This window comes from Biomphalaria glabrata, chromosome 16, assembly GCF_947242115.1.
Source record: "Biomphalaria glabrata chromosome 16, xgBioGlab47.1, whole genome shotgun sequence".
NCBI classification, from domain to species: Eukaryota; Metazoa; Mollusca; class Gastropoda; family Planorbidae; genus Biomphalaria; species Biomphalaria glabrata.
In genome coordinates, this window is record NC_074726.1 from 9,527,460 (window position 1) to 9,654,269 (window position 126,810).

Genomic DNA, 126,810 nt, shown 5'->3' on the forward strand with positions numbered 1-126,810 from the left:
ATCAACAATAACTAGTCCTTCGACTCTCATGCTATATGAATACCTATCCACCAGTCCAGGAGGAAACGTCCAACCTTCCTGTACCGGGAGCAAGACCTTACTGACTTGACTTGACTGAACTCAAAGTCAACTTTTCATTCTATTTCCTGTTTTCTACATCAGGAATTCCACGTGTCTTTTAAACTATTAACATGACGTGAACTTTAGATCATGCAATGTCAACTAAGACTGTGACAACATTATGTACATATTTGCGAAGAGAATTATTAGCTAATTGGCTAATAAAACTCTGGGGGGGGGGGGAACTCTGGTTTGACTGTTAACATTTTTGAAATAAATCTAATAATTAAATTTGGCCCGGAGGTCTAGATCATCTTTTTTTTTAACGCACATACGTCAGCGGGTATTCCCGCATGTCTTCATTAAAGAGTGAAATAAATCGACGTTCAGGAACATTTTGCACACCTTCTTCTAAGTCTAGATCTATAGGTCTATCACCAAACTAGACTCTCATTTAACTCTTTATCTCCTGGTTGACGATACCATCGTTGATTTGACCCCATTAAATTAACTTAATTTGTATATATATATACTGGAGTTATAACTTTAACAGGCTAGTAGAATACAAAAGGGGAAAATTAATAATTCCTTCTGAGTGCGGAAAATAATTACGAGAGATAGAGTTAATGTTGTCATGTTAAGAGCAAAGTATTCGCACTTACAGAAAGTCATCAGCTTGGTAAAAAAGGAATTGCCTTAAAAAAAAAAGTAAATTTTTACTTGTTTCCTACATAACGATCAGGAGGCGGGAAAGGAGACGTGCGCTGTTTTTGGACACGCCTCTGAGTCCATAGAAAAAAAAAATCCTGCTTAAAAAAAAAGGAAAAAAGAATTTTCATTTTATTGCCTCTATTTTTTTTTTCAGATTAATAGCACCGCACCCGAGGTCTATGAGATTGCAGTTGGTTTATTCATGAAGTGACCGCTGCACACGTGTATGCACGAGAAAAGAGGTGTGGTCAAGCATGACGTCACTGGACTACATGGAGAACGAGACGTTTGAGGAGTACACCAACTACACGAACGAGAATATGTACGAGTTCTATGCGGTAAGTCTCGTGTGTGGGTGTGTGTGTGTGTGAGTGTATGTTATGGGGTTTGTGTGTGTGTTTCTATGGTGACGGTGGGAAGAGGTTAGCTACTCACTGTGTGAATGATGCAAGATAAGCGGCATTGTCGTCATCGGACTTAGGTAGGACAGACGACTCCACACTGCCAGAGGGAAAAGACGTGTTTTTGTAGGGAGTTAGATTTGGTTCAGAATACGATCTTATATTAATACTTAAGTCTACTACATTTTTATATTTCATCTCATGTTGAAAATGTGTCTATATTATGATAAATGTTATATTTAGTTTTGTTCACAAAGAAATTATTCAAGTTATTTAAAATTTTACTAGTTAGGATATATTACGCCTACAGCAGTTTAGTTGTCTACCAGCAGTTTGGTGCTACAAGTCAACGACCGTCAATAACAATGGGTGTGTGTGTCGGTGAATGTTTCTCGTGTGTATGAGTGCGTGATTTTATGAACAGACCTCTCCATCCTAGTAATATCATGTGTAACTTATACCCCTATGTACCGTATCATGTTCTACTAACACCCCTATGTACCGTATCATGTGCAACTAACACCCCTATGCACCGTATCATGTTCTACTAACACCCCTATGCACCGTATCATGTTCTACTAACACCCCTATGCACCGTATCATGTGCAACTAACACCCCTATTCACCATATGTGCAATAATCCACCACTTTACTTTCCCCAAATAATGTCATCTATCCATTAAAGTTGGGTGGATTCAGGGGCGACATAAAAATACCGATATAAGAATCCCAGTCTTCACTGAGATTAGAACCCTAGAGTGCTAGACCACTCGGTTCGGAAGCCTAACGCTTTAACACACAGCCATCACGCATAACTGATTTATTAACTTCTATTTTTTAGAAATATTTAGAATGCCTCATGAGTTTTCATTTTCTATTTGATATTACATTACTGAATTGTAACTACTACTAGATCTAGTATCAAATGTCACGAATTTATTTAAAAGTTTTGTCTGTAATAGTCTGAAAAAAAAACAAGAACCTTAAAGTTGTAAGACTTTCTGAATCAAATTAAATCTAAGTCCGTCGTTTTATGTTTTGAAGATAAATATGTCATGATGGCCTGTAGCCAACTATTGACGAACTAAATTGGAAGACATTTCTGAACACTAAATTCTAGGTTGTGACATCTCATTACGTGGATGGTGAAGTGTCGGGACAGGTTGGGCAATGGGAACTGAGGTTATAGAGTTCTTAATGTCATTAGTTTTAAGTAAAGCTTTGGTCTTGGTCTTTAATTAGTAGGATGACCCTTACCGAGTCAACAGAATCTTGCTGTTCACCTCACTCCCTCTCGATACATTTCTCTATTTCCTTCATTCTCATTACACCACTCTTTGTATTTATATCTCTCTTTTGACACTCATTACACCGCTCTTTGTATTTATATCTCTCTTTTGACACTCATTACACCACTCTTTGTATTTATATCTCTCTTTTGACACTCATTACACCACTCTTTGTAGTTCTGTATTTCTCTCTTTTCTTTATCGCTCTCTAGTTTAACAAAAAAAAAAAAAAAATCTTTCTTACATTACTTCTCTTTTCATTTCTCTCTATTATTGTCCCATTCTTTGATTACCTTTGTAATTTCTTTCTTTCTCTTTGTATTTCCCACGTTCTCTTTTTTTCTCCTCCTTTCTTCCTCTCTCTGTGTTTCTTTCTCTTTCTTCAACCTTTCACTTACCTTCTCAAACTATCTTTAACACTCTTTCACTCTCATTTTTTCTCAGTTACTCTTTATCTCTCACTCTCTCTCTCTCTCTTGCTTTCCCATTTTTTAAATCTAAAAACAGAGAATCCTACGAAAATCGACTTAGAACAAAAAGAATGTTATTATAATGAGGATGAATAAAAAAAAAAGGTTATGAAAGCAGAATTTCTCGCGCCAAAAGACCCCATCAAGATGCTCCTCTCGCCTTGACCTTTTGACTCAATCAGGGAATCTTCACCAAAGAAATGCGATAATGAACGAATGTTTCCATAGCAACGAAATAAATAACCATATCGAGTTCCTGCATTTATTTCTAGGGGAGACCATCGCGTCGAGGTCGTGCTCTACGATTTTTTTTCCTCCCTTCATTTTTGGTATAAACTAAGAAGTCGGCTGCTATTTACATGTGAGCATACTCTTTGAAAGACAAAGTGCTTGTAGCATTATGTACTCAGAGAAGGATGCCGGAAATGAATGCGTTTCTGTCCAGAAAACATTGACCCTGTTAGTGCAGGGACAGCCAAAACCCAGGAATGGCAAGCAGGGTTTTACAGATAGAACGAAATACCAGCCGACGTAAACAGAGATACTTAGTTCCCTTCATTGCCATTCAACTTATTCGACATTCAGTATCGGCGTCGACAAACTTCTACTGATTGTTCGGCCTTTCGCCGTTATTTTTGGATAACGTATTACTGTGTTACCTCCATTTGGTTTATTTGCATTAGACACCGCGGAAGCGCCTAACAGTAGGTAGATTATATTGGTTCGACTTTGATATATGCGAATTGTTTTGATTTCAGAAGAATGGTTCTCAATTATTACGATTTAAATACATATACATCGATACTTTTAATGGATATTTGTAAAGAGTCATAAAATACATTTTTTTTGGTCGTAGTGCTTAGGTCATTTCACTAATGCAATTTCTAAAATTAAAAATAAATTGGACGAAAATTTAATTTTGCGTAAGTAACTCAGGAACGTGATAGATGAAAAGAACAAAAGATTTAAGCCGAGCCTAAAGTCTGTGGGTCGAATTCTAGTACAGAGTTGAATAAAAATTAATTTGCATAACAATTGAGGATACCAAATTGTTTTACATTATTCGATTGAAAAAATATTACGAATAATTAATTGACTAATAAGTTATTATTTTTCTTTTAGGCCTACTGATTCACGTTTTGTTTGTATAATAAATAATTGTTTCTAGTTGATCTTTGAATGGGACAAACCCTATATATTTAGCTATATCTGTGAAAACTGAAAGATTGATTTCCCTTGTTGATATCAAACGAAATAAACAAAATATATAATTACCAACGATTAACTAACTGTATATTTGTCTTGTCTATGCCAATGAATAATTGTGCAAAGTTTCAACTTGATCCCAGAACGTTTGTCGGAGAAATAACGTGTACAAACTTTTTACCAGACAGAGTGAGCTGATAAAGGTTTGTAAAAAGACACACACACCAAAAATGATAAGAATGTCTTTTGTGACAATCTGGTGATCAACCAACGGCCTGCTTCTTGAGTATCTCATTTAAGTGATGAGTGAGTTCTGCTGTGAGTTGACTTGTACTCAAGTCTGCTGTGTACATCCACACTTTCCTCTTACATTCCTGTCTCTCCCTCTCGTTCTGCTTGTTAGTACTTGTTGAAGTACTCGGTCACGTGATCACTGACTTGCTACTTAACTGCTGACAATGGCGGATCCAGGTGAGGCAAGTATAAACATGTCAGACGTGAAGAAAAAACTCGTTTTCTGGTGGCCCGCCCTCACCGCACGACTCACACCTGTCGGTAATCAGGTTTCTTTATGTTTTACCCATCGTCTGATTGATTTCATATTTCTAGAGGTGGAACTGACTAAAAAAATGAGGCTAAATATACTGAACAGTTCCCACTTCCAGATATTTTTGCATTGAATTCTATGTAACTTGTCATAGCTGTAGATCAATGTAACTTGTCGTAGTTGTAGTGTATGTTGAATTGTCCTAGCTAGAGATCAATGTTGAACTTGTCGTGAAGATAACTCAGTGAATTAAGATTAACATTCCTTCAAAGAAGCAACAGGAGGGATAAATAATTGCAGTTGGCCTATTATGCAAACGTTTCAGCCGATGTAAAGATGTAAAAAAAATTGAAATATTAAGTGAAGCTAATCTTCTGTCGTCTACTGTGCCTAACAACAAGGTCCAAAACTCTGCCTAAACTGTTGCTAGTTAGTCGCTTAAATAGTAACTTTTTTATTTCTTTTAAATCCACCAAAGATAATCCGCTGCACAATGACTAAGATGTGTACAATGACAAAGACGATCTGCTGAAAATGTGTTATTAATTTTCCATGGCAAAAGACATGCAAAATTAACGAACCAAGTGTACTTCCAATTTAATAAATACTTTACAATATTTATTTACTTTTTATAAATATTATAAACACAGGCAAAGGTTACACTTCTCAATAACATACATGAAGGCCGTTCACATAAACGCCAAGAGCCACTGTAACAAATATATCCAAACGGTCAAAATTTAAAAAAATGATTCCTAATACTAAGCTCTTCTAGTCCTGACATTGTTGTCATCGGTGAGAGCTTGTCGTTCACCATAGAACCACCATTACATTAGTTATTTCTTTTTCTCTCAAATTATTTGAGTACCTAAAAACACTTTGTTTACTAAAAATGTGACCCATTTAAAATGTTTAACTTACTATTATGGAACGATACTTAAAAAGATGTAGGTTATAGGTTGTTTTTTTTTTGTTTTTTTTTTACAAATATTATTTAGACTAAAATATTTTTAACTAAAATCTAAAAAAAATTATAGGCCTAATTTTTTCAGATTGTCTAGGACATTTTTTAAAATTTTCCATTCGTTTAAGTCTATTTCCTGTGAATTTCTTCTGAAATGTTCACGTTACAAGAGAGCTGTCTAACAAAAGTTTGATTTGGAATAGTGGAGAACATTGAGGAAGATCCAATATGGCGGAAAGAAACATTCAGCAGCAGATAACTCTAACCAACCAAACAGCGGTAGTTTCCCCTCTACTTAATAACCAATCAGCAAGACAGTCTGGTGGGCTAAAGTGGCATAATCCAGCCTGGACAGTTGTTGCCTTGGTGTCAATTTGAACACTTCGGTTACCCCAAAACATAGTCCTGAAAGGGAAAAGCTTGTTCTTTTCTAGTGGCCAGATATTCTCGAGGTCTCTTTATTTGTGTGTGTGTGTGTTCATGTGTGCTTGTGTTTGAGTGGGTCTTTGTTTAAATGAGATTTCTGTATAACACCCAGGACTTTCATTTGTGCTACTTCAACTCTGAAGCATAGTAGTTTTAGTTTAGTTGATAGGAATACCAGATACTATTACTAGAATATATTACTAGAATAACCCTATACAGCAACACTGGATTTGAAATGAAGCATCATTCAAGTAAAATATAAAAAGTACATTATAAAAAAAAAAAAGAAAAAATACAGCCTATATTAAGTTATTAAGTGTTATTGTATACTTTTTTAAAAATCAATCATGTAATTACATTGATTATAGGTCTAGACCAAGTTAATAAAGCTGCACTATTTTAATGACATTCAGCACTCGTTCTTTGCTTGCTGTTTTTACTTGTTATATTTTACTTACATAAATAGGCCAAAGCGGCATTACCAGTGCACTGGGACCTGGGCGAGGGTAAAGAATAATTTACGATGTCTGACAGTGGCATAAGAGTCTCTTTAACGAGGGTCCCTCTAAGGCGCTGCTCTTGGGGCCACCCCTTAAAGCTGCCTCTAGAATAACTCTAGATGTTTATTGATAAGTTTGAGGTCTCTCAAAGTGTACACTTACTAGACTCTGTAGACGAGGTTTTATTATTGACAAAAAACAAACTCTTATTTCTTTGCTGAATGCTATTAGATACTATTGCATTAAAAAACAAGCAAACAAAAAATCTTTTGAAAAAAAAAAAATACAATGCGTATCCAAAGGTGTTACAGCTTTATCTATAGCTCTCTAGAAACTACCTTACTTTTTACCAAGTCTAGGTGTCCCTGGGTTCAGCTGTAATTACATCAAACAATTACCTACATGATCAAAACACAGAAACTTTATTCTAAACTTCATGGCACATGTCATACACTGGTCTCATTCTTCTGTCCAAACTAGCACACTTCCGGCTATTCTTCCATATGTTCCAACTGACATATATAAGTAAAAGTAGATTATACACAAACATTCAGCCGTGACTAAGGGAAAGAACCGCAAAAAATCACTTTCATATATCTCAATACTGCAAGAATAATCTCCCTTTTCTATTTAAAAGAAAAGTAATTAATTATTACTTAATAATTTTAATTGATTCGTGTATTGTCATCGACTTTGAAATAATTATGCGAAATTTCAATTTGATTTCACATTGAGAAGTGGGAAAAATAAAATGTATGTAACGACCTGAACTTTAGCTCATGTTTCAAGACTTCCCAGGCTACTCCAGCCAACACGTTACCCACTCTGCTAGTGGAAAGGTTATTGACATTAAAGATTGTATAGTTATTGTCTCTATAGTCTCGTCCTAATTTTCACTCAGACGACGATCTATAAAGAGGACTAATTCAGTCAAGTAAAATTTCTTTCCCTTGTTCGAGATACCAAACAAAATTATTAATTGCCAATAGTTAATTAATTAACTGGTTATTTGTTTAAAAGGAATTTTTAATTGATTCTTATTGATTCTTCTTGAGTGAGTTGATATAAGCTTTGTAAAATGGTTGAAGCATAAACACCTCAGACTAATATGTAAAATGCAGTATGGATTTATGACTCTTATTTTGTACATTTCCCTAAGTATATGCATCTAGTAATTCAATTTGTTAATTGCTCGTATATTTTTGTTTCTTTCACTTGGCAAAATGTATATGTCCAATAACATCTAGTTTTACCAGAAAAACTTCTATGTTATATAATACAGTTATGACTCTTCAAGCTTTGAAAACAATATTTTTTTTACAAACATACATGGAACCGGAGGAGGGGGCGATATTACGAACAAGAAAAAAAGAAAATTATTCAGACAATGAATGATCTGATGTCACTAGTAATGACGTTAATGCTGTAATGACGTACGTGCGAGCTGAGAGAGGGGGTGCAGGTCGAGAGGCGGGAGAGGGTGTCATGAGAGATGCGTGGCAGTGGGAGAAGCAGAGTGAACAGCGTCTCATCAATTTCTCTGCTTATTGTCTAGCCCTGAAGTTATTTGGTCATTAATTTGGTCATTCAAGTTTTTTTTTTAATGCGGTGTTTCAAAGGAAATCTGGACGAGCCCTCTGTGAACGTGTTTTGGCCCAGAAAAAAGATCAAACATTTTGCTTCTGTTTTGTCTATTTACAATTATAACATTCATGAAGATAAATACTTAGATTAAATCTGCTAATTTTTTTTTTAGATTATTTTTGTTCCTGTGTATCGAATCCTATGGCATATATAAAATTTCGCCACTGAGTCCACCCAGCTCTAATGGTAACCTGACATTAGTTGGGGAAAAGTAAAGGCGGTTGCTCTTTGTGCATGACACACTTGAAAACAGGGAGACATAAAAACAGATGGCCTGTTCATCATCTGCCCTATGCATCACAAAGTCTGAAAAGGAAACTTTACTTATTACTATGTGTATTAGGAAGCATTTCTTCGAGTGTCTTCAATAAAAACACAAAATGTTGTAACTAGTGTTGTGAAAATTAAGTCAAAACATATTTTTGACTTTATTGCTTTAGTAATTATTGTTAGCTTTATCTACATGTGTTTCCTAAAATTGCTGAGTTACGAGTGCATGTTTCTGAAACTATTCTTGTTTACGAAACAAAAAGATCAATGCTGTTGGGAAGACATGCGTTTCTGCATGCAAGATGGAGGCTGGTTTATCTTTTAGAAAAAATTCTGGTTCTGGTTTCTTTTGTTGGTTCATCCCTTTAATTGTCATCACGTCAGAGCTGCCTTAAAAACTGCAACCTTCAAACTAACTTGTAGCTGCTATGTTCAATATTTAGGTCACGTGTGTTTCTTAACAGCTCTCATTTGTGTCCTCTTCCTTACTCTTCAGGGAAGGAGATCATTTTTCATTCTTATTCTTATTATCATTATTATTTCAATGATCAAATACTATCGTTTATTGCATACTACGCATCATTATTTGTAATCTTATCTTATAAAAGACGTTACTTAAAAAAAGAATATGATTACGTCCTACGTGTCTTGCATCTAGTGGCTGATTGGCAAAAACAACTTCGGCTATTTATAAAGGGAGATCTAGTTTGTTTATCGCCTAAAGACACCTTGAAAACCCACTCTTCGATCCCCCTCTCCCCCAACAAATCCTTTCCATATGCGAATACAACTTTGTACTAGCGCTCCTTCCCTAGCGCTATAACTGCATGGAATGGGTTGCCTGAGCCAGCCAGGAAAACCAGTGACATTTTCAGAATTTAGGTCATTGGTTAACATGCGTGACTCGATGCATGACTCGTAGGACGTTATCATATTCTTTCTTTAAGTAACGTCTGTATTTTATAAGATAAGATAAGAACATTCTTCATGATGATACGCTATTCCAAAACATTTTAAAATTAAATAAAATTGTAGTACTATTATTTTCTTCTAAGCCATGTAGAGCTATTATAAATAAACGGAACTTTACCAATAAGTACTGACGTTTTTTGATTGTACATAAGCTGCATCACCTCTATGACAGCTTTCCATCGCTCAGGCCCATAGCCATCGTTCAAAGCCGCTTGGATAATGTCATCTTTGATCAACTAGCCAGCTCATCAGAGTCCCAATAAGTCCATTGAAGTGACTGGTGCCATAAATCTCATTGATTATCTGTGATAAATGTTGATACTCGAAAGTGTTCGTTGTCTCACACAAGCCGGTATCGTTTACCTGGCGATAACCACAGACAAGTAAAACTGGCAGAAATTTAAAACTCCTCTACTCTTTTTTATGTGGTATCTACAATGTCAAGAAATAACCAAATACAACAGCGGTTCTCAACCTTTTATACTCGGCAACCCCTTTTTACAATCCCCCACTTAGCCGCGACCCCCCCCCCCCGCACACACACACACAGCAATAGAAGAATTGACAATAACAATCCATTTTTTCAATGGTCTTTGACGACCCCTGGCAAATCGTCAATCGCGACCCACAGGCTGAGAACCCCTGAAATACAACATGCTGTAATAAATCTAAGGGAGGCTACTCAACGCGGAATTACGTTCATGTAGAGAACATCACAAACACATATATTCAAAGTCAACTTTAACACAAATTCCTCCTAGCTCCCTGATTTGGGCGGAAGTTCCAGAGTCGCAGTGAGGATAGCAAGATATCCTGGTGCTACACTGAAGGTGGCGCCAAATTTTTTTTTATTGTAGACACCCTAGTTAGCTAATACATTCAAAGATAATTTGTATTCTATTATTATTAACTACCTTTTATTTATAAGCCTTAAACTTTCATGTGATGCTCATGGGAAATGGAGGCGGAGGGGGGGGGCGGGCGCCAGTAAAGCTTTTTGCAGCTGGCGCAAGCCTTGCCCACCACGCCTCTGGGCAGATCTCCATTGTTTCTCTGATGCCCTCCTACCAAGTCTTGTCTCTAACAGTACATATCCTTGACTTCCGCGTTAACTTTCATGGAGGTGCTCATGACCAGGTTCTAACAATACTTTAAAAGCAACTTATTTTTTCCCGCGTCTTCTTCGTTGTCATTATGCAGCTGGAGAGATCAGATAATCATTTGTCTATCTGAGATGAAATACTCAGAGGTCTCCAGATCAGGCAGCTCTTCATCCATTCTGTCTTCTCAAGTGGGTGTTCTGGGTCCAGTATCTTGTTAGGGCCTCTTGTCAATGTCTTGAAGGACGTAGTCAGCATTCTCTGGTGACACTCTACAAAGACAACTATCGCTAGTTATACCGCCATAAACAAAGATTACTTTGAATGATTGACAAAACATAAAATTTAGTGTCCTTAATTTCAAACTAATAGCTGTTACATTTCTTTTTATTTATCTTTATTTTTTTTTTTACAAAAAAGGTTCTTAACTTTAAAATAAAGTCTAATAAAATATTAGGTTTTTTTTTTGTAAATTTACATTTAATAATTAATCAAGTAAAAAGATAACACAAATATTTTTTTATTAGAAGACTCATTTGGATAGAATGTGTACATTATTAGCACACGGTGGCTAAAGGTAAAGTGCTTGGCTTTTGAGCCGTGGAGTTCCGGGTTCGATATTAGCACACGGTGGCTAAAGGTAAAGTGCTTGGCTTTTGAGCCGTGGAGTTCCGGGTTCGAATCCTGGTGATGACGGGAATGTTGAATTTCGGGATCTTTAGGGCGCCCCTGAGTCCACCCAGCTCTAATGGGAACCTGACATTATTTGAGGAAAAGTAAAGGCGGTTGCTCGTTGTGATGGCCACATGACACTCTCGTTAACCGTAGGCCAAGAAACAGAGGAACTTGACATCATCTTTCCCATAGATCGCTAGGTATGAACGGTGAACCTTAGATACTACATTGCTGGTCATACGACCAAAGTGCATTGCTACTTAGATACTAGATTGTGACTTGCTACTTTTATATATTTCAAATAATTTCCTTATTCTAAAACACAATTCTCTCCCACGTATGCCACATCCTGAATCACTCTTCGTAACTTGACATTCATAGAACACTTATTTGTTCATACAACCAGACATACAATGTCATGCTTTAGTGTCTTAAGTCCATCTGTCTAAAAGCCATATCAATACCCGACATATGTGACTCGAGCCGTTACACCTGATAAAAGTATCGAGTTCAATGGCAATAGGTGGCGCGGTGGCTCAGTGATATAGCGCTTGCTTTCCGAACCTGGGTTCCTGGATTCGAATCTTGGTGAAGATTTGGATTTTGAATTTCGAGATTTTTAATTTGCCCCTGAGTCCACCCTGCTCTAATCGTTACCTGACTTGAGTTGTGGAAAGTAAAGGCGGTCGGTCGATGTGCTGGCCACACGACACCCTGCTCGTTAACCGTTGGCCGAAATAACGGATGACCTTACCATCATCTGCCCTCTAGATGGCAAGGTCTGTTTTTTTTTTCAATAGCCACTGATCATCTGCTCTTTCCTGTTGGCCGAAATTTCCAAGGGCTGGAAAACTTCACGAACCCGATATGACCCGCAGGTCATAGTTTGGTCATCACTGTTTTATAGACCTCGTAATCTTTGGGGCAAAATGATGTAAAGCTTTTCTGTGTCATGCGGCCAGCACTAACACCAGCTGCTTTCACTTCCCCAACTGTATGTCTGCCTAGTCACGTGGTATGCATGTATGTATGTGGCTGGACTGTCTTTCGGTCGTCTCGGTGGTCCAGGGTTCATACCCTGCCTGCTGCCATCCTTCGTTGATTATCTTCAATTTTGAAGGAACATTCGAAAGTTGTAAAACAAAACAAAACTGATGCCAAGTGCCCTATAATGGACTCAGGTTAGTCCTAAAAATTCAGATTCAAACTCGAGGTCCCTCTGTACGGAAGCCAAGCGCATTACGACTCGGCCACCATCCTCTCATCACTGTCCTAACTATAATTCACAATGTTATTCTTTTACATATTACAGTCTGTCTTCGTCTCCACCAAATCAACATGTTTCACCTGCTCTTTATCTACATACATTTTTTCATCCGAAACCGAAATGACGCGAGCGAACTCCGAAAACGACATTTTAATTTTAAAAACAATTGTCATGAGTTTAGTCATCTCGAGAGTGCAAACTAATTTCATGACCGCTGTTGCTCTATGCGATAGTATTTTAACATATTGGCTGCATGCATAATTAATCAAGCATGAACCTAGCCGTCACCAGACCGTGGAGATGACGACCCACAAGTGTCTGATAATAAAACATAGAGCTGTGTTGAACGTCATCTAATTAGAGTCCCAGTGTTCTAGGCGCTCACGTAATGAGCTGCGCATGTGCGGTAAGCACTAAAACTAAAAGATCGAAGTTGTTTTAGACATCAGGTCGATGCTGTAAACTCTTTTAAAATGTTTTCTAGGTCAGGCTCGATTGCATCCATCAGTCGGTGATGTTTTCTTCTCTATAGCAGTAATGACAGTTCAGGGTCGCGCTGAGAAGTGCCTGCCTCAAGTGGCCCATATGAAGCTCGATGGCTTTTAGTTGGCTCTGGCTTGCTCTCACTACAAATTAAGATATTTTTTCATGTTATTAACTTTGTATGCAATCAGAAAACGATGCATCTTGCGTACTTATTTTTAAGTTCAATCAAACCTGCGATTGAAATCCACTTATCAACTAACTCTATCTGTCTATCTGTCTGTCTGGTATATTGCTTGGATCAAGTTGAAATTTCGCACAATTATTAGTTAATATTAATTGTTTTGTTTGGTATTGAACAAGAGTTGTACTTGAAGATTGGTAGTGTTAACTGCTTCCGCGTTGTGTCTTATGCAGATAAGTCAAACATATGTAACACTCAAAAAAATGAAATGAAATAACACAGGCGAAAGGCCAACACTATAAGTAAGTCGACGCTGATAGGGAACGTCGAATGAGAAGTTTAATAACAGAGAAGGGAACCGTCGAATGTCGTCAAGCTAAATGTCTACGCTCATAAAAACTCTCTAAAGACTTCAGAAATATTCTGTTGACATTTTGCCATTCTTCCTCAAATTCTATCCTTGTTCTCACTAGTCGTGCCATTGCCTGTAAGTCAAAACTTTCCCTGTTTACAGAACAAATAACTAATTCCTAATCATGCCATAACAGTGATAGCTGTGGTACAAGCTGAATAAGTCCCCTTTCTGTATTGTCTACCATAAATCATGCTTTTCTTAATTTGCGTTTAAAATATGCAAATCTCCAATGACTAAAAAAGAATACAGAAATAGAAATAGAAATACTCTATTTTTTTTTTTTGTTTGTTTGCTTTTGGAATGTGGCGTACAGAGGAATGGTTACGTCAACTGTGAACTTACGTTAGTGTCTTATGTGTTGTTGGTATGTCAACTCTTCAGTACTGAATAGACATTTATAGTTCTTGTCTCCCTTGGGCTTCCATAAGAAATAATGACGGATCCTTCCGAAAAAATCCCAAAAAACTTCGTTCGTCTACAACACAGGACAACGGACAACCCAGTGATCGTCAAGTTTGGACAGTTTATCAACAATTTTAACGTGAACTGTTGTGTAAACCGTAAACTTATGTTAGTTTCTTATGTGTTGTTGGCAAGGTAATCTCTTCTACTGAAAAAAATCTAAATTTATGAACACAATATTAGATAAATAGTTATGATTTTATATGTTGTAGCTGTAGAAATGAAAGCTCTTATAATTACGTCACATCCTGTGCAACAAAATACATCGAAAAGTGAAGTCATATAAAACCTAATATCTGAGTTTTGTTTGATTAAAACGATCGATTCACAGACCTATATACATTGATTTTTATGTACGTAACTCTTTGTCAAGCTCTAAGGGAACTCGCCCCAATCAATCTTTTCTGTCTGAGGAAAGTATGATCTTTAGTTTTCAAAGTTTAGAAATAATGCAAAATCATTTCTCGGATTTTCTTTAGAATGGGATATTAATCACAGAAGGAAAACCTATATAGAAAATTTAAAGAAACTAATGCAGAAAGAGTTTACAAAAAGTATATAAAAATTAAACACTTAACCCAAAAAGTAAGCAGACAGCTGCAGAGTGAATACATAAACAATGTAATATCTAAAGACAACAACAAAAACCTATGGTCATACATTAAGTCTAAGAAAATGGAAACAACAGGCGTAGCGCCATTAAAAGATGAACATAACATAATACATAATGATAATGAAACTAAAGCAAACATTCTAAACAAATACTTTGCATCAGCATTCTCAGCCCCAGGAGACAAAGACATATTACTGAATTTGAACCAAGTAGACAACATAGAAGATATAGTAGTACAAGAAAATGGAATTCAAAAACTATTAGCCAACACCAAACCAAATAAAGCTTCTGGACCTGATGGTATTCCAGCTAGATTACTCAAAGAACTAAGTAATGAGCTAGCCCCAGTGTTCAAAATACTCTTTCAGGCTTCACTTAACCAGGGCAGAGTACCAAAGGACTGGAAAGAAGCTAATGTCACCCCCCTATTTAAAAAAGGAGAAAAATCTGACCCAGGAAACTACAGACCAGTATCACTTACCAGCATCACATGTAAAATCCTAGAACACATAATATGTAGCAACATCATAAACCACTTAGAAAAACATAATGTCCTCACACCATACCAACATAGCTTTAGGAAATATAGATCATGTGAAACACAACTAATAGGACTAATTGATGATTTTTCAAAAGGTTTAGATAATAGTGAACAAATAGATGCTATCTTACTAGATTTTTCTAAGGCTTTTGACAAAGTTCACCACCATAGTTTGCTTAAAAAATTAAAATATTTCGGCATTAATGGTCCACTGCATCAGTGGATTAAAGACTTTCTGATAGGGAGAGAACAAACTGTAATAATAAATGGCTCTAAATCAACACCGATAACAGTAAACTCAGGTGTACCTCAAGGAACAGTCTTGGGTCCACTACTATTTTTAATTTACATAAATGATTTACCAAATTGCATTACTTCAGGAACAAAAGTCAGATTATTTGCAGACGATTGCATAATATATAGAACAATAAAAACAACACAAGACACAGATATTTTACAAAGAGAATTAGATGAATTACAGAAATGGGAATCAAATTGGAGCATGTCGTTCCACCCAGAAAAATGTCAGTTGTTAAGAGTAACAAAAAAACTAAAACAAATTAATTCCACTTATCTTATTCATGGCAAACCAGTAACACAGACTAAAAACGCAAAATACCTAGGTGTTATAATAAATGAAAAACTGTCATGGAATCCTCATATTGATGAAACTACAAAAAAATCAAACAAAGCATTAGGATTTATTAAAAGAAATTTCTATAAATCAAATAAGAACATAAAACTAAAATGTTATTTAACCTTGGTTAGGCCAATAATAGAATATGCATCCTCTGTTTGGGACCCCTCAACTCAAGAAAATATTAAAAAACTAGAACAGACACAAAATAGAGCAGTGCGATTCATAACAAACGAATATTCACATTTGACTAGAGTAACACCTTTAGTAAAATCACTAAATTTGGAAAGCCTTCATGACAGAAGGCTCAAAAGTAAAGTAGCAATAATACATAAAACACTGAACCATAATCTTCAAATACAAAAACAAAATTTAAAAAAATACTCTGAAAGACACAAAGATAAATGCACATTCCTCGTCCCATATGCTAGGACAAATTTGTACAAATACTCCTTCTTCCCTAGTGCTATTAGAGCATGGAATGGGTTGTCTGAGCTAGCCAGGAAAACCAGTGACTTGGCAGAATTTAAGTCATTGGTTAATATGCATGACTAAATGCATGACGCGTAGGACGTAATCATCTTCTTTTTTGAAGTAACGTCTGTATTATATAAGATAAGATAAGATAACTAACTATTCACGCAAATAGACCTATATGAAACAAAACGATTTCCTGTTAGTTTCCATTGAGATAATGTTTTAAAAATCCTAGATTGAAATATTTCATGTCTGCTGATTTTAATCATCTTATGTACATTTAAATACAATGATTACCTAGATATTTCTAGATTATGTATCTAAAATTGTAAAATAATAATTATGAGACGAGAGTACTAATATTTTTGATGTTCAATTACTAGATCTGGATCTAAAAATCAAATTATATGTCACATAGGTTAGGGTTTAAAAAAACACAACTTTACTTTTATAACTACTCTACAAAACAACGCCTTGTTTCAACTTTTTAAAACATTTTCACGACATTTTCTGTAGTATTAAAGGATCTCCATGTCTAGTCTAAATAATATATGTAACTCTATGAGTATCTCATACTAGAGATCCACATTATTAAAAATTTTAATCAATTTATTAATTAAATGTAAACGAATCAAACAAACTCAAAAAACTCAATAGATAGATACATTTTTTTTAATATAACGTAGAATGTACTTGCTTAACTAAATTTGCTAATCTAACTATCCCCCCCCCCCCAAAGATGTTGAGCGTTGTTTTGTTTATAAATCAACCTTGAGAATTATGGTTGCAATTTTGAATTTCCAAGAAAATGGTAAAAAGATCGACAACTATAAAAAGTCACAAGTTTTTTAAACTACATAACGGTGGCGTAGCTAGGAGTTTGCTATCATTTGGGGGCCCGGGAGCCTTCCCCTCTTTGGGGGGCCCGTGTATTTCGCGTAATGTTTAATATTAAATGTAAAAAAAAATAATTTTCTAACACTCTTTTGGGGGCCCTTTCAAGTGGGGGCTCGGGGGGGGGGAATTTTCACATTCTCCACCCTTCCCCCACCCTAGCTACGCTACTGCTACGTAACTGTTTTGATACTGACGTCATATGTATTTATAAATACCTCATTATGTGTTGCTTATGATGAAGTGTTAATTATTTTATGTTAAACAAAAAAAAAAAGCCACATGACAATAAAACATAAACAAAAGGCTATATCTCCTTTATACATTTTATAGAGCGATTAGTTTTCTCTTAATAAATCATGAATTTAAAATATAAAAAAAACTAACATTTTTCTACCCCACCCACCCCTCCACCTGTGTGAGAAAACATCCTTGTTATTTTAAATCGACTACACTTTATAATATTCCAATGACAGGCTTTTAGCTCTAAAAGATGATGCGTGAATCGTTCCTCAACATTAATTTATTAAACGCTTGAATAATATAATATGGCTACATGCGGAAATAACTTAAATTTCCAGGAAAATTATTAGAGCCGTTATTGAGATCCGTGTTCAGGTTCCAGGCTTCTCAGCAATAGACAACAACTGTTCAATTTCTAGGACATTATTAAGACGGGGTTTTTTTTAGATCAGTGTCGTCACACCCAGGTTTTAGGTTATATTTTTTTAAATACGAAGTTACGAATTAATCTAATGTAATCTATTATATACATGTATTAAACATATAAAAAATAAGTGTTTATATTATTTAAAAGTATTACATGTCGTTGTGTCATCCTTGTATTATACAGTTTTTATTAAATTGCAAGCTCTTCTGCAAAGAATTCTCCAACAAGAGTCAGATATCGCCCTCTCTCCATGACTGGTCCGCCACTGTTATTATATGTATACGTGAGCCGCCTGTTGAAATAGATATACGCTAGCCTGGATCGAAACAGAATGTGAAGCTCAAACGACTGGCCCTTGATGTAAGGGAAGTCTTGGATATTTATTTCACTCATCCAGTTATCATTGGTCGCAGTGTTGACCGTGTGACATGGAGAAGGACATGTCCCGTCACTCCTGCGTCTAAAGTGGAACGGAATGTTATTCTCACTTTCCTTCAGGTTAATCCTCCATTCTCCTTTCCCAAACAGGACAGCTCGTAGGTAAAACTGAAGAAGAACAAGCAACAGAAAAAAAAAAGAATACTATTTAAAAACCAAAGCTTACCTAATGGGACATAGTCGCTAATTACTGCCATTTATCTGAAAATTACAGGGTTTAGCTCCCTTTCTGCTATATAAAGCAAAATAAATTAAATTAGTAATTAACTAATTGGTTAGTTTTTTTTTTATTGTTTCGTGTATGGTAATCGATTATGAATACTTATGCAAAAATTTCAACTTGATTCGAGAATAGGAATAGGGAGAAAAGACGTGTCAAAAAGTAATAAGGGCACTAACTCCATATATTTATCCACATATCTCTTTAAGTAGTATGAAATCTCAATTTGCACCTTCCCCCCCCCCCCCCCAAAAAAAAAAAAAAAAATTAAAAACAAATCTACCGTACAATCGCAATCTTATTTATTTTGAATTGAATATTTCATTACATGATTTTGCCTACTTTGATATTACTGAAATAGAAAAGCATTACACCTGAAAATATAGCAACGTTGTTCCTTGTACTGTATAAGAATAGTGTAGTGACTCCAGTGGCGGATTGAAAGGGTTAATATGTGTGCGGCCTACTGACACACACGACTCATGCCAATCACACAGGTCAACGGGTCAACGGCTGTCGATAGACAAGGGACAGTACTGCTAGTACACGTAAGTATGACCCGTGTTGTGGTCACTGGTGGATCCAGGGGGTGGGCGGTAGGGGCGATCGCCCCCCCCCCCCCACTCGGCCAGCCGACCCCAGGGGGCGGACGAACTTTAGTATAGGATTCACACAATTTGTCTACGAATTTATTACTTATGTTAAAAATATGTACTAATTATTTATATTTCAACCGATTTTTAGATTATTTCGCCCCCCCCCCCATCTATATGTTGGCTGATTTGGTGGGGTCGGGAGGGGGCGATGGTATCAATCCCGCCCCCCCCCCACTTTTGAGTGGGGGGGGGGCGGTAAAATTTATTTCTAGAAATCACAGCTTGCTAACGAAATCAATTAAATATTTCTATCACATTAAATTTGTTATTGATATTTTAACAGATCTTTTTATTATGTCGTTCCCTGTTTGCCGATTGGTGTGTGTGTGGGGGGGGGGGGCGAATACATCTACTGCCCTTCCCACCTAAACCCTTTGAGTGGGGGGGGCGGTCCGTTTTTATGGAGAAATCATAGTTTGTGAACAAAATTAGTTGAATTAATATATAAATGTTATATTATGTCGCTCCCTTTCTGGTAATTTGGCCGATTCGGTGGGGTGAGGAAGGGGGGGGGGCGATTGCATGTACTGCCCTCCCCACTCTAGCACTCTGATTGCTGGGGGGGGGGCGATTGCATGTACTACCCTCCCCACTCTAGCACTCTGATTGCTGGGGGGGGGGGCGATTGCATGTACTGCCCTCCCCATTATAGCACTCTGATTGCTGGGGGGGGGGCGATTGCATGTATTGCCCTCCCCACTCTAGCACTCTGATTGCTGGGGGGGGGGCGATTGCATGTACTGCCCTCCACACTATAGCACTCTGATTGCTGGGGGGGCGGTCCTACTTTTGTGGAGACTCATAGTTTGTGAATAAAATTAGTTGAATATCTATATAATATAAACTACGTATTGATATGTGACCCCTTGTATATTATGTCGTACCACACTCTAATCTCAAATTGTATCATTAGTATATTTAAATGAAAAAGGGTTGTACCAGGTGGGTGGGGCGATACATGCAATCGCATTTCCCCCATCGGACAAATCAATACTTTTTCTTTTTGTATTATAGTTAAGAAATTACAAAATTAAAAAATCTGTCACTAATATAATTTATATATACTATAAATTAAATTCTTATATCGAGTCGCCCCACCCCTATTCTTTAATGCCAAATGCAATCTTTAGCCGAAATTATTAAAGGAGCGAGGATTAATCGTTTTCACTCTACCGCCATTCCCCTTTCCAGTCAGAGTTTTTGTAATTTCACATGAATTTATCATAATTATTTTAAGAAAGACTTTGCATTGGAAAAGTTAGAATTCAAACGAAATTTTTCAGTATAAGAGTCAAGATTGGGATGAGTTCTAAACTCCAATGTTATTGCCATAGTCGCCTTTTCCCAACCTTTACTCAATCTGATATTTTTCTAGCTATTTAAATTTGGGACTATAACTCACAATTTATACTAGAGTTTTCTTGAATACTATTTATCGAATTCGTTTTTTTCGTCGGCGATCCTCAAAGCAAAAATCTAAATACATGGGGTATCCTATCTTTTCAAGGAACAAATCGGTTTTATTTGCAATGTGTTATGGGCCTATAAATTCATATTAGAATATTTTTCAAGTACAACATTATTCGAAAGGTCCTTTTTTAATAGTATGAATAATGAGCTTTAGGTCAGGAGAATGCATTTCTGCAATGAAGAATGCAAGAAAACGCTTTTGGCGTCGGGTCTTCGCCCCGAACTCCATTTATGAATAATGAGCTGTACTTGTCAGGAGAATGCGTTTCTGTAATGAAGAATGCAAGAAAACACTTTTGGCGTTGGGGCTTCGCCCCGAACTCCATTGATGAATAATGAGCTGTACTTGTCAGGAGAATGCGTTTCTGCAATGAAGAATGCAAGAAAACGCTTTTGGCGTCGGGTCTTCGCCCCGAACTCCATTTATGAATAATGAGCTGTACTTGTCAGGAGAATGCGTTTCTGTAATGAAGAATGCAAGAAAACACTTTTGGCGTTGGGGCTTCGCCCCGAACTCCATTGATGAATAATGAGCTGTACTTGTCAGGAGAATGCGTTTCTGCAATGAAGAATGCAAGAAAACGCTTTTGGCGTCGCCCCGAACTCCACAAGAGAACCTTATAGCGCTGCCTCAGTTGTTTTGTTTTTCGCCGAAGGTTGAGAAGTGCTGCTTTTTTTATTCTCATATATATATATATATATATATATATATATATATATATATATATATATATATATATATATATATATATATGTGTGTGTGTGTGTGTGTGTGTGCTGTACACACGTTGATGCATAGGGTTAGAGTTTACTGGACGTTAGGGTTGGGGTTTGGAAAAAAATCGCCCCCCCCCCCACTCCAACGTTCTGGATCCGCTAGTGCGACAGACACGTGCGAATACAGAATGACAAAATTGCAGATTTAACTCTTTCTCTCCGAATTAGGGATAACAACGTTGATAATGATAACAATATTCATTTGACCCCATTAAATTTATTTATTTTATTATTGGTTTTATAAACTATAATTTGTTTTGTATAAAAAGAACATGCATTCTCCTATATTGTTTTATACCAAATGTAACGTTTTGTGATTACGAACAAAAATGTTATTGAAGTTTGATAATAGCAGGGAAGAATGCAGAAATGTGAAAAATGAACAATTCTGTCAGAATGTGTAAAAATAATTGCGGAGATAAAGAGTTAAATCAGCTAAGAACTATGTTTAATATCCTTTAACATCTTGTTGCTTGAGGGGAGGTTCACCCTAATTTTTGTTCTTTAATATTGTTCAAAAACTTAACAAAACTAGTTGGCTGACACAGACAATGCGTAAGAAAGGGACAGTTGAGTCCAGGACAGCAAGGCCGTAAGGACGGTGCGGTACCATGTGAGCCTCGAGACTGTAGCTTTACGATCTAGAGAGAGTTGTATGTTGTAGTGATTAGCTAGGCAGTTCTGTTAAGTACAAGAAAGCATTTGAATTTAGTTGTAGCCAATTGTGTTTATTAGCTGTTGTTGATGTATTTGTTTAGGTTCAGATGCATAGCCAATTACGTATGAAAAGCATTGAAAATATTGAAATGTATATTCAGAAATTTCAGAGTTTAGATCTGCATCTTCGTTGATAATAAATGGCGATTGTGTTGTTCCAGCATGAACAATATCATTAGGTTCAACAAGACTGAAGCGCAACCATTTCAGTCATTCACAGTGTCTTTCCCTTGTTCGAAACAAAATAGTTAATTAGCAATAGTTGATAAACTAATTGGTTATATATAATTATATATATATATATATATATATATATATATATAAATTGTATTTTGTGTTGTTAGGTGAAAGAAATAATGATGCAAAATTTCAGCTTGATCCGACATTGGGTGTGGGAGAAATCGCGTAAAAAACTTTTTTACCAGACAGACAGAAAGACAGACAGAGTTAAATTATATAAGCGTTGTAAAAACTCTATTTAGATTAGTTTACCATTGTCACTTGTATGTTCAATATGACTGCCATGTTCACCTAGCAGCTCACTGAGGAGACTACACTGAGACTACACTGAGACTACACTGAGATATGTATATTTTAATTAACGACAGACCGTCCTTACGTCCCTAACGTTTGTTAGAGTTTGTTGAGCTTATGGGAAAAGGTTTTTTTTAAAAGTCTCGATGTTCAAAATCCCAATCTTCACCCGGACTCGAACTAGGAACCAAACCAAGCTCTTAACCGCTCAGCCACAACATCCTTGTCTTTATAATAGTAGCATTTGTATCAAACTAGTCCGAAATGAATAGCAGTCAATATCTACCTACCATTTCGCTTGGTAAAAGTGCCCCAGGGAAGTTCATTTGTAAGGCAGCGTTGTTGTCAGGTAACATAATATTGAAGCCCTGTACATTTCTCAACAAGTACGTTCCTGACCCAGGCGTGAACGTAAGACCTGTCACAAGGCTTCCGTCAGCGCAGATCTTACAGTACGCCTTCTCCGGGGTGTAAACAAATGAAGGACATTTCTTGGCGTCCAGACATTTCATGGCGCAGGCCAGATGAATTATGCCGGTGTAGCTTTTGCTGACGCATCCAGTTATTTGCAAATCTTGATGGAAGAGAAATCTAAACAATGGAGTTGAAAGCTGCACATGAGAAATGAGAAGGCAGCCCAAAACTAATGTTCTAGTTCTCCTCGACATTACTGCTTCTACAGGCTGAGACTATATTTATGTAACTGTAAAAGAAAAAAAAAATTCAATTAGAATAAAATAAAAAAAATTAATGTATTCCTACTTTGTATAATGGTTTAAAAAAATAATCATATTAAAGGCTACGAAGATTACAACACCAAATATTTTTGTATATTGAGATAAATACACACTGTGATACTAAACGGTACGAAAATATCCCTGCCGGATTAATACAAAGAAGCATAAAGATAGACAATTGTTTTTTCAAAAATATATTATACTAATCTTAAATTACATTAACATTTTTCGAAATATTCAATCTTCTCAATATCTTCTCAATAGCTGCGGAGGTAGATCATTTGAAGCTCTTATTCATTCGGTGCATGTTAGATTTGTGATCGAGCCTGAATCTTATTCAAGTTGTTTTTTTTAAAAATAATTTTCATATGCACAATGAAAAAAAATGTGTTTGCCATTCCATACACTCCGATAGATGGAATAAATTTATTTAGATTTAGTATGACTGTTATCAGAGATAGGACCTAAAATTAGTTGTATTATTTTTACTCTTCCCCCCCCCCCCTTTTAAACAAAGCTTAAATGTAATTCCATTTTTTAAAGAGTTTAATCACTTCGGATAGAAAGCTCTATGCCTAAAAATGATCTGCTAATGTAACTTCCGTCATGCCGTTAATACCCAGCACCGGATACAGGGGCGTTGAATGAGATCTTATTCTCCAATCCATCCAGGCGCAAACCAAGCCATCCATTCAGATATAGACAGGTGAAGACTTAGCGACCTCGGGGATCATAGGGGCACATCCATCACATGGTCTGGGAACTACAAATTCCTACGCAGGTCAAAGCGAGGCTGTGATGAAAAGACACGTAAAAAAAAAAAAGAGGTTCGAGGTTTTTTCTTTATTAAAAGAATGTGTTGTTTTTTTTACTTGACTTTTGGTAATTCTTTAAGTATGGTACCTGTACGGGACTATGAAAGAATGATGTTTTTGTTGAGTTAAGGGCTGCGTTTTTATTAACGACAGAGCACATTGCTAGTAGTAGCAGGATGTAGGTATTGGTTCTTACCTAAAGCCAAATTGTAATGTAAAAAAAAATGGAATTGTGTGATTAATACGTCCTGTTATTGACAGAAGATAAATCTGAAGACCCAATGTCCAGAGTCTCCTGGAGATATTGGTTTAAGTGAAAACATTAACAGGAATCCTCATTTCGAAATAAAACACTCTCTCCAACTAAAATCAAGAAAAGATTGAGCACACACCATTCACATTGTATATAACTTAATTTCAATAGAGATATTCTCTAAAAGAATTAAAACGAATCTTGAAATTTACAAATTGAAGGACTCTCCTTTTATAGACTCTTCTTTGATATAACCGGAAAAAACAACAAACTTTTCATTTCTAAATAGCTCCATTTCGTTCTTCAATGATCGCGAAACTAATGTGTAAGTCTACTTCCTGTTTGCACATCTCTTGAGACCTACGTCACATGTATATTTAGGATAGAAATAAATGATGACAGTGTTTAGAGTACAAATTTTAAAGCAGGTTGTTAGAAAACAGGCTGGATGGAATGTTATCCCATATATGAATAAGCCACGTGTTTGGAACCTTTTGGAGAATTACCTGTGTTAATTTTTCGAGCAGCTTTTCGAATTAGCAATTGATTATTGATTATTTTATAATAACTCCTAGCGATTATTAAGACACAATGTTGTCAAAATATTAATGAGAATGTATCGATCTTGCTAATGTTTCAATGGATGTGTAACGATAGGGCATGTGGCCACCCCCTCAATTTTCTTCCTCCACAATGTCTCATGTTCTACTAGGCCAGCGATGCCCAACCTAAGACCCGTGGGTCATATCCGGCCTATGGTGCCTCGAATGTTGAGTTCAGAGTGCTTAATTAGGTGGTCCTGCGTGCATCAAAAGTGTGTCCGAAGTTGATATGGCTTCCGAACGATAACGGCTGGGTACTTGTGTGCTCGAAGATTAATTCGGACGTTAGGCATGTATCAGTGTATCTTTTAAAAGTAAATATCAATAACAACCTACATGCTCATGACGCTCTGTTGGACTAAATACAACTTGTTTATTTATTTATTTTATTTTTATTGTAGACTAAAGCAGAAACGAATCATAAAAGAATCAATTTCTTCTTTATAAAGCTGTCTTTGCTTTCTTATTCCATGCATTTCTTGTAAGGGTTCATGATTGCAAGGAGTCTTTCCACTGAACTATTCACAATGATGAATCTAGATCTATTCCTAGTATTTTACATTTCTATATTTCAAGACAGGAGGCGCTGTGGCTGAGAGCTAAATCGCTTGGCTTCTGAACCTGAGGTCCCTGGTTCGAATTCTGGTGAAGACTGGGATTTTTAATTTCGGGATCTATGGGCGCCTCTAAGTCCACCCAGCTCTAATGTGTACCTGATATTAGTCAGTGAAAAATAAAGGCGGTTAGCCGTTGTGCTGGCCTCATGACACCCTCGTTAACCGAGGGCCACAAAAAAAAAAACAGATAACATTTTACACCTTGCGCAAAGTCTGAAAGGGGAACATGACATATTTCAAGACGTTTTTGAAGCCTGGTACTACCGTAAACCGATGTGCATTTAAGTCTCTATATGTATAAATAAGAAGTATGTATTAGAAGAGGAAGACAGAGAAAGCGATGGGAAGACAACATTCAATTAATTAAATTTGTAGCTTTTACAAGGACCTGTCTTTGGGCCTAAATTGTATGTCCCGCTGCTTTCGCGTGGGCTCTTTAATTGTCTCTTTCTCTGTCCTCTTCGCGAGTTTCGTCTCAATGGCGCCTCGAGTTGATCTTCTGTGATCACGTCCTCCTATAAGATCGCCCGAAAAAAAAGATCGCCTTTGGCATGCGGGTTGTTCCACATATGGGAGATAAGGAGGGCTATGCGCAACAAATTATTGGAGTAAAATGCATGTTAGATTGAGCCAGATAAGCTGAATCTTTGGAGTAAAATGCATATTAGATTGAGCCAGATAATCTGAATCTTTGGAGTAAAATGCATATTAGATTGAGCCAGATAAGCTGAATCTCTTTCGGTTCTCAAATACCTGACATGTAAGTAGTCCACTCCATTGTATCAGTGATCACTTTTATAAAAAGAAAACAAACACAGCTGACTACTCTGCGAAAATAGCAAATCAATGTTAGAACAAAAAATACCCAGATCTAGTGGAATATACCTAGCTGTGTAGACACTTTTCGTCTGGTACAGGTCACCCCAATTAGCAAACAAATAGGCTAGTCTTTGATTAATAATTCAGGATCTTAACGGTTCAGTTAACACCGGCAAGCCGTATTGTCGATACAACAATGTTCGGGCTAATGTCGTCCTGTCCTGAGCTGCTGATTATGTTTCGGTATAACTCGGAGTAATTTGTTTGATATAGTGTGATTGCTGAGCTAAGAATATTTCCTTGAATTGACTATGGATTATACATCTGATTGTTTTTGCTTTATGTAATTCTAAAATACCAAGATTTGTTTTCATTTAATCTATCTATCTATCTATCTATCTATCTATCTATCTATCTATCTATCTATCTATCCATCCATCCATCTATCTATCTATCTATCTATCTTATTTATCTGTCTATCTATCAATCGAAAACGCAGCAGTTAAATTTATCAAAAATTATTGTTTTATTCGCAATTACTACCTACAATGTCTTTGAAAGACGACATTTCAATGACTTAAGTACAAAACATAAATTCCCTGCCTTAAGCACTTTTAACACTTTTTTTTAGCGTCACTTTCTTTCGTTCCGTCTTGTTGTGTATATTCTTCACAGATCTAGATCTCTGACGTGTTTCTCCTCTAGGTGTAGATAATTGTTAGAGTGTATGTCAGAGATTGTCCTTAGATCATTGTGATTATCAAATGTATTTTTATATCTGTATGAAAGCCTGTGTGTGTGTGTGGAAAAAAATTACTACAATTCGAAATTTTAAGGTTGTAGTTAATGATAATGTGTAGAACCATTTTGTAAACGACTAGATCTAGACCTACAAGTAGGCCTCTATTCTAAAGTGAAAATTGAAAGTCCTAAAAATTGTTACAGTGACTATAAGGGCGCGTGTGTGTGTGTGCGACCTATTTTTTTTGGGGGGGGGGGGGGAGGAGGTGATAATATAGTTTGTGAAGATGGATTATTCTAAATAAGGTGTCTCTCTAGATCCACATCCATGACTGACTCAATAAACAATGTATAGAGTGGACAAGGTTGCGGATTTTGATGTGGATTTTTTTTTTTCAAACATATGTATGTGTGTGTGTGTGTTTGTGTTACTAAGAGTCGAAAGCCTTTTACCAGATTCACCCAGCTCCCCCTCCCTCCCACATGTTCATAATAGATATTGGACCAGAGGGCAGTAAGCATTGGGGCGTTTGGAAGATACGTAATGGTAACAGCCATAATTATGATTATTTATGGATGTCTGGATATAGCTCCGACGTTGTTTTTGTTTTTTCTAGTTTGTCCTTGAGTTTCATGTTTTGGACAAAAAACAAGGACTATTCCAATACAATAATAAGTGAAAATCTTAAGGCTATTCTTATTTGAGCATTTACCAGACCGTGACCAGTCTCGTCTGCACTCGCACATGGTCACCAACTTCCTCCCTTTATTTTGTTTTAATTCATTCCTGTTTCCGCTTCCTGATGATTTCGATGTCAGAATAGAAAGGAAACGCTGTTCCTTAGACTTAGGATTATGGGTACTCCTGTGAAATATACGAGAGAATGTAACAGAAATACATAGAATAAGAAAAACAAACAAAAACAGAACTTTAAAACAAAAAGACAATACAACATTTATACATCTTATAGAGCGATATTATTTTTATGTTAAATTAATAACCAATAAATATAAGATTCATAAAAAAATGGGATATATTCATTAATGTATAATGTTGGGAAAACAATTACTAGCTCGTTGGCCACACGGGAAAAACTTTAGTTTGACTGTTATCATTTTTGAAGTAAAAAAAAATACACAATAAATTTAAATTTGGCTAGAAATCTAGATCTAGTATTCTAGGTCTAGATAGAACATCGGTTTTGAAAGCACTATCGAGTTCTTCAAAGGATTATCACTTTCGGGAATTTCCGGATAAAGTATAAAGTATAAAGGCTTTTTCTGACTGAAGAGGTTAATAAATTAATGTATGGGATAATTTTGCGCATCGTCTTCTAAGTCTAGACTTAACTCTTTCTCTCCGTAATTATTTACCACATTCTGGTGGAATCAACGTTGGTATCATCAGTTAGGAGAGAAAGAGTTAATGCAAATTTAGTTTACCGTGAAAATCCCCAGTAACTAACTACCTCTACTAGATCTATCTACTATGGTAGAAGTTGACCAAATAATAAAGATCTTTTAAGATTTCGCGTGGGACGATTGACTGTACCCTGGCCTGGTAGATTATGGTATCTCCTTAAGTTTCAGACAAAGGGCGCACATAGCCCAGGACAAAGTGGCATCTCTCTCCAGCAGTAGCGCGAGACTAGAAAGTACATTGCCACGCACGTCGTGACACTTCCGCTGGTATGCAATGCATCTATCTCAGTAACAATGGTGTATCCTTGCAATGTAAACACAGCGGGACTACTTTTATCTCCATGACGACGCTGTCTGCTGCATAATTTGGATTAATTAGATCAACACTCTGGCTGTCAAACTTAATTGGTACGTTTTATATAGAGGAGCGGTTCTAACTCAGACACACACGACACTGATAGTAAGACATTTATCTATTGCATTTTAAATGGTTGTCTTTTGTCATACTTTAAGAATTTAAACTTTATAAAATTAATTGTATGAAAAGGTTTAAGAAAATGAAACAAAAGGTTTAGTTTGACAGCTTTTTTGAGAAAAAAACAAACCATTACATTTTTTGATATACCTTTTTAAAAATATTTTTTAAAGAGGTCGACTATAAACAAGAGTATGTTTCCTTTTTAAAGGAAAACCTCATTTATATTATTCGATTTAATTTAAATTGAAAAATCTCAATGGTATTGGTTGACTTTATTTATAACCTAAACCTAACCCTAACCTCATTTATGTCAATTTTATTTATGGTAAGTCGATTTCAATTATATTGGAAGACCACAATCACCGTTTTGTATTTTAAAAAATTGAGGTTTATACAAGCAAAATAAATAAAAATCCTTTAAAAAAAAAAAAAAAGGTAATCTAAAGGGAAAGAACTCCATCCTTAAAAACTATATGTACTAATAATGTACAAGTTATTTCCCTTATTCGATATCAAACAAAATATTTAAATACCAAAAGTTAATTGTTTTTTTTTTGTTTACCGATGCATGTTTTGTTAGGTACAATACATAATCGTTTAAAGTATCAACTTGATCGGAGATTGCGTTAACAATTATTTTTAAGGAGACTAAACCCAACAAATATAGCCAAAGCTGTGAAAACTGAAGTATTAGTTCCCCTTGTTGCTATTAAAGAAAGTCATAAATAATTTGTCTACTTGGTTTATTTTTTTATTGATTCAGGTCTTGTCTATGACTATTTCAGTGACTAATTTTGCCAAGTTTTAGCTTGATCCGAGAATGGGTGTGGGGGAAATAACGTGCACAAACATTGTACCAGACAGACAAACAAACAGACAGACAGAGTGAGTTAATATTAGCTTTGTAATAAAAAGAAAGCCGTCAATACAAACATAAATCACTTTATGACCTGGCCTATGCCAGTTTTCTGACAATTATAAATCTGAACAATTTTGCCTTTTTTTTTTTACCTGTCCAACATTTTACAGTAAATGAACAACCATTGGGCAGGCTGATTTGATTTCGGCTGGCCAATGACGTCATATCTTAAGGTCGACACGGGGAAGGGTTTGAATCCTACTTGAAGAGCAAAAAAAAATAATTGTTTAAAAACAAAGATTATCTAAGGAGAAGAACCGCAAAATCAATGTCACATCTCTCAATAATGCAAGGTTTTTACGATGTGTGTGCGTGTGTGTCTCCAAGGTTACTTTGAGAGGAAGTTAACGGCTTGTTGTTGGCTCTGCAGCGATGGTGATGAAATGACAATTGGGTCTGGGGGTAATAGAAATCTAAAACGGAAGTATATCCAGAGATTTCAAACTGTCAAGACTTGCATCTCGAAATGAGTTAGATGTGGTTTTAAATAACATTTTTATATTAGTATTACTCGATGTATTCTCTTTCATCTCAAACTGTGTGTATATTTTAATCATAGTTATATTTAGTTGTTTTTGTTTTAAAGAAGATTGTTTTAAGCTATTTCAAGTTTCTACAAATTAAAAGTGTAATAATCCTATATCGGTTTAGCAGTACTAGCAATATGGTTCTACTAGTCAACGACCGACCAACAACAAAGATTTAACTTCCTTATTCTATATAAAGCAAAATTATCTTAATTACCATTAATTGATTAACTTATGGTTTAATTTTTTTAACTGATTTATGATTATCATCTACTATGAATAATTGTACTAAGTCGGAGGAATAAGGTTGTACAATATTGGTACCAGGCAGATGGATGGAGTGAGTTGATAGAAGCTTTGTAAACATTAGGAGCCTGAGACCATAAGACAGTTTGTAACGCCCCAGCAGACTCTACAACGCTGCTGTTATAGAACATATATGTGAGAGAGAACCACTACAGCTCTTGTATCTTAGTTATATGTAGTTAGAGAGAACCACTACAGCTCTTGTATCTTAGTTATATGTAGTTAGAGAGAACCACTACAGCTCTTGTATCTTAGTTATATGTAGTTAGAGCGTTGGAGCTCTGACACACTATCATTATTGGGTGTGGGCTCTGCCGGCAACATTTCTTAGACTAAGGTATCTTCGAGTGAGTTTACAGCCACGCTGGGACTATAGAGCTAGTAGTGATGTCAAAATTATGTTGTTGTTTTTTTATAGCTTGTTAGCTAGTAGATGCATTTCAGTTTCTATAGCTTTTTTTTTTAGGTATACTTTTTCTTATTCACAATGACAGTTCAAACCATGACCCCAAGCAGCATATTACTAGAGGAAACAGATCTTTATTATAATTTTTTTTTGCTATACACAATCAAAATATAAAATACTCCTTTAAAAGAAAAAAAAAAATCTCTCAATAATGTAGAAATTGTTTCCTTTATTCGATATCAAACCAAATAAAAATAATCAAGAATTTATTGATTACTTGGTTTATTTTTTAAAATGGTTCATGTTATGTTAAGTACAAAAATAACTGTGCAGAGTTGCAACTTGATCCTAGAATGGTTGTGGAAGAAATAACGTGCACAATTATGAAACGGGACCAAACCATACATATTTAGCCACATATGTGAAAACTGAAGGATTAATTTTCCTTGTTGATATCAAACAAAATAACTAATTACCAGTAATTTGTAGACTAATTGTTGTTGTTTTTTATTCCTATCTTGTCTACGCCAATAAATAATTGTACAAAGTTTCCACTTGATCCAAGAATGATTTTGGGAGAAATAATGTGTGCACACTTTTTACCAGACGCTGTGAGTTGATATAAGTTATATAAAAGAAGCAAGAATACAACGAGATTTTGTAATGTCACTCAAACTCAAAGGCGAACTTCATGGGCTTGCCCATGAGTCCAGTGTATGATAAATAATGCAGGTAGACAGTTTTTATATTTTTAGCAAGAAAAAACAAACAAACAAAAAAGAGTTCGTTGTCAAAAGGATCAAGTGAATCCCATTGTCTATAACGCTATTTTTTTCTCCTGTTCAATTTCTGTCAGACGGACATGACAGCCAGCAACTGTTGTTTCATGCAGGGGCCGCTAAAAACGAACACCGACTGTCAGTGTTTTAATAGTCGCATTCAACTTATATAAGTACAGAAATGGATGTCTTCACTACAGGTCAAGCTCTAATGGTGTCATTGCTGTACACATCAAATAAATCGGTATGTGTGCATAATCTATTTTTACAGATATGTGTCAGCTGGAACGAACGCGCGAATGACCGGAAGTGTGCTAGTTTTGTCAGAGAAGAGGAGACCAGCGTGTGATATGTGCCATGAAGTATAATAAAGTTCTGTTAATTGTTTGATGTAATAACAGCTGAACCCAGGGACACCTAGAGAGAAACTTATGTAGTTTCCAGAGAGCTATTGAAATATAGATATAGTAGAAAGCTGTGATACTAATTATCATAAAAGAAAAAAAAACAAGCTAATATATGTAAATGGCGTCATAACATATGTTCCATTAAGCTTAGACCTACGGTAACGCTACATGTTACCGTTTTTGTATAGAAGAATCTGATGATAATTAAACTCGGACAATAATGATAGAATGCAGATTCTTTGTATTGCCAAATTGGTTCCGCCTTGTTTACAATTTTGTTTTTTTACAATAGAAACTCTAAAGACACTTTCCTATAAAATTGGTTGCAATTTCCTTACAATAGAAATTCTATAGGTTTTCCCCTATAAAATTGGTTTCATCTTGTTTACGATAGAAACTCTATAATCACTACCCTATAAAATTGTTTCCAGCTTTGGTCTGCCAGCCTTTATCTTCCCCTGAGGGTTCAGTCTAGGGCCTGTTTTGTAATACTTTCTGTTGTTTTTTTGCAAACCCCCATTTGGCGTTTTCTGATTTCTTGCTTTGTCGTTGTTTGCTTAGCTTTGTACCACGTACTATTGTTTAAAGTTTTATTGTCGAGAGGCTAAGTAAACTTGAACTTGGCTTGGCATGGCTACCTATGAAGGGGGCTCGAGGTTCGACACCCGACTCGGGCAGAGTTGTGTTTACTGAGCACCTAAAGGCAGCACGGAAACCTTCTTCCAGATACCCCCTCCCCCCACACAGGTCCACAAATGTGATTGGACCAAAGCGCTCTGAGCATGATATAAGCATAAAGATATCGCTATATAAAAGCTTTATACTATTATTATTATTATATATTGTCAAATTCACTATTCGTAGAATATTTTAGTCAGTTTCATTAATTTAAGTATTCGGATTTCGAGTTCTTGGATTGGTTCGGTGATTTCTGAAGTCAAATTGATACAAGGACAGGAATCCGTTGAAATTTAATATAACAACTTAGAAAATACACTCATTTCTAATGAAAATTAACTTGACATTTGTATTATTATTCGCTTTTATTTTCCCCACTCCTCTTTTTTAATTTCACAAGACGTCGGACCTATTTTGTCGGCGCTATTTTGTCGGCGCTATTTTGTTAGCGCTATTTTGTCTGCGCTATCTTGTCGGTGCTATTGTCGGCGCTATCTTGTAGGCGCCATTTTGTCCGCGCTATTTTGTTCACGTTATTTTGTCGGGTCATCCTTTATAACTGATGAATGATAGATTTAAAAATGGAACTTTTTTACCATGCTCCTATCCCACTCCACCTTGGTTAAGTGAATGTATTGATTTACTTCAGAATTTAATGAAATTCTTATGCTAGGCCTATAGATCCAAAATGAGAGGACTGTGTGCAAAATGTACCTGAAAGTTTTTCAACACCAATTTTAATTTGACGAAATAAATTTTTTTTTAAAGTTATAACGGTCAAACTATAGTTTTTTTCCCCAGTGTAGACAATTAGCTAGCTAATTAGCTAGTAACTATTTCCCCAAAGCGATACATCAACTATCAAATTTCAAGGAAAATCGTTAGAGCCGGTTACGAAATTCGTGTCAATGTTCCAGTTCCCATAAATTTGCAAGCAGAAAAGAGGAATTGTAAAACACGTCCAAGTGTTTGTATAAAAACTTGTCTTCCTATTTCATCTTGCTAGTTTAAACTCTCTAAAATTAATTTGAATTTTTTTTTCGTTGTATTTTCCCCGCCAAGTCACTTCTGCTAACTGCCTGTTCATTGCGTGCAAAGATACACGGGAGATAAACAAGGCAATGAATTTTTTAGCAGCCTTGAACGAGGTCAATAGATTTGTCTCCCCGTTGAACTTGTCACTTGAAGAGCATCTATTGCGTTTCAGTTCATTCATTCATTTTGTGAATGTCTCATGTAATAGCAAAGGAATGTTGGGCTGTCTTCACTGCGAAGGAAAACGAAGTTAAAATTAATTAGTCCCGTCCAAATTATGCTTATTTTACAAAGCTTTCATTCATTGCATTAGCCTGTCCGTTGTGGATGTCCAGTCTTGTTTTGGCTTACATGGAAATGAGATGAATGTCTGTGTATTAGCTGTGATCGGAACGATGTCGCCCACACATCAGTTCCCCCCTCTCCACACAGCTGATGTATCCAAAGGAACGGCTGGGTTTCAGGTTCTGCCAGGGTGTAGCACTTGGTGTTGCAAACTGCCTTAGGGTCGCAAGCTCCTAATTTTTCCTCAGGGTTAACTCCCGGAGCCTTTCCCATGATTGGGTATAGCTGCAAGGCAACAGAGGTTTGAATTCAGAGTTTTACTTCTCCTAGGTGGGTAGCCATGGCTAACGAGCCCCTTCTGCCCGAAGCTTTATGGTTAAGGCGCCAGCTACTCGCCTTTGCCCCTCCTTCTGTTAGGGGGCGCGGTGGTCGAATGGTTAAGCGCTTGGCTTCCGAACCTGAGGTCCTGGGCTCGAATCCCGGTGAAGACTGGAATTTTTTAATTTCGGGATTTTTAGAGTCTACTCAACTCTTATGGGTACCTGACTTTAGTTGGGGAAACGTAAAGGTGGTTGGTCGTTGCGCTTGCCACATAACACCCTGCTCGTTAACTATTGGCCAAAGAAACAGATGACCTTAACATCATCTGCCGCATAGATCGCAAGGTCTGAAAGCGGAAACTTTCCTTTACTATCTATCTATCTATCTATCTATCTATCTATCTATCTATCTATCTATCTATCTATCTATCTATCTATCTATCTATTTATCTATCTATTTATCTATCTATCTATCTATTTATCTATCTATCTATCTATTTATCTAGCCTCACTATGGTTGAAACCCCTTTAATATTGAGTATGCACAAACACTTCTTAGGCCCATCAGTTGTAGCCTTGTCGTCTGCCTACATTAAAACGCCCCCACCAAATACACACACACAAACACAATAGACATACTACTATTTTGATTCTTTTCAGTTGCTTTAAAAATGAAATTCACCTCAAGAATCTCACATTCAATATAATTATTTATAGAAGAAAAAAAAACGAAATTATTAACATGATACCTCCAGGACGTAACAATTGACTTTTAAAAATAGAAATCTTTATGAATTTTTAAGAAGGGAAGCCAAGAGACTGAATTACACTAAGCTCATATTGTTTTACGTTCAGCTCTTAGATCTACGTCAAGCTCACATTATAATAAATTATTTTTCTTAGGAGCTAAATTACGTCTATATTTATATATTACAATATAATAATAATATAATGGTTATATGGTTATATTATATTCTATTTCCATCAAAATGACTGAAAAATAAAGATAGCATTATATAAAAAAATATAATTCTTCTATAAATATTTTACGATATCGAAAGTAGTTCCTGTAGAATGTAAAATGACTGAATGACTGAATTTTCTTTGTCCACTTTATTTTGTTGGCGCTATTTTGTCGGGGAACCGTTATAAAGATCAAACTAATAGCTCTTACAAAAGTTGGTCAGATGTGTAAAGGAGGAATTGTGTTTTTTTTTTTGCTTCTTTGTTTTTGTTATTAGTAGTAGTAGAAGTAGCAGAGGTAGTAGAAATAGTAAAAGTATTAGTAGAAGGGGTAGAAGTAGTAGAGGTAGTAAAAGTAGTAGTAGAAGTATTAAAAGTAGTAGAAGTAGTAGAAGTAGTAGAGGTAGTAGAAATAGTAAAAGTAGTAGTAGAAGTATTAAAAGTATTAGAAGTAGTAGAAGTAGTAGAAGTAGTAGAGGTAGTAGAAGTAGTAGTAGAAGTAGTAGAAGTAGTAGAAGTAGTAAAAGTATTAGAAGTAGTAGAAGTAGTAGAAGTAGTAAAAGTATTAGAAGTAGTAGAAGTAGTAGTAGTTAATGTTGTCTCGCTGTGTCTCACTTCAATAGTTATAACAGATTTAAATGGTTCCTTTGTTCTCCAATAAACCCAACGAAACTCTGACTCAAGCACACACACACACACACAATCTAAGAATAAAAATTCTGAATTCTTCCATTTTCTTTCTTTCTCATTTCTCTCTGTCTCTCTCTATTTTTTTGGTATATCTTTCTCTTTTTTTGCTCTCTCTTTTGTTTCTATTTTTCTCGTCCTCTTCTCTTTCTCTCTCTCTCTCTTTATTTATATTTTTCTCTCTTTCTCTCTCTCTTTCTTTCATTTCTCTCTCTCTCTTTCTTTTCTCTCACTCTCTTTCACTCTCAAAACATGTTCGGCTTTTCTTTTTACCTATTCCAATCCTTTCTTTTTGTCCTTGACTTTCTATCGAGACATTTCAATGACTTTTGATGTCACTTCCCACGGCGACCAATTCCAATTTCAGAGATCACGTTCCAAATGTCCTCCTTCTTGTAAGTCGTCGTCTGCCATTGTGTTTCTTTCGGTACCACTTCCGGTTAAGTTTAAATTAAGTGACCTTTTTTTTTTCTCAAATGTGACATTTTTTTAAAGCGTTTTTTTCTACATCTCTATCTCGTAGTGTTAAACATCAAATTCTGGTATGATCAAGTTTTTACATAAGCGAAATTTCATTTTCATTTCTATGCATTTCTAGTATCAATGAATTTTAGTGTTAACGAAGGAAAAGTTCTGTATTTTTATGAAAAAAAAACTGCTTCCATACTTGGTAAAAAAAAAAGTAGCCATTGCATTACAACTTAGAATTGTCTAAAATATCATGATGTCGGATTTTCACTTTCTTTTCTAGTTTACGAGATTTAAATGGGACGGACGGAAGGACGGACAGACAAACACAAAACTAAAAGCGTCTTTTCCGATTTCGGGGGCTGCTAAAATTATTTTTTACAAAAGACAATACCTCCTTTATGCAACTTATGTTTTTCTGTTAAAAACTAATAAATATTTGATATTAAAATAAACAATGAAACCAATTTTACCCGCCTCTTCCCCCTCCCCCCCCCCCCCCAACGATTAACATTTAGATCTAGACTTAGAAGACGATGTGGGAAATTCTCCTGAACAATAATTTATTAAACTCTTCAGTCAAAAAAGGCCTTGCATTCGAAAAATGTCCGAAACCATTAATCACTTCAAGAACGCGATAGTCCTTTCAAAACCTATGTTGAATATAGACCCAGATGTAGATCTCTAGCCAAATGTAAATTTATTTCATTTATAATGTAGTGTATGTGTTTCGTGTGTGAATGTTTTTTGTATTTGAATCTGTATTGTTATTGCACAGTAGTTACGCTGAGATGGTCAATTGTAGTCAAACTGAATTTCCATTTGATTGGACCAATAACAATTATCTTATCTTACTTTAAAAATGATAACGGTGTAACTAGAGTTTCCCCGTGTGGCCAACGAGCTATTAATTCTTTTCTCAGCGATATACATCAACTGTTAAATTTCTAGAAAAATCGTTACAGCCATTTTATGAGATCAACTTCCAGGTTTCGCCCTCCATGAAGTTTTGATTTGTAAAAAGGATATTTAAGGACAACTATTATTGTCTAGACTTTTAAAAGGACAAATATGCATTAAAATAAATTCATCCCCACGTTATGTTCAGATAAAAAAGTTAATTAAAAATCAGTATTTTATTAAGCATTGGAAAAAAAAAACATTGACCAGTTTTGGTATATAATCCACGATAAACGCTTTATTAGCGTCATTCCAATTAATTTAGGCAACCAGCTATATTATTATTATATTATATTCTTCTAAGTGCTAAATTTTAGCTTGAAATAAATGATACCATTTTTCAATTTTTGACTTCTGACAAAAAAAAGTGTAAGGATCGAAAATAAAATATTTTAGAAGTGCATTCAGTGTAGACTTTAATGTTGCATCTAGGATGCTATTTACATCTCCTAATAAAAAAAACAAAACAACTCACAAAACAACTCACAGCACAAAACGAACATTGTCTTTCCTACGATCTCCACCCCTCCGACAGACAGAAAACAAAAAGACTAAAAGAAGCAGAAATCGGATCCCAATAGACGTCCCGTCTCAAGAGACTAGTCTGGTCATAGTGAGTCGTGACGCCAATAACAAGATACGACAACCTCTAGGAGGAGATAACTCAGCTCGACACCGAGATTTGGGATACAAAATAACTACTACAGCAAGTGTGTTGTGTCAAATTGCAGGGGCGTCCCCCTGTAGTTTCAGAATCAATATAAAAGAACAAGAAGATAGAAGTACTCGAAAAGCGTAGGCGGATTGTAAGGGTAAGATGCAATTAGATTTGGATGCATTGATTTAGACGATAATCTGGAACCAAAAGAGTTTTGTTTGTAGGAGACAAACTGCGAACGCCTTTAATGATTTAAGGGGAGTTCCACTAGACTAGAGGGTTTGTATTGTTACGTATTTCTGAATCTTCTGGCTAGATGTATTAGTTGGCACACAAATAAAACACAGCAAAGAACTTGACGACTAAACTTTCAGTTTCATATAACTTTAATGACTATTAACTCTAACAATTCGTTACTGTAACATGTAGCGTAGAAGACTGTACAATATCTGTCAGTTTACAGTTAGCTAAACTTCGTTGCAATTCATCTCTTCACTTCGTTGCAATTCATCTCTTGTCAACTTGCATCGAGCCGTATTCCACAGAACAGACCAACGACACACTTCCCAGTGTCGCTCCAGGTCTCCTAAAGCTGAACCAAGTCGCACTCAAGTCTACCGAATCAGAGCCGCACACGTCTTACATCGACTGTATCGACTGTAACGGCTCAAGTCCACTGTAGTTCGCTGTATAGACTTTAACGACAGTAGTCCACTCCAGTTAACTCTACCCTAGTTAACTTGCATCGAGTCGTACACATTTCTCTTCCACAGAGCCGCACACGTCTTACATAGTCTGTATCGACTGTAACGGCTCACTCACGACTCCATACGACTGACTTTCACATTAACTCTCTGGCTTATATAGAGTCCCTAATCGCTTGTCCAAAGTTGCACAAACACGGCTAGTATCCTCTGAAATAACACGTGAGGAAACGTCACATCCTGTCTCTATTTATACACGTAGATTCCAGAAAACACTCGATGCAGTGTCATCAAGTCGGGGTCACACGTAGTGACCTTTATCTGTCACTGTACATTAGTAACTGTCCCCCTACTTAGATCTGTTCGTCCCCTGGAACAACACGTGTGGACACGTCACATCCTGTCTTTGTTTGCACATGTAGATTCCAGGGAACACTAGTTGCTGTGTCATCTCGCCGGGGTCATACGTTGACCTCTACCTATCTGTGACAGGTGGGGAAATATGACGTGTGTTTGGCACGTTTTATGTCTAGGGGATGATTATTTTTAATGCTATCACACCCCCACTTATCAGCATATGAATCGGGAGCAGACACGCAACGAGACAAAGCAATGAAAGATAGATACAAAAGTTAAAATAAAGGATATTTATTTACATAAATATACATATAATAATAAAAAGGGGGAGGGTTTGCATCTATCTTTAGTATATTCTATGTTTAATCATCACTCTTGCACCTAATAAGAGAGTATGTCACTTTGTCCTCTGACTTAGCTGGTTGTCCTGTTGATGTCGCAGCTGGCTGTGTCCTGGCTTGAGGTTCTGCAGCTGGAGGTGGCGCTCTAGCGGATAGAGGGACGCCGGCGATATAGTTCTTGTGGAGTCTCAGTCCCAAGTTCTAGTATCTGTAGTGGGCACAGTATGGCGGGTGGCCGGATACCGTGGGCACAAGGTTACTGCGGGCAGAGCTGATCTGCCGTGGGCAGCGTGGCTGACAGGATATGTCCAGTGAGTTGCAGAGGGTTGGCGTAGCTATGACGTCTCACACAGATCTGGTCTGTAGGGACGTCGCACCTAATAGCTTGACAGGTGGGCTGTCGAGTAGGCGGGCAATGCCGATAGCGCCAAGTAGTAGAGTTGAGTAGATCTCAGTGGGCAAGTGCAGCGCTGAATGGCACTAAGCACAACCGCAGGTAAATAGATCGTTGATCCAATAACTAGGCAATAGGTGATTCTTGATAGCGACTAGGTAAGTGCAGCGCTGATTAGCACTAAGCACATAGATAGGCCAGTAGGCAAATAGGCAGGTAAGTAATCCGATAAATAGGCAGACACCTGAGGGAGGCTGCGGATAAATAAAGACAAGTTAGGACATGTCTCTCATACATCTTATCGATGCCCTCGACTGAGGTGCATTCGTCAGATTGGTAAAATTGCTTTAGAGCATAAAGGGGAGATGATGAAAAATGGGATTTGGAAAATAGATGGCAGATAGTAGCAATATAGAAATGTACATAAAAGGGAACGTAATAATATAAAAATGTACATAGAAGGGGAAATAATAATCTCAAATAAACAACACAGGTGGATAGAGAAAGAAAAGGGGGGGGGGGGTGAGTTGGGCGGTGGTCAGCGATCGAGACGCTTTGTTTGCATATGACCGTGGGTCGAGAACAATGGAGCTTGCTTGAATGTCCCTTCAAGCGTCGCAACTCTCATTAGAGTAAAATGAGTAAAGGGGAGATAATTCATATACAGGGGAGATAACTCATATCTCCTTTCTAAGCGCAGTATTAGTGCGATAGTAGAATTATCAAGGCGATCAACCGAGATAAAGGAAATAGACTAAGATGTACAAATATATACATGGTTGCATCAACGATCAATTGAGCAACGTAGCATTGATAGATTAATGCAATACATAAATAAATATACATAGCACATGTTTATGTTTTCTACTTACGCCAGTGAGAAATACACAATGCACTAATTAAATATAAATGAACTAAGCAAAATACACATGATGATATCCAATGGAAATAGCACAAAAGTAGTTAAGATGGAACTCGTGATTAAGTTCGGCTTACCACCAGGTATTCCTCTAGGAGAAAGAATGTATGAAGTAGTCCAGACTCGATAGCTCAGCTCGTATGAGAATGAAAGAGAGCCTGGCCTGATTTAATTCACTTTATATATGCCTGGGAAATGTGGGACACAGGAAATGTCCTAGGCTAAGAATTAGCTTACACGTGGGTGAAGTCCGACAAGAGTCACACCTTGGAATACCACGCGGTGTATTGACCCGTGTAATCTCTTAGATCAAAGAGAGACGTGGGGGGAAGAGTGACCTATATTCCACCCAAGGGGGGGGGGGGGGGTGTCAACTGCGGTGGACATCCGCGGATAAGACTAAAGAGAACGTGTCTATCCTTGCCCCGGTCAAGGGCAGATAAATGAAAGGACTGGCCTAATTTTCTCCAAGGTGGTGGACTAAGTCTAGCCTGGTAGAGAGGAAAAGGTGTGGCGGGTGAATAATTTAGGGGTAGGATGGAGAAATAATTAAAATAAAATAAATAAATAATGAAAAATAATAATTAATGCTGTGATAATTTAGAGTGACTCTGACAGCGAGTTTTTGACTTGTCACACTATCACTGTTCATTTGTAACAGTATTGTCAACAAGGTGGAAACGAATATACCGCCACAACGAACTTACATTTTGCACTGTAAATAAGCGTTGTTATAGCGACTGTTTGCGTGTTCGTATTGGCGAAATAGATTCTAATGTAATCACATGTAAGACAATTTGGTTATAAATAGAATTGAATGGCTGCTGGAATTTATTTACAGTTAGATTTGAAGTCGGAGATCGAGAGTCTGAAGGACGCATATTTCATTGAGAATTAGAAGGACGTATATTTGATTGAGAATTAGAAGGACGCATATTTGATTGAGAATTAGAAGGACGTATATTAGATTGAGAGTCAGACAAACGGATATTTGATTGAGAGTCAGAAGGATATATTTGATTGAGAATCAGAAGGATATATATTTAAATGAGAGTCCGGAGGTATATTTATTGTAGTTTCGAAGTAAGTTATATCTAATTTCAACTGTACAACAACAAATTTCACTTATCTTTCTACATCTATCTACATTGAAATTGATAACTGTAAACAGTGTTAATAGCGTCAATAAAAGTTAACCCCATGTTGTGTCTAAAAATAAGCTTGTTCAAGTCTCGTTGAACTAACTTGTCTGCAGCTACAGCCCAATGACCTTGTAACCACAATAATTCTTTATGTCGTTAAACAAACAGCTGCTTTGACTCGTCGGCGAACAGATCACAACAAGGTTCAGACCTATATAATTGATATACGGGCGTATGCATCAAAGGGGTTGTTTTCTTTCGACCTTATTCTACCCCGATGACGCTGCAAGGAGATTATGTTCAATTGAAAATCGAAATAGAAGTTGACGATGGAACAGGAACAAAAGTTGCCACTGTCCATGTCTGGGTGCAATATGGAAGTGGTCAATAGAGACTGAAGAAAGGACACATTCTCTTCCTTTCTATTTGTATTGAAACTAGAGTCTATGACAGGTCAATGTTTAGACAGACGCCTAGCTCAATCAAGCTAAAATAGAAGCAGCTATTCAGAGGTTCTCACGTTGAAATCTGTGTCTGCTCTGGAAGTGTTGGTGCGCACATTTTTATACGCTATGACAGGCACCAGATTTGTTAACTAGTTATTAAAATTTGTATTCAGATTCTGAGAAAAAAAAACAAGCAAAATAACATTTGAGAACAAGTTGTGTTTGTGTTTGTGTTTCTCATCCCCGACGTATTTAAAAACGTTTTTCTAAAAGCATTCGTTGGAAATTTGAAATCGAATACAACTATATATAATGTAATATAAATTCAAAGAGCAAGTATAGGAGAACTGAATAAAGAGTACTATGATAACATATACTATCAATATAGGTATTTATGAACATGCATGCATATAGATTGTACAATGGCCCTACAATTTTCAAAAGCTTTAATAAAGGTCCACTAATGAATGAAAATACTTTTATCTACAAGCAGGCTAAATTTTAGAAGAAAGAAAAAGAGTTCTTGTAAATTTAATCTTACTTTCCTTTTAAACAAAATATTTAATACGCATAATTTTGTTTAAAATATGTATATTTTTGAGTTTCTGGAGGGTAAGGCCCTTGGTAGACGCACTCTCATAAATCAGGAGATATTTACTTATTCTGAGCATGCTGAAAGCGTTCGCTTCTTAATTAAAACATTTATTCCAGCCGTAAAAATGCGAACTAAAAATGTTAGGAAACAAATTTTAAGTTTCTGAACCGTCAAAATTCGAATATATTTTTTCTCGTTTGGAGAGGTCCCTTTCGTGTGGAGTCTCGGGGGGGGGGGCAGTAGTCCCGCCTGCTTTCCCGTACATCTGGCCCTGTGTATAGTCATTGATACACATATAATTTATTTACAACATAGTCTTTAAATTCATATTAAGGCCAGACTATACACCTCATAACTATATCTATATTAAGAGAGAGAGAGAGAGCGACACAGAGAGAGAGAGAGAGAGAAAAATACAAAAAGAAAAAAAGAGAGAGAGAGAAAGATAGAAAGAGAAAGAAATGTAAATAAAGAAAAGAAAGAAAAAAGAAAGACTGAAGAGCAAAGAAGGACGAAACGGCCACTGGAAATAGAGAAGGAAACAAGGAATGAGAATTTCGTTTTGATTTTAGTCGTTGATCCTATGTGGTCAAGCTCTCTGTGCCAATGATGGCAGGGCACGCGAGACACTCACGGGCACTCACGTGATAATTAAGGTGATCACGGCTCACGAGGTATCTGCAAAACTGTTTCAGGGTCATCATTAAGCAACCCTTCTTTCAGGAGCTGTCTTTGCAATTCATCTCTTTGGAGGAAATAATTTAACTGCCTCTTTCTAACAGCTCGGCAAAAAAAAACAACAACAATCCAATAGAAGTATTAAAAATGTAGGGGTATGTTGAAACCATAATTTTGTTCCGTTTATAGCTCTACCTCTCTCTCAGTTACATAACTTTTTGCCGTGAACTTGATTAGCAATACTACTCCACACACCCTCACTCAGACACTTTAAGCCTTAGAAAATAGTCCTACATACAACCTCATTGTATTCTGCGGCATTTCAGCTTTTTATGGAAATATTTGAGAGGCTTTCTGAATTGTTCAACCCTCATCCATTTTTTTTTAATCAAGTGTTATAAATCATTGCTGTACCTGAGGCTATAACTTCCATTTCAACTATTATGAAGACCAAATTATTAACATTTAATTGTGCGGAAAATTGATATTTAAAAATAAAAAGAGAATTAACGTTGAAGGACCTGAACCCTTGACCCTTAGATTATAGTCTTAGTATAATCTTGAAACTTTTTCAATATTTTGGATTTGAAAAAAAAAAAAAACATGTAGGGTCAAAATTACGATTTTTTTTTTTAAAAACATTTTGGGTAAATCTTAGTTGTCGTAGACCAAAGGTAGGTAATAACATGTTTAATTTCCGTACTCATGAGTGAGAGATTTTAAAAATATATAGAAGATTTGTAGAACGTTATTGTACTCTCTTCTTATTCTACACTTGGGTGGGTACTTCAGTTTAGCGACCCCCGAAGTTCATCATGGCACTTTTAGAGTTGCTGCTGCACTTTTAGAGTTGCTGCTGCACTTTTAGAGTTGCTGCTGCACTGATTCGCTTTGACATGTCTTCTTTTTAAAGCAACGTCTGTAGTAAGATAAGATAAGATAAGATAGGATAAGATACGATTATTTTAACCCTAACTAAATAAAATGCCTTTGCCGGAATATAAAGTACTCTGCTATACATATCTATCTGAAATTTATAAACGATAGTGCACCCTTCCACTACACGGATTACTGGCACTGTGTTCTGATGCAATGACATCGTGTGAGATGCACTGTAATACAATCTCCTAAGGTCATTGCTCGGTCATTGGTAGCGGGAAGTTTTTATGAGGGCTAGGGGAAAGGTGTGTGTGTTTGGTCTGGGCTACCAATGGGAAATCAGCTGATGGGATCGGATGGTTCTCATGTAGATTTTGAGACAAGAAGGAAAGAGAGAGAGAGAAAGGAATAAATAGAGTAGGAAAAAGATTGCGCGGAAGAAGAGGGAGAAAGAGAGAAAAAATGAGAGCGAGGAAGAGAAGGAAAAAGAAAGAGAGATAGAGAGAAGATAGAAACAGAGAGAGACAGAGAGTGAGACAGAGATAGACAGAGAGAGAGAGACACAGAGAGAGAGACAGAGAGAGAGAGAGAGAGAGTCAGACTGACAGAGAGAGACAGAAAGAGAGAAAAAAAGATTGAGATAAAAAAACAACAACAACAATACAATGATTTAAACATACGAAAAAGTAACATTTAATACTATAATCTATTACACTATAATTACACTATATAAATTTAAGACTTTGTTTTTGAGTCCCAAGATTCATAATGCATGCAATAGTTCACATATTACCAACATCGATGACTTGGTTTTGTCATCGAGGTGTCAAATAAAATAAAAAAAATCCTGTGCATCCCTACAAAACATGACCGCAGTTTTTAAGCATCATTCACAAGTACATTAAGGTCGAAAATGGGCTAAATACAGTCTAACTTTTGTTATGGAGTGTGTGTGTGTGTGTGTTTCTATGGGGACGGTGAGAAGAAGTTAGCGATTGGTTGGTGGCTATGTTGTGTGAATGATGCAAGATAAGCGGGAGTGTGGTAAGTTGTCTTGGGTACGCCCGATGAGTCCAGATTGCAAGAGTGAAAAGACGTGTTTTTGTACTATGTTTTAATTTTGTTCAAACTCAAAATACCATTTAATATTATTACCAAAGTCTAATACATTTATTGTATGTCATCACAAGTTTAATTTGTTTCTATTGTCATAAAAGTTCTATTTAGTTTGGTTCACAAAGAAGTTTTTTTTTTTCAAGTTTTATCAGTTAAGATAAAAATGTTGTTTCACATATTTCGGATGTTCCTTCAGAGTTGAAGATAATTACTTCCTAGTCCAAACCTCCCTCAGGACGACGGAGGATGGGAGCGGGCAGGGTTTGAACCCTGGACCATCGATAAATATGAACGACAGTCCATCGCCCAAACCGCACGACCAGGCAGCCATCCAATATATAGATATATAGATATATAACTCCGACAGCGGTTTGTTGTCTACCAGCAATTTGGTGTTACCAAGTCAACGACCGTCAACAGCACGTCTGCTGATACATTGGTGTGAGAAATACGACTTCCGGTTCCTTGGGTTGGTAGACACTTAAGAACACGTGTACGTCTTTATAGCCCTTCGCTAAACCTCAACAACGTCCCCAGGTCAGTAAGACTATACTATCAGAAACACTTCACCCATAAATTTAATAATCCTAACAAGGAGGACATAATAGCCTTGTCTTTCCCAACATCCAATCTTATCTTATCATTTTCCTGTCCTAAACTTTTTTTCTTCTTTAAAGTTAATTTCTTGTCAAGAGGCAGCGCGAGGACAGCTTCCTCCTTGACTTTTAATATTTCCTCTCCCTCATTTCATGCTAAGACATCCCCCCCACCCCCTCCTTGCTCTGTTCGCTCAGGGAGACGTGAGACCAATCTGTGTCTTTCAGCTCTCAACTCAACTCTCATTAGGGTTAAGTGAAGAACTCACAGCCACTTCCCGCTCCCTTGCCCCCCCCCCTCCGCATACACCTTCGCCACTCTGTCAGTTCGTCCCCCCTCTTCACAAATAAATATATCTAGATTTATAAGTGTTTAGATTTGAACACATTAAGTAACATATTACCAAACACCAAATGAAGGTGAATAAATATGGAAATATCAAAACTGTTTTCTATGCGATGATTAATATTGTACATATCATTCCAATGACCTATATTCAGAAAGACTTACAAGTGTCCTTAAACCAGACCACGTTTGCAATATTCTTGAAAAGACAACTTGAAGCCGTAACGATGTTTATTAATATCGTTATGACCCTAACGCTTACTTTATTCACCCCCAAAAATCCAAACTAGATTCATATAACTAGTAAATTATAACCAATAAATAAGCTTTATATATTCTACTCTGGAAATACGTGGTATATGCTGGGCAGGATTGAAGGGAGAGAAGAGGCAGAGCTACAGGGGACCCCGCAAGAAAGAGGCCTCCACAAAAATTAACCAATTAGTTAATTAATTAACTATTTGTAATGAATTATTTTGTTTGGACTCTTGAACAAGGGAAAGAAATTGTAACTGAATGAGGTATTGGTTTACGCTGAATTAGTCCCTCTTTATAGGTGGCCGCTCTAAATTGAAACAAACAATATATAACTTACAATTTCGCTAGTCGTAAGTAACTCACTAGCAGAGTGGTTATCACGTCACAACAGGAAGGTATGAGCCACGATTTCAAATTCAGGTCGTTCTCCCCCCCCCCCCCCCCCATCCCGTTTTTTTTTTTGTATAAATAGTTTAAAAAGCCAATTACGTAAAAATCCACTCAGATCTCCCCTTCATTCTTTCCCCCACATAGGATCATAGCGTAGTGAGAAAGCTAAACGCATGAAATAGCGCTAAACAAAAGCAATTGCTAGAAATATTTCTGATCGCACAGATTTATTGTTGTTAGTCAAGATCTATTACAAACTTAATTACATGACTGATTGATCCAAACTAGTTGATACAATTACTCTTCCTGTAAGTTTTGTAGTTAAAACAAAAGTAATTTTTTTTAAAAATGTTTTCCTTGTTTACTCTTTGAATCTTTCTCTCCGTAATTATGTACCATATTCTGGTGGAATCAAGGCTGATATCGTCAGTTAGGAGAGAAAGAGTTAAGTTGCCAACTCTAACAACTCGCGACTAACTCTCTCTCTCAGAGCTCTATAGCGAGACCAATCGTCATAGAAGGCCTGAACACTGACTTGCAACGTCACAACCTGTGGGCAGAGTTAGACAAATAGCTCGTCACAGGTCTCTACGACGTGGTAACACGCTATAGGTCTAAATTGCCCACAGGTTGTGACCTTGTCCTTACAGGTCAGTGTTGAGGCCCTCTGTAACGTATAATATCGCTTATAGCCGTATCTCCAAGTCTAGCTTTCTCGATCTCCTGTCACCAGCTTTGACTAACTCTCTCAGTCTCTAGTCACCAACTGACTTCGATTCATACACACCCCAGACACCCCTACACACATTCACGTGGACCTGTTGGCCAGGATCTCCTCACCTCGTACTAGCTTTTCGATACCTGGGGGAGAGTAAGACTTTAAATTAAGCCCTACCATTTCACTAAAAAAAAAGCCTTGGTTTGTTACACTGAAATGCACTCATTTAACCATTACTGCTGTGTTGTTGATAACTCGAAAAAAAAAAAACGAAAACCATTTCATATCGTCCCTTTTATATCACTGTCATTAACAAAGATTGCTCTCCCCTTGTGTCAGATTATCCCCCCCCCCCCCCCACTCTAGCGCTTTGCCTGCAGACGACTCTTTTGTCCGCCATAGTTACAAATGATACATGCTGTCTGGACATTTTCCCGCCTTAATCCCCCACCGGATCTTGCGTAAAACATCTCGGGTGACATTTTTTTGTTTTTATTAATTTTGTTTTTATTTTGTGTTTCAATGTTTTGGTTGTAAGAATATATATCTCTTTCAGTTTCATTTTGTGTCAAAGTGATTTGAAACCAAGTAAAAACAGGAAGCGCTGGATATCGTGTTAAAAATTAAAATGTTTATAACGAAAACTACAAATTATAAGTTCATCGTGAAAAATGATGTCGATCAACAATAAAAATTACAATATATGTATATATATCATGGGCGTAGCCAGGATTTTTTTTCGGGGGGGGTTTAGGGGGGGGATTTTTTCTCCCCCCCCCCGCCCCCCCTTCGCGAAAAAAATATTTGTATGTATGTGTGTGTGTGTTTATAATCTTTATTACATTCTGACCCTTTATTCTTTTGGAACACGTTTATTGTGCCCTAGAATAGGTTCTTCCTGGAGTTAGTGAAAAAATTGTTGACTCCCCGCCATTGCCAGCAAGGGGCTCTGGGGGAGCTATAGGAGCTCACCTTAGAGCGGGGCGTAGCCCCGTCGCCAAGCACTATTTCTGGCATAGAATGTCAACAAAATGCATATTCTGAGGTATCTACAGTGCATTTTCCTGCTATTAAAAAGTCTTATTTCAAAAATGTATGGGCTGTTTTTACTGACTAAGACCCTGCCGCGCCGTTCGGCGCATTTGCCGTCAAGCTGTTTCCACAAAAATCTGTCACTGGTAATTTCTGAAGCCTCTTCCCACCTGCTCTGAGGACCTCCATGAATGTGTGGCGCCAAGTTGTACTAGGATGTCATCGCAACTCTTATTATGCGTAATTTATTTTGTCGGAGAACATGTCCCGCAAACCTCATGCGACGCTCTGTCACAATTTTACTAAGGGGTCGACTCCCAGTTCGGAATAGGATTTCCTAAAATCCTAAAATCTGTCTTAGCCATCTTTGTTGAGCCACATTTAGTGTTTTTCAATTTCGGCAGATGACTATTCAGTGCACTTTATTAATGGAGCCCCGCCACTGGTAGAAATGTAACCTCTCTTGGATACGCTCTTGGAATTGGTTGAATGTAGTTTGCTTTAGATTTTATATTGAAAAGTGAAGTTTTATCGTCAAAATCATCTGTTAGAGGTTTTAAACTAAAAATCTCAGGAGTTTGTTGTGATTTTTTAAATTCAAAACCCCATTTAGCTACTATCATAGAATTTGGTAACTGTAGTTTGCTTTAGAGTAATATTGAAGATAGAGGTTTTCCACCTCAAAACGTAGCTACTATCATAGAATTTGGTAACTGTAGTTTGCTTTAGAGTAATATTGAAGATAGAGGTTTTCCACCTCAAAACGCTCTGTAGAGGGATTTTAAACTCAAAACCATCTGGAGGAAAGGAGTTTAAACTCAAAACCCCCAATTTGCTTGGCTACGCTCAAATAATTTTAGTGTGTAATTTGTTTTTTTTTTTATATTGAAGAGGTATTTTTTAGCATCAATCCCTTGTGAAGGGGGATATGAACTCAAAACCCCTTTTGGCAACGCTCATATCATTTTGAGTGCGTAATTTGCTTTTTTTTTTACATTGATGATGTATTTTTTAACTTCAAACCCCGCTGGCGGGGGGTTTAAACTCAAAACCCATATGGCTACGCTCTTAGATTTTAGAGTGTGTAATTTGCTTTTTTTTTTTTTTTTTATTGAAGATGTATTTTTTAGCTTCAAACTCCACTGGAGGGGAGTTTAAACTTAAAACTGAGTCAAAACCCATTTAGCTACGCTCATAACATTTTGAGTGCATAATTTGTTTTTTTTTTCATATTGAAGAGGGGTCTATCGTAAATTTTGGAGGTGGTTTTTAAATCGAAATCTTCCTTAACTGTGCACTTGGAATTTGGGGATTATCGTGTGCATTTTTTGTGTGTTTTGTTTTATAGAAGAAGGGGATTTAACTGCAAAAACCCCTGGTAGTGGGTTTCAAACTCAAAACCCCTGGTAGGGGGTTTTAAACTCAAAACCCCCTGTTAGGGGTTTTAAACTCAAAACCCCCTGTTAGGGGTTTTAAACTCAAAACCCCCTGGTAGGGGTTTTAAACTCAAAACCCCCTGGTAGTGGTTTTAAACTCAAAACCCCTTTAGCTGTGTTGGGGCAAGTGATGGTTTAGTATTAAAATATCACCTAAAGTTAACAAAATCAAAGCAAAAAAACATGTCACTAAAGTCCGTCTCCCCCCCCCCTGTGGTAGGGGGTTTCAAACTCAAAACCCCCTGTTAGGGGGTTTCAAACTCAAAACCCCATGGTAGGGGTTTTAAACTCAAAACCCCTTTGGCTGCGCTGGGGCAAGTGATGGTTTAGTATTAAAATCTTACCTAAAATAAAGAAAATCAAAGCAAAAAATCAGTCACTAAAGTCCGTCTCCCCCCCCCCCCCCAAGAGGGGGGGATTTCATTTCGGGGGGGGGGGGGTTTGAACCCCAAACCCCCCCCCCCCTGGCTACGCCCATGATATATATATATATATATATATATATATATATATATATATATATATATATATATATATATATATATATATATATATATTTATATATATATTGTAAGATTTAATTTTCTTTTTCAGTATTAAACAAAATTAATTAATTACACCTATTTAATAAAATTAACTGGTTATTTTTTTATTTATTCATCTTTTGTCTGGAATATTGAAGATTGTGCGAAGATTTAACTTGATCCGAGAATTGGAAGTGGGTAGAAGTAACTTTTTGAAGTAACATCTGTGTTATATCAGATAAGATAAGATAAGATAGTGTCAGGCAGAGTTGATATAAGCATTGGAAAAATAAAACCGAAAACGCATGTACAAAATAAGATGAGAGCTGAAAAGTAAGTGATTGTTAAATCAAGGTATAAGTTAAATTTAAGTATAAGTTAAGTATAAGTTAATGTTCAAATTAAAGTCATAATATAATTTAAAGTCATTATATTACGTGAAGTCAAAGTATCAGTAACAATCAAAGTATAAGTTAAAGTCTGAGTATAAATTAAAATAAAAGTTTAAAAATAAAAGTACATTTAGAGGCTAAAAGTCAATTTGCATGTTTACGTCAGTAGGTCACCATCAGAGATGAATAAGGAATACAGACCATTTATCATTATGAAATATGTAACATAATATATTGATTTAATAATAAGTATTTAATCTTCTAATCCATTGATAATAATGCATGGGTGCTTTCATACCCAACACACGCACATATATAATGAATAACAGACGTTTGATTCTGCTGTCTGACAAGTTAGTATGTCTATGCATATAAATCTACATCTTCCTGGTTAATGATTTTTTAGAGGTCGTAAGAAAAGAGGAAAAAAAAATGATAGGAAAAGGGGGTGGGGGTGGAGAGAGAAGACCGAGCATGTTTTGTTGTACAGTATATTTGGAAGAAAATAAAAACTACAACTTAGATGTTTTACTGAAACTTAAAATGACCAAGTGTGCCAAAGTTTCAACTCGATCCGAGAATGGGAGAAATAACGTGTGCAAAAATCTTCCAGACAGACTGAGTGAATATAATTAGTCGATTAATTACTGTTTATTCATTATTTTCTTTCATACCAAAAATGGATATTACTCTTTCAGTATTAAGAAATGTGTATAAATATGTGGGGATCTGTCCCCTTACATAATTGTACACGTTATTTCTCCCGCAATCATTCTCGGATCACGCTAAAACTTAATAAAACAATTAAACATGAATCAATAAACAACCTAGCCATTTAGTTAATTAATTATTGGCGATTAATTTTGTTTGATACCAGAAAAGGGAAACAAATTCTACATTTTTGAGAGATGTCTTTCTAACTTAAGAGTTTACTCTTTAGATAATTTTTTAAAATAGTATTTTATATTTTGCTTGCTTGTGTTTACATCTGCAATGGTTACGAAGCAGTTTCAATGTGATAACGGTATCGTCTGTTGACTCTGTTCGGCGCGTGTTTTTCTTGGTGAAAGTTTTCTCCCCTATCCAGTCTGGTTTAGCTCGAGTTGAGATTAGGGTCAGAGTTCACCGGAGACTACGCTCCATCGGCTGTTTCCATCAGTCTCTGGATGTTAACCTCCATTAGGGCTCTGCCTTTAGCGCACTCCAGACGACCGCTCGATGGGGTGGTCCGTCGGTGGGTACTTCAAGCGGGGCCCTCCATTTAAGGTGAAGCTGAGAGGGAGGGTGGGGATGGTTTCGTCCTATTAGAGAGTAAGAGAGGTGAGCAGGGAGTGAGAGAGGTGGGTAGAGAGTGAGGAAAAATAAACTTGAGCGTTTAAATGACTAGAGGAGAAGATGACAAGTGGGAAAATAAATTAAGAGACAGAGAATGAAGAGAGAAAAAAAAATCAAAGAAATCACACTGTTGATAAATTCAATCTTCTTCTTTTTCTGAAATAAATTATTTACTTTGACACGATCTAGTGAGCTTTTCAATGATACTTGCAACTTCAAAGCAAGTGACTGTCACGAGGTGTACTTTTCAAGGTGGCCAGAGAACTAGGAACATGATGTTTTGGTACACATTGATTTTTGGTCGTTTTGTGTTTCTACACAGAAGAGTATAAAACTATATGTAAAGGAGACAAATTAAAAGGAAAACAAATAAAATTTAAAACAAAAATACAATAAAAACACACACAAATCTTATAAAATGAAAAGAACCACAAATTCATTTTAACTCTCTCAATCTAAACGATTTTCTCTTTTACTGTATGAAAAATTTTAAATTAATAACTTCTTATTAATTAACTATTGGATTAAATTTTTGATTGATTAACGTATTGTCTTTGACCAATGAATAATTGAGCACAGTTTCAACTTGATCCACCAATGGGAAGTGAGAGAAAAAACGTGTGTAAGATTTATACGAAACCAATAGACAGAGCTACTTCATATATACTTTGATAAAAACTGTTTCCGCTACTAGAAGTTTGCTTTAGAGAAAATTTGGTTTAAAAAAATTATAAATACAACTTTATAAAAGGGTTGAGCTTGTTTTAGTGGTCTAATCTAGTTTCGAAAGAGGGCTACACCAATACTTTAGTTATCTGCGTTCGCTTGGATATTTGGTCATCAAGTTTAATTTCTAAAAATAACGAAATATGTTCGCCACCCAAAGCCATTTTTTACTGCAACCAAAAACAAAAAAAAAAACAACAAAAAAAAAAAAATAAACCCAATGATTACATGAAACTTAGAACCGGCTCGTGATGAAATAGTCATTGCTGCGTTTTGGGAGGAGTCAAGCATTAGAATTTTACCAAACACATATTTTCGTTTAGTACAGTCTATCTACGGGTAATAATAATGATAACTATAACAATAATAATAATATTTTAATTATTATGGAACTATTCTTTGAAGTCAAATGTTATCCTAAACGTAACCGTAAAAAAAAAAAAAATGTCACATATTATCATTACATGACAAAAAGGTCCACCTAAACATTTTCATTCATCATATACACTCAATACCTATTGCTTAAAAATTGACATTATTGCAATTTTAAAATCAAAAATATTGTTTCGGAAAAATAATTTGTTTCTTTATTTCCCTATTCCTATATTTTTATTGTTGCATTTACTATTGAAAAGCGATTAATTGTAGTCAAATAACAGTATATTTTTTTTTTTACTATTCTACAAAATGTGAAACCTCAATGTTACATAAAAATAATTTCATTAAATTAATATTATTAGAAACAAAAAAAAAAAAAAAGTAACTCATACATTCTATTTAGTCACTGTAGCAACCAGATCTTTATACCTCATTATATTACTTTGAGGCCCTATCCTACTCTCTGGTCAAATGGTAAGGTTCCAGTTATTTTTCATGGTTTCAGTTCGACGGAAGAGAAAGATTTTGTCTCAGTGTAAGATGCAACAAATTCGTTTTTTGTTGGCTTTTTTTTTGTTTTCACGGTGTTAACAATTACATTATTTGAAGCCAAAACACAGGATACTTACCACAAGCCCACAACATAGAGTACATACCACAAACCAATACATTTACATTTCACAAGCCTAAAACACAGAATTATAACACAATATACGATACATAATAAAACTGCATAGAAAAAAATTAATACAAGCCTTGAACACATGCAATTAGGACAAAGCCACTAAGAAAACTGTATTCCACTTCTCTTCCAAATAAAATATTTTCAAATTTATTTTAATTACAATGATTTGAAATCACAAGCCCACAGCTTTAAATTTGTACCTAAAACCGATGCGTTTAATTCATACCACAAGCCCACTACTTACAAATATAAGTCACAAACCCACTGCGTTAAATTTATACCACAAACCCGCTTCTTTAAATTCACACTACAAATCCGCTGCGTTATATTCACACCACAAATCCGCTGCGTTATATTCACACCACAAATCCGCTGCGTTATATTCACACCACAAACCAACAGCGTTAAATTCATACCACAAACCTGCTTCTTTAAATTTATACAACAAACCCGCTGCGTTAAATCCATACCACAAACCAACTGCGTAAAATTCACACTACAAATCCGCTGCTTTAAATTAATACCACAAACCCGCTGCGTAAAATTCACACCACAAATCCACTGCGTTAAGTTCATATTACAAACCAGCTGCGTTAAATTCATATCACAAACCCGCTGCGTTAAATTCATACCCACTAACACGCTGCGTTAAATTCATACTACAAACCCGCTGCGCTAAATTCATACCACAAACCCGATGGGTAAAAATCCTAACACAAGCCTTCTGCTGGAGATCATTATTTGACATTTTACCAGTTTCATTGTCTAGCAGATGACAATTTCCTATAGCTAGAAATCAACTCAAGCTATCAGTTATTCTAAAAAAAAAAAAGAGTGTAAATTCCTGGACATAATCGTCTGACAGGGTAAAGTGATATTGCCGGCTGTGAACTAAAGAATTAAAATACTAACATGAGGCTATCGTTTCACTTCATATGTTTTGTTAGAATTTCATTCAAAGGTTCTCAAAGTAAAAATAAAACAACAGCAGATAATGTAAAAGTACCCCTCTCAGACCCTGCGATCTATTGATAAATATACCTAAAGGTCATCTGTTTCTATGGCCGGATGTTAACATTTGGTTTCCCCCACATAATGCCAGGTACGCACTAGATGATTAGAGTCGGGTGGACCCAAATATACTTTAATTCAAAATCTCAGTCTTCACCGAGATTCGAACTAGAGACTTCTCGGTTCAGAAACCGAGATCCTTACCACTCAGCCACCACTCCTGTGGGATAAGATAAGATAACTTTTATTGATCCAATCAAATGGAAATTTGGTTTGACTACAATTGACAACCTCAGCGTAACTACTGTACAATAACAATATAGATGTACAATATAGCTGCACATAGGAACGACATTCACACACGAAAAACACATACACACTCATAACCAGCGCTTTATAAATAGACTTCTATGAACTTCTCTATGACGACACAATGTTAATTTTTAATGTTAGTCATCCAGGGTCTATTATTACTGAATGTTTTAATTTTCTTCTTTGGTACAATCATGTTTTCACAGAACTGGATGTACGAATTAACAGTTGTTTACAAACATGTCCCAATCTGTTTGCTCCAGAGAACTTTGTAGTCATAAAACAGCGTCGTCAGACCATGACTGGATGGACTGTACTTCGGGTTTTGTTGTTTTTAAAACCGGTTTGTACGTGGGTGTAAGATGGATCATTGTGTGGGTTAGGATAAAGTACCTGCGATGAAAAAAAGTGAATCTGGTCGTTGTTTCCAAACATCTTTAAGCAAATAGGCTGGAAATAATACCAAATTCATACTTTCCCTCACAGGTGAGCATAGGGATACAATCAATTCTTGTATACATTAAACAGCTATACATTTAATACATTCATAAATAAATATTAGATGATGATGATACCAGACGACAGTGTCAGACAATAACTATTAGGTTATGATGATGATAATGGAAAATAAATGCGGTAAATAAAAAACGCTGTGAGACAGTTTCGTTAAATTCATCAATAAATAGGTTAGAAACCAATATATTTCTAATGAGCCATAGATTGAGATTTCAAATGACCAAAATAATTTGAATGGTCTCCATTGTATCCTTCTCATGTCCATAAGCGTTGACCATTGTCGACATGTCAGTAGTTGGTCAACAAGTGCGAAAAATCTCACTAATAAAGATTGCCATTGATGTTTAAATATTCTTCACCGGAAGTGGCTGATGGGCCAGTCTCAGGCAGGGCGGAAATGACAATTTCTATAAATAACCTGCTCATAACAAAATGTTTCTAGTTCTTGCTTTAGACTTAAAGAGTGTTGATAACTATGAATAATCCCACAACTCACTTGTCAGTCTGTTGAACCTCTGGGGCACCACACACGATATGTTGACCCTGTTCCTCCATTCATAACATAGCATTTTTAATTATTATATTTCTTTAGTGTATATGGTTCTATATAAATCTTTATTAAATTCAGAAATTATTCTTTTTTTTTCTTACATATATTGAAAAAATAGAGTTGTGATTATATTTGCAAGATAATAACATCACTATCTGTTTAATGTTCATAATCATTCACACAGTTACAAGGGCCGGACTTACGGCTGTGCAGATGGTGCAGCCGACAAAAGAAAGTCACCCTCCAGGGGACATGCCCAATGTGATAAAAATATTTAAAATGTGTTTATCAATACTAATTATTAAATAGAGGAAACTGGCGCTAAATAGACAATAAGGCCTACTATACATGCACAAGAATCTGACCAGGACCACTGCATAGTTAAATCCGGCCCCAAAGTTAGACAATAAGGCCTACTATACATGCACAAGAACCTTACCAGGACCTCTGCATAGTTAAATCCGGCCCCAAAGTTGTAACTAATGAGCTTCGCTGTGATTAACTTGTTCTATTTATAGCCTACTTTGTGTCTGAATAGCAGAGTTGAATAAACTTACAAGCGACTGTTATATGAAACATCTATTACATTAGGATGGAATGGGGCATTAAGTTTTAAAAACATACTGCAAAATATTTTTTAAAAATACAAAAATACTTTTTGAAAAAAAAAAAAAAAAACTTATCCAAGGGAAAAAACTATGCACTTAGAACTGGATCTATATCTCTTAAGCATGTAACCCTTGTCTTTAGGTTATTACATAACGAAATTCAATATGTCGGGGACAAATTGAATATATGGAATTACACTGATTGTCTAGAATTTAAACTAAAACTGTAAGACATTAACCTAAAGTTATATAGATCTATTCAGTGCTTTCATTTTTGTAAATAAATGAATACCAGAACTCAGAATGAATTGCTTAACTTTTATCTACTAATAATTTAATAATAAATATTACAATAGAAGGAAAGTAATAATTTTCTCCCCACATTGAAAAAGATGCCGGTACGCCGTACCGGTGCGTACCGTCACAAAAAAAGTTCTGGATCTATTCAATAAAAAAAAAATAATTTACATCAAAAAGTATATCTTTGTTTCTAACCTAATTTTTAAAGACAGAAACCTTTTTTTTTATTTATTTATTTTTTTTTTTTTTTTTGTAATTCCATGTTTTCAACATGTTCAAATATCTGGCCTCTGGATTAACACTGAAAATATGATAGGTATTCTAATATTATGTAGACATATGATAATCTATAATATAATGGATATGTCTAGACTATCGAGTGTTGATTTACAAATGCTGCTCTTCAATCTTTGTATCAAGTCCATTATATTGAAATGTATCAGAAAGTACGAGCAAACGAAATGTTTATTTAGTGTCCATTTTGGTTGCATACGTTTTTGTTTCATTTATTCTGATGGTTTTGATAGAACCTGATTCTATAGACTATACTCATTACATACTATAGACTCTAGACTATACTCATTACACCTACGTGTACTAATAATTTCAATAATTTAAATCGTTTTCGATGACCTTGACATTTTGTTTCTTCCCAGATTTTATTCTCTTTCAGTTCAAACTGAATAGTACATGCCAGTATTTCCTAATTGGTTTCTCTTTGAACGAGCATGCCAATAAAGACTTTTTTCACAGCCACCAGACCAAAAAAATAAATAAATTAGGCTATGCACTTTATTGACTTTATTGCCTCTACCATCTTTCTTTCGAGAAGTAATGGCACCTCCATAATACTCTAAACTCTATGTCACTTCAATAGGACAACGCTAATATCAATGTCGTGATTCGTGATAGACAGCGGCTATTCAATCACAGGAGAAAGTCTATATGATCCAGGGGGAGTAATTCCATCTATGTTCGTGTCCATCTTGTTAAATTAGATCTCATTATGCTATGGGGTGGATATGTTGTAGCGAAACGAGGCTACTTGTTGTTGGTCTATTAAATGACGTATTGATGGACAATGTTTTGTTACTAATTGCATTCGCTAATGATTCATTTAGACTTAAAAAGGCCCAAGGGAGGAAACCCTAGAGAAAGTACAAATCTTATGTAAGTTTTCGCGTGGAATTACAGAAAAGAAAGTGGAAACGTGATGAAAAGAAATTATACATTAATTTTTTTTTTGGTGGCACAATGTTTGAATAGAAAATTGATAGTCGTAGCATAGAGCGGGCTGCCTGAATCAGCCAGGAAAACCAATGACTTAGCAGAGTTTAAGTCTCTAATTAACATGTACGACTAGATGAACCTATGGGTAATGAATGAGGTCATTACTATAAAAGCCCAGATGCAATTTCATAGCTGTAATCAACTCTACATTTTTATTTTTCCGTAATTCTCAAGTCCCCTGTACATCCCGAATATTCTGGGTTTACACTGGTCTCACCAGTCACGTGAGAAAGCAGAAAACCGCAGTGCAAAGCCCTCAGCTTTCTGGATGATTAGTATTCATCATCGAACTACTATGGACAAATATAATACAGTTGGTTGTTAACTCTTTCTCTCCTCATTGACGATGCCAAGGTTGATTTGAACCCATTAAACTAAATTGTTTTTTGAATACATAAACATTAATTTATGCCTTGTAAAAAGAGCATGCATTCTCCTATAATTCAATACTAACTATAACATTTTCTGATTACAAACAAAGAAGTTATTGAAGTTAAATCTGAACAGGATAGTGAAATACAAATGAGCAAAATGAATAATAATATCGGAACGAGGAAATTAATTACGGAGAGAAAGAGTTAAACATGTCCCCCATGTCTCACGGTTCCAGCAGCATTTAACCCTACTTGTCCTAATACATATCCACCTTCAGACATGCAGTCATTCGAGAAGGACAATTAATACGAGAAAAGACATTTCAAAGTCCAGATTGGAACACGAGACGTTTGTCATAGCAGTCTTTACCTCCCAGGCCTCATTTTATTCTGTTTTGATTTCCTGTTTCGTTTAACAAAATGGCTAGTGTACAGGAATTGTACATGAGGTGTACATGATCAATTCAAAGAGACTTAAATTCTGTTGTTTTTCTGTACAGGTTCCTCTTCAATTATTTCTTTTTTTTTTTCTGCACAGGTTCCTCAGATGGTGTTCCTTGCTGTGGTCTGTGTCTTTATCATTGTGGGCAACTGTTTTGTCTTGGCTGCCATCCGACTCTCAGAGAACGGCCGGAAGTCTAGAATGAACTTTTTCATCATGCACCTGGCCATTGCAGGTACTGTTGAATGTTTGTTTGTACCTGCACCCTTACCAGACAACGTCAGCAGACAATGAATTTAATTACTATTTGATTGGTAAACTAAGATAATGCTAGAGAAGTAAGTAGCCTATCAACATAGGTCTGATGATCAAAACATCCACTGCTATAGAAAATAGAAGGCAATCAGACTTACAACATTTTACAAAGCTTAAATCAACACACTCTGTCTGTCTGGTAAAAAGTTTGTTCACATTATTTCTCCCACACCCATTCTCGGATCAAGATAAATCTATGTACAATTATTCATTGGCTAAGACAAGAAACTATTTGTCAGTTAATTACTGGTGATTAATTATTTTTGTGTTTGATACCAACTAGGGAAATTAATCCCTCAGTATTCACAGAAATGGTTAAATATGTAGGGTTTTGTCCCCTTAGATAGTGGTACTCTGTATTTCTTCCACATTTATTGTCAGGCGAAGTTGAAACTTAATTATTTATTGTACATAAGAAAGCAGGGATCAATGAAAAAATTAAACAGTTAGTTAATTGATTATTGTTAATTTTGTCTGATATCGTATAAGGGAAATGTATTCTTCATTACTGATAAATATAGCTGTGAATGTGTAGTTCTTCCCCTTAGATAATCTTTTCTTTTTTTCTTTTTTTTCCCAAATATTTCTTTTTTTTTTTAAATTTAAATATAGAGTACACGCCCCTTGCAAACACTCCGCTAGTTCGTACCACTTGTTGACACCATGCAGTTTTTTTTTTCCTTTTCAAAATGTATTTTATGGCTCCTTTGGTCTATGAAACTTCTTTGCACTTCATTTTCTAATGATTACTTGATCTTGACCTAACAGACAGTTTATTTAATAAAGATAGAAAGATCGACTGAAAGAAGAAAACATAGCTAGATAAATAGATAGATTTAAAGATAGAGAGACAGATAGATAGATAGATAGATAGATAGATAGATAGATAGATAGATAGATAGATAGATAGATAGATAGATAGATAGATAGATAGATGCTATTCTTGAGCTGTTATCTCTCTAATAGAATAGAGCCTCAACTAACTGGAATGTCAAACTCACACAGACTCCTCAATAATCGTTACCCGTTACGTGAGCTATAAAGCCAGGGGGAGATAAGAGTGCCTTGCAGAACAAGAGAAAAAAAAAGCAACTCTTCCGATTCAGTTCTGTGGGGATTATCTGCCCACTCGTTGAATGGAACTTATCTAAATCTTTGAGCTACGGAATGGAGTTCTCGTTATGTATTTTTAATGTCAAGGCTGTTGACTCGTTCCTTATTTATTTGTTCTCGTCTGCTGACACCGACCTCTCGAGCCCCGTTGCTGACGTCACTGTATGAATGACAAAAATTTGGATCATACAGGATAGAGGAAGTGTGCCGAACAGCACCGAGGGAAACATCGTGAAAAAGGGGGAAGGGGATATTTTTAGGTAGTTTAAAGAAACTGGATTGTATTTTCTACTTCTGAGTAATTTGATAAACGTTCCTAGATGCTGATGTAATTGTTGCATAGTTAGGGTTCTACTTGGGCTAGTACTATTGTAGACAAACTAACAAAATTAAATAAGGCGTAGTTTCTTACTTTGAAAAACATTATAGAAAATAAAGTCTGTGTTATCGTGAATATTCATCATATCCATTATGTTTTAACTCATTAACCTAAAATGAGCCCATTCAGGGCCGGACTTACCCCATTGCAAGACTGTGTAGACGCTGGGCGTATTCACCTCTAAAAGAAAGGTGGGAGGGACCTCCATATAAAAAAAAAATGGGCTTATTTTAAAAAAAAGAATATAATGAAAACCCCAATATTTTTAAAACAAGCACAATATAAAAATGTTGTTTAAAAAGGAGGCTTTTCTAAGGGGAAGAACTCCATACTTACAACTATATGTCTCAATAATGTAGAAGTTGTTTCCCTTTTTAAATAAAACACAATGATTAATTACCAATAATTAATTGACTAATTCTTTAATTGTTTAATTCATTCATATCTTTTTAGGTCAAATAAATACTTGTTTAAATTTTCAACTTGATCCTAGAAAGGGTGAGGGAGAAATAACGTTCACAATCATATAAGAATACAAAACTCCACATATTTAGCCATATTTGTGAATACTGAAGAATTTATTTCAATTGTTAGTATCAAACAAAATAAATAATTACCAGTAGTTAATCGACTACGTTGTTAATTGTTTTTTAATTGATTCATGTCTTGTCTTAGCAAATGAATGATTGTACAAGGTTTCAACTTGACCGAGAATGGATGTGGGAGAAATAACGTGTTCACAATTTTTACCCTACACACAGAGTGAGTGGATATAAGCTTTGTAAATAAAAAAAAGGGCCGGATTTAACAAAATGCAAGACTACAGTCACTCAGTTCGTCATCCTTAAGGGAGCCTTCACATTTTAAGACATAACAAAATGTGCATATTAAAAAATAAAATAAAATAAAACAAAATAATGAAACTGTAGTACATTATAAACTACTCTTTCTTCAAAAACAAAACTCTGACTTGCTTATAAGATGTATTAATTTTATTAAGTGAAGTTATATTGAAGCTTGAAGAATGTTGTGGCCTTCACAAAAATCCTGACCAGGACCTCCACAAACTCTAATCAATCACTGAATCATGTGTAGTTATGTCTCAAATGATGTTCTAACTAAGAAGTCCTTCTTATGGTCCGACAGTTACGCTGGGCAGGGCACGTATCCCGTATGGGGGACGAACGTATGCCAAAAACAGTCTTTTTTTTTGTGAGCTGAAAGGTGGTCAACGTAACAGAGGTGCCCCAAGGAAACGCTTTAAAGACCAACTTGGGCGCCAATTTATGTAACTGACACAGAAAAGACCACCTGGTTGCATGCGGCTTCAGAACGAGACAGCTAGAGGTTAATTACAAGGGCCGCGGGATATACATTTAAGACCAAAAGAAAATCCGCTGTCGAGGACAGGCGTAGACGGCGAAAAGAAAATCTTAATCAACCACCACCTTGTTACCCTTTTCTTGACAAGCTGCCTTTGCAAGGTGCAGCACAACTTTAAGACATCTGTTCGTTTGGTGCTAATTCTTCACCTATCCCTTGGTCTGTTGGACCGTTTGTGGCACCAAGCAATATTTGTGGACAGCCTTTCTCCATTCCTCCCTGTCTTTTGCCTTGGATAGGACCTCTTCCAATGGCAGGCCCTTACATTCTATTATGTTTTCTCTGTCTGCCTCTTCTTCTTTTTTCCTGGTTCTGTTCTCGGAAGGAATGTGTTTGCGAGCCCCGAAGACCTTGTAATATGGACATAGAGTTTTAGTTTGCGTTTTTTTTTACAATTGTTAGCAGATCATCGTGGGGTCCAATGGCTGCAGTAGCCCTGTCTCTAATCTCTTCGTTTATGATACGGTATTTAGATCTGATACCTAGGATCTTTCTTTAGAATCTCAATTCCATTGCTAGGGTCCTAATCCCTAGCTCTGAAGTCAGCCTCCAGGACTCACAAGCGTGAAAGAATGTGACCATGACCATGGTGCTAACTATGCAAATCAAATAAAGAGACGCAGACACTAATTACAGTGCAGCTTTGTGGAAAACATTATTTCATAACATCTTTTTAAGATCTCTAACACTCTTTACTATAGATCATAACCTGCGATGGGCAGGACCACCGCATCCCTAAACGACTCTTGTATGGCCAACTAAGCGAAGGAAAGCGCTCACAAGGTGGGCAAAGAAAGCGCTTCAGGGACACCCTCCAAGCTTCTCTGAAGGCGTTCAGCATAGACCCAGCCACCTGGGAGACAGAGGCACATGACAGAGCATCATGGCCTAGCGCTGTGAAAACTGGCGCACAGGTTACTGAGGAAAAAAGAACAACGCTGGCAGAAGAAAAACGCCAGAAAAGAAAAGCAAGACAAACGACACTAGCTCCAGCTGGAATAACCTGCCCAGTGTGCGGCCAACATTCTGGTCTCACCAGCCACATGAGGAGGCATATAACCCCAGTGCAAAGCCCTCAGCCCCCTGGATGACAAAGTGGTCATCATCAAACCACGATGGACGAACTATAGATCATAATTTAAAAAATCAAATCAAAGTTCTGGCAATCGAAAACTTGTCCCTGTTACCCTTAGGGTCTGGAGTAAAGATCTGGCCTATTGATCCCTCTTCTATTACGCCACTGAAATACAATTAAGGCTTGCTTATATGTGTGTGTCAGTGTGTGCTTCAGGTCTGTACACCAGTAATGTTTATATTTTTTACGCTTTTTTTTTTATTTATTTTTCTAATAGTTTTTTTTTCTTTTACCGATCGTTATCGGTATGGTAAAAAGGAAATATTTTGTTCATATAATGCAGTGTTTTTCAACATCATAAAATTGAAGCTCCCCTAGTACTACATCTCATACTGTTACGGTTTGGGCCAAAGACATTTTAGAATTTCCCCATCAGGGGCGTAATGGGTGTCAAAAAGGGCCCGAGCATTTCTATGCAATCCGGCTCCCAAATTACATGCCATATGATGGACATTGAATTATATATTTATCTTTAAAATCATTGGGCCTATGCTCAGTTTGATGTGACGAAAACTGGGTCTACGTAACATAATGCATTTCTACTAGAAGGAAGCCTGCATGGTAAGCTCTGTTGATAGTACAGTTCAGGATTTTGTAAACTAATAGGTATTACTAAGTGACACTTGAAATTGGATTTTTTAAAACGTGAAACAAAAAATCATGCTACCATATAGGTCTATATTAACATAACCATGAATTTAATATTTACATACAAGGCTCGTTAAGGTCTCCCATCAACGAACTATTCATTGCCACATCGTTTATGACTGTGTCCACATGGATTATTGGTCGAACGTCCTGATGAAAAGCCATCACCATGAAATGTTCGAAGCGTCATGATGCTTCTCAGCCTGTTCTTGACACATCCTTAATATTCAGTGACTTCGTTCACAAGCTCCTTAAAGACAGCATAATTACAAGATACACCCCTGTCAATACATTTTGCTTCTTTTAATTTCTGTATCTATAACAGCAACTATCGCACGTTGTCGTCGGATTCGGTTTCACTCCTAACCATGTTCTCGGGCATATGGAATTAAATGTACAGATCCATTCATTTATTAATTTATTATAAATAAATTAATATAAATTAATTAACTACAACTAAATAATACCTATAACAATTCGTACGTGACTGGTCATTCCATCTCCAAGACTGGAGAGTTGTGATTGATCCCTTTATAGATTCATCCGAATATATTCACACTAACGTGAACTTTATATCTTTATAAGAAACATAGGCCTTATGTTGCTTATTAATCGCTAGGCCCCTATATGGGATGAAGCCTATAAAAGGCACTGTATAGGGATGTAGGGCTATTACCGATACATTATTTCTGACAATGCGTTAGATTTGTAGCCCAAAGTAGAGTCTGTAAATCACGACGCTGTGAGTGCTCCCTTTATAAAAAAAATATTAGAAAATCATTTCACAGTTTGATAAGGGCCTTGGTGGCATACACGCGGCCCTTACACTGACTCTACCGGCCCGATTGGGTACCTGCCCACTGGGCATTTGCCCGAATGTCCATATAGCCAATCCGCCCCTGGTCTCCGTATTGCCTACGTCAGAGTGGTCAGGTTTTGTCCACGATGACTTCAGATCTTTCTGTTAATTTTTTTCATATGTGTAAAGCAGAATTAGAATGTGTTTTGCGCTCTTGCGTCAGGGCTCCCAGGCTTCTCCGGAGTTACTTGGTTTCTTTCTGTTCATGTTTTTCCTTCTGTTCATGGTTTTTCCTTCTGTTCATGGTTTTTCCTTCTGTTCATGTTTTTCCTTCTGTTCATGTTTTCCCTTCTGTTCATGGTTTTTCCTTCTGTTCATGGTTTTTCCTTCTGTTCATGTTTTTCCTTCTGTTCATGTTTGCCCTTCTGTTCATGGTTTTTCCTTCTGTTCATGTTTTTCCTTCTGTTCATGTTTTCCCTTCTGTTCATGGTTTTTCCTTCTGTTCATGGTTTTTCCTTCTGTTCATGTTTTTCCTTCTGTTCATGTTTTCCCTTCTGTTCATGGTTTTTCCTTCTGTTCATGTTTTTCCTTCTGTTCATGTTTTCCCTTCTGTTCATGTTTTTCCTTCTGTTCATGTTTTTCATTCTGTTCATAGTTTTTCCTCTGTTCATGTTTTCCCTTCTGTTCATGTTTTCTATTCTTTTTGTTTTTCCTCTGAACGAGACAAGGAAATCCCAAGAAGTTTTGTTCAACACTAGAATGATCTTACGATGGTCAAGCACATTACAGGCGTACATGCTCAGCTGCCTCTAATGTGTTTGAAGCTTCTGCCTGTCCCACCCCTTAGCCCTGGGATTTTTAAAGAGAAATGATGCATTCTGGACGTAAGGAGAATGGGGTTTTGGTGGTGGGAATGCGGAGGGGCTCTCGGCGTCGGGCCCTAATGGAGGAGCTCGTGGCACCCTCTATGCCCTCTGGCTGGCGGGGGTCAGAACGTTGATTTCTAGTTTGTGAGAGTTCGAGAATTATTTTATTAAAGCTTTGTACATTGATTGATATATTATAACTACATGTACGTTCAAGGAAATAAAATGTTTCATATTTAGATTTACTTATTTAACTTGATACGGACAATGAGTTGGGTCTCCCAAGCATTGTAGATGGGAGTTCAAAATTTGACACAAGTAATACCAATTATTGTTTCCTTTTCTACTAGAGAAAAGATTTTTAAATTTAAATATATAGAATAAAATGTAACAGATATAAAGTTTTTGGTTTCTCAAAAAAAAAAAAAAAAAAAAAAAAAAATGTCAGTAATTATCTCCAATTTTCTTTTTATCCACACGGCTAACATGAGAGTCTTCAGACAAAAATGTTTACTTCAGCAATCCCATGACCAGCCATTTCATTATAAATGCTATTTTGAATTTGAACGCATGTCAAAGTAAGCAATAAAAGGCAGGCAGCACTGTGCAATACGAAGGACAATCGAGGGGCATGATATGCATACGTCTGTAAGGGCGTTATTATCGTAAGATCATCTTCGTGTTATGCAAGAAGTCTTGTAGCGGGCATGTTAGTTTTTTACTCCTAAATGTAGTCAGCAGGACGTTGGACATCACTCTGGTGAGATTCGGCCGTTCCGACACGAGAAAGTCCGGTAGAATTTCGTTATCGAAGACGTATTTAAATCTCTTATTGAAATAAAAGGGCGGCCTCTGAACCTGGAGTGCTGGGTGCTAATCTCGGTGAAGACTAGGATGCTGAAATTTGGCATTTTTAAGGGCGCCACTGAGTTCTTCCAACTCTGATGCCTTGCATTTGTTGGGGAAAAGTAAAGACGGTTGCTCGTTGTGCTGGCCACATGGCGCCCTGCTTGTTAAACATTGGCAAAAGAAACATATGGCCTTAACATCAACTGCCATACAGATCGCAAGGCCTGAAATAGGAACTTTATTTTACTTGAAATAAAAATGACAACGTTTGAGTCGATCTCGATGTAAACCTTTCTCCCATAAGCAGAAGACGTTCTATAGGAGCCTATTTAGATGATAAAACGTCATCTCTTAATTAAAATAGTTTAATATTGGTAACAACGGCATTTTTAATTTTATTCAATTATGTATTTAAATCTATAATGCCAATAGATGTTATAATAAATGAAAAAATTGTCATGGAATCCCCGTATTGATGAAACTTTTAAAAAAATCAAACAAAGCATTAGGATTTATTTTAAAGAAATTTCTATAAATCAAATAAGAACATAAACTAAAATGCTATTTAACCTTGGTTAGGCCAATAATAGAATATGCATCCTCCGTTTGGGACCCATCAGCTCAAGAAAACATTAAGAAACTGGAACAGACACAAAATAGAGCAGTGAGATTCATAACAAACGAATATTCACATTTGACTAGAGTAACATCTTTAGTTAAATCACTAAATTTTGAAAGCCTTCAGGACAGAAGACGCAAAAATAAAGTAGCAATTATACATAAAACACTAAACCATAATCTTCAAATACAAAAACAAAATTTAATAAAATACTAAGAAAGACACAAAGATAAGGGCACATTCCTCGTCCCATATGCTAGGACAAATGTGTAGAAATGCTCCTTCTTCCCTAGTGCTATTTGAGCATGAAATGGGTTGCCTGAGCTAGCCAGGAAAACCAGTGACTTGGCAGAATTTAAGTCATTTGCTAATATGCATGACTGAATGCATGACGCGTAGGACGTAATCAGCTTCTTTTTTTAAGTAACTTCTTTATTATATAAGATAATATAAGATAAAACAGATGTTTTATCATTACAAAATACATTGATGACCTTCATATCACGCTTATCCTCATGTGCAGATACAGACAATGCCAACTTTTGTTTTGTTTACATCTTAAGTAAAACCAGACAGGACAGTGTGGTCTTCAGGTAGGGCAGTTTACAAGGAAGACATTGTTAAATAAAAGATAGTAGTTATAACCAGAACAGAGATCATCCTAATATATTCCTTGTATTATCATGTTGTCTTCTTGCCTTTATTTCCCCAACGCATGTCCGGCACCCTTTAAAGTTGGGGGGAACTCAGGGGGGAACCTAAAAGTCCTGAAGTTCGAAATTTCAGACTTCACCGAGATTCGCGCAATAGACCCTCTCTATTCGAAAGCCAAGCTCTATTCACTCAGCCCCTTATTATTCCTATTTAGGTATATCTGTACATATCAAGAAACAGTTGGTTAAAAAAAAAGTACTTTCATATCAGAGCTTCTTCTAACTAAATGCTGACTTTTAAATGTTTTCTTTTGTAACTACGATCACTAAAGCAAACTCTAGCAAACTATCCAGAGTTATTCTGCTCCGCTTGGCCAGAATGACCATTTCTTTGTCCCCCTTAAGGAAATAAAATTGTTAGCGAAATGGCTGACGTCTAGACGTTCACTTAGCCAACACGTCCAGATATAAAGTAAGTTTCACTCGTCCGTCTCAATTACAAACATTTCTGATCAGTGGATCTCAAATATTGTACATCTCATCACAGGGTTGATCTTTTTTTTTTTAAATAATGATTAAACGTAGAGGATCTCTGGTTAAAATCTTTTTGTTGACTATTGAGGAGCATTATAGTCTATAACGCTATTTTTACGAAAGACGTCAGTTAAATTTCATCCAACGGCTTTGTCTGCGTTAGGTGTTGCAAATTATGCAGGTCGCCCGACTGGCTTTGCGTGGTAACGTAAAATACTGCACTCATAACGAATCTCTGGAATAAAAAATTTGCCTATTTATCTTATTTTATGAATTACAGACATTATTTCAAAAGAGAAGATCATTACATCCGACGAGTTTCATGTGTCAACCTAGTCATGTCTGTTAATCAGTAACTGAATCTCTGCTTAGACTTTGGTTTTCCTGGCTGATTCAATCCTCTAATGGTACAAAGGAATCCTATGTCATCCATATTGTGGCTTAACAGAAGATTGATTGTTATTAGCTGATTAAGCATATTTTATAAACGCAAATTATTTCCGCCATCTTGAAATTTAAAAATACAGGAAAAGGTCAACTGTTTCGATATAGAAATAACAGGGGCGTAGCTAGGAATTCTCCATCGTTTGGGGGACCGGGGGCTTTACCTCTTTGGGTCCCTGCATTTTGTGTAATATTTAATTATTAATGTAAAAAAACCCACTCATTTGGGGTCCCCTTCAAGTCTCGGCCCGGAGGGGGGGGATTTTCAAAATGTGTCCCCCTCCCCCCACCCTAGCTACGCCACTGAGAAATAATAAACTAAAACTCCAAACATTATTTATTACTTTTGTATTTTAGTATTACCTCAATGTCTACCAAGCAGTGGTTTTCTCGAACTTTCTATATGCATCTGAGACATGGACGCTTTCACCAAAGATGCTTGCGCCCCATCATGGACATGCGGTTGCAAAACCGCACTACAAACAGCGTTGTGCTTGCGAACGCCGGTTTGGACAGTATAGAGGGACTTTTTATGGTCCAACAGTTACGCTTGGCAGGGCCGGCACCTTCGACATGAGGTCACGCAGGGCACGTATCCCGTATGGGAGACGAACGTATGCCAAAGTCAGTCTTTTTTCGTGAGCTTAATTAAAGGTGGTTGACGTAAGAGAGGTGACCCACGGAAACGGTTTAAAGACCAGCTTAGGCGCCGACTTGCCTTAGCTGACATAGACGAGAGGACCTGGTTGCATGCGACCTCAGAACGAGACAGCTGGTGGTTACTTACAAAGGCCGCAGGATACACATGTGAGACCAAAAGAAAATCCGCTGCCGAAGACAGACGCAGACGGCGAAAAGAAAACCTTAATTGACGACCGGCGGTTTATTATTAAGCTTGCCCTGGATGTGGCGAAATAAGTGGGTCACAGTTGGTGCTGCGTAGCCACAGAAAATACTGCATTCCTCATTAATCTTCGGACTCGAAGACAAGCCTTATTATTATTGCCTAAAAGCTAGTGACTATGCCTAAAATATGTAGGAAAGACCATCATCATAATGTTACTCTTAGAAAGATCTTTAAGTGGATGATTCTAAATGGCCTAGGTACAAATTTAAATCTTTACTTTTTCAGCTTTCATTAAGATGAACGTGAGAGTGAGTCTAGGCCTTTTGTTTGTTTGTATTTTGGCCACTTGGAAATAAAGCGTTTTCCACAATTTTATTTTCTATTTCAGTTAACTTTTCTAAATATTTTATTCTATTATGAAGCATTAATAAAAAAAAAAAAACACACACACACGCACACACACACACACATGCACACACACACACACACACACATATATACATATATATATATATATATATACATATACATACATACATACATACATACATACATACATACATATATATATATATATATATATATATATATATATATATATAGAGAGAGAGAGAGAGAGAGAGAGAGAGAGAGGCATTCTAAAATGTTTTTAATCACATGACATATCCGCTTAATAACTTTCCCTTTTATAAACATGTATAAGGTACTAGAACTATATTCTCTAACAACTGAGAAATAACACGAAATCTATGTTTTGTATTATGGAAATTCCATGTATCTATTATTAGTAGTATGACCATCTCGAACTTTTCTTTTTAAATATCGTAAAATGTGTTTTTTTAATCAGACCTTGAAACGACTATTGCTAGCATTTCATTATTATTAAAATTCAATAATTAACTGCTTTTTTTGGGTCATTTTTCGCAAATATATGTGAAGAAGACTTATCTAATGATTGTTTCTTATCCATGTATTAGTGTTAGTTTAATAGTCTGTTCTTGTTCTGCCTTTACAGATTTACTGGTTGGTGTCATGGTAGTTATCCCGGACATGGCTACTAAAATCACCGTTGAGTGGTACGCAGGGAACGCCATGTGTAAGATCATCCAGTACTCTCAGACGGCGGTCACATACTCGTCCACTTACATGTTGGTCAGCCTGTCTCTGGACCGTTACGACGCTGTGGCCAGGCCCATGAACTTTTCCAGGAGTGGTAAGTTAGTGAAAAATTGACCAATTAGTTAAAGATGTATCATCTTTAATTCGTGTCTCACAAATCATGTATATACACACATATATGTAGTTATTTTAATTGTATACAATTTTCATATTTCTGTGGACCCCTTACGGTCATCTCACGAGCACCTGGCTTCCACGGACCATGGTTTGAGAACCACTGCTTTAGAATATTTAGATATGGCTGTAAGCGTTATGTTAGACACTTGTTTGACCATGTAAACCTCAGGGAGAATTAAACCTTTTTCCCCCCGTGTTCAAGTGAAATACTCTTGACCAGTAAAAAGGAAAACGATGTAATTTTATCAAACTGAACTAAAACAAAATTTGGTCAATGACATACGATGGTGGGCGAGGTTCACCCAACACAAGCTTCTAACGTTTCCTTATTGTAACGGGAAAATCAAATTTCAAATATCTTTGTTTTCGGGAGAGTCGCAAAAGGATCCAACCAATCTTTTCATTTTCCTAAAGATAAACAGATCAGAAATAGCCGAGCCTCGAATAAGTGATTATTGATGCTGTCTGTCGTACTGACCAGAATCCAGAAATTTATTTTAAACTACGCAAGAGTGTAAACATCTATGGTTTTAAAATTGAAAATACTTATAAATTATGGTCGTAGTACTGACCCTGATAAGGTCGATTTTCTTTCATTTTAAGATTTTATGTGGATAAAAGTTACTAATTGATTTTTTTTTTTTGCAACTAGAAGTTAAAGTACAATAAAAGACCACAAAAAAAAAATCCTCAGTAGGCCTTCTTTTTTTTATTTGTCAGTTCTTCGTTTTGAAGCCAGGTAATAAAAACAGACGAGACGAATATAATTTTATGTCTGCAGTATTTGTTTTAGTGCACGTTGCCTGATTGGCTTGTGACCTGGCATAGAACTCGCTCAATCTCCTGGTGTGCTCCGTTGAAAGGAGAGTTTAACTAGTGAAGTCAAGGATTGATTTATTGATGCTGAATTATGGTCCCCCCCCCCACTCTTTTTTTGTCTTTCTCTCTTCATGTTGACAAGATACAGTTAATGAGACATAAACATGATAGACAACACATGAAGTTTAATTAGCTTGTTAATAAAATAGTACTGTGTGATTGAAATGATTGTCAGTTCGCGAACAAGTCTTTGAACTTTGAACCCTAACCCTTACCAATGTAATTACCCCAGTTAGCAACACAAAGGTTCTCAAATTACATAGATAGTCAGCTCGACCCAATTTCTAAGAAGAATTCTGAAAAAAAATTAAACGAGGCCACAGATAGAACATATTCAACACACATATAAGAACATAATAATAATAATAGTAGAAATAATAAAAATAATAACAATATTAAAAAATGGTAGATTTTAATCGACCAGATTTTGTCTTTATTGACATAAAAGATTGCCTTTGGCATACGTTCATCCCCCATACAGGATACGTGCCCTTCCCAGCGTAACTGTCGGACAATAAGAAGTCCCTCTATACTGTCCATACCGGCGTTCGCTAGGACATCGCTGTTTGTAGTGCGGTCTTGCCTCCGTATGACCATGATAAATGTGCAAATATCTTTGGTGGAAGCGTTCAAGTAGTCTTAGCTGATTTCTGTATAATAGTACAACAAGATAAAACATGACAAAGATGTCAGTGAAACGTACATGTCATGGAACTTAGCAAGTGTCAGGCGTTCCTTATGAACTGAAGATTGCTAAGTCTTAGTCCAAACATCATTGCTGATATTAACGAATAACGGTCGTTGACCTGTAGCACCAAACTGCTGGTAGACAACTCACACGCTGTAGGTGTATTATATCTTCACTTATACAACTTGAAATTACTTGAGTAACTTTTGTGTATAAAACTAAAAAAAAAAAAATTAAATTACAATATAGATACATTCGGCGTGGTGGCTGAGCGGGAAATCGCTTGGCTTCCGAGCCGGGATACAGGGTTCGAATCCTGGTGAAGACTGAGGATTTTAATTTCGGGATTTTTTGGCGCCTCTAAGTTCACTCAGCTCCAACGGGTACCTGACATTAGTTGGGGAAAAGTAAAGGCAGTTGGTCGTTATGCTGGCCACTTGACACCCTCGTTAACCGTGGCCCACAGAAACAGATGACTTTTACACCGTCTGCCCTATAGATCGCAAGGTCTGAAAGGGGAGCCTTTATAGATAAATACTACTTGAGATTAAATGCAATAAATACTTCAGTAATAATATAAAATGGTATTTTGAACAAAATCTAACTCACTACAAAAATACGTCTTTTTACTCCGGAGTTGTCTTTGTCCTACCTAAGGCCACAGACGACATTACCGCTTATCTAATATCATCCACAACTAATCGCTAACCTCTTCCCACCGTCACCATAGAAACACACACACACTCTATACCACTTTTAATACAGCAGAGGATTGCGGTGGGCAGACTTCGAACCCGCGACCATCGTAAAAACAGTCCTGATTGCATTACAACACAACCAGGCATTCATCCCTTCATACAACAGTCTCACTCAAACCTTCACATTTCACACATAACACACATACAGTCACTTTCTGTGCAATCATGAAATGGAAATTAAATAAAACGCTGTAATTTTCTTTCGACGAGCAGGGCTACAGGGGCGTTTCCTCGTTCTGATTTCCTGGCTGATTTCTCTAGCCTTCGCCTCTCCGACTATCTACCTGTACTCTGAGACTGTGAGAGAGGGCAAGAAACAATGCTGGCTGGAATTCCCGGAAGTCTGGCAGTGGCAGGTAAGGGAAAACATGGATTTTAAAAAATGATTATTTTTACCAGAAAATAGTAATTTTGCCTTAACAGAAGTAAAATGCCAAAAAAAAAAATGTTCTAAAAAAGATCACTTTTTACACTACACCTTCACCTGTACCTGTTGTACCATCACACATTTAATGTCGGCCGTCCTTCTTCATTTTTCTCTGTCTCTTGCCAGGATTAGAGACTCTTCCGTAGACTTTCCCGTCCATTTTTAATGATGTCTTCCCATCGCTTTCTTTCTGTCTGCCTCTTCTTTTTTTTCCTGGTACTGCTTCCTAAAAGAAAGTCTCTGAGAACTTAGTGACCTTTTGATATGTAGGTGTAGAAATACTGTAGATCGTGGACTAAAGTTTAGCTCTAGATCGCGGATTTAGGTATTGCTCTAGATTAGTGTTTCTCAAGATATGTTCTGCAGAACCCATGTGTTCCGCGAGTCCTGAATATGTGTTCAAAGAACTGCGTGGGTAATTAGCTAGTAAGCCAACACGTGAATTAAATCAAAGTGTATCCGCTAAAATACTCAGGATGTGCGAAGTGTTCCGTTAAGTAAAAAGCTTGGGAAGAACTGCTCTAGATCACAGATTAATTTATAGCTCTAGATAATGAAAAAATTATATCTTAAGAGCCATGCTCATCGGCTATGTTACAGGTGTAGATCATGGATTCAAATATAGTCATTTATCGAGGACAGAGGAAAGAGTCAGCAAAGTGAAAATAAGTGGACACAATTTTTGTCTTTGTTACAACTTTCACCTTCAACCTGTAACTTAATCATTGGGCCACCAAACATTGAATGTCGAGTGTGTTTATCTATTTCTATCTGTCTTTTGCTAGGATTAGAATCTCTTCCATAGACAAGCCAGTCCAGTCCTTAATGTTGTACATCCATCACTTCCTTTGTCTGCCTCTTTTACCTGATACGTTTCTCAGGAAACAATTCTTTCACGGCCCTGAGGATTTTATTTTAGTATATTGATAATGTGATTTTCTTTTTGTAATAGTGGTCAGAAGGTCATTATGGGGCCCAGTCGCTATGGTAACCTGCTACGGATTTCCAGCCTTGTAATATGATCTTTGTATGTGATGCCTAGAATCCTTCTTTATGATCTCAATTCAATGGTTCGGATATTTTTACATTGTTAACTCAGACTTCCAATTGTATGGTATGCACTTAAGAAAAAGAAGACAAGGTTGGCGCCATTCAAGAGACTAGCTAGACGATCATTTATTCGGAAGGAGGCTTTGGATTTGACGTTAAAATATTCATTTTCGAAATCAAGGTCTAAAACATGTAGCTATCTTTTCTATTTATAACCTCTGATCGCAAAGCAACAACAAAGATGGCTGCCAGAACTTCTGGAAGGTGAGGGCTCGAAATCTGCCACTCAGCTAGACATGTCTTTCCAATCACATTGTCCAGATCATACCACAGACACAAAGTCACAGAGTCACAGTGTAACAGAGTCAAAGTGTAACAGAGTCACAGTGTAACAGAGTCACAGTGTAACAGAGTCACAGTGTAACAGAGTCACAGTGTCATGAAGTCACAGTGTCATGGAGTCACAGTGTCATAGGGTCACAGTGTAACAGTCACTGTGTCATAGAGTCACGGTGTCATAGAGTCACGGTGTCATAGAGTCACGGTGTCATAGAGTCACGGTGTCATAGAGTCACGGTGTCACAGAGTCACGGTGTCATAGAGTCACAGAGTATGAGATTCAATTCTCAGCTAGGAAAAGACATAGCTCGCGACGTATTTCGAGACATAGAGTTCAAAAAAGTGTTTGGGCAATGTTCTTATTCAGCTGCACAGTACAAGACATGATACGAGCAAGTTTGCGATACATAGCGTTTCACACATTTCAAGACATTGTGCGATGCTCTGAAAAAAAAAAGACTTGAGACACGTTACTAAACAGGATACAAGAAACTGTAGGAGACACCACATGAGACACAGTACTAGACAGGATACAAGAAACTGTAGGAGACACCACATGAGACACAGTACTAGACAGGATACAAGAAACTGTAGGAGACACCACATGAGACACAGTACTAGACAGGATACAAGAAACTGTAGGAGACACCACATGAGACACAGTACTAGACAGGATACAAGAAACTGTAGGAGACACCACATGAGACACAGTACTAGACAGGATACAAGAAACTGTAGGAGACACCACATGAGACACAGTACTAGACAGGATACAAGAAACTGTAGGAGACACCACATGAGACACAGTACTAGACAGGATACAAGAAACTGTAGGAGACACCACATGAGACACAGTACTAGACAGGATACAAGAAACTGTAGGAGACACCACATGAGACACAGTACTAGACAGGATACAAGAAACTGTAGGAGACACCACATGAGACACAGTACTAGACAGGATACAAGAAACTGTAGGAGACACCACATGAGACACAGTACTAGACAGGATACAAGAAACTGTAGGAGACACCACATGAGACACAGTACTAGACAGGATACAAGAAACTGTAGGAGACACCACATGAGACACAGTACAAGACAGGATACAAGAAACTGTAGGAGACACCACATGAGACACAGTACTAGACAGGATACAAGAAACTGTAGGGAGATACCGCTTCAGACACGTTACAAGACAGGATACAAGAAACTGTAGGGAGATACCGCTTGAGACACGTTACAAGACAGGATACAACGAACTGTAGGGAGATACCGCTTCAGACACGTTACAAGACAGGATACAAGAAACTGTAGGAGATACCGCTTGAGACACGTTACAAGACAGGATACAAGAAACTGTAGGGAGATACCGCTTCAGACACGTTACAAGACAGGATACAAGAAACTGTAGGGAGATACCGCTTGAGACACGTTACAAGACAGGATACAACGAACTGTAGGGAGATACCGCCTGAGACACGTTACAAGACAGGATACAAGAAACTGTAGGAGATACCGCTTGAGACACGTTACAAGACAGGATACAACGAACTGTAGGGAGATACCGCTTGAGACACGTTACAAGACAGGATACAAGAAATTGTAGGGAGATACCGCTTGAGACACGTTACAAGACAGGATACAAGAAATTGTAGGGAGATACCGCTTGAGACACGTTACAAGACAGGATACAAGAAATTGTAGGGAGATACCGCTTGAGACACAGTGCAAGACAGAATACCAGAAGCTGTAGGAGATACCGGTTGAGACACGTTACAAGACAGGATACAACGAACTGTAGGAGATACCGCTTGAGACACGTTACAAGACAGGATACAACGAACTGTAGGGAGATACCGCCTGAGACACGTTACAAGACAGGATACAAGAAACTGTAGGGAGATACCGCTTGAGACACGTTACAAGACAGGATACAACGAACTGTAGGGAGATACCGCCTGAGACACGTTACAAGACAGGATACAACGAACTGTAGGGAGATACCGCTTGAGAGACATTACACATGTAAGGGAAAATGTACGCGATACAGTTTGACACAAAAACGAGACCCCGTGCGAGAATCTCTAATTACACATTAACCTGTTACACAAAGCGGGGTCCAGTTCTAGATCTAGAAGCAGATATACTCATCAAACTAAATGTCTGTTCCAAGCAAAATGAGCCGCCAAAAATAAAACCACTGTCCACTCCTAACAAAGATAATAAATGTATCCTCTTGATATAGAGAACCAGCCATGTGTTCGGGTTGTCTTTGTGATGTTGAAAATTTGGGTATCTGTTACTTTTCCCAGTAGACCGAACACTCAGTAGATTGTCTAGACCTGAAGGTGGGGGTCAGTCTAGCCCAATCTATTTTGGTAACAAAAAGCCAGCAATTTGTTCATGGGCAGATAATAAAGATAATGCTGAACACAACGTTCACGTCGGCTTATTTGATTTCAGGTTGGGGTGGGGGGAGAGATTGGACTAAAGAGGGGAAAATAAAATTATGCCTTGGTGCTTGATTTCAACCTCATGACAGTGACCTCTATCTATACATGATACATTTCTAGTCCCCAATACAGTGATACAAAACTAAGGCTGCTTGCTGACTGCACTGGATAAATAATTTGGGAAAAAAAAAACAGGTGTATACCAGTCCACTTTGTAGCTCTCACTTTAAAGCAAGTTTTTATAGACTTCATTTCTTTTGTGTTTTGGTTGACATCGTAACGAAAATTACTGTCTCGTGGACTTACGACTGAAGACCGTTAAGTGCAAACGCATTCATTTTTTTCACGCCTCTGTGTCCAACTTGACGCTAATTCACTCACTTTTCCTGAAAGAGCCGTTTTCTTTTAAGGCGTAGACATGCACAGCTGATGGGGGTACAGGAAAGGAATATGAGGTAATGATCCGTGGTTTGCTCGGCATTTGGCCTCGCTTCAAATCCGAGCGTCTTGAACACGAGCCACCGGTATTAGGGATGCAATAATTTACATCTGCTTGGATTTTTCCCAAATATGTTCAGACAGGCCTAGAGTTTCAAGAGTCTTAGACTCAACTCTTAGGATAATTGCGAAGGGCATGGTTGTTGCGAAGCCATTTTGCTGCATCTTGAAAGATTCTTCACATCTTCAGCTGAAACCGTTTAGTGTGCAAACAGATGTATACATTATTTTCTAAATGTACACGGAAAGAGAAGTAGGGAAAGAAACGGGTCATCATTTGGAATCATGGCCACAAAGATAAAGGCACATTCCTCGTCCCATATGCTAGGACAAATTTGTACAAATACTCCTTCTTCCCTAGTGCTATTAGAGCATAGAATGGGTTGCCTGAGCTAGCCAGGAAAACCAGTGACTTGGCAGAATTTAAGTCATTGGTTAATATGCATGACTAAATGCATGACGCGTAGGACGTAATCATCTTCTTTTTTGAAGTAACGTCTGTATTATATAAGATAAGATAAGATGGCCGGATTTATGTGTATGGAGGCCCTTGGCAGGGTTGTTGTGGATGCTCCTACACTTTCTCAAAAACGTTAATACAAATCCATTATAAATAATAATACTCTTATTTCAAAGCATATCGATTTTAGAAAAAAAGAAACATAGTACTTGAAAACTGTAACTTCTTGTTTTTATTATTTATTTATTTATTTTTTTAATATTTTTTTTTTTAAATGTTGTTTTTGAGTTTGTGAAGGGTAAGGCCCTGGGTGAAAAATTTTTGGCGCGACAGTGTTGCCAACCATAAGTTTTAAAGTTTTGTCGATAAAGCATTAAAGTCTAAATACAATATTTTTTTATTTTAAAGTTTGAATTTATGTATTATATGACGTGCAGTATTTCACGTGACACATTCAGCGCTCGCGTCCGCGCCCTTTATAAATGATATGTATCATATATATATAAAGAGAGAGAGAGAGAGAGAGAGGAGAGAGATAGATAGATAGATAGATAGATAGATAGATAGATAGATAGATAGATAGATAGATAGATAGATAGATAGATAGATAGATAGATAGATAGATAGATAGATAGATAGATAGATAGATAGTGATGAGAACAAGTTCATTGTAATATAAGATCATAGAATCAATGTCAAGACTATTTAGGACAAAAGCAGATTAAAAAAAAAATAATAATGAATATTTTCGGAGCATCGAAATGTCAAAAATGCTAATAAACAAAGGCCAGAAAAAGTGGGGGCGGGTGGGTGGTAAAAAGATACTCTTAAAAGATATTTTTTTCTCAGGCTTTAAAAATACCAACTTTTAAGTGGGCCAGTGGTCCTCTTCTTTTTGCATCTTTTCCCTTTGCTTGAGGCCCGCATTTCAGTTTTAGACATGTTGTGGCCCAGTTAAAACGGAAAGGATTATTATTTTTAATGTGTACTGACGACTAATAGACTAAATATAGATGGTTGAAAAACCAAACAAAAACTCGAACAAGTTAGTTGATCGGGTACTTTAGGCACGCTAACACTAGAGGTAACATAGATCCAATGAAATTAAAATTCTTGAGGCTTTCTCTGGACAATGCACCCAGAGGCTGGCGTCGTTAGAGACGAAAATAAACTAGCAAGATGAAAGACAAATGTTGGTCGAAACTTACACCATAGAAAAATGGTTTAAATCATTTAGACAAATGTTATTGAAGAAGAAATAGGACATTGTTAATATATGTCTGTCCCCTAGAGCTAGTGTTAAAAATAAATGTGTAAGATGGAAATCCGTGTTAATTGTCAGGGGTTTGTCAGACATTAGTCTAGATTTCACATACAAGAATATCAAGTATAAATAACATTTAATTATGAATAGGATAATATACAGATCTATCCTAAGGCATAATTATTGAACTATAGGTAGGGACACCCTCAGCCCCCTAAACAAACTAGGACATAAAAAAATAATAATAATAAAATACAACAACAAAGCTTATCTAAGGCAAAGAACTCCATTTTTACATTCATATCTCTCAATACTGTAAGGTTAATTTACCCTTTTCAATATCAAATAAAATGAATTTGTGAACACTATTTAATTAACTAATTGGTTAACTTTGTTGATTCATTTATGTGTTGACACAGACAATGAACAATTGTGCAAAGTTTCAACTTGATCAGAGAAGAGAATAGTGGAGAAATAACTTATTTATTTCAGACTTTGTATCAGACAGACAGAGTGAGTCGATATAAGCTTTGTAAGCAAAGAACATTGCTTAATTATGCAGTGGCCGGGACATTGAAATATCAAAACTTTGCTTTGTTCTTTGACATTTTCTGTGTTACGTTTTAAGGAGTGGCATAGTCAGTTCTGACATGCTCAAAGCTTTTACAAACTTACTTATAAATATTAATGTTCGAAAATCGATTTAATAAGCATCTACATTTCAACAATAATCGGACTTGATGTTAGATATATTTAATAAATTAGAAATAACAGTAATGTATCCCTTACCAGACCTTACAGATGATGTAAACTTTTCGGTTTCTTTGTCCCACGGTTAAAGAAGATGTCATGTGGCCAGCACAACGTCAAATAGCTTTTACTTTTCCCTAGTTAATATCAGGTACCCATTCTGGGTTTACTAAGACCGGGCCTAAAAGTCCCGAACTTAAATAAACCAGCCTTCACCGAGATTTGAATCCAATATGCATCGGGTTAGGCAGCCAAGTGCTTTACCACTAAGCCACCATTAAAAAATTAGAGAAAACTGTCCTTACTATCCAACGAGGTGGCTAAGCAGGAAAGCAGTTGGTTTCCGAACCGAGGTCCTGGGTTTGAATCTCGTTGAAAAGGTTGAAATCCGATTGGGATTTTTAATTCCGGGATCTTTGGTCTCATCTTATCTCATATAATACAGAAGTTACTTCAAAAAAGAAGATGATTACGTCCTACTCGTCATGCATTTAGTCATGCATATTAACCAATGGCTTAAATTCTGCCAAGTCACTGGTTTTCCTGGCTAGCTCATCTGTTCCTTTTTACTGTCCCTATGGTGGCGTCTTCATATAGCTGGTACATTTCTTGGTTAGTGCGAATCCTAAAAACTCCTATACTGGTTAGTTGTATTGGCTGTTTGCTGCTACAAATTAACGACCCGATAATTCATCACTTCGGTTTAACTTGATGGTTTCCACTATCTAACATCTTCCCCTTTTTTATGCCGTTTATACAACTAGATTTAAATACCGTAATTCTAAATGCTTTATTTTAACTCATGCGCCTCAAACTATTCATGAAAAATAATTTCATGAGTTGTGTCCCTTTTGCTACGCCCAGCTCTACAAAATGTTCACTAATTCTGTATCTCCGGTATGTACATCCCCCCTAACGTTGTCCCGCTCTCTGCTAGGGCTACAGAAAGTCTGACGGAAAGTAACGGCCTGTCGTATATATAAAGTGATCTTGGATTTTCAAGGTTATTCACTGCTGTTCAGTTTCCTTTACATGATGATACAGAATGCTTCAGAGTTTGTTTTCATCTTGCTGACAGCTGCTTCTACTGTAGGAAGATTACACTTTAGCATCGACCTTGTTGTTGTTTTTTTTTAATATCATTTGTTTACACAATGATGCCGTTTAAAAACACTCACTGTTGTACTTGTAGTTTCTAGTTTGAAAATATATAATCTTATAAATGTAAAAAACAAAACAAAAACAAAAACAAAACAAAGCAAAACAAAACAACAACATCCAATCTATTCTGTATTGAAAAAATATTTTTTTTTAATTCGACCTTTGTCATGATTCTAAACGAATATAAAAGACAATAACAAGCAAACATTCACATTGTATTAAAGGATTTACTTTTCAGGTTGATTTTTTGTATTGAAGATGTTCATACTTGGCGCCAGGCGGTCAAACTAAACAAAGTATTTGGTGTATCCGGTGAACCAAATAAAGTGCTGACAAGCTAGGCATTTTTTAAAAGATATACATTTTTTTGTTGTTGCACTTTTTAAATCACTGCAGAGTTAATTTTCATAAGCGCTTCCTTGTTTAGCAGAAAATCATGTGAATACGTTCGGAGGCTGTAGACTTTCTTCCTGTGATTTACAACGTTCCAGTATTCAAAAAAACAAAATGGGCCGCTAAGTCCAGCTAAGTAGCTCTAATAAAGTAGAGCTGAAGGAGATCATAATCATAATAAAGGAATGAACATAAATAATAAATGAACAGCTATCATGGAGTCCCCATATTGATATTAAAGCTTAAAACATCAAGCAAAACATTAACTAAGTAAGTAATGTTCCCCTTTCCGACCCTTGTGGTCTATAGGCAGATGATGTAATGGTCATCTGTTTCTGTGGCCTACGATTAAGGAGGGTATCATTGTCACGTACTTGTTTGAGACTCACTGTGACATGTAATGATTTCATAGTCACCTAACTATCTCGTGCCTTTAGCACCGAAAAATCTATTGGTCTGTGACTGACCATGAGGCGAAAGCCTCAGTTATTTTTAAGCTCCTGTAGAGTAAGGAGACAAGAAGTTCTCTCTGCTGTAATAATGATACAAGTAGTTGATTCAGAAATGGAATGTTAATTGTGTACTCAGTATATTTCACATTGTGAAACATAATATGCATTGCTTGATAGCTGAGATTGCCAGCAAATTGTTATTGTATCTTATGGAAAATAAATGTGCTGTCTGCTGAGCTGGACTTTGTTCGTCATTCTACATATTGTGGTAATATTACTCAGTAGACTTAGAGTGAACCCGCGTAACAACAAGTAGATCGTGAAGTGGGGCATATGATCAACATAGCACACATACTAGTAATACCAGAAGAGGTATCTACATCATACAATATCAGGCTAATTCAAATATATCAAAGCCTGACAATCATATGGCCAGCAATGAATAATTGTGCAAAGTTTCAACTTGATCTGTGAATGGGTGTGGTCAAACTTTAAACCTGACTCACAGAATGAGTTGATAAAAAAGTTGTAAAAATTACAATAAAACTAGATGAAATTTTGGAAATGTGTCACGTAAGATAAACAAGATTGCAAATAGAGTTTGTGTTCAAATCTTTAATGTTGTCTTGCCATCGCTTTTTCTGTCCGCCTCTTCATTTTTTCCCTGCTACTGTTCCCTGAAGGAATCTGCGAGCCTTGACCTTGCGACCACTTGTGTCACCATAGCTTACTAAAAGAGTGTTTACGTAACAAAGTCTGCTTTCATTGCCAGGCCAAAAAGTAGCTCATCAAGTTACGACTGAAAAGCCGTTTTCGACCAAACGAAAATGAACATTTGGAAATCAATTTTAGCTACATTGTTATGTCTTTTCAAATATAAAAATGTCTACATGTTTTGTTCACTTTTGTTCACTTTTGTGGACTTTTATTCCACAGTTATTTTTCACTATCGTCTTCGTAGTCACCTTTCTGCTTCCTGCCATCATCATCGCCAGCTGTTACATCGCTATCATATACATTATATGGTCAAAGGGACGCTATCACGAGCCAACGCGAGAATCTCATAATGGTAAGATCATAACTGTATATATATTTTTTGATCTATCTGCAGTAGCGTAGCTGAAAAGTCCCCCTGAGTTATATATCATTAATTTATATATTTATTAAGTACATTATCTCATGTCGTGATGTCGAATGTCAAAATGCAGGGGCCCCTAAAGAGGTCAGGCCTCCCCCCGGGCCACCGAATCCCTAGCTACACCACAGTCTGATTTTTTTTAAATGGTCGGTTTCACTGAGGGGTGTGGGCCGCAGCAAGTGACTCCATCAGATTACTACACCAAAATGATAAAATGTCGGAAAACAGGAAATGTTTTATCCAATAGGAAGAGCATTGTTTGTAGGGCTCTCAAATACTTTTGCCCACGAGGTGTTCATCAAAAAATGATGCTCTACCAACAAGATTCAGATATTTCGATGTACTAAAACTTTTAACTCAAATTGCTTTGTGTTCCTCAAAGTAATCAAAGAACGCCTGGAAGCTACAGCACTTAGAGGGAAATTAGAAACATTCGATAAGATTGTTCTGATGTCGAGTACACAATTGTAAGCACGGTCAGCGTTGTGTTGGAAGAAAGAAAAGTGAGCTGTACGATCTAAATAAAAGCTGAAAGTATTGGAGTGTCTTTTGGTGGATGTACTGATTCATTCAGATTACTCACACTACATTCGTCTTATTTATGGAGAGAGCGCCCACAGAGATTAAATTACAAGTACTATATATTTCTTAAATGTAGAATATGGCATGCTATTAGATATACGTATTATTATTACCAAGTTGATTTTATTAACGTTTTCGAAAAAGTGTAAAGACTTTCACTGAAATTCTGCCCCGGGGCCTCCACTTCCTTAAATCCGGCTCAGAACAAATGACGAACGTATCCAGAGCTCTTTTAAATAGTAGTAGCCTACCCAACGACAACCTCCTACGTGTGTTCAACAGTTTTATATTAGTCGATCTGTTCTCTTTGTTTCATTAAACACTTAAAAATTTAGAACTTTTTTTTTTATTCCGATACTATATTGTTTTGAAATCCCTAGAAAAATTAGCAGGAATCTAAATCTCTTATGGTTTCGTCTGTTTTTACTACAAGTTCCCCTTTAATGTTATCTATTTCTACGGCCAACGGATAACGAACAGGGTGTCATGTGGCCAACACAACGAAAAAACCGCATTTACTTTCCACAACTAAAGTAAGATACCCATTAGAGTTTGGTGGACTCAGGACGACTCATGGTGCCCTTAAAATCCTGAATATCAGAATCTGCCTTCATCGAAATTCGAACACAAAATATCAAAATCAAAATCAAAATTGTAAAATGCTTTCTACATTTTGAGCTCTTAACGTGACAGACAGACGTACGGAGAACGAAAAAGTAATAACGTCTTTTCCCCTTTCGGGGGCAGCTAAAAATGTATTACAGAGCTGCCAATGCTGACACTGGACTCTCTAATCTCCACTACCACTGTCATTTTAATCCTTTCATTTTAACTCTCCTTCAACAGACACCAATGTGACCCACTCGCGTCTGATCATAAATGAGAATCGACACGATACTGGCCGTGGCATCATCCCTCAGGCCAAGATCAGAACTATCAAGATGACACTTATCATAGTCATCGGTGAGTGCAATATAAATGTCTAGACAACCTTTACTTTGACACAAAAAAAAGTAAAAGCTTTTTTTTTTGTTTATAAAATATAGGAATGGTGAGCTTGGGGAAATATAATGGAATGATGATTTGATAGGGGCAGTAGCGTAACATTCATAGTGCAAAGGGGTTCAATGAACCCGGCTGCAAATGGGTGTATTGCACTGGGGCCCATAACTCTTGACCAGTTGGTGGGCCCACGTGAGAACTTTCTCTTTACACCGAAAGAAAATACATTGCACTTATGTAAAAATTGATAAATAATAGAGTCTGAAAAAGCTTTCTCAAAATATCCTAAACGTTACACTAAACTGTATATTAATTTTAAAACATTCACACGTTTTAAAGATACAATATGTGTACCAGCGGGCTTTGGATTGCTTTAATGTAAGGAACTGCCTTCTATCAGGTTTATTGTTGTGGTGGCTAGCCTTAATTGCAAGTTTGAGGGGACACTTGTTACCAGTTCGTCAGATTCTATTTTCCTTGTATGTTCATAAACCATCGATTGTATTAATGGGGTTTGAGGGAGTGAGAGAGTTTGGTTAAAAAAAAATATAAATTTGTTGTACAGAAAAATAAGGAAAGGGGCGACAATAACAATTAGGTCTATAGTTTACGAATTAAAACTTCGTCACAGCTGCTAATTATTCATCTTTTTAAAAGTTTAATGTTTCGCTCTTTTTTTCTGTATTTAAAATCTTTAAAACAACACTTGTTGTTAATGTAAACCTGTGGTTTAGAATTGAAAGTCAAAAAAACTTCACTGATCGTAATTGATGAGTAGAAAACTATTTTAACAGCAGTGATTATAACACTTTCGTGTCAAAGCCAAAGAATCATGACGCCTAAACAGGGCCGCAGCGTCCTCAGAATTCGTTCATCACATTGTTTGTAAACATTAGAACAGAATAAAAAAAGAGAAGGAGATAAAATCTAAGCAAATACAGAAAATTTACATTAAACATTTAGCAAGCAAACAAACAAAACACCATGGTAAGTTACATTTGTATCTTTAAAGTTGAATGTATTTGTGGTGTTACAATGAGGCAAAGCCAAATTGGGGAACAGGTTTATAACAAAGTTCTAGAAGAGAGAGAGAGATATATCCAAATTGACCATGGAATAGTGCCTTTCTTTGACCAAAGCTTAGCATTGGTTATTAGTGCTTAAAGATTATTAAACATTATATTTATACAAACCCTCAGACCAGGCCTTTTAAAAAATGTTATGAATCTTGAAATTTGACAGAAAAACAAAGCCCCACAGATTCATGACGAGGTAATAGACCAGTTGGGCAATGCAGTTCTGGCATAAATACCGAGGCCCGATCGACACTTTTCTTTTCTTGGTGAGACTCAAACAGAATACAAGTTGATCAAAAATAGAATGATTTTTTAAAGACTGCTTTGTGATCGATGACGGAATACCCATACAAAAAAAGAAATGAGTCATTTCTAGGATTTCGTATTTGTGAAAACCAGACGTTTGCTGAATTGGTTGAACAAATGCTACAGGTATTGAATAATCTCCATTTATCCTTAATTAAACTGCGAGACTAAAGCTATCATGGTGGTTTCAATAGGAGTGGATAGTACAATGGCATTCGTGCTTTGCTTCATCAAAAGAAGTCGCTTGCGCATGATGTTCAACTGTGCATTCCACGACTAAAACTTGGCCTTAAATGATTCCGTCAGCTCAGTTCAAGACGTCGCAGATTTCTCAGACTTGGTTTGTGTTTTGTGCTCATAGCATCCCAAGATGGACGCTTAGTGAATTCTATAGGAAGAGAATTGTTTATAATACACTCAAATAATTGTGCCCTCAGGGTGCTCATCCAGGAATGCTGTAACAACAACAAGATTCAGATATTTTGATGTACTAAAACTGTTAACACAAATTACTTTGTGTTCCTCGAAGGAACAAGAATGCCTGGAAGCTGCAGCACTTCGAGGAACATTAGAAACATTCAATAACATTGTTCTGCTTAATTGTCGAGTACAAAATTGTAAGCGCATTCAGCGTTGTGTTAACATTGTTGGAAAGTGAGCAGCAAGATCTATATAAAGCAAAAAGTATCAGAATCTCTTTTTGTAAATTTATCAATACTTTCAGTTATTCAATTGTTTGGTCTAACGCTACATTCGGCTTATTTGAGTGAGGGGGGGGGGAGGCCACCGAGATGATCCGCGCCCACGGATACCTTGCTACGCCCCTGTCTAGGGGAAAGCATGGCTAATTGCTGCCAGTTATTTCAAGGTGGCAGTGTTTAATTCCATTTCAGCTTTATAAAACAAAATGAATTAAATCCTACTAAATGACTAACTATTGATTCGTGTATTGTCCTCGACTATCCTATACTCTTAAGCGAGCAATTCTTGTATGTATGTATATATAATATCAGGTGACCGAGCCTCGCTCGGATGAATAATTTGTGAAGGAAGGATATATATCGGAAGTCATTTTGGGAATATTGTTGTAATTACGAAAATGAACGATCGGGTAAAGACTCAATCCGAAGAGTTGCTTTTTCGTTCTGTCAGTTCTCAATGTAATTGTACATGGCGATTTGAATAGAAAGTCCCCCCAACAGTAGGCCTATAGAAAACCACAGCTCACGTCTTAACGTTTTACATTGCTTCTTTCGAGTAAAACTATTGGGCTATTGTTGTAATTACGAAAATGAACGATCAGATAAAGACTACTAATCTGAAGAGTTGCTTTAGTGTTCTGTTAGTTGTAAATGTAATTGCACATGGCGATTAAATATAAAGTCTCTTAAGTCCTCCTACAGTCTAGACCAACATCCGTCTTATAGTTTTACAATCCATCTTTTGCGTAAAACTATTGTAGGCCTACTATTATTGGCTTGGAAGAAAGTCTTTGCAGTCTTACTTCTCAGATGGTTATGTTCAGACATTTAATTATGGAATTAGTATATATTTATTATGGCTTTAGTACGAAACATCAAGTGACGCAAATCTCTACGTTATAGGGTAAAATAGGCACTTTGTGACAAAGTAAAATGGCAAATTTTTTCTTAATAGACTTAAAATCATTGCATTAGTTTTCTAAAGAAACGTTTCCGTGGGGCACCTCTGTTACGCCGAAAAATATGTTCGTCCCCCATACGGGATACGTGCCCTGCCTAGCCTGACTGTGGGACTATAAGAAGTTCATAACGGCTTTTGTCATCCATCCATCCATCCCAGTGGTGCTACAGCCCGTGGAGGGATATGGCCTGCTTTTACAGATCTCTCCATTCAGATCTCTCCTGGGCCTTCCGTCAACACGCCCTAATTCCAAGCTTTTTACGGAGGTTTATAATTAAATCAAAAGAGGCTGCAGCGTACGCAAACTCGTTGACCGCTAGATTGATATCATGTTTAGTGTGAGCAAGTAAGGCGCAGAGAAGCTGTGTTATGACCATTTCCTTTGTTTTGGTACAGGACAGTAGACACCGAAGCATGAACACATGGTAATAATTCACCAGCAAAATAATAATAATAATAAGGCTTGTCTTCGAGTCCGAAAATTAATGAGGATTGCAGCTGTGACCTACATATTTTGCCACATACAGGGAAAAAGCATAACCATTGTCCGCGGTGATCGATTAAGATTTTCTTTTAGCGTCTGCGTCTGTCCTCGGCAGCAGATTTTATTTTGGTCTCAAATGTGTATCCGCGGCCTTTGTATAGATGGAATTCTTTAAGTCCGACAGTTACGCTGGACAGAGCAGTATCCTGTATGGGAGACGAATCTCAGACGAACGTATGCCAAAGGCAGTCTTTTTTGGTGAGCTAAAAAGTGGTCGACGTAACACCGTAACGCCTAAAATACCAGTTTAGGCGCCAACTTGCCTTAGCTGACATAGAAGATAGCACAGAACGAGACAGCTGGAGGTCACCAGCAAAATAAACAACAATGTAAAAGGTATCTACACCACTCTACGCAATTAAAGAGTAAACAATTTATTAAGCACTTAAAACACAATAACTAATCATACATCGGCACATTTAATTTCATTACTTTTCTTTCATAGTTCTATAATAAATCAATCTACAGTAAGATGGTGCGCAAATGTTTAATTAGGTCTATTGATTCTTTAAAACTTGTTCTTGTTTGCAAAGAAATATTTTAGTGTACTGCGATAAGCCTAGTGACGTAAGCAGCGTTTTTCCCGTTTACGTCATGGAAAATTTTCATTCATAAAACATTCTAGCCAAAATTAATTTTTCGATAATGAGGCATTTTCAAACCGATATAACGGTCGACCTCGAGTTTTCCCGATGTGGCCAATGAGTTGAGAATTTTTTTCTCACTAATATGCACATACCTTGAAATTTTAAAGAAAATCGTTAGAGCCGTTTTTGAAATAAAATTTATATATATATATATATATATATATATATATACATACATACAAGAATTGCCTACTCAAGAGTATAGGATTTATATATAATATCAGGTGACCGAGCCTCGCTCGGATGAATAATTTGTTAAGGAAGGATATATACCCGAAGTCATTTTGAGAATATTTTTGTACCAGGTGGCCGAACCTCGCTTTGTTAAATAATTTCGGAAGGTTATATACCCGAAGTCATTTTGGGAATATTCTTGTAATTACGAAAATGAACGATCGGATAAAGACTACTAATCTGAAGAGTTGTTTTAGTGTTCTGTTAGTTCTAATTGTAGGCCTAATTGTACATGTCGATTAAATTTAAAGTCTTTTAAGTCCTCCTACAGTCTAGACAAACTACAGCTCACGTCCGTCTTATAGTTTTACAATCCATCTTTTGTGTAAAACTATTGTAGGTTTACTATTATTGGCTTGGAAGAAAGTCTTTGCAATGTAACTTCTCTACGTTATAGGGTAAAACATGCCCTTAGTGACAAAGTAAAATGGCGCATTTTTTCTTATTAGACTTAAATCATGGCATTAGTTCTCTAAAGAAACGTTTCCGTGGGGCACCTCTGTTACGCCAAACAATATGCTCGTTACCCATACGGGATACGTGCCCTGCCCAGCCTGACTTTCGGACTATAGGAAGTTCATACCGGCTTTTGCCATCCATCCATCCTTGTGGTACTATGGCCTGCTTTTACGCATCCATCCATTCATATCTCTCCTGGCCCTAACTCCAAGCTTTTTACCGAGGTTTATAGTTAAATCAAAAGAGGCTGCAGTGTACTCAAACTCGTTGACCGCTGGATGGATATCATGTTTAGTGTGAGCAAGTAAGGCGTAGAGAAGCTGTGTTATGACCAGTTCCTTTGTTTTGGTACAGGAGAGGTAGATACTGAAGCATGAACATGGTAATAATTCACCAGCAAAATAATAATAATAATAAGGCTTGTCTTAGAGTCCGAAAATTAATGAGGATTGCAGCTGTGACCTACATATCTTGCCACATCCAGGGCAAGCATAACCATTGTCCGCGATGCTCGATTAAGATTTTCTTTTAGCGTCTGCGTCTGTCCTCGGCAGCAAATTTTCTTTTGGTCTCAAATGTGTATCCGCGGCCTTTGTATAGAGGGAATTCTTTAAGTCCGACAGTTACGCTGGACAGAGCAGTATCCTGTATGGGAGACGAATCTTAGACGAACGCATGCCAAAGGCAGTGTTTTTTTGGTGAGCTAAAAAGTGGTCGACGTAACACCGAAACCCTTAAAAGACCAGCTTATGGCGCAAACTTGACTTAGCTGACATAGAAGAGAGCACATGGTTGCATGCAACCTCAGAACGAGACAGCTGGAGGTCTCCAGCAAAATAAACAACAAAGTAAAAGGTATCTACACCGCTCTACACAATTAAAGTGTAAACAACTTATTAAGCACTTAAAACACAATAACTAATCATATATCGGCACATTTAATTTCATTACTTTTCTTTCATAGTTCTATAATAAATCAATCTACAGTAAGATGGTGCGCAAATGTTTAATTAGGTCTATTGATCCTTTAAAACTTGTTCTTGTTTGCAAAGAAATATTTTAGTGTACTGCGGTAAGCCTAGTGACGTAAGCAGCGTTTTTCCCGTTTACGTCATGGAAAATTTTCATTCATAAAACATTCTAGCCAAAACTAATTTTTCGATAATGAGGCATTTTCAAACCGATATAACGGTCGACCTCGAGTTTTCCCGATGTGGCCAATGAGTTGAGAATTTTTTTCTCACTAATATGCACATACCTTGAAATTTTAAAGAAAATCGTTAGAGCCGTTTTTGAAATAAAATTTATATATATATATATATATATATATAAATATATATACATACATACAGGAATTGCTCGCTTAAGAGTATAGGATATATATATATATATATATATATAAATTTTATTTCGAAAACGTCTCCAACGATTTTCTTTAAAAGTTCACGGTATGTGCATAATAGTGAGAAAAAAATTCTCAACTCATTGGCCACATCGGGAAAACTCGAGGTCGACCGTTATATCGGTTTGAAAATGGCTCATTGTCGAAAAATTTATTTTGGCTAGAATGTTTTATGAATGAAATTTTCTGTATGACGTCATTGAGAAAAAAAACTTGACACCTCTTACGTCACTAGGCTCACAGCAGTACACTAAGACATTTCTTCGCAAACAAGAAAAAGTTTTAATGATTCAATTGGCGTAATTAAACATTTGCGCACCATCTTATTGTAGATTGATCCATTAGGAAACTATGGAAGAAAAATAATGAAATTAAATGTCTTAATATAAGATTAGTTATTGTGTTTTAAAGGCTTTATAAATTGCTTTTACTTTGTTTGTTATTATTTTGCTGGTGAATTATTGCAATGTGTTTAAGCTTCGAAGTCTGCTGTCCAATACCAAAACATAGGAAATGGTCATAACACAGCATATCTATGTCTTACTTGCACAATCAGGGCCGGCCCTAACATTAGCGGAAATGTGAGGATTGCGCGCGGACCAGTAAGGGTAGAGATAAAGATAATAAGTGAAAATAAAGATTTTGTATTAGAAAATAAATTCGTATTTGCATTACATTTTTATTAAATGAAAGCTGACGATGCCGTTTTTTTATATCACGCGTAGGACTGGCGTTTACCATTATTGATTGACACCCCAAAGTGACAATTTTGTCTTTTTAAGGACATTTTTGTGAGTTTCAGGAGATTTCCAGGAGCTCCTTGAAAACAAGGAGACCACGGGAACCCTATTATAAATTATAATGGTTTAATTTAATAATTTACACCTAGAATTAGAGCGGGGCTTTTGAACCTTCGGGGTCCACCACTGTGACAGCATAAGTCTAGGGCTGGCCCTGATGATATCCAGCTCGCGGTCAACGAATTTTCATCACGCTGCTGCCTTTTTTTTTATTTGTTAACCTATAAACGTCGGTAAAACAGAAGTCATGTTCCAAAAGTCACCCAATAAAACCTACTCAGTCCAAAGATCACTGCGCATAGACATCCCTTAAAGTGGTAGATAACTTCACATTATCTGGGAAGCATTGTATCAATTGGCGCATTGCTTTAAAGAGAGGTTGATATGTGATCATGGATAGTCGTGCTTTTGGACGCCTCCAAGCGAGAGTGTGGCGAAATAAATTGCTCCGCCTGTCTACAAAAATCAGTGTCAACCAGTATTCTCTCAACCCCTCTATGTGGATCTGAGACATGAGTACTTTATAGAAAGCAACTAACACTTCTTGAACGACTTCACCAAAGACCACAATACAAACAGCGATATTCTTGCAAAATGGTATGAAATTCGAGTCCGAAGATAAGTAAGGAATGCAGTATTTCCCTGTGCTGTGCAGCCCCAACTGTGACCTACATATTTTGCCACATCCAGGGCAAGCATAACCATTGTCCGCAGGTGGCCGATTTAGATTTTCTTTTCGCCGTCTGCGTTTGTTCTCGGCAGCGGATTTTCTTTTGGTCTCAAATGTGTATCCCGCGGCCTTCGTGAGAGACCTCCAGCTGTCTTGTTCGGAGGCCGCATAGAACCAGGTGCTCTCTTCTATGTCAGCCAAGAAAAGTTGACGACTAAGCTGGTCTTTGAAGAATTTCCGTGGGGCGCCTCTGTTGCGTCGACCACTTTTTAGCTCACAAAAAAAGACTGCCTTTGGCATTCGTTCGTCTCCCATACCGGATACGTGCCCTAACCAGTGCAACTGTCGGACCATAAGAAATACTGTCCATACCGGCGTTGGAAAGGACATGGCTGTTTGTAGTGCAGTCCTGCCACCGTATGTCCATGATGGAGCGCAAGCATCTTTGGTGAAAGCACTCAAGAAGTCTTAGTTGTTTTCTGTAAAGTGTCCATGTCTCAGAGCCATAAGGAATATATTAATTGCAATATTAAATGTCAGAAAGTAACCATTTTAGAAGTAACACTGCAAAGACTTTCTTCCAAGCCTATTATAGCCCAATAGCTTTACGCGAAAGAAGCAATGTAAAACGTTAAGACGTGAGCTGTGGTTTTCTATAGGCCTACTGTTGGGGGGACTTTCTGTTTTAATCGCCATGTACAATTACATTGAGAACTGACAGAACGAAAAAGCAACTCTTCGGATTGATAGTCTTTACCCGATCGTTCATTTTCGTAATTACAATATTTCCAGAATGACTTCGGGTATATACCCTTAACTAATTATTCATCCGAGCGAGGCTCGGTCACCTGATATTGAATAATTATACAATTAACTCTATCCGAGAATGGGAAGTTTGAGAAAACACATTATATAGCGCCTATACTACCCCTCCACTCCACCCCCTGAGCTAGCCAGGAAAACCAGTGACTTGGCTGAATTTAAGTCATTGGTTAATATGCATGACTAAATGCATGACGCGTAGGACGTAATCATCTTCTTTTTTGAAGTAACGTCTGTATTATATAAGATAAGATAAGATAATACTATTTTAATGACTTTACCTCAAGTTTCAGACTTTTCATTCCTTTCTGTCAGGGTGGTGCCTTGTCTCGTCTGCCCAGGCGTCTATTACATATAGATTATTGGCTAAACATAATGGCACGCCTTAGTCACAATGTGAGCTATACGATCCGGGCTCACGCTGCCCACAACCAAATACGGAGCATACACAACGGCCCAGGATAATCCATACAAAACCAATTGTCTAGGCTCAGATCAAGCTTGACCACCCCAGAATCCCACAATATAGGGTAGCCTATACAAATACATGAATGTTAACACAATATAGGATAGATGGATAAATAAATATTAATACTATATGACGTTTACATAACTCAATATTGGTGACATGAGCACGCACGAATGTTAAAATGGATATGGAGTATTGAGGTACATGGATGTTAACTTATCATGAGACACAATAGTACATGAATGTTAACTTTATATGGGGCATATAAACACATGAATGTTAACTTAATATGGGGTATATAAATACATGAATGTTAACACAAAAAGCAATCATATAGTTAATGTTATGTTTACTCTGATGTTTAAATGAACTATTGATCTGCTATTCTACAGTGTTCATCATGTGTTGGAGTCCTTTCTTCCTGTATAATCTTTTTGACCTCTATGAGCTCATTCCCCCTAACGACTCCGTGGCCACCCTCTTTCAGTCGGCGGCCCCCCTTAACAGCGCAGCCAACCCGATCATCTACGGCATATTCAGCACCAGGATATGCAAAAACTTAAGGTAATACCAGGTAATGAGAAGATATTTAGGTGCATGTTTAACTTTTTTAATATCAGGTAATGAGAAGATATTTAGGTGCATGTTTAACTTTTTTAATATCAGGTAATGAGAAGATATTTAGGTACATGTTTAACTTTTTTAATATCAGGTAATGAGAAGATATTTAGGTGCATGTTTAACTTTTTTAATATCAGGTAATGAGAAGATATTTAGGTACATGCTTAACTTTTTTAATATCAGGTAATGAGAAGATATTTAGGTACATGTTTAACTTTTTTAATATCAGGTAATGAGAAGATATTTAGGTGCATGTTTAACTTTTTTAATATCAGGTAATGAGAAGATATTTAGGTGCATGTTTAACTTTTTTAATATCAGGCAATGAGAAGATATTTAGGTACATGTTTAACTTTTTTTAATATCAGGTAATGAGAAGATATTTAGGTACATGTTTAACTTTTTTAATTTCAGGTAATGAGAAGATATTTAGGTGCATGTTTAACTTTTTTAATATCAGGTAATGAGAAGATATTTAGGTACATGTTTAACTTTTTTAATATCAGGTAATGAGAAGATATTTAGGTGCATGTTTAACTTTTTTAATATCAGGTAATGAGAAGATATTTAGGTGCATGTTTAACTTTTTTAATATCAGGTAATGAGAAGATATTTAGGTGCATGTTTAACTTTTTTAATATCAGGTAATGAGAAGATATTTAGGTGCATGTTTAACTTTTTTAAATATCAGGTAATGAGAAGATATTTAGGTACATGTTTAACTTTTTTAATATCAGGCAATGAGAAGATATTTAGGTGCATGTTTAACTTTTTTTAATATCAGGTAATGAGAAGATATTTAGGTGCATGTTTAACTTTTTTTAATATCAGGTAATGAGAAGATATTTAGGTGCATGTTTAACTTTTTTTAATATCAGGTAATGAGAAGATATTTAGGTGCATGTTTAACTTTTTTTAATATCAGGTAATGAGAAGATATTTAGGTACATGTTTAACTTTTTTTAATATCAGGTAATGAGAAAATATTTAGGTGCGTGTTTAACTTTCCTCTTTCCAGAAGACGGACCCTTATCGCTTGGTCACCACCATTCCCTTTTTGAGATCTGAAAGAACATTAAAATTTAAATCTATATTATAAAGTAGAATGTGAGGGGTATGTATGGATGTATGTTACTTATAGACATCAAAACCGCTTGACCAATCTTGATAAAACTTGGCAGGAATGTTCCTTGGGTACCAACTTAGACCGTAGTGTATGTATTGTAGCCCTAAAACAAACTTAAGACCCTCAAAAAAAATAAAGTTGTCCGACTCTATTACAGCTATAGTATTTTATGGATCTAGGCCATGTCTACAATGTTGACATGAGAAAAGATAGAAAGGATTTAGACCTAGATCTAATTTTAAGAAATACACTTTGCGCAGATAGTTTTTTACTTTGACACATGAAAAGACAAAAGAAGATCCATTGATTTCATTATATAATAAAATTAACCTTCAATTTTGTGTTTCAAAAGCATTTTTTACATTAATTAGTTCCTTATATCTGTGATTACAGATTTCCTGACGAACATTCTTTCATTAGACAATTCAGTAATGAATCGCGTACTAAATATTAATTCGTTTAATTGTTTACTTTATAATCCCATCTCTAGATCTAAAACTCTAATTCAACTCTAAGATGATAAAACAGATAGTTTTATACGTTAACACATAAACATATTAATTAAAGTCCATTCATTTCATATTTTGATCAAATAAACATTCAAATTTGGTTTTCTAAAGCTACATCCGTTTACGAAAGCTGCGAACCCGAGTTAAAGGCCTAGATCTATATTCTTCATGAATCGCGAACTATAAATTATTTCGTTTTATTGTTACTTTATAATCCCATCCCTAGATCTAAAACTCTAATTCAACACTAAGATGATAAAACTTCTCTTCGCACAGATAGTCTTATACTTTAACACATAAACATATTAATTAAAGTCCATTCATTTCATATTTTGATCAAATAAACATTCAAATTTGGTTTTCTAAAGCTACATTCGTCTACGAAAGCTGCGAAGCCGAGTTGAGATAGGCCTAGATCTATATTCATTCATGACTCGCGTACTAAAAATTATTTCGTTTAATTGTTCACTTTATAATCCCATTTATTTAACAAAGCTATCGCTCTTTTCGTTTTTAATAGATAAGAATGTATCGACTTCGGGTAAACCATTTTCGCAAAACTAATTTTATTTTCGTAGCGAAAGAGAAATAACGTGAAAGGATCATTAGCTACGTTTAACATACATCTAAATCCAATCCACTAGATTATTCAAAAGCAAATGTTTTAATTTTAAAAAATGGATTTAAGCCTATTAGCTATTTTGATTTGATAGCTTCATTCACACTATTTTTACATTGACACATTCGCTTTACTTATAACATTATTATTTCGTTTAATTGTTCACTTTATAATCCCATTTATTTAACAAAGCTATCGCTCTTTTCGTTTTTAATAGATAAGAATGTATCGACTTCGGGTAAACCATTTTCGCAAAACTAATTTTATTTTCGTAGCGAAAGAGAAATAACGTGAAAGGATCATTAGCTACGTTTAACATACATCTAAATCCAATCCACTAGATTATTCAAAAGCAAATGTTTTAATTTAAAAAAATGGATTTAAGCCTATTAGCTATTTTGATTTGATAGCTTCATTCACACTATTTTTACATTGACACATTCGCTTTACTTATTACATTATTATTTCGTTTAATTGTTTACAAAACACTCTCAGTGACTATATCGACAGTAATGCGCAAATAAAGACCCGCGGGTCGCGGGTAACATATGTCTAGTAGTAAATAAAAGCACTATTTGCGGATTAATTTGTTAAGATTAGGTGTGAATGTAAGGCTTGCAGTGGTGCGCAGTTTTCCTTTAAGGTACAGACATTTAAAGAGCATGCAGTCAGTCAATAAGCAAAAAAGCTGGCTTAGAGAAGAAAAGTGTTTTTTTACCTGAGTCCTTATGTTTGGTATTATATTTGAAATTCTTTACTGTATTTTTGTCTTTTACTTCTGAAGCTTTAAATCTAAACTCTACAGTTCCACGCTAAGAGGATTCATTTTAATCTAAAGTTTTCAGATGGACGTGTTGCTGTCACGCTCTTAGAGTGAAACCTTATATGTCTGTCTTTGTATCAAGGATGTTGATCGCCATAACGAATTAACTGTTTATATGAAGTCAGTGTCTCTAGAAAGCTCTCATAAAACTAATGCGAACGCTCTCATACTAATGTGAACGCTCTCATACTAATGTGAACGCTCTCATACTAATGTGAACGCTCTCATACTAATGTGAACGCTCTCATACTAATGTGAACGCTCTCATACTAATGTGAACGCTCTCATACTAATGTGAACGCTCTCATACTAATGTGAACGCTCTCATACTAATGTGAACGCTCTCATACTAATGTGAACGCTCTCATACTAATGTGAACGCTCTCATACTAATGTGAACGCTCTCATACTTATGTTTCTTTTTTCTTTTCCAGACGTCTGCCTCTGCCTTCATTTCTACGCAGTCTCGCTTGTCATTGCCAGGATAATTTCTGCCGTAAGCGAAGTTTCCGGAGTCGTCAGCATCCTTACCTTACCAGTCAATTGACTGACCCGACGCAATCCACCATGGATGTCCACCGCCGCGTGGACCTTAGATCGCACTTATCGAAACGAGGCAGCCGCCTGGGCAAATGGACGGCATGCCTGGACGACGTGGACCTCATCGTGCTCCAAGAAGCTGAGCAGAAGCTCAAGAACTCGAAGTCTCAGAACAGCAAAGGAGCCGCCGCCATGGGGAAGAAAGGGGGACAACAATGCTGGGACCACGCTGTGGATGGAAATTACGAGTTAACCCCCTTGGCTCACAATGAAGTGACGCACAGGAAGGGCACTAGCGATGGAAGCGACGACTCGCCTCAGACAAGTGAAAGCAACGTAGTCAAGGGAAAAGACTACATCATTTATACCGAGGAAAATTTGGCATTCGCGAACTCATTGCCAAAGAAAAATGATAACAACTTTTTCATTAAAAACGATGTGAGAAATCCATGTAGTTTAGAGAGCTATTCTGTAAACAATCAAAGATTGTTCAAGAAAAACTCTTCGAAAGACGAAAGCATTGGCATTTGTGATTCAGGTTATCCTGCTAATAGAAGCGATAGCTCCTTAACAAAAAACAATGCCGTAAGTAATTTTTGTGAAATACAACGTGACGAGCATGGATTTAATGATGGAGGACAATCACATTTCGATATAGACGCCTCTTCTAATTCCCATAATGCCTCCTTCTCAGAATGCGCAGAAGTTTGCGCAGAGAGTGATCTTGTTTTCGCCGACGATGACTTAGATGGGCCTCTCGAAAACTGTCTGGACAGGTCGTGTTTAGCCACGAGGCGACCGTCTGGAGTACCATCCGTCCGGCGGAGACTGACATCAGACGACAATGTTGTCTTGAAGAACGCCACGTGCCAGTGGGCTTCCGTTGATGTCTCAGCAGACTAGAAAAGTTTTACGTGAAAAAAAAAAGCTTCCTGTTGAACTATTGGGTTGTTGTTTACCCTCTCACAACGAGACTCAAAACAGAAAAGTCATTTCTTGGTGGCCTCCTACACCCTGTTGGGAAACAACTTTCCTTATTTTTTGTTTTTGACGGATTACAATCCAGTTATTTGAGTATGTGAAACTATAGATCTAGTTCATTTTGTGTCAAATGCATGTGAAAACTTACGTACTGGTCAATTGGTCAGTGTGGTGTCACACCTGCAAATCATCCGAGGAATTCTCCTCCTACTGAAGTAAATTTAGTCATGTAATTTATTAACTTACCTTTGCAAATCAACCAAAGACAATCTAAAATCGCTTCCTTAATGCATTTCTCTTCCATGCTGCTTCAGAGTGTATCTCATTATTTCAATTATGTTTTCTTGGTTTAAAATTTGTAAACAAATGTTCAGCACACAGGGAGTGAAATTTTTTTAAAACTGAAGGCCACGAATTCAAATGGAATACAACCTAGCTTATAACTGTAAAAAATGCCCTATATTCTTCAGACTATAATATACTCTTTTTGTGACCATATGGTATAAAAGGTAAAGTTCCCCTTTCAGACATTGTGGTTTATAAGCAGATGATGTAAAGGTCATTTGTTTCTGTGGCCTACGGTTAATTAGGGTGTCATGTGGCCAGCACAACGGCCAACCGCCTTTACTTTTCACGCGACTCAGAGGCACCCGAAAATCCCGAAATTAAAAAGCCCAGTCTTCACCAGGATTCAGAAGCCAAACGCTTCACCGCTCAACCACCGCGCCTCTGCATGTATAATGTAAAGTAATTTGTTTGCCTGTTTCATTTTGTTGTTTCACTCAGGATAATAGTATCATTCGAAGTTTAATAATAATACCAATCATAAAAACAAGCAAAGGAAAAAGAATACTTTTCAAAAAAAAATAAATTCAAAGCTTATCTAAGCGAAAGAACCGCTTATTACTGCCTTTTATCTCAAGATGACAGGTTTTAGCTCCTTTTCTGCGATATAAAACAAAAATAAATTGATTACTACCAATTGATTAACTAATTTCTTTTATTGATTCGTGTGTTGTCATCACTTTGAATAATTATGAGAATGGGAAGTGGGAGAAAAACAAGTTCAAACTTTTTACCAAACAGATAGACAGATAGAGTGAGTTGATATAACCTTTGTAATTATTATTATATATCCTGAGTATGTAAAACATTAAACCCATTTGAGAGACATTTATCAAGGAGCTAGTTGAGGAATGTTGTTATTGTTGTTAGCCTCCTTCAGTCTTCAAGCGACTAGAGTTCGTCTCTTTAGAAATACAGACGTTCCGTCAAAAAAGAAGATGATTACGTCGTACCCGTGTGCTTGGGTCAATCTAGTCATAGAACATTAGCATAACACAAGTAGGCCTATAACATTAGCATAACACAAGTAGGCCTATAACATTAGCATAACACAAGTAGGCCTATAACATTAGCATAACACAAGTAGGCCTATAACATTAGCATAACACAAGTAGGCCTATAACATTAGCATAACTCAAGTAGGCCTATAACATTAGCATAACACAAGTAGGCCTATAACATTAGCATAACACAAGTAGGCCTATAACATTAGCATAACACAAGTAGACCTATAACATTAGCATAACACAAGTAGGCCTATAACATTAGCATAACACAAGTAGGCCTATAACATTAGCATAACACAAGTAGGCCAATAACATTAGCATAACACAAGTAGGCCTATAACATTAGCATAACACAAGTAGGCCTATAACATTAGCATAACACAAGTAGGCCTATAACATTAGCATAACACAAGTAGGCCTATAACATTAGCATAACACAAGTAGGCCTATAACATTAGCATAATATGTAGCATTGGTTCTGTGTAGCTCGTCTATCATAGCGACCTACAAGCCCTCTTTTGTTACATGGGGATGGAGCAACTATCAGGAAGGCTTAAGTGCTGTATTAAAAGGGCTCAGCGAACACAACTCAGATCTAGGATTTGATCATTTCTTGTCTACTTCGGGGATTGAACTTTAAGTCCCTCAGTTAGGTAGCGAAGTATTTGTAACACTCAACCTAATATCTCATATCACATATTAGTGTAATGAACTATACAGATAAACAAACTATGTTAATTAGCTAATTTGAATTTACTGTATAAGTTTTATGTATAACAATTCGAAAGGTTGGAGATGTGTTAAGCTCTGTTTTTTAAAAAGTAATTAATTAACGTTAACCGATTGTTTAATTGCTAAGGATCTGTTGATAGTAAATAGGATACCATAGAAACACAAATGTTGAATCTTTATATGAACGTGATACAACTTTTTAACACTGTGTTGTGTTTAACTACGTAAGAATAAACAACACAATAAGATACAAGTAATGAACACATTAGTTTTGACATTGAAACTAACCTTGTGTACTGGGACTCTTGCTGGTAGTGTCTGTAGAGTTGAAGTTTAATACAAATGTATTCTTAGATTGACACCTGGATACGAGGAGGACGTAATTGTCCTTAAGAAGGAACGTCTGTACTTCACCTATCCCTTAGTGACATAGTCTGTAGGACCGTTTGGGTTCCACACAAGATCTCTTGACCATCTTTCTCCATTCTCTTCATTCCTCTCTGTCTTTTGTGTTTGATAGAATCTCTTTCAATGACAGGTCAGTCGCTTTCTCTGTCTGCCTCTTCTTCTTTTCCCTTGTGCTGCTCACTGAAGGAATGTCTTTGCAAGCCCTGAGGACCTTGTAATACGACCATTGAGTTTGCGTTTTTTGACAGTAGTTAGCAGGTCATCGTGGTGTCCGGTCGCTCTGGTAACCCACTCTCTAATCTCTTCGTTTGTGATGCGGTCTTTGTATGTGATACCTAGGATCTTTCTGTATCTTCTCAATTCCATTGCTAGGATCCTCCTCTCTGCAGTCAGCGTCAAAGGTTCTCAAAGCATGACAAGATTATGGCCCAGGGTGAGTATGTCGAGGACTATGCCTTTGTCTTTCCAGTTTGTTTTCAAGTTTTACAAGTGCTGCCATGGACTTCCCAATTCTAGCCAGCAGCTCAAATTTGGTTCCTTCATCTGAAGCGATAGCTCCGAGATATTTGAAACTACTGACACCTGACAGATTTTCACCTCCAATGTATAAGATTAGAAGATAGAAAATCCTATTATTTCAATAAATATTAAAATCCTAGTTTTATATTTTTCTTTTTAATCACGGTGTTTGACGCAAGTAAATCCAAGAAATAGGTAACAACACAATTCTGATCACAACACTGTCTCTTCAAATAATGTCAAAAATATTGCTTGATATTTTGAGTGATTTGAGCTGCCTTGCCTTATTGGCAGATCCCTGAGTCATTCTGGATGTTAATTGTGTTGTGTATGTGATATGTGTTGAGGAAGTAAATCTGAATTATCGTTGTGCTAGTCTCACAATAAACTCGTAAAAAATGTCCATGATAGACTTTAAATCACGCTTTGAGATGAAGTGATTTTATACATTGTTAAGTTTTCCTCATATTATTTAATATATGCAGTAAGTAGCATGACATTGGCGGCGTGGTTCAGGTACATATAATTTAGGCTCCCCCTCTCCCTTTTGATTGTTGCACTTCCTCTTTGTGCTTCATTGGTTCCAAAAGTGGAAAACTGTGTGGAACCTGAACACATTTCGAAACAGGCCTCAAAGGCTTTTTTTTTCAATAAATTTGACAATTCATGTATATCTTTAAGAAAAAATATTAACTAAATGGCCACACAGGGAAAACTCTGGTTTTCAAAATTGTATCCTCTTAAAATTAAAATAGGCTATTTTGATACCGTTATAATATATAATATAATATATCATTTTAAAAATAAATTTGGATATTTTGAACAAACATTCATCGTGTATTATCACACTGGACGACTCAAATGTTTCTTTGTATTCAGTAAAGAGTTAAATAAATACATTCACCTCATGTAGAAAATGGCTTGTCTGCCAAATATAGCTCTTACTGAAAGCTCACTGAAAAAAAACAACAACTCCTTGCAATATTGAGGAATCACAAGAAATAAAGAGTAGAGACCATATAGACCAGCATAACGTTTATTAGGAAGGAATCGATAAAAAAAAAACTTGATAGTAATTTCTATTGTAATCCATTGTTGTGTCCAACCTTTCCCATGTATTCCCAGTGTCTATAAGTAAACTGTATGGACTCTGGATTATGACGTCCTGTCATGCTGTGTTGTCATGTTGCCACTCTTTGTGTAAATAAAAGAAGAACATAATAAACGCTACTCTGTATTTGTCATGACTTGGCTTTTATTTCTCACTAATATCCAAATCTTATCTTATCTTATATACTAAAGACGTTACTTAAAAAAGGAAGAGGATTACGTCCTACGCATCATGCATTCAGTCATACATATTAACCAATGACTTAAATTCTGCTAAGTCACTGGTTTTCCTGGCTAGCTCAGGCAACCCATTTCATGCTCTAATAGCACTAGGGAAGAAGGAGTATTTGTACAAATTTGTCCTAGCAAATGAAAAATAAATGTACTAGACTTTGGTAATAATATAAAATGGTATTTTGAACAAAAAATCTAATTCACTACAAAAACAAGTAATTTCAGTCTGTCTTATTTAGGACCCCTGATGACAATGCCGTTTATCTTTCATCATTAACAACCAATCATTGACCTTTGCCTACCGTCTCCATAGAAACATACTCACACTTCTTAACACCCTGGTTCATATCCTGACCGCTGCCATCCCCAGTCGTCCTGCAGGTGATTTAAACCAGGAAGTAAATTATCTTGAATTCTGATGGATTATCGGGAAGATAATTGTGACAGTACATACTCTGTCATTCAAAAGATGAACGTGAACGAAACGGAGTCGTGGATTCTTTGCTGTTTTGAAACGAGTTGAACTATTTTGTTTAAATTGCTCTAAATCTTTGTTTTCATGTTTATTTGAAGAGAATGCATGTACATTTTTATTCAAGTTCTGTAATAAGAAAATTATGCGACTAACGTGGAATACGTCTGATCTATGCAAAATGGATATACACCTTCTTATGTATCATTATTTCATTTAGGTAAATTTCACTGCACAACTCACTGAGTCATGATATTCATATTTACCTACTGGAAAACAAAACATAAGATTAATCTTAACGTTTAATGCTCCCTGTTAGACAGATGTCACTCCCACATTGAAACATTAAAAAAAAGGTTTATAATTGCTGATGTATGTTGCATGGTTGGATTTGACCAATAACCTCGTCTGTCTTCTTGTTATTGCCCTTAGTCAACTTTGATCTAAAAATATTTTTTTTTTCTTGGAGTCATTCATGTAGTTCCTTGTTGATGTGACACTGCTGTCGTCCACTGAAATCTGATCCATACATTTGACAGGAGAAAAAAAAACGAAATATGAGACTAAACCAACCAGATGTCCGAAAATATTCAGTCACCATTAAAAGCACGTCACCGTTTTCCCAGAAATGTAAATGTCAAGGACAATTTCGCCTCGTATTGTAATAGTAATCCCTCGTTTCATCGTGTCTCAAATTGTGACATGATAGTTTATTTGACTTCTTCTTTTTAGAAGGTACGCCTGTATCGGCAATTTATAAGATACGGGTAGCGCTAGTGTCTGTCTTTAGCAATATGAATGTCACTCAATTTGTATGTGAATGTTTTTGTTTAGGACACAAGGAACTGCATGACTATAGTGACAAAAAACATTCGTATGGTATGTACCATTTGAATTTGATTAAAATATTCGTATGGTATATCACATCGGAATTTGGTTTATGCATACGTATGGTATGTACCATTGGAATTTATCGAAACATTCGTATGGTATGTGCTGTTTTGATCTTAATTAAACATATGTTTGGTATGTACTTTGTACCGTTGGAATTTGATCATTCGTATGGTATGTGTCATTGAAATTTGATGATTTAAACATTTGTATGGTATTGTTTTTTTTAAATTATTTTTGTTTGGGTTTGTGCCATTTTTTTTTGGTTGGGGGGTGGGGGGGGGGGGGGCTTTTTCGGGCCTCATGCCATTTTGTTTGGTGGACACCTACTACCGATATTAAATGTTTCAGGGAGGTTGTACTGTTGAGATTTCTTACAGTAGTTGAAGGGTGAACGGGTCAATTTCTCAGGTCGTCAATATAAAGGGTTGTAACAAGCTCAGTAGGTAGAATTCGACTCCGAGGTTGAGAACCCCTGACTTAAGTGCTAGGATCAAAACGTATTGAGAAACTAAACGCAGGTAATAGCGCTTTACAGACTAACAAAATCAATTGTTAAAAATATTTCTGATCGCACAAATTTATTGTTGCTGGTCTACTCCAATTACAAAATTATACGATAAGTTCAAAATAATTAATACAACTACATTTCTTATAAGTTTTGCTTAAAAATATTTTTTTATGTTCTTGTTTTTTTTTTTTAATTCAGTCTACCATAGACTGGTCATGTTTAGTCTAGGTAAATAATGTCTTGAGTGGAAATTCCCGAACATTACGAATACTAGATCTGTTGTTATTGATCTTCGTCAGACCTTGAACTAAACTTGCCTGTATGCTATTAAGGCAGGCTATTCATCATTGAACGACTATAGTGTTTTCTGCTATATCGTTGCTGTCAATGAGTGTAATTCAGACGAGTCTGTTGAATCATAAATATTTTTAGCTTGTCGCAAGGATTGTTCTAGAATATTACGTTGACTCTACCAGTCAATTTATCCACATATTCTCTTCTAGCAACTTCTGTATATTAGTCCTTCATAATTGCACTGATGTGTGACTTAACTAACTGGATTCAAAATCAATAATCAATATTTTGGACCAATCCCAATAACATTCAGCCAAAACAAAAGGCCTTGTTGCTTCAAGCCATGACTACATAAAAATACGTTGGACCTTTTCCAAAAAATGTTCATATTTATTCGATTTCAATCCAGATTCGTATTTACTGAACAAGAAAAAATAAAAGAGACAAGGATTTTTTGTATTGAGTTTCACTCTTCCAGTTTTAACTTATAAATGAATATTAAAAAATATTTATGTCCTTTCCACAAAGAGGTTAAAAAGCCTACGCTTAAAGACAGAAAACATACGTATGGTAAGTAGAACATATAGATTGTATCACTTGTGTGCATTAGGTTTTGTTGGTTTAAGAGGGCCCCCTACACTGGGCTTATCCGTGATCAGCAGCGTAGATATATAGGGGACTTTTCGGATAAGGGCTTCGAGCTCCACAGGGCAATGAATAGACCAGGCAGAAAGGATGCGTGGTTTGCAACTCATTCATGCGGAACAGGCTGTCCTAGTCCAGTTCCGAGTCGGTCACTGTCCAATAGGTGCTTACTTCGGACAGTTTCGAGAAAACTACCACACACGGTGTCGCCACTGCATCGAGGACGTCGAAACAATAGAACTCATTATTTTTTAATACAGAGTTCTGCATGAAAGGCGATCGGGAAAAGGATTTGATAGACTCATAGAGAGATAACTGGTTCATGTCCGACATTAGGGCTGTCCTTGTACGGGGACAAGGCGACCTTAAAACTCACTGCTCGTTTCCTTTCACGTGCTCTAAGGGAGTAATTCTCAGCAAAGCTCGCTACCAAGGGGGTTTCTGATTCGGTGTATATCAAAAGCCAGATAGCTAATTCAAGATAAAGTCTAAGACAGCTTAGCATACAGCCTTCTATCGTTCTTACAGTTATAACTAAAACTATTGGCCTCCTGCAGTCGTAGAACGACTATGGCTCATCTCGTTGGACACTTTTTCATGTGACTGTGGAGCCTTTGGAGAGACAATCCGTCCGACTATATTGCAGGTCAAGGTGGCTTTCGCTTTGGTGGTACAGGAACCAGACATTTTTTTGTTAGGCACGCTTTTTTTCCAGAGCTGAAGCCTATGTTTTTTTTCACTGTCCATAGCTTTTTTGGTTACCATCTCTCTCCATCTAGTGCGGTCTTAGGTTATGTCTTTCCAATAGTCAGTATAGATTTACTGTTAGTGTTTAATGTCCGTTTGAATATTTATTAAAACAAAATAATTTATTACCAAAATTGTTTCCTACAATAGAAATGGATGAAACAACATTATAAGGAAGTGACGATAATAGAATTGTTTGCAGTAAGCTAAAGAGTGATATAGACATGAATTGATACTACAAAATAGAGGAATTACAGGGTTTGTTTTTTTTAGTTCCTCTAATTGGCGTGCAAACTCTTCATGGGTGTCGCAAAACGGCACAAACCATTTCCCTAGAAATATGGCATTTTATAAATTTATGCATATCTTAATAGTGAAAAGTGATTAGCTAATTAGCGACACTGTGAAAACTCTGGTTTTGCCATTTTAATTTTTCAAAATATTGTTATAAACCTGGTGGTGGCACAAATGGGGGTAGTGGTGTGTGTGTAGTCAGCCGACGCAAATCAACAAGAGAGATATTTGTACAGTGTACGTGTTGCCAATTGTACAGTATTGGCTGTTACTTATTCAACTATTAAAGTGTTACGTTACTTTGGAGCCCTGAGTTGTCAAGTTCTTTAAGTTGGTGGTGTATGGTGCAGTTTGCAGAGAGCCTGGATAGTGAGATTCGTAACAATATAAACGTCTTTAAATTAAATTTAGGCTATTTTGAACACGTTTAGCAGGTATTCCCGCTCTCGACTCCAATGTTTCTTTGTATTCAGTACACGTAAAGAATGGAATAAAGAGACGCCCATGCACTTTTCGCGCAACGTCTTGTGTAGAAATCATGAATGGCTAGAAATAATATATATGTAGATAATGCAATATATCAATACACTTTATCATTACCAGTGATCTAGTCTAAACTTCTGTCTTTTAATTTTACCAAGTCTGGATCTATACTGTTGCACTGCAATCTACTATACTCTATGTAGATGTATAAATGGGCGTAACCAGGATTTTATTTGTTGGGGAGGGGGATTAGGGCGGAGTATAAAAATCCTTTTTTTATTTATCATTCATTAGTTATTGAGTGTGAAGTCATCGTTAAGTCATTAGCTTCATAAATAAGGAAGTTATTAAAAAAAACAACTACATTTTTTTATTACTTGTTATTATTTCTGATTCAGTCTAAAAAATTCGTATCTCCCCTTGTGCTTTCTCTGCCACCCCTTATGTTACAAATAATGACATGATTTTTAAATACAGTCTGTTATATGAGAATATGCATATTTTGAATACCTAGGCATCCAATATTATAAAAACTTGAAAGGGACTTAATGTTCATAAGACCCAAATGCAGATGCGGCTGTATTATGTATAAGTCAGGTGTTTGTTTCTTTACCCTTTGGCGTTTTTTTTTTAAATTCAGGAATTTTATAAACATATTGAAGATTTTCTTTTTTTTTAATTTTAGGTCAACATGAAACGTTTGTTGCTAGTGACAAAGAGGGAGAAGCTTTGAATAAACGAAAAGAGCCATGTAAAAAGAACCCTGGACATCTCAAGTACATACCTGTAGAAACTTTCAGCAAGGAACATCTGCCGAAACGTTACCGCGACCCGGACTTATACGAACTGGTCAAATCTATCGCTGACCTTACCGTACGAGTGGAAGTCAAGGTAACCAGTCCTAAAAGACCTAAGTTTTGGCCTGGGACGGATGTCGCATATCCATTCAGTGAGTCCACCGGAGATCAATCCCTGAGGATGGGCAGTGGCCAGATGAGTGTGTTTAAATTAATCGATGGATGTGGCTACGATGCGTTGGGCGTTCAATACAACGCACTGGGCGCCAAATATGAAAGGAGATATAAAACTTGTCCTTGCAAAAATTGTCTGGTGTCAGAAAATCCGAGCAGAGTCTGGTGGGAAATTATTCTTCTGACAGCAGCGCATGTGGTCTATGACGAAACAGAGGCGTCCGCAACATCCTGTAGACTGTTCTATGACAAAGAAGATAGCCCCCTGGTTAGACTCGAAACCATGAGCATCGAATACGTGAATATTGATCGAGACTTTTGTGGCCTGAAGTACGCCACTTGTGATGCGACACTGGGCAATAGGCTGTACGCTTTGATGGAACACAGGTTCGAGATTGGAAAGAGAATTTGGCAGAAGTACAAGGGCTGCGATCACTCGGAAAATTTATTTTCATTGTCTCCCACCCGCATGGATGCACTAAGCAGGTAGTGATGGGTGAAAGTGAACTAAAAAGCCACAAAAAGTTAGTTTAACTTAAAATTTTTTTACTAAGGCCAAAGTTTAATCAGAAAAACAAAGTTATGTTGAAATAATTATTTAATTAATTTATTTTTGTTACAAAATAAAAAGTTCAATTAAATTTTAAAAACTTTTCAACAAGTGATACACTGGTGGCGGTTGGAACGCACATTTCTGTCTTCTGGTCATGTGATATTAACAACTTTGATTATTTAAAATGATGCAATTAACAACTCTTTTGTCAGTATTTGAAGAGGGTAAAGTAAGATGCTGGTAGAAGTTATGGGAGTCAATATTAGTACTGGAAAGTAGCAGCATTATAAAATGTTGTTAGACATTTTTTGCCAAAAGCTTCTGTGTCATAGTCTAAATGGGGTTGTTCCAAATTTTTAACAAGTCACATGGTGGTGCTTACTTTCTGTTAGTTTATTGTGGGAATATGATAAGCGTGTTAGGTTGAAAGTTAGTGGTTTTAATCAAACTATTTGCGGCAAACAATAATCTATAAACTGCAGGAACATCAAGTACACACTTTTATAGCTTAAACCTTAGATGAAGCCGAAGCGTATAATATACTCTAGTCTTTAGACTTATCATTGAGATCTAGGTCTAAATCTACAGTTAGGCCTAAATAGATCCAAAAGCATTAGGATAACCTACTCTAGAAAACAAAAATCTTAATCCACACCGTCCCTGCCCGAAAAGTAAATAGACAGTGTCCGACTCATTTTGACATCCTGGTCACACAGACGTACACATGTAGGCCTAGTGTACTGTATGTGTGTAGTCGATGATTACAAGACCACCCTGCGTTTTATTTTTAATTGCGCGTTATGCAACAGTGGTCAGACAAGAAAATAACACACTGGCATTGTTAGGGTTGCGCATTTAACGGTTATGCATTAGTGTTAGCTGTACGTTGAGTGGTCAGACAAGAAATAACACATTGGCATAGTTAGTCAAGCATGTACTTTACACTAAAACAGTTACACAGGTCAAAGGCTTCATAAAACTTCAGCAAAGTTGTTTCTATTTCTTGAGATACTAGATCTAAAAGTGATATTCGAAGTCTATTAAATGAGATTTTAAACTTTATCGGTATAAGTACGATTTTCCGTTATATAGTAAGTTAATTTAATTTAAAAAAAAAGTACCATTCTTTTCTAAAGATTTCAATTCAAGGCAAAAATACAAGCACACATATTTTGTTTTCAAATCGTATTGTGCAATAACGTTTATGTAAGAAACATCTTCCGTGTTACTGATTTTATTATGGAGAAAGATTACAATGTTAAAAAAATTAGATCTAAGCATGATCAGCTCTGTCTAGATCAAACCCCCACCACAAAAAAAAGTTATCAAAAGTTTATATAGTTTAATTATTTATTGTTAGTTTAGTTTAACTACATTATTGCACATTTGATAAACTTTGAGTTTAACTACTTTATCTTAGTTAAAACTTAGTTTTAGTTTAACTTTTAAAATTGTGTTTAATTCCCATCACTATAAGCAGGTCAGTTTCGGCAAGTGGGTAAAGAACAGTAAAATCAACCACTACAACAGCGATTACAACTACACCAAGCTGACCTATAACACTTGCACTTGCCCAGGGAGTAGCGGGGCAGTGGTTCACTGCGTGGGCTTCTTTGGGGCCAATCATGTTCACAGTGGAGTCTACAAAGATAGGATCAATTACAGCAGTGTCGGATATTGTAGAAAACAATGATTGGGTGTCCTATACAACCAATATGTAAGATTTACCGTGACAATAAATGTATATTTTTTTTTAAATTCTTATTACCACAAATGGATATACAATTAAGAAAGAATAGGAAACCATACATGTTATTATTATAACTACTTGAATATAGAAATATATATATTGTTGTACAGAGTCAACTAATCTGTTCATTTTGAGTGGTGGAATCAAATAAAAAAAATAGCTTAGGAGCTGCTGTATTAAGAAAAAAAAAGTGGTTAGACTTACATACTAAGTGTAATAGAATAAATAATGTTGAGGTCTACTTTGGGTTTAGAAGAGCTTAAAAGTGGAAAGTTGTAAAAAACAAAATACAAGTAATCTCAACTCTTCTTCCATGTGTCTCAGTTCTGAATGAATCTCTCTAATTGCCCATCTACTTGGCATCTGCATGAATCGCGGCGCCATGCATTCCTGGGCCGTCCCCTCTTCCTCTTTCCTTGGGTGTTTCAGGTTAGAGCTTGCCTTGTTATGCTGGATTCAGGCTTCCGAAGGGTGTGGCCTATCCAACTGAAATACTTCTCTAATATCTACTTCAATGGGCTACTGTTTTAGTCTTCGCCACAGTTCCTCATTTTTGATCTTGTCTGGCCAGTGATCATTACAATATTATTACGACTGGGATTCTCCAGGTCTAAATCTGTACACATGTAACTTAAATTATTTTTTAATAAATTATATATTGAATACTTACAAAGGCCGCAGGATAAGCATTTGCAGCCAAAAGAAAATCCTGTGCCGAGGACAGACGTCTACGGCGAGAAAGAAAATCTAAATCGACCACCGGCGGAAAATAGTAATGTCTGCGACGCGTGTGGTAAAATATGTAGGTCGCAGCTGGGGCTATTACTTAAGCTTTTAGTGTCTAAACCTTTGATTCAAATTTTGTATTTAAGTTCAAAAGCGTCAAATTATTTATAGATGAATTAGTAAAATACAAAATGTATAATGGTTATATCTACAAAAGAATATCCTGTTTGGTTATGATAACTTATGCCAAATAGATTTTGGAAAGGTCATGAAAAGTTATTGACACATATAAAGCTTTGAAATAGGTCTATTATTTTACACACAAAAAATATCTGGGTGCAGGAGGAACGACGGGATAGCGAGGTGTTATTACGCTTAACTTGCAAAGACAAATAAACATATCTATGAATTCTAGTTAGGATCTAGATTAGAGATTCGGAAACGGTCTACTACGTTCTACCAAGACCATTCGTTATAGAGGCCTAAACACTGATTTACAACGTCACAACCTGTGGGCAGTTTACACCAATAGCTCGTTGCCGCGTCGTACAGACCTGTGAAGTCTCGGTTCTACTAACTACTTCTGATGGAGGAAGTGTTAGAGAATTTGAATATCGGAGTTATCTCTCATTGATTCTCTCACGCACCACGTGACCACAACAGACCAGTCATCTAGCATACATGACTAAGTAACATGTATTCATCGTTTTGTCTTTCTGAGTATTTTATTTATGTGTGTGCTTTAGTATTGAAAAATTATGGTTCAGTGTAATATGTATTATTGTTACTTTACTTTTTAGTTTTCCGACATGTGGTCTCAAAATAAAGTCTCTTACTAATGGTGTTATTCTAGTCAAAACACTACTGGTACTATATAAATTACTTTAGCTTCATAAGTTACATTGTAAAATATTTAGTTACAGGTAGTATCTTATACAAGCATTTTACATTGGCAAATATGACAATTATTTTTATTCTGTTTCCTTTGCTATGTTTCATTCAAACATTTTACAATTGATTTTATGTATAAAGATAGTAGATATATTAAAGAGTTAAAAATGTGTTGATGTGTTTTGTAATAACTTATTCTAGAACTAGACTTCTACAGTAGGACTTAATCATCTACTTTTTGGAGTAACGTCTGTATAATATAAGATAAGATAAGATATCGTGCTACTTAAAACTTAAAGATTTTTTTTTCTTAATGTCAGTATAAATTATGCATTATCATTTTTGATATAACAAATTTTTGATAGATACAGAAATAGAAATCTTTTATCTAAAAGGGCCAAAAATCGTAGAGTCTTGCTTTACATTATTTAGAAAAAATATATTTAAAAAATATGCATAAATTTAAAAGCAATTCAGTGTTATGTGTTAGGGTCACTTAGGGTCTAACTAAATAAAAGGGGGAAGTTCCCCTTTCGATACTTACAATCTATTGGGCAGATGATGTCAAGGTCATCTGTTTCTTTGGCCAACTGTTTACGAACAGGGTGTCATGTGGCCAGCACAACAACTAACCGCATTTACTTTCCACAACTTAAGCCGGGTACCCATTAGAGTTGGGTGGACTCAGGGGCGGTCTAAAACCCCGAAATTCAAAAATCCCAGTTTTCACCGAGATTCGAACCAAGGACCCCAAGGGCACAAGTACGGAAGTCAGGAGCTTAACCACTCAGCCACATCGTAACTTGTATTCAGTCCAAAGATGACGAGATTGATAGATTCAGGCTATGACTATAAAAGAACAGAAAGATGAATGTCCAAAAAAATCATTTTTCTGGTCCAGAGTTATTTCGTATGCAAATTACCACCCCAGTGGTCAATGGTCACATGAACAAGCTAGCTCCTCTCCCACCTCGCCACATGCGTTCAGACAGCCGTTAGGCATGTATTAGACAGATAATGGCTCTATTTAATTGTGTATCTCTCACAATGACAAGTGGACAACAAAAATACATTACATATAGAAGCTTCAGTGGGTATTAGATGATCTAGAGGTTAGGTTCGCTTAGTGCGTTATCGCTAGGCGGAGTTGTCGATTCCAGGGCCACTGGTTCGAGCCTTGGTCGGCGCAGTCCCTTATTTTCGTCGCATTTAATTCACTACTTTCTCTCATTTAAAAACCTGGTCCCAATCGGCTAAAGCAGAAGGTTTTCAAACTTGTTCAGTTCTGCAACCCCTTTGCAAGCCAGACGACGATATTTGCGGACCCCAAACGCAGCCTGATTTGTCTGCCCAAGTTATAATAGCACAGCCACAGACATATTGTGTAAACTTCTTTATCTGAAGGCACCTATATAAAATGAATCATTCATTGCAATCATATCCTATCAGCACTAACTACTGACAATAACACAGCGCTATAGGACAGTTACAGAGCTTAAGTCTGCAAAGCGAAAGCAAGGAACATAAAACATGAAACACAGATACAATGGTTAAATAGTTATTGTAATATTTCTCACTACTGCTCTGCAGTATAAGGTTCGTTACACGAATACAGAGTGACGAAAATTTCATATATCCGTTCGATTACACATTCAAACGAATGACACTATTGTGGCTGATTACTGTTACCTTTGTAAATCCAAATTGTTAATATTCAGGCACATATTTATCTAGTTTTCCCTCTCGTTGTGCGGCCTCTTTTCTATTCTTGCACTTCTTCAGATGTCTGCTTACGTTTCCTGTATTTATCCATAATTTAACGATTACATGGGCTTGGCAAAAAAACAACAATTAAACAAACACGAATCACCACTGTATGACGTATAGTTAATCCTACTATGTGCACGATTAATAACTAAACTGGTGTCGGTGTGTCGTAGAGTCTTAAGATCATCGTTAGGAAACTTTAAAACAAACGTTTGGCCTACTTCTTAGAATGGCGTGATACGGCAGAGATATTGAAAGAACGACGTTGATTGGTTTGTAGAATAAGTGGATTTGATATTCATGCGCACAATAAAATTCTATTTTAGGACTGCTAACAATCATTGTTGTTTTGCCATTCAGCGTCAACAATGATGTAACCATAGAATAATTTATAATAGACAATGAAAGGCGAACTGGTTATTATTCAAATTATCCGATCGAATTTAATGGCTTTTAGCGAAGGAGTTATTTTGATTGTTTACAGTTTTCATCTTTCTACTGATCCCAGTTTGAGAACCACTGGGCTACAGGACAGAAAGGATTAGGCCTCCTGCAGTGCCGTGGCAAGCTCTTAGTTTTTTCATACAATTGACTTGCCCCATACATCTCTGTGCGCAGCTTGTACATGACATGCATCACTGATTCCTCCGACTCCCCGCAGTGTCAGCAATGGGGGACCCAATTTATTACTAGATAATTAGTATATTAGTATTAATATATACATATATAAAAAACCAAAACAGCAACAATGGATATTTTTAAAAAGTTTTTTTATTTAATTTCTCACACATAAAACGAATGACTTATTGCAAGTACGCTTAATTCACTGTGTAGTTCTCCATAATTAACTGTCACAGTGGTTCTTTATTTTGAATGTGAAGATGACTTGAGTCTACTATAGTGTTGTGTTGATCAGACAATGCTCTTTTAGTACTTGGTTTCTTGAAGACTTTTATCTCTGATTTCCCGGCAAACCACGCTCCCAGTGACGTCATATAAGTTCTACATAAAACGGTTACCAAAATTTTCATGAACATCAATTTTGTTTTTCAACTCTTGACTGAATACACATTGAGTCCATGCGGAAATACCCACAGAAACGTTTTCAAAATTCAAAGAAACATTTGTGAGTTCAGTGCGGAAATACCATTAGTAACGTATTAAAAATTCAAAGAGACATTTGAGTCAAGTGCGGAAATTCCCGCTGAAGCCTATTCAAAATACGAGGGAAACATTCGGATATTAAGTAATGGCTAAGGAGTGGGGTATAAAAGTTTGTTACGATTAGTTACAATGGGGGAGTGGAAGTCTGGAGATTTGTTACGTAACAAAACGAACAAATGTTAAAAGGAAATAACAAAACTTTTTTAGATTATGTTGTCATTTTAACTCTCGTGTTTTTACGTCTGTTATTTAATTACAGCCTACATTCTGTTTGTTAACAGCACTTTATAAATTTAAATTATTGTTGTTAATAGGTACAGTGGTCTTCTTACTTTCACGGGTCTGACTTTCAAGGAAGGACTATACCACGGGTTTTCAAATAATAATAATGGAAAAATTCGCCGAAGTTTTTTTTTAATACCACGAGTTTTCCGGCGGCCACCCTATGTACAATATTGAAAAAACCACTAAATTCGTCGACGAAATTCGGAGAAAATTCGCTACTTTTTCCATCATTTTTAAAGGTTCCATAATGACAAAGTGCTTCTCCTGGAGGGATCGTGTCACCAACCAGGAAGTTTTGAAACGGGCCAACATACACAGCATCTATGCTCTCCTTCAACAGAGAAGACTACGATGGCTCGGTCATGTCACTCGCATGCCAGATGGAAGAACCTTTAAAGACATCCTATACGCTGAGCTTGCAGAGGGAGTCAGACCCAGGGCCGCTCAATACTAACCTGCATAGATGTCTGCATAGATGTCTGCAAGCGAGACATGAGAGCCACGGGCATCGACCAAAGTATGTGAGAGGAGATAGCCCAAGACCGGACAGCATGGAGACAGACTGTACGTGATGGTACGTATCAAACGAAGCTGCGACAGCCAAGAGAAAGAAAAAGAAAGCTGCCCTGTCAGCTATCCCTAGCACTGATGCATACACATGCCCGAACTGTGACAAACTCTGCCACTCCAGAATTAGCTTGATCAGTCACTCCAGATTCTGCCTCATCTCAAGACGTAACCAAAGCCAGTGACTCATCTGGGCACATTCATTGTCTTCCGAGACAGAAGGAGCGATATATATATAATGTCAATGTAATTTGAGAAAATAATAGGTCAATAATAAGTCAATTCTTAAATTTAAATTGTCTACGCTTCGGGGAGGGAGATATATTGAGTTTTATTACAAGAAGGGATGGAGGGGACAATAAGGGGGGGGGGGTTAGGGGCGTTACGTACTATCCAAACATTTCCATAGAAATATTTGAATCGAGTCCAACCCGCTGAACGTGTTCAAAGCAGCCTAAATTAAATTTGAAGATGATTTTATTTTGAAAATTTAAACGGTAAAACCAGAGTTTTGACTGTTTGGCCAATTAGCTAGTATATACATAAACATTAAATACCTCATGTTAAGATCAATGTAATCTTTCAATATTAGTGAGTAGCATTCTTCAACTATGAAACTTACCAATGTCTGTCAGAAATAGATTGACCAATAAACACTTAAATTTAATTCTAAAAATTTGAACCAAATAATAAAAAATATCAAAAACACTCGCAGTTTGAAGCTTAACATTAGATGAACTTTGAAATAATTTAATTTAATATTTACTAAATTTGTTTCTTTTTTAGTTGTATTTTAAGGGTAGCCAAAAGTTGTTTGTTTTTAATTTTTGGCCCGCTGCCAAATAAGTTTGCCCATCATTGCATTATACAAAAGATTAAAAAAAAACTGGTCTCTTTTCTAGAACCAACACACACTCACACACACATTTATACATGTATATATTATATCGTGGTTTGATGTTGACCTCTTACGCCGTCAAGGGAGTTGAGGGCTTTGCACTGGGGTTTTGTGCCTCCTCGTGTGGCTGGTGAGACCTACGTGAGCCCAAAATGTTCGGCTGGACAATGGGCAGGAGTCAATACATATAATTCGAATAAAAGTAAAATACCCCTTTCAGACTCTTGCAATCTGTGGCTCAGGGTTAACGAGGTGACATGTGGCCAGCACAACGAGCAACTGCCTATATTGCTTTCAATAGCTAATGTCAGGATACCACTAGAGTTGGGTGGACTCAAACCCCTAGGTCTTCATTTGGGATTTGAACTTCAAACCTCTAGGTACGATAGCCATACGCTTTACCACTCGACCACCAAGCACTCTTATATTCTAATTATATCTCAGAATGATGGGTAAGACAACTACATAATAATTATAATCATGTAATCATATTTTGTGTAAAGAACGTAAGTACGTATAAATAACAGCAATCTACTTTCTACCATTTCATTCCAATTTACGTATGTGTAAAGGGGAACAATCTCTTGTAATATTTCCAACTAACAAATATTAACACAGTTACCAAACCTAAACAGACTGAAAAAAGAAAGGTCATAGAATATTAATTTGTTATTATTATTATATTATTGCAATAGTATTATTATATAATTATTTTATTATAAATATTAATATTTGCCAACTGCAAAATTAAAGATGAAATGTGTAATATTTAAATTTTAAAGCTTAAATTATGACATAGAAATAGCTTGCATGGATTATAAACAGTTGTCACTAGTAGTCTTAAACTACAGTATTCTACTGTTAAATATACACATTATTTTGACAAAGCAAATTAAATACACTCAAACAAAATTAAATTTGACAATTGTTCTTTTAATTTTAATTGAGCTTCCAATGTATTCAATGTTCGATATATGACCAACTCAGACCAACACATAAAACATATAATAGGCAACGACTCAAAGATTCATTTCAGTCTGGATGCCTCTGGCTAGAGAATCCATGCGAAAAAAAAAAGGACAATGATTTCCATTAAATGCTCTTACTAAGACAAAGCTAATCACACACTAGGCTCACTTGAACACCTAGAAAAAGAAAAAGCATTATTAAAAGTCATAAAGATCATAAACATTAAAAGATACACACTTTGGGTCTGGATTTGAACATTTTACTATCACAGAGAAGATAGAAAACATCGACCACAAAAATAAAATAAGTCATAAAATAAATCTGAAGAAAATTGAACTTTTGGATGTAAAATATACACTTTTTCTTCTTATCTTATAGATTACAGACGTTACTTTAAAAAAAGAAGATAATTACGTCCTAGGCATTTCGTGTGTCAGTCTAGTCATGCCATCAGTAACTTAAAAACTTCAAGTGTTTGGTTTGTGCAACTATTCCATTCTCTAATGTCACTATGGAAGAAGGAGCACTCATGAGGAATTTACGCGTTTCTAAATATCTTTCTCAGAACATTCGAGTGTGGCGTCATGGTTTTGTTGATAACCAAGGCGAACCTACCACAAGATGTCTTTCGTTACATAAGCATTTTATTACAACTATTAAGACTTAAGTGGGAGCGGTGGCTGAGTGGTTAAGTGCTTGGCTTCAGAACCTTGGGTCCTGGTTTCGAATCTCGGTGAAGACTGGGATATTGAAATTCTTGATTTTTAGGGCGCCACCCAACTCTAATGGGAACCTGAGCCTGCTTGTTAAACGTAGGCCAAAGAAACAGATGACCATAACATCATCTGCCCTAAAGATCGCTAGGTCTGAAAGAGGAACTTTCCTTTTTATGACTTAAGACCCTTATAGCCGTGAGTGCTGTGTGTGCAGCTCTTTCACGTTTCAGTAACCACTGTCCCTTTCACTTCTTCACAAAGTGTGCGCTACATACGCCCATGAGAATGTTTATACCCTGGCCCTTAAATAGAGGAGCTTTCACTTATTCACAAAGTGTGCGCTATATACGCCCATGAGAATGTTTATACCCAGGCCCCTTAAATACAGGAGCTTTCACTTCTTCACAAAGTGTGGGCTGTATACGCCCATGAGAATGTTTATATCCTGGCCCTTAAATAGAGGAGCTTTCACTTCTTCACAAAGTGTTGACTTTATACGCCCATGAGAATACTTATACCTAGGCCCTTAAATACAGGAGCTTTCACTTCTTCACAAAGTGTGCGCTATATACGCCCATGAGAATGTTTATACCCAGGCCCTTAAATACAGAAGCTTTCACTTCTTCACAAAGTGTGCGCTATATACGCCCATGAGAATGTTTATACCCAGGCCCTTACATATAGGAGCTGTAGACGTAGGCCTAACATTTATGTCAGGGCTGGGTGTTATAGAGTGTAGGTGTGTGTGTATGTGTTTCCTAGCTGATATAGAAAGGGAGAATTTATTGTTAGTTGTAGAGAGAGAGAATGAGTATTAATCTTAGAATGACGCAAGATAAGCGGCGCTGTCGTAAGCTGTGAAGTACGCCAGGATGTCGAAGTGTAAAGACGTGTTTTTCTTGTGATATAGAATTGTTTTAAATTTAAGTTTATTTCATTTCAACTCAAGCTAAATTCTTTATTGTATTAAAAATTCTATAGAGTTTTGTTCCCAAAGAAGTTAATCAAGCTGTTTTAAGTTTTATAAGCTAAAATATAATATCCCTTCAGCTTTTTAGTTTTTCTACCAGCGGCAGTTGCAGAAATATTAACGACCATCTTTTATACTGGGGTTCATAGTTAAATAGTTGAGAAACACTGGTTTCAACCGGCAATAATTTAAGATATGTCTTATTTTCCTCTACCAATTAAATGTTCCATGTTTGTTCAGAGACATCAAATATCTCTATCTTAACAATTCGCCCCCCTCCCAGGGGACGATGTAAAAAAAAAAAATAATCTGATAGTTTGGGACAGACCGGTGGGGGGGGGGGGGGGGAGAATGTTTTTGAAACAATCAATCAGCAGAGACTGTTTCCTGAGAAGCGTGCACGTGACTTTGATTTGATGACTCCAATAGATAAAAAAACAAGACTTTGTTTCTCTGCATTAATTCTTGTGAATTTTTAAATTGGCGGGGGGGGGGGGTGTTCGAGATGAGAGAGTTATGTAACTTGTGGATAGAAGAAACTAAATGTAGGGCAGGATGGTTCAAAAGTACCTGGACAGAAACTAGTAGCATTAAAATAAACACAATAGTAATATCAAGAACGAAGAGATTAGAAACAGGATTATAACGGCTATTGGGCCCAACGTTGACCAGCTGACTGCTGTCAAAAAACGCAATCTAAAACTGTATGGGGAGGTACAGTGGCTGAGCGGTAAAGTGCTTGGCTTCCGAGCCGGGGGTCCCGGGATCGAATCCTGGTGAAGACTGGGATTTTTAACTTCGGTACCTTTGGCGCCTCTGAGTCCACCCAGCTCTAATGGGTACCTGACATTAGTAGGGAAAAAGTAGAGGCGGTTGGTCGTTATGCTGGCCACGTGACACCTTCGTTAACCGTAGGCCACAGAAACAGAAGGACTTTACATCATATGCCCTATAAACCACAAGGTCTGAAAGGGGAACTTTACTTAACAGTATGGGCATATCAAGAGTTCCTCTGGGCTCGCAACATCACCAGAGACAGGAGGTAGAGGCAGACGGAGAAAGCATTAGGAAGACATTAGAGAATTGACGGACCAATTATTGAAAGAGATTCTAGGCCAGGTGAAAGTGGAATGGAGAAAGACGGTCGACAGATCATGTGTGGTGTCATAACGGTGCAGCTAAGGGAAGAGTGAAGGTAAAGGTGATATGTTGCATAGTTTAGCGCATGGCTTCATAACCTAGAGGTCTCGAGTTCGAGTCCTGGTGAAGACTGTGATTTTGAACTTCTAGATTTTTTAAGTCGCCCCTGAGTCCAGCCAAAGTTAATTTAAGTCTGATTGTCGTTGTGCTGGCCACCCTTGTTAACCGTGGTCTATAGAAGCAGGTCATGATAGAAAAGATGAGCTTTATATCCTCTGCCCCTATAGAAGGAAAGGTCTTTGAGTGGTATACTTTCAGAAGCTATAAAGTGTAAACCATCAATAACAAAAAAAAAATCTCACCTCCTTCCATACAAATTTGACGTGTTCTCATCAAAAGTGTTGCAGAAGTGTTGCAGAAGTGTTACAGAAGTGATTGGATTATTTGTCTGATTGGGGCTACCATTACCATTACTTTTGTTAATATTCAAAGTATTTAATGAAGACATTGTTATAAGTATATGGCAATCATAATCTAAACAATATTATAATCACATAAGCCTCTCCTGCAGGGCCGTCCCTAAAATTTGCGAGGCCTTATGCGAAATAGATTGCGCGGGGTCCAGTCAGGGTAGGGATAAGGATGTTATGTGAAAATTAAGATTTTGTATTAAAAGGTAAATTCGTCTTTGCATTACATTTTATTAAATGAAAGCTTACGATGCCGTGTTTTTTTGTGTGTGTAGTATTGGCGTTTACTATATTGAATGACATGGGCGTAGCCAGGATTTTTTTTCGGGGGGGGTTTTGGGGGGTGATTTTTTTTCTCCCCCCCCCCCCGACACCCCCCCACCCCCGCGAAAAAAAATTATATGTATTTACGTGTGTGTGTGTGTGTGTGTACATAATCTTTATTACATTCTGACCCTTCATTCTTTCGGAAGACGTTTATTTTGCCCTAGAATAGGTTCTTCCATGAGTTAGTGAAAAAATTGTAGATTCCCCGACATTACTAGCAAAGGGGTCTGGGGGAGCGCTAGGAGCTCCCCCAGCGCGGGGCAAAGCCCCGCCGCCAAGCACTATTTCTGATATTGAAAACAAACAAAATGCATATTCTGAGGTAGCCTATCTACAGTGCATTTTCCTGATATTAAAAAGTTCTATTTAAAAAACCTAATGTGCTATTCTTACTGACTTAGACCCTCCCACGCCGTTCGGAGCATTTGACGTCAAGCAGTTTCAATAAAAATCTGTCACTGGTAATGTCTGAAGCCTCTTCCCACCTACCATGAGGACCTCCATGAATGAGTGGCGTCAAGTTGTACTAGGATATCATTGCAACTCTTCTTATGCGTAATTGATTTTGTCGGAGAACATGTCCCGCAAACCTCATGCGTCGTTCTCTCACAATCTTACTAAGGGGTCGACTCCCTTTCGGCATAGGATTTCCTTGATTTAGATCCGATCTCTATAACTGACTCCTGAAATCTGTCTTAGCCATCTTTGTTGAGCTATATTTAGTGTTTTTCGATTTCGGTAGATGACTATTCACTGCAGTTTATTAATGGAGCCCTGCCACTGGTAAAAATGTGTAACCTCTCTTGAATACACTCTTGGAATTAAGTGACTGTAGTTTGCTTTAGATTTTATATCGAAAAGAGAAGTTTTATCGTCAAAATCTTCTGTTGGGGGTTTTCCACCTCAAAATGCTCTGTAGGGGATCTTAGACTCAAAACCATCTGGAGGGGTTTTAAACTTTAAAAAAAAGCCATCTGTAGAAGAAACTCAAAATCCCCGATTGGCTTGGCTACGCTCAAATAATTTTAGTGTGTAATTTGCTTTTTTTTTATATTGAAGATGTATTTTTAGTACCAAACCCCTCTGAATGGGGGTTTAAACTCAAAACCCCTTTCGGCAACGCTCATAGCATTTTGAGTGCGTAATTTGCTTTTTTTTCTTACACTGAAGATGGCGGGGGGGTGGGGGGGGGTTAAACTCAAAACCCCTTTGACTACGCTCATAGATTTAAGAGTGAGTAATTTTCTTTTATTTATATTGAAGAGGTACTTTTTAGTTTCAAACTCCACTGGAGGGGAGTTTAAACTCAAAACCCCATAGACTACACTCATAACATTTTTAGTGTATAATTTGCTTTTTTTTATTATTAAAAAAAAAGAGGTATTTTTTACCTTCAAACCCCACTGAAGTGGGGTTTAAACTCAAAACTGAGTCAAAACCCATTTAGCTACGCTCATAACATTTTGAGTGCGTAATTAGCTTTTTTTTTATATTAAAGAGGGGGTTTATCGTAAATTTTAGACGGGGTTTTAAAATCAAAATCTTCCTTAACTGTGCTCTTGGAATTAGGGGATTTTCGTTTGCATTTTTTTTTTTTGTTTTGTTTTATAGAAGAGGGGGAGTTAACTGCAAAAACCCCAGGTAGGGGGTTTAAAACTCAAAACCCCTGGTGGGGGGTTTTAAACTCAAAACCCCTAGTAGGGGTTTTTAAACTCGAACTGCTCTGGTAGGGGTTTTAAACTCGAACCCCCTGGTAGGGGTTTTTAAACTCGAACCCCCCTGATAGGGGTTTTTAAACTCGAACACCCCTGGTAGGGGGTTTTAAACTAAAAACCCCTTTGGTTGTGCTAGGGCAAGTGATGGTTTAGTATTAAAATCTCACCTAAAATAAACAAAATCAAAGCAAAAAATCAGTCACTAAATTCCGACTCCCCCCCCCCCCAAGGGGGGGGGGGATTTCATTTCGGGGGGGGTTTGAACCCCAAGAACCCCCCCCTGGCTACGCCCATGTTGAATGACATCCCAAAATGTCAATTTTTTTGTCTATTTTTAAGATTTTTTTTAAATTTTCAGATTTTAATCGGGAGATTTCAATGACTTTTTCGTACATTTTGCAATTTCAAAAGACTTCCAAAGGTCTCTTGGAAAATTAGGAGGCCGTGGGAACCCTTATTATAAGTTATATAGGTTTAATTTAATAATTTACACATAGAATAAGCGCGGGATCTATGAAAGTGCTAGTCCACTGTAACCGCATAGGTTGCAGTGGCCTAAGTATGGCCCTGTTTTTCTATTTTTTATATCTTAAACATAAATGTAGACATGTGACCATTGACAACTGGGGTGGTAATTTGCATAAGGGCGAAATGACTCTGGAACATAAGAATGTTGTTTTTTTTGGACATTCTGATGGTCTAGAGTCTAGAGGTTAAGTTCGCTTAGTGCGTTATTACCCGGGCATGCTACCCTGCCTCATAGTGGCGCCCGATTAGGCTGAAGGGTAGCAAAACAAGACTCCCGTGGGGGGTGCCTAAGGGGGTGCGAAAGCATCCTCGTTGCACTGTGCGGAGTTGTAGAAAAGCTCCCACAACATTGTCACAATCCAGGTGCCGTTCCTCAAGGGGCCGTTACATAACTGGCGTGTCCTACACGGTTAAGCCTGGTATAGTAAAGGAAAATGGAGATCTCTGGCCGCGAGTCTGACACCCCGCCAGACAGAACAGTGTACACTGTTCTCATTTAGGCAATGAAAGGGAGCTCTTGTTCACTTTTGCTGGCTTAGAGTTCCGAAGGCTCAACTCAACCTGACAGTTTCAAAAAGAAGTAGTGCGTTATCGCTAGGTGGTGTTGTCGTTTCCAGGGTCACTGGTTCGAGCCTTGGTCGGCGCAGTCCCTTATTTTCGTAGCATTTAATTCACTACTTTCTCTCGTTTAAAAACTTGGTCCCTGGGGCTGCTGTTCATTTATGTTTAATATATGTATGTATCACATTAGCTTCAGCACCCAGCTTCAACTCTATATTTTCTATTAATTACTATCCATAATAAATAATTGTATTTTTTTTTCATGAAATAAAGGATTAATTTTATAAAAAACTAAATCTGT

General features: G+C 36.7%; 2 protein-coding genes across 2 annotated transcripts; both read left to right on the forward strand.

The window, feature by feature from the left end:
- The first annotated feature begins 929 nt into the window (after positions 1–929).
- On the forward strand, positions 930–101,233 carry LOC106079581 (cardioacceleratory peptide receptor-like). The gene is made up of 8 exons (XM_056014641.1): positions 930–1,109; positions 60,459–60,597; positions 71,962–72,159; positions 74,781–74,923; positions 84,754–84,886; positions 86,384–86,500; positions 96,023–96,194; positions 99,763–101,233. Exons 1-8 carry the CDS (start codon positions 1,026–1,028, stop codon positions 100,769–100,771), a joined length of 1,995 nt encoding a protein of 664 aa, XP_055870616.1. The 5' UTR covers positions 930–1,025; the 3' UTR covers positions 100,772–101,233.
- A 5,144-nt stretch (positions 101,234–106,377) lies between these two features.
- LOC106079583 (uncharacterized) lies at positions 106,378–114,602 on the forward strand. Its single transcript, XM_056014456.1, has 4 exons — positions 106,378–106,411; positions 106,511–106,555; positions 110,227–110,998; positions 112,543–114,602. The coding sequence occupies exons 3-4, from the start codon at positions 110,520–110,522 to the stop codon at positions 112,565–112,567; spliced, it is 504 nt and encodes a 167-aa protein (XP_055870431.1). The 5' UTR covers positions 106,378–106,411; positions 106,511–106,555; positions 110,227–110,519; the 3' UTR covers positions 112,568–114,602.
- The last annotated feature ends 12,208 nt before the right edge of the window (positions 114,603–126,810 follow it).

What these genes read in the sequence shown, in the direction of transcription:
- LOC106079581 (XM_056014641.1), top strand. Translation starts at nt 1,026, where the DNA reads ATGACGTCACTGGACTACATGGAGAACGAGACGTTTGAGGAGTACACC. An exon ending in GACACTTATCATAGTCATCG is followed by an intron (nt 86,501 to 96,022) that starts GTGAGTGCAATA and finishes GCTATTCTACAG; the next exon opens with TGTTCATCATGTGTTGGAGT. An exon ending in AGGATATGCAAAAACTTAAG is followed by an intron (nt 96,195 to 99,762) that starts GTAATACCAGGT and finishes TTTCTTTTCCAG; the next exon opens with ACGTCTGCCTCTGCCTTCAT.
- LOC106079583 (XM_056014456.1), top strand. Translation starts at nt 110,520, where the DNA reads ATGGGCAGTGGCCAGATGAGTGTGTTTAAATTAATCGATGGATGTGGC. An exon ending in CGCATGGATGCACTAAGCAG is followed by an intron (nt 110,999 to 112,542) that starts GTAGTGATGGGT and finishes CATCACTATAAG; the next exon opens with CAGGTCAGTTTCGGCAAGTG.